A 111,985-nucleotide genomic window follows, 5' to 3' on the forward strand; every position below is an offset into this window, starting at 1 on the left:
AAGCACATCGCATGTGCACGTCTTGTTGATAATTTTAGTTGCATTTATATTGTATAAGCTTTTGTCTGATTCCCACTGTCTGTGAGAGTGAAAATAAAAAAAAAAAACAATTAACTGGACCACAAATTGAATTAATGATGTTAATATAAAAACGACAATAAAGAAAATGCGACTGTACTAACGCCATTAAACTGCGCACCTCAAAATGGTTCTGGTAGTAAATTTTATGTGTATTTTGCCACAATTTAAAAACCAATTTTTTAAAAAGAAAAAAAAAGATAAGAGATTTCTGGGTTCAGGTAGGGGTGAGGAAGGTAGCAAAACCCCCAAATTCCTCCACTTCTAACAGCACAAAAACACAAGAAGAACGAATGAAACCCTTTCAACTACACGTTTCGGGAAACCAGGAAGCACAGACAACTGGCAACCAGAAGCCACTAGGGCGTGGCAGGGCAGCGGGGCAGAACAAAGGGCCCCAGCGATCCCCAGGACACGCCGACCAGAATCCTTCCCCTCAGGACACTCCGGATCTTGCATGGGGACAGGTGTGGGCAGATCCGAGAAGGTTGAGGACAGAGGTCGGTGCTGGGGGACGGAGACAAGAGGCGAAGAAAGGGGAAGCGGCCCAGGGCGGCAGCGCAGCGCAATCTAGCCGGACGAGCGGCACGGCGTCGCCAGAAGAGGGCGCTCGAGAGCTAGAGCGCAGGCAAGTGGTGGCCCCTTCCTGCCCCCAAAGCGTCTCTGCGCTAACAGCTGGCAGCTAGGAAAACGAAGGCGCTCTAATAGAAACAGTGAAACATTTTGTGCTCAAGTATGGAGTCAGGGGCTTGCACAGATTCCATTCGCGTCAGAAATTCTTTTTGATTCTCAATTTGTCACAAGTTTGGCCAGTGGGAGCTCCCGCGTCCTTTTGCCATTCCCCACCGTTTCTGACACAGCAGAGATACTCCAGGCTTACCTTGTACTTCTTTTGATAGACAGTACCGGGAATACGCGTGCAATATATAAATCTATACACATGTATTTAAAACAATGAGTTCAGATCAAAATTTCCGATTAACTTGCAATATTATATCTCCTTTCTTTTACACTGAAGATCAGGATTTGTGAAGCAAATTTCTAATTTTTTTTGTCCTAGGATATAAAGAAGCCAGTTTGGACATAGCAATACTAATGGGAAAAGAGGAGCCTGTGGTGGGGGCACGCAGACCCACGTGGCAGCCTCTAAGAGGGTCTTCCCCTGCTTGAGCACTATCCCCACCCCTGGGCCCCTGGGCACCTCGAGTTCTCCTCCCACAGGAGGCTCAGCGGCCAGGGGCGGCCTCGATTCATCCCAGGTAGTTAAGAAATGACTGGCCCTGGCCCAACCCAGCTTCAAGCTCAAAGCTTGAAGTGGTCGGCCCGTTTGGAGTTTGACAGACACATAGCCCACAGTCTTTGACTTTGTGTTCATCAAGTGGTGGCAATGCGGACACCAATACTTGGGACCGGGCTGTGCTGCTGTCATAGACCCACACGTTCCCCTGTCAGAGACCTCAGTGCCAACTGTTTAATAACTTTTTTTTTTTTTGAGGAAGATTAGCCCTGAGCTAAATGCTGCCAATCCTCCTCTTTTTGCTGAGGAAGACTGGCCCTGAGCTAACATCCATGCCCATCTTCCTCTACTTTATATCTGGGACGCCTACCATGCCTACAGCATGGCTTGCCGAGCGGTGCCGTGTCCGTGCCCGGGATCCGAACCGGTGAACCCCAGGCCGCTGAGAAGCGGAACGTGTGCACTTAACTGCTGCACCACCGGGCCGGCCCTGTTTAATAACTTCTTTGTGTTCCTCTGGGTTTCTCTGAGACATGGGGATTGACAGAGCACTTTTGCCTTAATGGTAGACTGTTGCCAAAGCTGGCTTTTACCCTTTTTATCTTGCTGTGCAGAAACATACATTCACCATGTGCTGTGCTATAGTTGACAGTGTAATGGAGAATATTTTTTTAATTGTAATTGTGATAAAACACGCATAGCATAAACTTTATCATCTTAATCATTTCTAAGTGCACAATTCAGTAGTGGTAAATTCTGTGTAGCCAACCTCCAGAACTTTTTCATCTTCCCAAACAGAAAGTCTGTCCCCGTGAAACACTACCTCCTCCCCCGCCACCCTCCCCCGCCCCCCGCAGCCGCCATCCTCCTTTTTGTCTCTGTGAAGTTGAAGTTGACTGCTCTCGGGACCTCACACAGGTGGACTCACACAGTGTCTGTCCTTTTGTGACTGGCTTTGGAGAATATACCTTTTTGAAGGCTCTTTATACCCAAACACTGAACAGTTGAATTACAGTGGAAATTCTGTACAGTTTGAGGCCTGGCTCTGAACTAAATTGTAACCCTATGAAAACGGGCCCCCTTTCCCTCCCCACCCTGGTGCCCCCAACTTCCACATTCTGTTTTCCTCTTCCCATCCTCCATCCTACTTACCACAGCTTATTTATTGTCCGGTGTTCACAGAGTCTCCTCCCACTAGAATGGCAGCTGCAAGAGGGCAGGGACCTCTGTCAGTTTCTTCCCCGGGAGCCTAGAACGGTGCCTGGCCCACAACTGGTATTTGAGGAGTATCTGTGGAATGAATCATTGACTGAATTTTCTGTACCAAATACTGTGCTAGAACTTTTCAAAAGGATGACCTCATTCAAGTCTTACAGCAAGTAAATGTTATCCCCAGCTTCCTGATGAGGACATATACTCTAGAGACGGTGACCGACTTGCTCAATGTCACAGAGTGTGGAAGTGGCAGCACTTCAGGAGGCCTGCAGCTGGGGTGAGATTACAGGACCGAGCTGAGAATCTGGAGACTATACCAAGGAGGGAACATCAGCAGGTCTGGGGAGTCAGTCAGCTGGAGGGGTGAGGAAAACCTGATTGTTGTCAGGTTCTGAGGTGAGCGATTCAGGCCTTGGGGGCATGGTCGCAGAAATGGCGGAACAGCCTGACCCTTGTCTTTGGACCCTATATCCATAGTGCGTGTTTACAGATCTCTGAGGAACTCAGGGTGGGAGTCATATTTGACCACACAAAAATTAAAATTCGATGTATACAAATCTATTCCAAATACAAAGTCAAAGGCAATGGATGAACCATAAGCAAAGTAAACCAGACAAAGAAAGAGCGCTGCTGTAAGATCCCACCTGTATGAGGCCCCTAGAGCGCCAGATTCATAGAGACAGCAAGGAGGATGTGGGTGCCAGGGCTGGGGAAAGGGGAGGAGGGTAGTGTTCCATGGGGACAGAGTTTCCATTTGGGAAGATGGCAAAGTTCTGGTGATGGATGGTGGGGATGGCTGCGCAGCAATGTGAATGTACCAATGCCACTGACTGTATGCTTAAAATGGTTCAGATGGTCAGTTTGATGTTCTGTATATTTTATCACAATAAGAAAAAAAATCAAAGGCAAATGGCCAAGAGGTTCCTTGCCCTGTAGCTCTAGCAGCCAGTGACCGTTAATGACAAAGCCCCTGGCCTGCTGGCTAGAGCCAAGAGCTGAATCAAGGTGACAGTCAGCCCCCAGGGCTCCTAATCAACGCCCCCGAGTCAAGTCACTTAGGAGTAGTCGGATTAGAGACAAGTCCGGCTTCTCGTCCTCCAGCCTGCCTGGGCGGGTGGCCCCAGCTGATCACGAGGGTCATCGGAGACCCCTGGCAGAGTGGAGAACCTGGCAACGCCCCTCGGCTTTCTCTAGCCTCCTGGCTTGGCCCTTTCTCCTCCCCCTCCTATTTCTCCTGCTGCTCTTCACCCACATTTTCACCCCAGCCTTTGTTCTTCATCTCCCTCTTGAGCACCCCTCCCCTTTCGTCCACCCTTTGCCAGAGTGCCAGACCCGAGTGAGCTTTCACTGGGCCTTGGGGAGCACACGTGTGAGCCCAGGTGCTAGGTGACTTTCCAGGGCAGTAATCTGCTTTCAGCTAAAACGGGACCTGATCTTCTGTTAGCCCTAATCATCAATTAGCTCCCCACTCTGCAGAGACGGCGGAGGTCCAGAACTCACTGCCACCCTGCCTCCTCCCCTCGCCTTCCCCAGGGTCTTGGGGCAGACCCACAAGTGAGCTCAGTCATTAGTGTAATGCTGGACAAGGGCGAGCTGGGCAAGTAGTGGGCCAGCTCTGTGGCTCAAGCTGGAGGCTTCCCCCAGACATCCTGCTCCTCCCCTGCCCCGCCCCCACTGAGATAGCACTTCACGTTTGCAAAGGGCTTCCAAACAACATGGCAGCCTTGGATGCCCGTGGCAGCTCCGTGGGTGGGGGGACAGGTAGGACTGGTCATTTCCCTTTACACAGAAAGAGAACCTGGCCTGAGAGGGAGGGGTCACCCCATCCAAGGCTACCCAGCCAGTCTGTGACAGTGCTGGGACTAGGCTGTCCTGTGTCCAGTGCTCAGAAGGAACCTGAGTGGGCAGGCGATCTCAGAGGAGGCCTACCTCCAGCTCTCACGTTCTCAGATGCTCTGATTCTTTGATCCTGCTGGGAGGAGGCAGATAAAGCTCCCTAGGACCCGGGAAGAGGGAAAAGCATGAACTTGGAAGTCACATGATCTCGGGTTGAGTTCTGGGGTCTGACCTTGTCACATCGGTCTGTGCCTCACAGAGCCGCCTAAACATGCTATCTTCGCACCATGAGCCTCTGCTTTCAATTCACTTGGGTATACACTCAGACGTGGTGTCACTGGATCCTATGGTACTTCTATTTTTAATTTTTTTGAGGAACTGCCATACTGTTTTCCATAGTGACTTCTCCACTACAATCTAATTTTAGAATATTTTCATCACCTGCCAAATGAATCCTTGTCCCCATTAACAGTCATTCCCCATTGCCCCCCACCCGAGCCCCTGGCACCCACTAATCTGCTTTCTGTCTCTATGGATTTGCTTCTTCTGGCCATCTCATAGAAATGGGATCATACGGTACATGGCCTTTTGTGTCTGGCTTCTTCCACTGAGCGTGATGTTTTCGAGGTTCGTTCATGCGGTAGCAGGTGTCAGCACTTGGTCCTTGTCGTGGCTGACTCATACCACGGCATGGCTGGACCACATGTTGTTTCGTCATTCACCTGTTGATTTACTTTTGGACTGTTTCTACCTTTTGACCTCTTGTGAATCATGCTGCTTTGAGCATTCCTGTTCAAGTTTTTGGGTGGACATATGTTTTCAACTCTCTTGGTTAGATACCTAGGATGCACCTAGGATGCTGGATGCACTTTCTCCTGCAGTTAGGAAAAACCCAGCTTTCCAGGCTGCTGATGGGCCCTGGCAAGCTTATGGCCAGGAGACTTTCCTTGGATTCTACCCAGAGCCCCTAGAGCAGGACCTGGCACATGGCAGGCACAGACTGATGCTAGAAGCCATTCTTGCTACGAGTGGCAGAGCTGGGCCTCCACACAGCTCAGGCCCTCAGCTCGGCAGCCAAAGCTTTCCCTCTGCCTGCAGGAGCGGCCGTGTCACAGGAGCCAAAGCGTGCAGTGCTGAAGAGTCATGGCACTGAGAATGGAGAAGTGAGAACATGTCTTGGCTTTACTGAGCTTGAGGCCAACCCAGAGGAGGTGCCTGATGGCAGCTAGATTTGGGGACTGAGTAGACAGGAGCTGGAGTAAGCCACGAGAGAGGATGTGCTCCCTAAGAGGGGCCTGTGGAGGGGGATGGGGGTCCTCAGTTGGAAACAAGCAGGGCTGAGGAATTGAGCAATTAGCCAGACTGCAGCGGGCAAAGAGGGACAACAGAGGCAGCCCACCTGGAACACTGTCGAGAGGTTTGCTTTTGAAGGCAAGTCCAGAGTGAGGCTTAGTCAAGGGCAGTCCAAGGAAAGGTTGTGAACTCAGAGGAGGGAGACTTGGGCAGGTGGTATCTGAGTGCCCATGGGAGGGCCTGGGGAGCACACTGGTGACCAAAGGAGCTGCAGTTCCTGGGGGGCAAGGGGGAGAGGGAGCAGAAAGCAAGGTACACGGTGGAGGCTCCCAGCCCAGTGCAACTGGCCTCCATCTGGGCCCACAGAGATGGCCTGATCTGCGGGGAGGCTCCAGTTCCAGGCCTCAGCTCTGAAAAGTCACCTGGCCCCCAATTCCCAGGGCTCTGGACAGAACCAGATGGGAAAGGCAGATTTGGACTCTGGGCTGCTTCCCTACCCACACTTCAGTCTGAAAATCCTGGCCCTTGGGCTCCCCTGACCTAAGAGCAGGTGCCACACAGTAGAAGGGAACAGGGGACATGTAAATGGGAGCAAGGACTCACGGTAGCTCCCACAGCCACCTCCGAAAGCCAGGGCTCCAAGTTCGGTTCCCAGAAAATCCCTCTGAGCTGCCCTTGTGGGCTTGCCTTAGGAGCAAAGAGGCGAGGGGTGGGGGAGGAGGAGGTCTAAGTCTCGGGCCCAATTAAGAGATCAGATGGGGAAGGGTTTGGGGGCTTTTAAGGTGAGAAGGCCTGGGCTGATCCCGCAGGCTGATATAAAGCGCCCTGACCCCCCGGCAGCACCAGGGCTGGCGGGCATCGGGGACAGGGCTTTCTGGAGCCATGGCCCAGCGGTGGGGCCCCCAAAAGCTTGCAGGTGGGCAGCCGCAGGCCGGCTTTGAGGACAGCACCCAGGCGAGCATCTTCACCTACACCAACAACAACGCCACCAGAGGTGAGCGAGCAGGCGCCGTGGAGGCTGGGTCACACTGCCCGGAGTGGCCCTTCTGGGACACTAGGCCTGAGTGGCCATACAGGGGGCCATCGGCCACCCACCCAACCTGAGAGAGTCTCTCTTCTGCACATTGTGAAATGGTCTTCTCCCTTAGTTCTTAGGATGACGTGAATGGGGGGTTCCTTTCTGAATATAAAAGATATCGTAATATCGATATGCACCTTCAAACCACAGAGGCTTCCCGGACACCTTGAGAATCCCTGTCCCAGGAAAGTTTATTAACTCTTTCCTTGTGACCCTGTACTGCTAGTGAGCACTCATTACTTTCAACTCTGCTTCATCTATCTGGCGGAGCTGCCCTGAGCTTCCTGGGGCAGGAGCTGGGTCTGACCCACCTTTGCTTCTCCCGAAGCCGAAAGGAGGAGGGAGGCGGACGGGGGTAGCCTGGAGGAGGGTGAGTGACCTTTAGAACCTTAGGGTAGGAAGAGACTGTAGCGGTCATCTTGTTCTACTCCGCGTCCAGCCCACAGCCTTTGGCTGCACACTCTGGGAGAAGAGCTTCGCTTGGCTCCCAGGGCAGCCTTTCTGCTGCGAGCTGTCCCGACAGAAAGCTGACAACTGTGTCAAGGCAGCCTGACTTCTGCCCTGGGAACAGCCCAGTTAAAAAGCTTTGCATGTGAGCCCTTCAAAGAGCTGAGGACCCTAGTGACCCCCAGCTCCTGGCCCCCTCCCCGGGTCCCTCCTCCAAGCCAAAGACCGTTGGTTCCTTCAAGAGTGCCTCACATGCCGTGGTTTCCAGAAGCCACACCAGCTCCTTGACGGCCAGGGCAGTGATCAGCAACAGGGTTCCTGGGCCAAACTGGTTGAGAATCCTGAAGTTCGCCTCCACCTGCTTGTTGGCGCCCCAGAATGTCCTTGATGGAGATGCAACAAGGCTCTCCCTGGAGGCCCCTGGGGCTTCGTCGGTGCCCAAGATTCCTTTTTGTAAGTTGTTTTTTTTTTTTCAAAAGCTCAAATATCTACCAAAGTAGAGGGGAAGGTATAATACACTCCCAGGGGTCCGTCACTTGTCCTATTTCGTCTGTAACGCCTTCCTCTCAGCCCTCCCCTGATTTCTGGTAGCAGATCCAAGACATCACATTTCCTCTGTGACTCTTCTGTTGTACCTCTAAGAGGAAAGAACTCTTTAACAAATGTAACCACAATGCCATCGTCACACCTAAAAGGTAACATTGCCTCCATATCATCGAATCTCCTAGTCAGTGTTTAAAAAAAGGTCATACATGTTTTCACTTTGCCTGAATCAGGGCTCAGATAAGGTCCACAGGCTCAGAATGGTCGCTATGTCTCTTCGCCCTATTTGAATTTGGAGGTTCCCCCTCAACCTCCTTGCAATTTATTTGTTGAGGAAAATGAGCTGTTTGTCCCTGAACTTGCCTGCTTCAGACTCTGCCCATGGCTTCACACGCCCCTCCCACCGCCTTGGTCACACGTTTCTGTAGACTGGCAGCTGATCTGCAGGTCCACTGGGCGGCCAGTTGCATTTGCCGGGTGTTTTGGCAAGACCGCTCTGTTAGGAGCACACCCTTTTTTTCAGGGAGTCGGCAGCTGCTGAAGCTCGATGCCTGGACCCATTAAACCACTGAGGATTGCAAAGTGGTGACATTCTGACTCTCTTACCCTGTCTTGATCTATCAGCTGGACTACTTCAATAGAGAGAAACATGCCCTCGTCTACTATTGGGTTCCCAGGGGTACAGTGTGTACGGGAAAGGCAGGAGAACGCTTGATTCTTTCCTTTTATTTCTCCCATTTCAAAAGAATGATTTGGTTCCCCAGTGGAGCCAGTTGAGTTTGACCTCTGTATCTCCATTCTCTCCCACTAAGAATCCTATTCTCAAGGGCTTTGGATAGAATTAGAATTAGAGTATCATTTAATTACTCATTTGCTTTATTTCACACACATTCACAATGGTCTCAGATTAACGACACCAACACTACCATCAACAACATGATTATCAAAACCACAGCATTTGGCCAGGTCTTTTCATCCATCAGGTACATGCCACCAGGCTCAAGAAGTCAAGTCCCTTAAAATAGTCCTTCTCTTTGTCATCATGCCACCTAATGGACATGCATTTAAGTCCATTTGTTTTATTTTTGATTTTGAGGAATTGCTTTCTAAATTGTAATCTTGTTTTATAATCATGTCATAAAATATTTACAAGATTCCAAATTTAAGTCTAGAAAACAAGGTATATTCAAAGAAATTGTGCTTCCCTGCCCACCCCCACTCCCAGGCCCCTCCTTCTCTGTATTCCTTAGAATCCCTTTGCCTGGGAGTTAACTGTGATGCCCTTCTTGTGCTCATTTCTTCCTGAAAGGAGTCCCGGAACTTTCAGGAGGGAGGGGCAAGCCGAGTCACCTGCTCTGGTTGCACTGCCAGAGGCCTCTCCCTCTGAGGCCTCCTACATTCAGAGCGCTCCTGTCCCCTCCCGCATGGCGCATGGCCCTTGCCCCTGCCTTGCCCAATTGGGACTCCGTGGGTTGCCCGGGAAGGATGCTCCAGCTGCCTCATTTGAAACTGTTCCAGCTCCGTGCACTTGCCTGCAAGCTGCAGTGTTCCAAAGACCTCTCGGTTCCAGCTGCTGTTCTCAAACTAACCCATCGTACTTTCTGGAGATCTGTTGGCAGTTTGGAGGCTCTCTGGCAGCCCCCTTGCTTCACTCTGCTCCCTTCTGCACAGACACTGGTACCACTCGGGTCTGGAGCAGTCAAAGGTCTGTCCCTGGGGAGCCTGTGCCATCTGGCGTGGTTGCACACATTGTTGATGGGTTTCTGGGAGCTCCCTGTGGTAGGGGCGAATGAGGCCCGTGCACAGAGGGGAGCAGAGCTGAGCAAGGGTGACAGAGTGTTGGGGTGTCATGGCTGCTGTGGGATCCAATTGCACTAAGGGTGAGATTTACCCCGCCCCTCCTAGCTGTGGGACCCAAGAAATCCCCATTTTTCCTAAACTGGTTTGAGTTGGGTTTTTGTAACACACAGCTAAAGGGTCCTGGTGAATTGAGGGACTCTGTACCATGAGGCCCGATAATAAGGCAGTGGGCACTGTGGCTCATAGCCCCTACAGGTATTCTGCCACAAGTGATGGTGGTGAAAAAGTTTCTTTCAACACAGAGAGGTGGAGAGCCACTGTGTGACAATAAAGGGGAGTCACTCCTCCCGTTTCATTCTGTGTGTGTTTCCTAGGACTTCCATGACATTTACCACAAACTGGGCAGCTTAAACAACAGAAATGTCTCCTCTCCCAGTTCTGGAAGCCAGTAGTCCGAGATCAAGGAGTGGGCAAGGTTGGCTCCTGGGGGCTGTGAGGGAGACTCTGCTCTGGGCCTCTCCCCTAGCTTCTGGTGGTCGCCGGCAATCTGTGGTATTCCTCGGCTTGTGGAAGCATCACCTTGATCTCTGGTTTTCATCTTCACATGGCCTTCTCCCTGTATGTGTGTGTCTGTGTGTCCACCTTTCCCCTTTTTATAAGGACTCCAGTCCTATTGGATTCGGGCCCACTCTAATGACCTCACTTTAACTTGATCACTCTGTAAAGACCCTATCTTCAAATAAGGTCACATTCTGAGGCACTGGGGGTTAGGCACTCCAGGGGGCTGGCCTGGTGAGTCAGCTCAGGAAGTGATACCCAGCAGAGATGATGAGGAGTTCTGCTTTGTTAAGTTCTAGGATGCCCATACGGGTGTCTAGCAGCCCAAAGCCTTTGGCCTGAGAGAGGATGGAGGGAAGGTTGTTTGCAGATGGACAAAGCTAGAAGGAAAGAGCCCATTGCAGGCCAGGGCAGTGGGCAAGAGGGTAGGAAGATTGAAGGGGAGGCTCTGATGGGGCAAGGAGTGGTGGGATGGAGTAGCCATACAGGTAGGTAACGCTGCTGCCCAGCTCCTCTCCCGACTCTGTACCTCCTGCCTCCAGACCCCTTTGAAGGCCCCAATTACCACATCGCTCCCAGATGGGTGTACCACGTCACCAGCGCTTGGATGATCTTTGTGGTCATCGCGTCAGTCTTTACTAACGGGCTTGTGCTGGCGGCCACCATGAGGTTCAAGAAGCTGCGCCACCCTCTGAACTGGATCTTGGTGAACTTGGCGGTTGCTGACCTGGCAGAGACCATCATTGCCAGCACCATCAGCGTTGTGAACCAAATCTATGGCTATTTTGTGCTGGGCCACCCTATGTGTGTTGTAGAGGGCTACACCGTCTCCCTGTGTGGTAAGTCAGCTGGGGGCCCAGGCCCAGGGAAGACCCAGCCTGCCGTGAGTAAAGGAAACACATGGAAAACCTCCAGATATACTTGCGGTGCATGTGCAAGGCACACATTTGAAGAGAGACAGACCTGCAGGGGAAGCAGGGCCGGGGTCATCATGGAGGTGGGAGGGCTTGCAGGGTTCTGGAGGCTTCCATCTGAGCACCCACTTACATTCAGCTTGCTTGAGTCCAATACACCCTGAGTGCCTACTCTGAGATAGGCTCTGCCTGAGGACAGCCAGTTTGGGGCCATGCAGCTGGCATGGGAGGAGACAGATATAGAGCCAGATAATACCAGAACAATGTGGGAGGGGAGGGCTCTGCACACCCCAGACAGAACTCCCACTCAAATCAGGCGAAGAGACCCAATCAGAGGGGGGAAGGAGAGACGAGGTACAGGTCCAGTGGCGAAGGAACGGGGAAAGCAGGTGTTAGAGGAAGAAACTGACAAGAGACCCACTGCCCCTGGGCCTGAAAACACTTTTTGGAGAATTAGGTTTTGCAGGTCGGTGGGGGGATGCTTCTCCATCTTGAAAACTGTTGGCTGGTCTGGATGGAAGAAGTGACATTTGAGGCTCAAAGCCCTTGTCTGTCTGATCTCCCCTGCAGGGATCACAGGTCTCTGGTCCCTGGCTATCATTTCCTGGGAGAGGTGGATGGTGGTCTGCAAGCCCTTTGGCAATGTGAGATTTGATGCCAAGCTGGCTGTCGCAGGCATTGCCTTCTCCTGGATCTGGGCTGCTGTGTGGACGGCCCCGCCCATCTTTGGTTGGAGCAGGTAAGGATGCCAGGGTGCCAGGAAGGCGGCTCCTTTAGGACAGTGCGGGGAGGGTCAGACTTGTGATTCCCTCTATGACCTCAGGGCAAATTGCTTCCTGTGTCTTGACCTCTGTGGACCTATGAGTAAAACAAGGATGGACCTGCCTCTCCCTGAGACCTGTGCGAGCGTGCAGTGTCTATGAATCTGCCTGGTTGCGGCAGGGAAATGGGCCCTGTGGTCTCCGAGCCTCTGGAAGGGTCTGTTTCTCCCAAGCGTGAGCAGCTCACAGGAGTGCACAGAGAAACGCTGACGAGCTCAGGCCATGGGCACGGCTGTAAGGGAAAGCAGGGCATGCTTGGATTCCAGGTTTCTCTTGCCCCCTCTGCCCCAGGCCACTTTCTTGCACATTCTGAGGGGCCCCCCTTTCAGAGGCTGCTTGGATTGTAGGTACACCTGGGCCTATAGGTCAGCTGTGTCCTAGCCAGGCTGCTTCTTTGGGGGAAGACCCAAATTTCTGCATAAGTAGCTCAGCCGTTAGAGCAGGAACGATGAGACAAGGACGCTGCATGTCCCTGTCTTCCACTGCGAGCTTGGGAATAAGTCCTCGTGGTGTTCGGAGAGGGAATGCTTTTTCTTTCTCAGAGCCTCCCTGGGAGCAAGCCCCTGTATTACAGTGGCTGCCTAATAGACCCCGGAGAGGCAATTCAAGCATTCACAGGTGTTCTTAGAAGGCCAGAGGGCACCTCACCCACCCTTTGTAAAAAGGTGATGTGATTGGGGTGATGAAAATGTTCTGGAACCAGATAGTGGTGATGAGTGCACAACACTGTGAATGTAGCAAACCACATAATTAAGTTATCTGTATTTTACCACAGTAAAAAAAAAGGGGGGGGCACATGAGACCTAAAAATGGATAAGGATTTACCAAAATCCTACCCGAGTGTTTCCTTTCGCGGTGATGAAAATGTTCTGGAACTAGATAGAAGCGGTGTTGCACAACACTGTGAATGTACTAAATACCTCTGAATTGTTCACTTCAAAAATGGTTAATTCACGGAATGTGAATTTCACCTCAATAAAAAAATCTAACAACCCTACCCAAGTCAGTGGTATGCCTGGCTGTGGCGGGGGTGGGGGTGGGGGTGGGGGTGGGGGGCCCAGGTTGCCCTGCCCGCATCTGGATGAGCTGCCTGCCCTTTTTTCCAGATACTGGCCCCATGGCCTGAAGACTTCATGCGGCCCAGATGTGTTCAGCGGCAGCTCATACCCTGGGGTGCAGTCTTACATGATCGTCCTCATGATCACGTGCTGCATCATCCCCCTCAGCGTCATTGTGCTCTGCTACCTCCAAGTGTGGCTGGCCATCCGAGCGGTAAGCCCCCGTGCCCTCCTGGCTCCACCCCAGGCTGGTAGGATGTCTAGGCTGGGACAGAGGATCACCCAGTCCTCTCTCCTGCCCCTAAACCAGATGTGAATCCGGCAATTCCTTTGGGGCTGCAGTTGTAATCCTGGTTCCCTTGTCTTCGCCTCTGTGGGATGGGAAGGGACTACTCCCCGCACCCCCCTTCAGGAAGAGGCCCAATAAGGCAGCAGAGCTGCATTTCCTCCTGAGCCTGGACAGGTCTCCCCAGGGTGGAAAGCCTGCCTCTCCCAACAATGGAGCGCAGCCGGCCAGATCTGCCAGTGAAACCTGCAAGTAAATCAAGGGGTGTCTTAAAAAGGCGGCCACCAGAGTGCCCTTGTTCCCTTCATGGGGCTGTCGGGGGAGGCTGAGGAGTGGATTCACGTGTACCACTTGCCCTCAGACCCACTCTCCACTCTCCACCCTGGGAAGCTGATCTGGTCCATAGCCATGCCCCATCCCCCTATGGCCCCCCAACCCATGCAGGCTGGGCTACCACTGGGGAGCCCCTGCAGGAAATCAGAGCAAGGCAGGACAGTGAGATTGGGTCCTGGGGTGCTGAGAGCTCTGTTCTCCCCTTGTGGTCCCCCAAACAGCATAGGTAAGTTGTCCCTTTGTCAATCAATTCACCTGCAATTAACTTGATCTGGCTGTGCCATCTTTTTCTGTTGGGATCTTGCTTGGCACAGGCAGTAGAAGGTCTTTTGGGATGGTGCCTTCTCTATATGAAGCTGCTTGTGCCCACAATCAGATCAGCATGTGTTTACAAACTCTTTCTAGAGTGGAGGCCATGGACTTGAGATCAGCTCCCCTCACTTCACTGTCTTCAGCCTGTGATTTGCCCCCCTTCTTCCTCCCCTCACCTCGGTGGTGGTCAGGGATCAGAACCAACTTGGCTGACTCCTGCAGGTATCCAACCATGGCTTGGGCCGTGTTAGCTCTGGGCTGTGGAGCCCAGGCTCCAAAACCTGCTCCCAGCCCTCACGGCTACTCCCCATCCCCGCTCGGCTGCCTGCCGTCAGTCCCTGCCCACAGCAGGCGGTGGCTGGCCTCTATGTCGTCTCCCACCCAGCCCCTCAGACCCGAGCATGGGAGGGGACACTGATAAAGGACCAAGTGAGACTAAGAACGGCCTCCTTAGCTCCCTCTCAAACTCCTCATGGGAGCCAAGGTAAGCCAAGAGCTCGGAAGGCCCTGGCTCAGGGACGTCTTAGCCAGGCCCAGCTGCATTATCTTGAAGCCTGCATGAGCTCCTCCTGCAAGGCCAGGCCAGTCATGTATCATTCAGGTGGGAGCTGGCTGCTAGCTGGTGGGGGTGCTGTAGCAGGTGAGCCCATGTCCTTCTCCCCACAACTCCCCATCCCTGGGCCAACCGCCTCTCGCTGCCTCCCCGACTCGCTGCCCAAGCAATAGCGACATGGAGTCCCCTTGGATACAGAGCCCTAAGGCACTCTCCCACTCACTGTCCTTGGGCATGACTCTCTGTTTCCCCCAGGTGGCGAAGCAGCAGAAAGAATCCGAGTCCACCCAGAAGGCAGAGAAGGAGGTGACACGCATGGTGATGGTGATGGTCTTCGCATTCTGCCTCTGCTGGGGGCCCTACACCTTCTTTGCATGCTTCGCTGCTGCCCACCCTGGCTACGCCTTCCACCCTCTGGTGGCCGCCCTACCAGCCTACTTCGCCAAAAGTGCCACTATCTACAACCCCATTATTTATGTCTTTATGAACCGACAGGTAAGTCACACCATTGGCAGAGCAAACTAGAAATAGACCCCAGAAGAGCTCAGTTATGGCTCCCACCTGGAATCGTGTCTGGGAGGAGTCTGATGACCTCCAGGACAATGACTGGAGAAGGCTCAGTACATGACCCAGCCTGAGCCAGCCCTCCCTCTGGATTCTGTTACAGTCTTGGCCTGAGCATGGGCGTTTCCTGCAGTGCACTGTGTGCTGCAGGCTTTTCCCTTTCTTGGCCTCAGGGCTGGCCTGGAGCTCAAACCCAAGGACTGCCTGAACACTTCCACAGTGACCCTAGGGGTGCCCTTCTGGATTTTATAGGCACAACTCTTCTCTCAACCTGATCTTTCCATCTTCAAATCCTAACTCTGACAAGGACACCCTGACTTGTGGCTTTCATGACTTTATGAGTTAGTTCAGGAGGGACACACTGCGGTCCCGCCCAAGGTCTTGCCAGATGGCAACCATCATGGGCTGGCATACTGGGCCTCAGCAGCAAACTGCCCACAACTCCCAGACCTCTTGGTTGGTTACAGGTGACCATTAAGGCCCATCACCTTCCAAGTGCAATGCGCCCTATTCTTCCTGGACTCCCTCACATCCACTTCATTAAGGGACAGCTGCAATGTGACCAGAAAGGTCCACAAGTCAGAAATACAGAAATACTGCCACTGCAGGGGCTTCACATTTCACCAGACCCAGTGCATTCCTTCCAGCCGGCCCTTCCCTGCTCCCCCGTTTACAGTTGCCCCAGGGCTCCCCACTCCCATCTGGCCCTGACTCTCTGTGGGGTTCATTAAGCGTGCACTTGGGGGGTAACGTTTAACTATTAAGTAGGACTAGTTCCACAATTGATTCCCCAGGACTCCACTATTGGCACCCCAGCCCCCAGAGTGTAGTTCTACCCCTGACCCATTTCCTGTCTCGTTTTAGGCCTGGCTTTTGTTTGAGGAATCCTAGGCTACCTTGCCAAGTACTGTCTTTACCTGAGTCTTTCCATTTGCCCTTTCCGGAACTCCCCCTCCTGGACAGATGTCTGCACTTCTGGACCTCTCCAGGCGTTCAAACTGTGCTTTCACCCTTTCCACATTGTTATCCTTTCCTGTTGCATTCTGAGAACTTTCTGGGATGGAGCTCCATGAGGACAGGGAATTTTGCTGATCCCCTCAGACACAGTCTGGCGTGGAGTAGGTGCTCAGAAGGTAGACGTTGAAGGAATTCCTCAGCCTCATCTGTCAGCTTTTCAGCTGAGTCAATTCTGCTGTTCAGCCCATTTCTTATGTTATTGATTTCAACAACTGTGTTTTTTATTTTTGAGAGTTTTGATGCTGGAAGGAGTCAAGAATAGGCCTGGAATATATAGGGAACACCTCTGGTCTGTGTTCTCAAAGCATTGTGGTTAGCTCACTGATGATATGAAATACAATTTGAGGAATGAACATGGCCCGGATCTCTTTAGGAGCCAGGCAGCAAAGAGCAGGGCCTTCCAGATGCCAGAAGACTCTCTTGGCTGAAGAGACAAGGTGGTGGCTAGACCAGTGTCTACCTAGTGCTGACCTGGCTCCAAAACTGATGGAATAGGGGCCGGCCTGGTGGCCCAGCAATTAAGTTCGCACGTTCCGCTTCTTGGCGCCCGGGGTTCGCCGGTTCGGATCCCAGGTGCGGACATGGCACCGCTTGGCAAAAAGCCATGCTGTGGCAGGTGTCCCACATATAAAGTAGAGGAAGATAAGCATGGATGTTAGCTCAGGGCCAGTCTTCCTCAGCAAAAAAGAGGAGGATTGGCAGTAGTTAGCTCAGGGCTAATCTTCCTTAAAAAAAAAAAAAAAAACTGATGCAATAGAAACAAGATGAAAATCATGTTCCTTTTTACTAAAATGCCTCTGAATCTCTTCCCAGACATGCTAGAGAAGGGTCACTCTATGCATGGGCCCGTTAGCTGGCATCATCTTTGGTCACTGTATGAGTTTCCTAGGGCTGCCATAACAAACTAGCACAAACTGGGCAGCTTAAGACAGCAGAAGTCTATTCTGCCCAGCTCTGGAGGCCAGAGGTCTGAGATCGAGGTGTGGGCAGGGTTCGTTTCCTCCGAGGGCTCTGAGAGAGAATCTGTCCCAGGCCTCTCTCCTAGCTTCCGGTGGCTTCCAGCAATCCTCGGTGTTCTTTGACTTGTAGACGTGTCACCATGATCTCTGCCTTCACCGTCATGTGGCCTTCTTCCCTTTGTGTCTGTGTGTCTGTGTCCAAGTTCCCTTCTTACAAGGACACCAGTCATTGGATTAGGGTGCACCCTACTGCAACATGACCTCATGGTAATGTATATCTTAATCACATCTTCCAGGACTCTATTTCCAAATAAGGTCACATTCTCAGGCTCCAGGGGCTAGGACTTGAACATATCTGTTTGGGGGACACAATAGTCACCATCAGCTGCTAAATTAGATGACTTATATAACCAAATACTCAGGAATAGAGCATCCCCATGAGCAAGGAAACACTGGAGCCTTCCTCCATTCTCCTGGTAGGATTCTGAATGGTAGAAGAGAAGCTGTCAAGTCATCACTTAATGAACACCTTCCCCAGAAGCCCCCAAGCATTAGCTTTAGCATAGCGCATTGGCCCTTCCTGCTCTGCTGAATAACACTTTCTCTCCTGTCAGTTTCGAAACTGCATTTTGCAACTTTTTGGGAAGAAGGTGGATGATAGCTCTGAACTCTCCAGCGTCTCCAAAACGGAGGCCTCATCTGTCTCTTCAGTGTCACCTGCATGAGTCTCTCCCAGCCCCGACAACAAAAAGGTCTGCTTCCTACCAGAAACGTAACCCCTTGTCCCACTCACCAGGGCTCTGGCCACCTCCGTCCCCCACCGCCCCTGCCTCTCTATCCCTATGAAATAAATGTAGTTTCTCTTTGCCAAAAAAGACAAAGTCACAGAGGCTGCCACTGCAGTCCTGGGGCACCAGCACCTCTGAGTGTTTGGTCACCGGGTCACAAGAGGGTGAGAGGGCATAGAGAGAAGAGCAGCACTGAATGCCAGAGACTTTAATCTTTTTCAAGCCTCATGTCTGCAAATGGTGTGGAAGGGTCATGAGAAAGGGAAGTGCAAGGCAGGTGGGTGTCCCCTACCTCTCACTGGGCTGCTGGGGATGGAAGAAGAAAGGGAGAGCTGAGAAGTGGCTGTCTGGGGAGGGCTGGCTGGACACCGTCCACTCCTGGAAGGCGGGAGAAGCTGGTAAACCTAGGCCCTTTAAGGCCCATCTGAGAGAGGCTTGGAGTCCTTGGAATACAGTCTCCATCTGGAGGGGACCCAGGCCTGCCAGTCCATGGCGGGGATGGTGTGCCACTTCTGCCAGGCCAGGGCCCCAAGCCCGATCAGCAGGAGCGTGGTGCACGTGCGCAGGCGTGAATTCACCAGCGGCAAGGGACAGGCACACATGGTGGAGACGAACACCAAGAGGATGGTGACCAGTGTGAGGAGCAGGCTCACAAATCGGAGCATGAACCCCTGGGGATGGCTCCTGAGGCTCTCCGTCATTTCCAGTTGAGTCACCTGCTGTAGCGTTTCAAGCTTGGATATACGGCTCTTGAAAGTCTCCACGACCTCCTGTAGGTGACAAAAGCACACGCCCTCACCAGAGGTCAGAAGGGAAGTGCGGTCATTTACCTGCATTCCCGAGGGTGCACAGCAAATGCTGGTGAACTGGAGATTTAGGAGGAAGTCGAGAACCTAGAGCAAATGTCCTGGGAGGGGCCCTGTGTCCAGCGACAGCGAAGGTCTGATCGGACTTGGCTACACTCCCTCATCCAGTGTGGTGGGAGACTGAGAACCTGGCCAGGAGAGCTGACCGAGGACAGGCGTAGGGTCTGAGGGTGTGGAAGAGGATGAAGCTAACTATCACAGGGGAAGGAAACTCTTTACCCATGCTTGCTAACCCAAGGTCAGAAGCAAGGGTTCCCAGAGGGCGCTCCCCACACTAGCAGCAGCTCCTGGGGACTTGTCAGCACATCCCCAGCCCCTGGTAGTTCTGATGCACCCTTAAATATGAGAACCACAGCGCCCAAGTTCTCAGAGCTGCCAAGCTGCATCGGGCGAAGTGCAGCAGGAACATCCAGACTGGACCCCAGCAGCTCTGAGAAAAACGTGTGAGGCTCTGTCTCCTTCCTTGGCTTGAGGAGGTCTCAGAAAGGACTTGCTCATCCTTTGATTCTTATCCCTCCATCCTCCTCATTGGCCATTTCTCAGCAAGCTCCCCGGGAGGTTCTTACCCATATCTCCTTGGCTCTCTCGAAGGAGAGGTAGGCCATTCTCTCTTCGGTGCAGGCCAGGTTCTGTTTGAGGCGGTAAATCTCATCCAGGTGCCCCTGCAAGTGGTCATTCACCTGTTCTTCCATTGACGCTTGTCTTGGGAGCAAAAGAGAAAGTAATACTCCTGAGTACCCTGCCCAGAGCTCGTGCTGGCAGTGAGTGGTCCTACGTCCAGACTAGACTTGGGTTCAGATTCCACCTTCCTCCTCTCTCCCCAAACTCCAGTCAAGCCCTGCCTCCTCCTCCACATCTGCCTGAGAACACCCCAAATGCACATCAGCCCCCACACACTGATATTCATATATCTTTTATATATAGTTACTCTTTTATAACAGCTTTACAAACAGTGGTAGACTAGAAGTTGTAGAAATCAAAATCTAAACTATCCGTGTATGCTATTAAATTCCATATATATGCCCAGTGCCAGTATTTGGCATGCAGTAGTTACTCCATAAAGATCTGTTGATTATAGGGATGGAGCAGTCATAAAAGACCACATAGTACATGATTCCATTTATATGAAAGGTCCAGAAGAGGCAAATCCATAGAGACAGAAAGGAGATGAGTGGGTGCTGGGGCTGGGGGGTGGGGGGTGGGGAGTGACTGCTTATGGGCATTCGGTTTCCTTTTGGAGTGATGATGATGTTCTGGAATGAGATACAGGTGGTGGTCGCACGGCTCCATGAAAATACTAAAAACCACTGAATTGTACACTTTAAATGGGTGAATTTTATGGGATGTGAATTATATCTCAATAAAGCTGTTATTAAAACAAAAACAAAAAATTGGATTGTGGTAATGGTTGCGTAACAGTAAATTTACTAAAGATCATGGAAACGTACAGTTAAAATGGTGCATTTTATGGCATGTAAGTTCTATCTCAGTAGAGCTGTTAAAAAACTCAAGCAAAACATCACACCCTGTTGTTTATAGCTATGTATGTAAGTAGGAAAAGTGTGACACCATGCATGGGAAAGCTATGTGCCCAAGGAGGAGAGTGAGGTGGGCGAGAGGGGGATGGGACTGGGGGTAATGAGAGAGTTTCAAACGCATCTTTTAAAGTTTTATTTCTTAAAATAATAAGATTGGGGGCCGGCCCCATGGTATAGTGGTTAAGTTCAGGACACTCTGCTTTTGCAGCCTGGGTTCACAGGTTCGGATCCCAGGTGCAGACCTACACCACTCGTCAGCCATGTTGTGGCGGCAACCCACATATAAAGTGGAGGAAGACTGGCACAGATGTTAGCTCAGGGCTAATCTTCCTCAAGCAAAAAACAGAGGAGGGTTGGCAACAGATGTTAGCTCAGGGCTAATCTTCCTCAGCAAAAAAAAAATTAAAATAAAATAAAAAAACTAAGATTGGAAGCAAATACAGTAAATGTTAAGATATGAGAAAGCTAGGGGTGGGTATACAGTGTTAATTATGTTATTCTCCACATTGTCCCTGGGTTTGGAGTATTTCATAACTTTAAAAAACTCTGAGGTTCCTCATTTGGGCACCAGGATGGGCCAAAAGGTCAGAGGCCAGGTGGCTTCTAGCACTGTCATTTAGGGAAGAGCGAGGGAGGCTTGACCCAAGCAGGGGCAGTGGTGACGCTGGAGAAGAGGAAAGGTGCTGCAGCGCACTGGGGACACAGAATGGCTGGGGGATCCTATGTTCTCTGTGGCGCTGGTGTGCACGAGAGCATAACCAATGGTGCTATGGCAAAGACAGGGAATGCGAGGTGAGGAGGTCAATTTGGTCTTGCTTTGAGGACTTCACCCACACCTACATGGAGATGTCCCCCAGGCAGCTAATCAGCTGAACACCCATCTGTTGAAAGCCAATTCATCAAGAGCCAGTTCATAACAGCATTTGAATATTCCATTAGTTTCAAGGAATATGCCATTAGTCTCTGCCCTGTTCCCTGCTGAGAAGAGAGTGGTCTGCCAATGTGGCACAGGCTACCGCCCACAGAGAGGGCGAGACTGCAGGGTGTCCACCCCGAAAGTAGATTCCTCATGACTGTCTTTCCATTCACATGAAGGATCTAGCCACAAGAACACTCAAGATATTAACTATGTTCAAGCATACATTCATGATTCACAAATATGAAGTCAACAAGAATATTCTTCACTAACATATTTATAAGAATTTATGAATACATTCTTAAATGTATTCGAGTAGATTGTTGAATAAGATGATGTTAATTCCTAAAGATATTCTCTTAGTCTCTCCTTCTCCCTGGCCCCCAGCCTCCTTGCCCTCTGGCAGCAGCGTCCTGGCTGCAACGTGACTGACTCTCCTCCCTATCCCTCCATTGGTCAACGAGCCCTCTCTGTCCAGTTCCTACAGTCGCAGAGGCAAATGGACCACCCTGGAAAATATTCTTACAAAGAAAAAATGATGACCAGTCAACCAAAATGCCCCCCAAATCTTCCTACACTGTTAAGGCTGCCCTCTCCAATACAAATTGTCCTAAACTTTATTGTTGCTGCAAAAGAGTATATTCTTATCATATCTGAGGATTGGTTTTTGGCAAAGTGAGGTAGAACCTAATAGCCTGCAACTTGGAGAAGTCCAAGGTGGAGAAATAGATGTAGGGGGATCAGGCAGGGACAGAGGAGCTCCTCCTGAACAAATGTGCAGGCCCTAATTGCAATCACACACGTCCTTCTGAGAGAGGCAGAGGGAGCTTTTACACACGGAGGAGAAGGCTATGTGAAGACAGAGCAGAGACATGCAGATGCTGGCCTTGAAGACTGGAGTGATGCAGCCACAAGCTAAGGAAGCTAGAAGCCACGAGAAACCGGAAGAAGCCAGGAATGGATTCTCCCCTGGAGCCTCCAGAGGGAGCAACACCCTGACTTTGGCCAAGTAAAACTGATTCCAGACTCTGACCTCCTGAACTACGAGAGAAGAAATTTCCATTGTTTGAAGCCACCAAGTTTGGGGTAATCTGTTGGGCAGCCATAGGAAACTCCTCCAGGGTGCTACTGGCATCTTGTGGGTAGAGACCAGGGATGCTACTAAATATCCTATAATGTACAGGATGGCCCCCACAACAGAGAATGATCTTGTCCAAAATGTCAATAGTGTTGAGGTTGAGAAAACCCGGGCTAGGATGACACAATTTGGAGCTTAGCGCCCACAAAGTTGTGGCTGAATTTAAGAGGCTGAAATTTCAAAGACTGACCATACCAAGTATTGGCAAGAGTGTGGAGCAGCTGGAACAGCCATATGCTCCTGGTAGGAATGTAAAATGGTACGACCATGTTAGAAAACAGTTTGACAGTTTAAAAGTTCTACATACATCTACCCTATTATCCAGCAATTCCACATATGAAAGCATATGTTCACAAAAAGACTTGTACGAGAACATTCATAGCACCTTTATTCATAACAGCCTCAAGTGGCAGCAGACAAATGGGTAAACAAACTGTGGTGCATCCACACAATGGAACCGTGCTGAGCAAGGAGGGAACTGCTCCTATACACAATTTGGATCAATCTCAAAATAATTACACTGGGTAAAAGAAGCCAGACACAAAGGACTACATACCGTATGATTCTATTTACATGAAATATCCAGAACACATAAATCCAGAGAGACAGAAAGCAGACTGGCGGTTACCAGAGGCTGGGGGAGGGCGAATGGGGAGTGATGGGGTCTCCTTTGGGAGTGATGAAAATTATCTGGAACTAGACAGAGGTGATGGTTGCACAACATTGTGAATGCACCCAATACCAATAAATTGTACACTTTAAGATAGATAATTTTATGGTTTTTGAATTTCATCTTAATTTAAAAAAAAAAAAAAAGCCCTCTTGAAACCAAACGGGCTTACCTGTGAGGAGCATCACAGGACTTTTCAGTTTGAAATCTCAATTTGTGGTGCACCAGAGGAGACATGACAATCACAGGCACCTAGGTGGTGACTACACAGGTGTGAAAACTGGGTGACGCATCATCGAGTTGAACACATATGTCACGTGCCCTTTTCTATGTCTGCATCTAGCTCACATAAAGGTTTTTTTAAAAAGATTTGAAGGACATGACATCTTTTTAAAAATGTAATGAATTCTTGTGTCTCTTTCGCCTAGCTTAGGAAGCCACAAGGCGAGGCCAGGACGTGTTGACATGCTCTCAGGTGTGCACTTCCCAGTTGCGTGGCTGGTTTGTGCCTCTCTGAGACTCCACTGCCCCATCTGTAAAGTGGGTGTCTGTCTGAATGCTACAGGTGAACAATGCTACATGCTCCCTCTGGTCACTGCTATTACGTGAAGTCATCTTCAGCCCGTTCTCCATTTCTCCTGGTAAATCTGGGTCCTACAGACCTGCTTTTTTGCTTTTAACGTATATTAATCAGGGTAGGCTAACTGCTGTGGCCAAGAATCAGAAAATCTCAGAGGCTGAACACAGAGTTTAGTTCACACTCCTGTCATAGTCCGATGAGGGGGTGGGGGGCTGGCTCAGAAGTGCAAGCCTGTAGAACTCACACAGAGTCTGGGGGAAGGAAGGTCACCCTGCTCCTCTGCCCAGTTAGGAGATTCTGACTTGCTAAGAAAGGGGTTAAGAGCTTACCATAGCACAACAGTGCCGCTGGCCTGGGCAGCAAGGAAACATATGAGGATATGTGTAAATGCCACTGAGCCCTGGTCTTGCTTTATACAAATCTGACCTTGGAAATGTTATTTCAACAAAGGAGTTTTTAAGAGTCTCAAGATTTTAGATTTGGTGGCTGTGTCCTACGAAAATCACTTCCAAAAAGAAAGTTGTAATTCTGATTGGTTATCTTACTTGACAGTGGGTTGCCCTGTAATACTCTTTCCCTACCCTTTATGGATTTGTCAAGCAGTGTAAATGTGGGTAAGATTTCCCTGTAGAAACAGAAGACGGTTGATTCCCACTTGCCTCTTCCCCCCCAGTTCTTACTTTCATGAAAATGCTGAGAATCTTGGCTCTTCTAAGCCAGTTCCTCCCTCCCAGCTGGGCTGTTGGAAGGATTACTAATGCAAGTGCCCAACGTGACAGCCTGCAGTGGTCGGGAGGGAGCATGGCACCCTCAGGGCCCATGGGACCCCGAGAAGGGGCCAAACAGGAATGGAGGGGGTCCTTGGAGAGACTGAGTTTGGCTTTTGCCTTTTTTTTCTATTGGTGGCCCTGAGTCTTGTCTTGGATGAAAATAAAATCGACCCACCACACAGTGGGGAGAAAGCATTCCCCAAAAGGCAGCCGTTTTCAGAACAAATATCCTCTATGGGACCTTGTGCCCCAGCTCAGCCATGAGCAGAGATGAGGGCATTAGGGCTGGCAAGGGGACTCCAGTCCTGCCTCACACGTCATTCCAGCCGAGAGGGACTGGCAGGCTGCCTCCCCGACTGATGATGGGTGCCTGCTGGGCTCACTGCCACCACAGCTGTCTCCTGCCACCCCAGTCAGAGTGGCAGCTGCAGGGAGCGCCTGGCGGGACCCCAAGCTGGAGCCTCGTTTTCCAGCAGAAGGCCAGGCAGTTGTGCAGCACGGGACGAGCCCTCTCCACTGTGGGGTCCAGTCGCCAAGAGGAACATTGAGCTGCTTCTCCCCACCTCCACCTCCCCTAACTCTCCAAGCCCGAGTCCTGGCTCCCCTTCCCCCTCCTACAGACAGTCCTGGGGGCTGTGCCCAGAGCCAAGGTGGCAGAAGGGGCTCTGCCTCACCTGCATCTCTCCTCCTGAAGGGACTCCAGCGACACCTGCAGGTCTGTCAGATACCTCTCTTTCAGGCTCCGATAGGACACCTGGAAGCTGAGGTGGAACTTCTTGACTTCTTTCAGTTCTTCCTCCATCTTCTGCAACAGCAGGCTTTGCTGCTGAGCCACACGCTTTGTCTCTGAGGATTTCCCCCGCTGCAAGGCCAGGAAGCGACTCTCCAGAGGGAAGTGTCTGACGATGTCAGGCAGGTTGCTGGACAGGCAGTCTTCCCTACCCGACTTGGAGGACTCCAAAAATGGGGCCTCCTTGCTGGGCTGCTCGCAGTTGTCCAGGCTGCTTTCTGCCTTCAGCACTAAGCCCTTGGGTCTGCAGCCCTCCTCCAGCTCCTGCAGCTGCTGGTGACACTGGCGAAGCCTTCGCTCGATTTGGGCAATGGTGGCAGAGGCACGCTGGTTCACCTTCTCGAAGGCCTGCCGGATGTGGGGGGCTTGGTGCCGGTCAGCTTTGGACACCAGCTTGAGGTAGCCCATGGTGTTCTCGTCCCTATTGGCCTTCTCCACTCTCAGCTGCTCTGAGAGGTAGAGGATGCGGTGCTTGACACTCTCCTGTAAGTTCCGGGCCAGCTCCCCATCTGAGAGGCTGGAGTGGCCACTGGGGCCATCCTCACTGGATGACAGAGACCTGCATGAGGGCACACTGGATGGGAGGGTTGCACTTGGGCTCTTGGTGTATTCCGCCTGCATTGGGAAACAAATAAGAAATCACAAAACAGGTACTTCTGTGAGCTGCAAACAGTCGAAGAATTGGACATGTTATTGCTTTGCTCTATAAAAATACTTCTACGTATGTGCAGATACTTACATATGCAAGATTTGTGTATTTGAGATGGGCCCAACACAGACTGGAGAAGGTGAGTTCATCTTCCAGGCCCCTCTCCCTCCTTTTCAGCACCCAACTCCTTGCTCTACAGGTGTACCTCACTACAACCCCCAGATGGCTAGAATCCCCCTTCTACACCTGCCCTGTCCGTTCTTGGACTTCTCTTCCAAGGATTACCCACTGTGGGTCTCATTTTATAAAGAATTGTTCTTGTAAAACATGGAGTAAAATTCCCATTAACCCATATGGCTTGCTGTATTGCTACTGTCAGGCAGATAGAAGAGGTAGGCAGGGAGATTTGCATCCTAACAGGCTCATTCCTTAATCCAATCATTCATTCAACACATATTTCCTGAGCACCCACCATGTGGTATAGAAGTCAGATATATTCCTTGCTCTCATAGAGCTGACAGTCCAGAGTGGAAAATTCTATTGTCACACAAACAAATGAGCCTCTCACATGGTGAAGGATAATGGAACACCGCCTTCAAGACAGAACCCAGTTCAAATCCTCACTCTACCACTCTGAGACCTTGGGCAAATTAATAAACCACTTGGAGGGGCAGTTTTCTTATCTCTAAAATAAACATGGCCATAGCAGTATAGCTGGGGCACGGCAGACCAGGGCAGAGTGGATGGTGATGAGCTAGGAGAAGTAGGTGTGGTCAGAGCAGGGGGACTCTCTGTTCTGTTTCTGTTTTTTAATTCTAAGCGCCTTTATGACCATTTTTGATCTGAAAATGCTTTCCCAGTGGCAAATCAGGAGTGAAGCCATTGTAACAGATAGCTTGGTTTTGTGTCTTTTACTGTATGCAAATTATACCTCAACTTAAAAAAATGCAATGTGATAGCACTATGCACCCAGCAGACTGGCAAAACTTAGACTAACAGTAATAAATGTCAGCAAGGATATGAAGCAACAGGAACTCTTAATCACTCCTGGTGGGAGAGTAATTAGTACAAGCACTTTGGAAAAGCATTTGGTAATATCATAAAGTTGAAGACGTGTATACCAAATGGCCCAGCAACTGCATTCTTAGGTATATCCTTGGGGGACAGGTACTCTAATGTTTCTAATAGGCAACTGCTAGAAACAACCCACCTGCCCATCAATAGTAGAATGTGTAAGTGAAGTGTAACATATTCAACATTACACTACTATACAGCAATGAACTACAGCCTTGAAAATATGAATGAACAAGCATAAAGCTGAACAAAAGAAGTCAAACACAGAAGAATCCCTACTATATATGGTTCCATTCATAAAAAGTTCAAAAGTGGGCAAAATGAAATGATGTTTAGGAATACATACACAGTCAGTAAAGCTATAAAGAAAAGTATAAACATCAGGAAAGTGGTTCTCCCTAGGGTGGGAGAAGGGGATTGTGATTGAGAGAGACACATCAAGGCTGGGGTGCTTGATCTGGGTAGTAGTTAAACGTATGTTCACCTTATCATTATTTCCTAAACTGTATGTTGATGTTTTCTGCACCTTTATGTACATATGCCAGATTTCACAATTTTTAAAAGCTTTAAAATGTTCAATAAGTAGACTTAATAGCAGATTAGAAAAGGCTGGAGAATTAGTAAATTGTAAAACAGAGCTAAAGAAAGCATCCAGAATGCAACACTGAGGCACAAAGAAATAGAAAATTTGAAAAACAGAAGATATGGAAGATAGAGTGAGAAAGTCTAAAAGAAACCTAATTGCCATGCCACAGGGAGAAAACAAAATGAAGCAGCAGCAAGATTTTAAGAGATAGTAGTCACTAAGACTTTCCAGAACTGATGAAAGACACAAATCCGCAAATTCAAGAAGCCAAATAAATCCCAAACAGGAAAAACAGAAACAGATCCACAACTATACACAAGACCTTAAGAGTAGCCAGATTAAAAAAGCTGATTACCAAGCCAGCCCTAATGGCCTAGAGGTTAAAGTTCGGCGCTCACTGCTTTGGCAGCCTGGGTTCATTTCCCAGTGGCAGAACCACACCACCTGTCTGTCAGTTGCCATGCTGTGGCAGCAGCTCAAATAGAAGAATTAGAACAACTTACAACTAGGATATACAACCATGTACTGGGGCTTTGGGGAGGAAAAAAAAAAAGGAAGATTGGCAACAGATGTCAGCTCAGGGCTTTCCCTGCAAAAAAAAAAAAAAGCTGATTACCTTTAAAACCATGACTCTTAGACTGAAAGCTGACTTCTCAATGGCATCAGCAAAATCCAGAAGAGAGCTGAATAATATCTTCAATATGCTGAGAAAATAACTGTTGGAGAAAAAAAATAGGTCACATTCAAAGAATCAGAAATCAGAATGTCTTCAGATTTCAGCACAGCACTGGGAACTAGAAAACAACGAAGTAATACCTTCCAAATTTGAGGAAAAAAACGATTTTCCAACCTAGAATTCTATACCCAAACTGTCAATTGTGAGGTTAAAGACATTTTCCAACATGAAAGTACTCAAATAGTTTACCTCCTCTGTCTTCTTTCTCTGGAAGTTACTAGAGAACGTGCACCACCAAAAGCAGAGAACCCAAGAAAGAGGTAGAGATGGGATCTATGAAACAGGGGCCCCAAACTAAAAGAGAGGCCAATGCAACCTCCAGAGGATGGAAGGGGAGCCCAGGCTGGTGGCTGGGCAGGTGGTCTGGAGGGTAAGTCAAAAGGCTCCAGGAGAGAGCGCTCCAAGGGAATGAAATGAATGGAATGCCAGACATCTTTGACCAGCTGGAGAGGAGATGCAGACAGTTGGGGGAAGTGCTGCCCCATGACAAGTAGTAGAGAACAAGCAACACAGGGATAGGGGAAGACAAGTGTTAACTCTATGGAAAACAACATGTCAGGGGAGAAAGGAAAAGTCATCAGGGTGATGACTCAGTTGTAACTAGTGTTTCCATGTACTTGATAATGTGAACACCAAGGAATGCTCTAACCCAAATCCTTGTATACTGTACTGGAAGGATGGCAGGGCCGGGGGGCAGGGGGCAGTGAAAGAGATATATCATCACCTTTTATAATGAGAAGTCAATAGGTAATTCCTAAAATATAAAAAATAAAGAAATAGCACTATAACTTTACTTAGAGAATTAGAGGTAAATGCCAAAAGAAACAGCTAAAAAGGGTTGCAAATGGTCAATTCTGGAGAGTGGACGAGTGGGTGGGTGGAAGCCAGGGATTGCTATTTTTTGTAATAAACCTTTTAGAACCATTTTAACTCTTCAGACCAGGGGTCGGCAAACGATGGCCTGGTTTTGTACAAGTGTAAGCTAAGAATGGGTTTTACATTTTTAAACGGTTGAACAAATCAGAAGAATATTTTGTGACGTGAAAATTATTGAGACTCAAGTTTCCATGTTCATAAACAAAGTGCAACTGGCACACAGCCTCACTCACTCATTTACATATTGTCTATGGCTGAGTTTGTGCCACAACCATGGCCAAGTCAAGCAGTTGCAACAGGAACCAATGTGGCTTCAAATATTTACTAACTGGACCTTTACAGAAAAAGTTTGCTGATCCCTGCTTTAAACTATGTTCATATATACCACTGATAAATGAAAGAAGTAAATAATTGTTTAAAAAGGAAGTGGGAAATAGGAAAAATTAAAATTTGCTAAAGACTTGTTCTATTGGGGAATTTTACAGATATCGTATAAAACTCAAAACTGAGAGAATATGTTGGTGACAAAAATTTAAAATTTAAAAATTAAAAATTTCTGGCCACGAAAAAAAAGCCAGGTACATAACATCCAAATAACCAAGGGGAGGAAAAAAATGGAACTCAATTAATCCAAATGAAGGAAAGGAAGAACAAACAGACAAGATAGCAGGGTAAATAAAAAATATAAAATAGGACGCCAATAAGATGTGATTATCAACGGCTATATACCATGTTCTTGAGGAGAAACACTGTAAATATGTCAGCCCTCTACATATTAACTTATCAATCCAATGAAATCCCAATAAAACCCAGTGGGAATGTCTTATGAATCTTAAATGAGCTGATTCCAAAATTCATTTGGAAGAGAAAATGCCAAAGAACAGTTAAGAAATTTTTGAAGAAGAGTAATAAATATGGTCTTGGGACAATTGGCTTTTGAAAAAAATTTAGGGGCCGCCCAGTGGAGCAGCGGTTAAGTGCTCATGTTCTGCTTCAGCGGCCGGGGATTGGCCGGTTCGGATCCCGGGTGCGGACATGGCACAGCTTGGTAAGCCATGCTGTGGCAGGCGTCCTACATATAATGTAGAGGAAGATGGGCATGGATGTTAGCTCAGGGCCAGTCTTCCTCAGCAAAAAGAGGAGGATTGGCAGTAGTTAGCTCAGGGTAATCTTCCTCAAAGAAAAAGAAAAAAATTTAGAGCACCATCTTCCATCATATACAATAATAAAGTCAAGACAGACTAAAGAAGTGAAACGATAAAAGTACTGGAAGGAATAATAGGAAAGTTTTTATAATCTTTGTGTGGAAAAGACTTTTCTAAACAAGACTCAAACCAAAATGCCATAAAGGAAAAGATTTACATATTTAACTACTTAAAAAATGTTTTTAAACTTTCTTATGGAGAAACAAGCATAAAGTTAAAAAGAAGCAGCATTTAGGCTTTGGTTCAAATGCTGCAGCTTAAAGCATCTCCGTTAACATTTTTACTCTTTTTTTAAAGATTGGCACCTGAGCTAACATCTGTTGCCAATCTTCCCCTTTTTTTTTTCTTCTCCCCAAGGCCTCCCAGTACATAGTTGTATATTCTAGTTGTAGGTCCCTCTGGTTGTGGCGTGTGGGACGCCGCCTCAGCATGGCTTCATGAGCGGTGCTAGGTCCGCGCCCAGGATCTGAACCGGCGAACCCTGGGCCGCAGAAGCGGAGCCCGACCACTAGGCCACGGCCACGGCGCCGGCCCCCTCCGTTAACATTTTTAAAAAGCAACAGATTGAGAAGAAAAGATTTGCAATATCGCTAATAGATAAAACGTTAATCAATATAACAACTCCTACGAATCGGGAAGCTAAAAGCAAATAATCCAATATAAAACAGTAAAGGATAACAAGACACAAAAAGGACGAACTCCATCCGATGGCAATAAACACGGAAATGCGCAACTGCAGGGAACGCGGCGGACGTAACTCGGAGCAAGGATGAAAGACAGTTTGCTCACCCATCCCAGGCCGCACAGGCAACAGGCGGAGCGGCTGGGCGGCTGCGGGGCAGCGAGAGCTCGCCCTCGGCGGGCAGCAGGCGGCCGCAGACGCCCGCCCGGTCGGGGGAGCAGTCACCTGTAGTCTCCGCGCCCGTCGTCCGCGCACGTCCCCTTTAAGCGAGTCAGAACGCGGGCGCCTAGCCGTATTCAGGGGCACTTGGGGGCTTTCAGGAGCTCGGCAGTTTTGACCTAAAGTGCTCCCCAGCGGGTGACCTTAGGGTACAGTGTTGTGAGATGGTGCCACTGGGAGCCATGCTGGTTCCTGGAAGACCATCTCGAAGTCAGAGGGACGAGCTCTTTCGGACTACACTGTGGCCTCGGAGATGGGGCCTTTCAGACGGAAAGTCAATGGGAGCCCCCTCAGGTCAGGCTCCCCAGGAGAAGCTGCACACTAGCGTTGGGCTAGTGCCATCTCAACAGTCACACTGTGCTTGCCGCACAGAAGATTCTAGAAAGAGAAAAGAGGTCCGCGCAGAGACACCTTACGTCCCAGGACCCTCAGTCCCCCTCGTCTGCTGAGAAACCCCCCTGGGGGCTGGGTTGCCATAGGTGGCAGGGGAGGGCATCAGCAAACTAAAATTCCAGCGTGGCTTTTGTTATAGCGCGATAAAATGCGTAAAATGTAAACCTTACCATTGTAACTCTTTTCAAGTACGTGAATGGGTCACCTTTACTACATTCACTACGTTGTGCAACCACCACCACATCTAGTTCTTAAACTTTTTTATCATCCCCAGAGTAGACCCTGGACCCACGCGCAAAGGTACCATGTTTGAATTGATACGACAAAACAAGGTGTAACGAAATTAAATTGTTTCGAATGATGGCCAACATGCAAGTGCTAAGTATTCAAAATCCTTTGAATTGGGAGCGGCGCGCGACGGTTACGTTACGTCACGTTACGTCATGTTACGTCACGTCACGTCACGTCACGTCACGCCCCCCTCCCCCCGTGGAGCACTCCGCGGCGCTTGCTCCTCAGACGCCAACGCGGTCGCAGCCATGGCTGACTCCAAGTTGAGCGTTGCGATGGCTGAGGAAACCAAGCCTGACGCGAAGACCGTGCAGGTGCTCCAGGACATGGCCAATCGCCTGCGCATCCAGTCTATCAGGGCCGCGTGCGCCTCGAGCTCCGGGTAAGGCATCCTCGTCGAAGCCCACGTGGCGCCGAGCGACGGGCTCAGCGGCGACAGCGGCGTGAGGTGAAGGGAGCCATCGGGGGCCGAGTGGACTCGGTCATAGGCCGTGTTTCCAGCTGTCGGGGCTCGGCTGCCTGCCCCAGACGCCAGCCCGGCGCGCCGCCGCTGCCCTGCATGGCCGACGGGCCACGTGCTCGGGCGGCCGCCGGAGCTGGCGTCCCGGCCGGCCGTCAGGGCTTCTCCCGTTAGCAGCGAGGAGCGCAGAGCCGAGGCGGGCGGGCGTGGGGGCGCGGAGCGGGCCTCCGGTCGCCGCCGGCCTTGCTGTGTAAGCGTTGGTCGGCGTGGAGGGGTCCCGAGCTCCAGGCTGTGGCGTTGGAAGAAGTAGAGTCGCAGACAAAGCGGTCGGCGAGTAAGAAGCGATCCGACAGCGGCTGCCGGGCCGCGAGCGTTGGCCGGAGGAGTGTTGTCTCCCCGTCCATCAGGGTTTTGGTCGGCAGTTTTCTCCTAAGCTGTTTGTGCGGTTTTGGTAACAAGGGCGGCGCTGGCCTCCGAGTGTTTCGAAGTGTTCCCTTCAGGGTTTTTTTGTAGAATGGCCCTGAGCTAACGTCTGTTGCCAGTCTGGTTTTTTTCCCTTTTCTTCTCCCCAAAGCCCCCGAGTACACAGTTGTGTTTTGTAGTTGTGGGTCCTTCTGTCTCTGCCCTGTGGGACGTGGTCTGACGAGCGGCGCCGTGTCCGCGCCCGGGATCCGAACCGGCGAGAGCCCAGGCCGCCGACGCGGAGCGCGCGAACTCAACCCCTCGGCCGCGGGCCGGCCCCTGCCCTTCAGTTTTTTGGAAGAGTTTGAAGAGAATTGGTGTTAATTCTTTGACTGTTTGATGGGCTTCAGCAGTGAAGCCATTGGGTCCAGAGTTTTTCTTTGTTAGGGAGGTTTTTGACTACTGATTCAATCTCCTTGTTAGTTACGAGTTTGTTCAGACTTTCTACATGATTCAGTCTTCTTCGGTTTTCTGTTTCTAGAAATTTCTAAGTTAATCGATTTATTGGTGTACAGTTGTTTTCAGTACTTTATAGTCCTTTTTATTTCTGTGGAATCAATAATGTTCTTATTTTCATTTCTGAAATGAAGTTAGTAATTTTAAATGTCTTAGTAAATTTAGTAATTTCTTTTGTACTTAATCTAGCTAAATTTTTAATTTTAATATTTTCAAAGAATTGACTTTTTTTCATTGATTTTTCTCCATTGTTTTCCTAGTTTCTGTTTTACTGATTTCTACGCTAATCTTTTTTTTTCAGATAGCTTTGAGTTCTCTTTTTTAGTTCATAAGTTGTAAAGTTAGGTTTTTGATTGTCAATCTTTTTTTTTTTTTTTTTTGAGGAAGATCAGCCCTGAGCTAACTACTGCCAGTCCTCCTCTTTTTGCTGAGGAAGACTGGCCCTGAGCTAACATCCGTGCCCATCTTCCTCTACTTTATATGTGGGATGCCTACCACAACATGGCTTGCCAAACAGTGCCATGTCCGCATCCGGGATCCGAACCGATGAACCCCGGGCCGCTGAAGCAGAACGTGCGCTGTGCCACTGGGTGGCCCCCAATCTTTCTTTTTTAATGTAACTGTTGATAACTATAAATTTTATTCTTAGCACTCCTTTTGCTGCGTCCCGTAAATTTTAACGTGTTGTCTTTTTGCTTGCATTTGCCTCTATTTTTTAATTTCTTTTGTGATTTTTTCTTTGATTTATTGGTTGTTTGAGCATGTTGTTTAGTTTCCACAAATGTGTGAATTTTTTCTAACTTAATCCTCTTATGGTCAGATGATAAAATGCTTTGTGTAATACATGTCTTTTTGAATTTTGTCTTCCAGCCTGGGCTATGACAGTAAAAGGACAGTTTAGATGAGTTTAAGACCTGAATATTTTTAGGTTTTTTTTTTACACTTTCATTTTGCTCCCTTCGCCTTCAAAATTAATAATGGTTTTGTATTTTCTCAAGGGATCTCTAACAGTCTTTAAATCCAAATCGTCCACTTAGGGGGTGCTTGCAAGGCAAGAGGCTTGTCTGAGTTTTCTATATTGTGCAACTTGAAAGGAGAGATTATTAATAAACATGAACTGGGTCTAAAATCTTACTCTTCTGACTATTGGGGCAGGGCTCTAGGGCGTTGATTTTCTCCTCTGCCCTGTCCTCTCCTCCCTCCTCCCCTTGTTAATGAAGGCCTGGCTGTACTTGGGTGTGGGTCGCTTTCTAAGAGCAGTGCTTATTTTGGCCTTCAGTAACTGCCTCATGAGAAGCTTCTTGGTCTCACTATTTACTCCTAAAAGAAATTCACTTTAGGTAGTAGAATGGGATTTTGCTGGTGTTTCTTTCTTTTATTTTTGGTGAAGAAGATTGTCCCTGAGCTAACATCTGTGCCAATCTTCCTCTCTTTTGTATGTGGGATGCTGCCATATCATGGCTTGATGAGCAGTGTGTAGGTCTCCACCCAGGATCTGAACCAGTGAACCCTGGGCCACCAAAGCAGAGCCTGCAAACTTAACTACACCACTGGGCTGACCCCTCTCTTTTGTTTAGCATCTTTTTTTTTTTTTTGGAGTTTTACTGAGATGTAACTAACATACCGCACTGTATGAGTTTAAGGTGTGCAGCATAATTTGACTTACATTGTGAGATGATTACTACGGTAAGTTTAGTTAACATCTGTTAGCTCATATAAAACAAAACAAAAAATGTTTTTTTCATTGTGATGAGAACTCTTAGGATCTACTTTTTAAACAACTTTCCTACATTGCATACAGCGGTGTTAACTATAGTCATCTTGTTGTACATTTCATCCCTAGTACCTGAGTGAGATGATACAGTATTTTGTTTTTCTCTGAGTTATTTCACTTAGCATAATGCTCTCAGGGTCTATTCATGTTGACACAAATGGCAGGATTTCCTTCTTTTTGTTGGCTGAATAATATTCCATTGTATCTATGTACTACAACTTCTTTATCCATTCATCCGTTGGTGGACACTTAGGTTGTTTTCATGTCTTGGCTATTGTGAATAATGCTGCACCCAACATGGGGGTGCAGGTAACTCTTCAAGATCCTGATTTAATTTCCTTTAGACGTGTTCCCAGAAGTGGAATTACTGGATCCTATGGTAGATCTATTTTTCGTATTTTGAGGATCCTCCATACCATTTTCCATGGTGGCTGTACCAGTTTACAATCCCACCACCAGTGCACAAGGGTTTCCTTTTCATCTTTGCCAGCATTAGTTATTTCTTGTCTTTTTGATAATAGCCATTCTAAGAGGTGTGAGGTGATATCTCATTGTGGTTTTGATTTGCATATCCCTGATGATTAATGATGTTGACATCTTTTCATGGACCTGTTGGCCGTTCATATATCTTTGGGAAAATGTCTACTCAGGTCTTTTGCCCATTTTTAATTGGATTAGTTGGTTTTTATGCTATTGAGTTGTGTGAGTTCTTATTTGTTTTGGATATTAACCTTGTATCAGATATATGGTTTGCAAATACTTTTTTCTGTTCCGTGTGTTTTTTATTTTGTTGATGGTTTTCTTTGCTGTGCCGAGGGCATTTTAGTTTGATGTGATCCCACTTGTTTATTTTTTATTTTGTTATTTGTGCTTTAGATGACATATCCAAAAAATCATTACCAAGACTTATGTCAAGGAGCCTTTTTCCTGTGTTTTCTTCTAGCAATTTTATGGTTTCAGGTCTTATATTTAAGTCTTAATCCATTTCAGGTTAATTTTTGTGAGCGGTGTAAGATACAGGTCTAGTTTTTTTTTCTTACATGTGGATTTCCAGTTATTCCAGCACCATTTATTGAAGAGACTGTCGTTTCTCCATTAAGTATTCTTGGCTCCCTTGTCAAGTATTATTTGACCATATATACATGGGTTTATTTCTGCTTTGTGACATTTCTGATTAATGGGATCACAGATAAATTCAGACAAGTAGAAGAATATTCAGGTGCTTACAGAGTGATCAGGTGAACTTGCCCCAAGTTCATAGGTGCTCCATTGATAGAAGGGGACTGGTCTTGGAGATCTTACTCTCCACAGGAAGAGAGGTTGTGAGGTTACTGGACCGTAAAGCATCCTTAAAAGCTATGAACTTGGGGGTCGGCCAAGTAGTTAAGTGCCCACGTTCTGCTTTGATGGTCCGGGGTTCGCTGGTTCGGATCCCAGGTGCAGACATGGCACTGCTTGGCAAGCCATGCTGTGGTAGGCGTCCCACATATAAATTAGAGGAAGATGGGCATGGATGTTAGCTCAGAGCCAGCCTTCCTCAGCAAAAAGAGGAGGATTGGCAGATGTTAGCTCGGGGCTAATCTTTCTCAAATAAATAAATAAATAAATAAAAGATATTTTAAAAAGCTATGAGCTTGGAGGCAGTGGCCCTGCATCCTTTTCCCTTGGCTGGATTCTTCAGGCCTGGGAGAAATGATTGCTGCTTTCAGTCGGAGGAGACCATGTGCTGAAAGCGCTTCTCATGCACCGTGTCCCTGGTGAGTCACTTGCCTGTGAGAAACGATCTGTGCTGTATCTGCCTTTCAGCCACCCCACATCGTGCAGCAGTGCTGCTGAGATCATGGCCGTGCTGTTCTTCCACACCATGAGGTATAAACAGGCGGACCCGGACGACCCGGACAATGACCGATTCGTCCTCTCCAAGGTAAGCCGGCACGGGAGCCCACGGCCTGCTCCAGATGCTCAGTTTTTAAACTCCTTTTAAAAGCCACCATGTAGCGGGGCTGGCCCCGTGGCCGAGTGGTTAAGTTCGCGCGCTGCGCTGCAGGTGGCCCAGTGTTTCGTTAGTTCGAATCCTGGGCGCGGACATGGCACTGCTCGTCATACCACGCTGAGGCAGCGTCCCACATGCCACAACTAGAGGAACCCACAACGAAGAATACACAACTATGTACCGGGGGGCTTTGGGGAGAAAAAGGAAAAAATAAAATCTTTAAAAAAAAAAAAAAAAAAAAAAAAAAGCCACCATGTAGCAACAAGGCCTGAAATGGGCTCTGCTTATCCTTTTTATTCTTAGTTCCTTGCCTCATGTCTTAGTGTGTTCGGGCTGCTTTAACAAAATACCACAGACTGCGTAGCTTATAAACAATGTAAATTTATTTCTCACAGTTCTGGAGCCTGGAAGTCCAAGATCAAGGCACCAGCACGGTCACGTTCTGCTGAGGGCTCTTTTCCTGGTCACAGACTTCTCAATGTACCCTCACATGGCAGAAGGAGAAGTGATCTCTCTGGGGTATCTTTCTAAGGGCACTAGTCCCATTCTTGAGGGTTCTGCCTTCGTGACCTAATCACCACCCAAAGACTGCCCACCTCCTAATAATATCACCGTGGGTGTTAGGTTTGCAACCTGTGGATTTTGGGGGGACACAAACATTCAGAGCATAGCACCTCATAAAGATCTAAAAGGTATTCTAGTGAGGACTCTGTGGCGGGAAAGAGGACGTGTGGCAACTAGCCTCTCTTCCTTTCCTTTGGTGGTGCCCCACTGTACCCCATCTAGCACTAAAGCCTCCCTTGGCAAAGTCCTACTGCTCTCATCGTCTGCCACCTGAGTAAAGGCAGGCAACATTAGCAGATCCGATTTGCTGGGCTCGAGGAAAATTGGGTTTGATTTGGAGGGACATCCCACCCCTGTCAGTCATCTTTCTCTTGCATTTCTCTGCAGATCTGACCTGGTACCAATGGGGGACTTTTTTTTTTTTTTTTTAAGATTTTTAAATTTTTCTTTTTCCTCCCAAAGCCCCCCCAGGACATAGTTGTGTATTTTTAGTTGTGGGTCTTTCTAGTTGTGTCATGTGGGACGCCGTCTTAGCATGGCCTGACGAGCAGTGCCATGTCTGCGCCCAGGACTCAAACTGGCGAAACCCTGGGCCACCGAAGTGGAGCACGTGAACTTAACCACTCGGCCACAGGGTCAGCCCCCGGGGACTTTGTTTTGACTAGATATGGTACCAAGTACCTAATGACACCGGGAAACAGGAAGAAAAAGGAATGTAAAAGCAAGGTTGATCTAGAAGAGTGTGCAGCTCTTTTGATACTGTTGGAAAGCTTGCTGGGTCTTGAGCAAATCACTTAAAATTCATCTACTAGAGCCCCATGTACAAACAGAAGCCCTAGATCCCGGCAGTGAGAAGTAGTTTAAAGACAAAGTAAGAATACAGGTGTGGCTGATGTACCTGGGGTTGTAGTTATGACCTTTGTCTTGGTGTCTGAAACGTAATCTCAAATGAGGTTTGGCACAAGATAAATAAAATGTGAGAGTGCGTATAGAAAAAGATGAAGCAAAAGGGGTCCATTAGTAATAGTTGATGAATGTAGGTGAAGAGTGTGTGAGACTTCATTGTACTGTTCTTAGAACTGATAAGCCTGAACTTTTAAAATTATTTATTTATTTATTTATTTTGAGGAAGATTAGCCCCGAGCTAACATTTGCTGCCAATCCTCCTCTTTTTGCTGACGAAGACTGGCCCTGAGCTAACATCCATGCCCATCTTCCTCTATTTTATATGTGGAACGCCTACCACAGCATGGCTTGCCAAGTGGTGCTAGGTCCACACCTGGGATCCGAACTGGTGAACCCCGGGCTGCCGAAGTTGAACATTCGAACTTAACCACTGTGCCACCAGGCCGGCCCCTAGCCTGAACTTTTTCACAATAAAAATTGAATAAAGGGGCTGGCCCTGTGGTGTACTGGTTAAGTTCACGATCTCCGCTTCAGCGGTGCAGGGTTCACAGGTTTGGATCCTGGGTGCAGACCTACACCCCACTTATCAAGCCATGCTGTGGAGGCATTCCACATACAAAGTAGAGGAAGACTGGCACAGATGTTAGCTCAGGGACAATGTTCCTCAAGTGAAAAGAGGAAGATTGGCAACAGGTGTTAGGTCAGGGCCAATCTTGCTCACCCAAAAAAAAAAATTTGCATAATTATGGGTGTATAAATACAGTATGAGTGTTCAGATCTCTGGTTTAAAAAAAGGGTAGATACCTAGACTATCCAATAACCACTGCTGTCATAGAATAGGAGTTTTGGCCTTAGAGAGATAAAGGGGCTTTCTGACATGGGCACTGTTCAGCTGCCAAAATTTATGTGTTTATCAGATGTAAGCAGCAGATAGAATTGGAAGAAAAGAGAACACACACAGGCGTGTAGGCCATCTTGGCTTTGGTTGGGAATGGAGTGAATAGACTCATTACAGGCAGAGGAGCCAGAGTCTTCACAATCGGTGCTCCCAGGGCACAAGTGTCTTAACACAGACAACTACATTAGGAGGCTGACTGCCAAGGCCTGGTGACATCGCTGACTGAGGTGTTTGTATTCTCTTAGAGCTCTCATGGTGCTGAAGGCTTGGGGGGGGCCTTGTGGTCCCCTATACCCACACCCAGGTCTTTGTTTTTGTTTTATCAGTTCTTTTGTTTTCTCCAGCCAAGCAGTCCTGGGAGGAAACCAGAAGGCCTTTTTGTAAACTTGTTCTTGAAGCACACTTTGTGCCCAACAAAGATGAGAAGTACCACCTGGAAGAGAAGTCTCTTTCTGGGTGCCTGTAGCACCTTGTACGCATCTTTAGTTTAGCCCTTGACCCTCTCAGTTGTGTCTCCCCCACAGCAGGAGGGTTCTTGGAGAAGAGAAGGGAACCCATGTGAGGGTGCTTTCCCCATGCCAGGCAGCGTGCTGGCGCCCTGCCAGTCTTCTCAGTCAGTTCTACAGCTTCCTGCTGCCTGAGGGGTGTTCTCATCTCCAGAAACCTTTAGGAGGTGGGCTCACTTACCCCCTGCTTTAAAGCTGGGGGAAGTGGAATTGGTCTGAGTGCAAAGCCCAGGCTAAGTCCAAGGGCACACAGGGCAATTGGGAGCCAGAGTTTATTACAGGAGTAAGGTAGGAGCGATGGGGAGGAAGATGGAGCTAGAGATGTCATCAAGAGAGGCTTCATTGGGACGGTTCTGTGGGGCCAGACATGCAAAATGAGAGGGAGTCTCTGGGAGCACAAAGCACAGGGAGAAAGCTAGGGAAGGTCAAGAGCTCCTGGAGGAGTAGGGTGGAGCAGGGCGGAAGAGGGATCAGCGACTAACGAGTACCATTCACCCATCCATGGTACTGAAAGTACACAACGGTCTCCTTGAATGGAGCTGACATTTGAATGGAGGAGGGGGCAGACAAGAAATAAACCTGTAAATAGCATATCACGTGGGGCTGAGCATACTGAATCCAAGGGAATTGGAGGATTAGGGAGTACTAGTTGAAAGAGATGGTCCAGGAAGGCTTTGATGCTGATGTTTGAGCAGACTTGCAAGGGGTGACGGAGTGAGCTTTGCATCTATTTAGGCATGAGCACTGGCCACTCGGGAGGGGGAGCTGCAAGTGCTAAAGCCTTGAGGCAGACATGTGCCCAGTGTGTTCATAGGGAAGCAAGGAAGCCAGGACACCCGGAATGGTGGGGAGGGACAGTAATAGGTGATGGGAGCCAGTGTGGACAGGCTGGTATAAAAACTTGGATTCTGCTTGGCACAAGATGGCAAGACTTTGGACAGTTCTTCACATAGAGTGATGAACCGGCTTAGGTTTTTTTTTTTTTTTTTTTTTAAGATTTCATTTTTTTCCTTTTTCTCCCCAAAGCCCCCCGGTACATAGTTGTACATTCTTAGTTGTGGGTCCTTCCAGTTGTGGCATGTGGGACACCGCCTCAGCGTGGCTCAATGAGCGGTGCCATGTCTGCGCCCAGGATTCGAACCAACGAAACACTGGGCCGCCTGCAGCAGAGCACTTGAACTTAACCACTCGGCTACGGGGCTGGCCCCCGGATTAGGTTTTAACAGGCTTCCCCTGGCGGCTGTGTTGAAAATGGCTATGGGGGAAGCAAGGAGGCTATTGCAATGTTGGAGGCAAGAGATGTTTGTGGCCAGGCCAGGATGGTGGCATTGGAAGTGTTGAATAAGTTCATTGTGTCTTTGGAAGCTTGAGAGTGGCCCCTTTGTGCAGCAGCCCTTTTGCACAGCCCTATGGCCCTCAGAGGGCCACATTCTCTCCATGGGACGATGAAGCCTTGTGCGTGTAAACAGGATGAGGGGAGAGGTGGAGTGGTGGTGGAAAGTGATTTGTTTCTAGTATCTGGATAACCACCTCTAAAATCTCAGTTGACCTGAGTTTTAGGAACCAGAGAAAACGCAATGTTCTTCAGTGTTTCTGGTTTCTATTGAAGAGCTCATACTTTCCAAAAAACATTGAACATCTGGTTTGTGCATGGCTGGATAAAAGGCCTTGTGAAAATGGCAAGGCTCATGCTTAACATTTTCTGCTTTGGTGTTGGGCTTTGTTGAGGCTGTTGTGTGGACGAGAAGCCTCCCTCCTTTATGTTCCCAAAGCTTCAATCTCCCTTGCCACGCTACGCTGCGTAGGTTACCTATGGCTCCCCTGTCTTTGTGATGTTGATTTGACACTCTGGGTTCATGTGGGTGTGATGAAGAGGAATTCAGCCCACAGGGTGGGAGATGCCATTCAAGGAGCAGTCTGTGCTTTGTGCCGGAAGTTGGCCTGATACTCGTGTCCTGCAGGTGCTCCTGGGTTCATTTGGTCCCTTTTCTTACAGAGACTGTCGTTTGTTGATGTGGCAACCGGATGGCTCGGGCAAGGACTGGGGGCCGCGTGCGGGATGGCGTATACTGGCAAGTACTTTGATAAGGCCAGGTAAGGTGCTTACCCAGAAACCGTTTAACTGTCCCCACCCTACTTCCCAGGCACTTCAGTTTTATTTATGACTTATTAGTTTGGGAAGACAGTGAATGTTTTCAAAGTTTAGGTTACCAAATGTTCAAGCAGTAAAGAAATTGTGTTTCTGGAAACTCGTCTAGCATCTCTGTTTGGGTTCTCAGTGCTACCTGCAGTATAGAAATCGGTTTAGGGGCCGGCCCGGTGGTGCAGTGGTTAAGTACGCACATTCCACTTCGGCAGCCCGGGGTTCGCCGGTTGAGATCCCGGGTGCAGAAATGGCACCGCTTGGCACGCCATGCCGGGGTAGGCATCCCACATATAAAGTAGAGGAAGATGGGCATGGATGTTAGCTCAGGGCCAGTCTTCCTCAGCAAAAAGAGGAGGATTGACAGCAGTTAGCTCAGGGCTAATCTTCCTTAAAAAAAAAAATCGGTTTATTAGGTCTTTTCTAAGATGTATTCTTGTTTTCCATCTCTTAGTGAGCTTCATTATAGAATGAATGGAGGTGCATTTGCCTTTGCCTTGGGGACCCGTAAATATTAATAATCAAAGGTCTCTTTTTCTGGAGTGGTTTCACCTGAGGACAGGCAGATCCGTGCCTTCCAGGGGTGTGTGCCCAGCTGCTGCTGATGTGGGAGCAAGGCAAGGGGGGGGGAGTGCAGGGCCCAGGGATGGCCATGGTGGCACACACATTCTACTCCCACAATCCCCGAGCATGCTGAGTGTGGAGCCCCTCAATCCCTGGTTTCAACCCTGTGGCCCTTCTGAAGGCACTTCATTGTGCTTCCTCTACTGCTCATATTGCTGCCCTGCTCCCGTTCCCATAAGTCTGTTGACGTTTCTCCTCTCTTGTTATTGCCTCTATTAGTCCCTGTCTTGCAGTTAATCCCTTTTTTTAACTTTCGCTTAGAGCACTTTTGTGGGGTCTAAGTTGTGTTTTATTGGTGTAAATGCTTCGTGTTTCTGCTGTGGAGGAGTTTACTATTTACAACAGAACATGTGCTCCTGAGGTGGAATGTTTTGATTGTTATGATTATTGTAAATAAATTTGTAAAATTAGGAATAGAAGGTGGCATTGCTTAAAACGGAGCTTGCCAAGAAACTGTGTATATAAATGTTGTTTGGATGCTTAAGGGAGCTGCTTTCTCCCCATCCCCTCTTGTTTGTTGAGCCAAGAGAAATGGCAAAAGAACCTAGAAATAGCCTGAACAGCCAGAAGGAGAAAACTAGTGAAAGGTGAGGCCCATCTTGTGAGGCTCAAGCTTTTCAAGCTTCATTTGCTCAGCTGTTGAGTTCGAACAGAGTCAAGGAGGAAAATGGTCTTAGGAACCTACTAATCAGAAGCAGCTGCTTCAGTCTGTTCTCCTCTTTCTCTCCATGAATATATTTGCTCAAGTGGCCCAGAAGAGCCCCAAGCAGGGTCCTAACCTCTCTTGGCTTGTCTCAGCTACCGGGTGTTCTGCCTCTTGGGAGATGGCGAGTTCTCGGAAGGCTCCGTCTGGGAGGCGTTGGCCTTCGCTTCCCACTACAGTCTGGACAATCTTGTGGCCGTCTTCGACGTGAACCGCCTGGGCCACAGTGGCACCTTGCCCCTTGAGAACTGCATAGACGTCTATCAGAAGCGCTGCGAAGCCTTTGGGTAACTGTGTCCTGTTTCATGTCACCTTCTTTCTACCCCACTCCCTCTTCACCTTGTAACCTGGCCGCCTCCTTGGTTGACAGGTGGAATACTTATGTGGTAGATGGCCGTGATGTGGAGGCGCTGTGCCAAGTGTTCTGGCAGGCAGCTCAGGTGAAGAACAAGCCCACTGCTGTGGTTGCCAAGACCTTCAAGGGCCGGGGTATTCCAAGTAAGCAAACATTTCTTTTCTGCCTGGGGTTATATTAAAAACATTTGTCTGCACAGCAGATGAGGTGGAAGGAGGCTCAGGCTGGCTGGGCAGACGACTTTAGTGCACAGTGGTCACGTCTATAATATGTGCTGGAGGCTCTTGTTCTTCTTGGCCCTTATAGATAGCAGGTCTGGTTAGGGTGGGAAGGGAAGCCCAGGCCCCCAGCAAGTGAGCAGTGATTTTCTGCACGCACAAGGGAATAGCTGGGAGGGTAGTCCACTTAGAGGAGTGGCAGGGGGTGATCTCCACGGGAGTGCACAGTGTGGGGGTTGCTCTGTGTGTGAGCAGATCTGTACATAAGGATGTGCACACACACACAGGGCTCACCTGTGCCCATGCACAACCTGGGAGAACACACAGACAACTGATAAAGTAAAGTGGTACCTCTGGGAAGGGAGCTGTGGGACTGAGGGTCAGGGAAGGAGGGGCTTTGAAAGTCTTAACTCCTTGTAGATTTCTAAGCTGACATCTGAAGTCAATCATCTCAAGTATAAATAGTTGCAAACGGTTTGATTCCTGGTGTGTTTTAATAATGACATTTTAGAATAAAACTGTTCTTTGACTCCTCCCCAAAATATGGTCTTACTCTCTGGTACCCCAAGTTCAGTAAATGACGACTTGACTGATTTGCTCCTGGCAGAAACCTGGGTTATCATCCTTGCCTCCCCCTCTCCCTTATATGCTCCTACACACGCCCTCAGTCTGTCATCAACTCTGATTGATTCTGCCCCCAATAGTATATCTCAGATCTGTTCACTCCTCCGTCTTTCCTGCCCAGGTCCCCATCATCTCTCCCTAACTGCGGTCTCCCCAAGCCAGTTTCCGTGCAGCTGCCATGGTGATCTTTCTATAACGCAGATCTGATCAGTCACCTCCCCACTCCAAACCCTTCAGGGGTTTCCTATCTTGCTTTGGACAAAACTCAGACTCCTTATACCACAGTATCCTCCATGGTCCTCCCTGCCTGTCTCTCTAGCCTCATCTCCCTCACTCACCCCTCCATTCACCAGCACGTCAGCCGGCAGCCCTTCAAGAGCCTCTGGACCTTTGTTCAAACTGTCCTCTGGGACTGCAATACCATCTCAGGCTCCTGGTGCCAGGTTTTTACTCCTGTGAGTCCTCGGCTGACATCTTTTCCGTCCGGATGTCTTTCAGATGACCTAATCAAATACAGGCCTACCATGGAGATAGTGCCGGTTCAGTTCCAGACCACTGTAATAAAGCAAGTCACATGACGTTTTTAGTTTCCCAGTACATATAAAAGTTATGTTTATACCATACTATAGTCTATTAAGTGTGCAGTAGCATTGTCTAAAAACACAGTATACATATCTTAATTAAAAAATAGTTTATTGCTAAAAAATGCTAACCATTATCTGAGCCTTCAGGAATGTCTTTTATTCATTTGGTTGCAGACGTTGAGGATGCAGAAAATTGGCATGGAAAGCCAATGCCAAAAGAAAGAGCAGATGCAATTATCAAACTAATTGAGAGCCAGATTGAGACCAACCAGAATCTCGAACCAAAACCGCCTATTGAAGACTCGCCTCAAATCACCATCACGGATATAGAAATGACCTCTCCACCTGCTTACAAAGATGGTGACAAGGTAGGCAAACTGCTTTGTTTTGTGTTTTTCTTAAGTACACAGGACTCTTCAGTTACTCTGATCTCCATGGGTGAACCAATTACTAGATGGTGTGACCTTTAAAGTTATAAGCAATAAAGCTAGATTTATCTTCTCTTACTATTTCTGATATCTGTTCTTTGATTTCAAATTTAACTTAGGTCTGAATTTTCTTATCAGTCAGTCCCTACTTATTAGCACCCAGTGCTGTGTAGCTTTTCCTTGCTTCTTAAATTTAGTTTGTGGTTTGGCAGTCGACTGTGCATGAAATGGCCACAATTCTGTGACTACCCTAAGGACGGGGGCCTGACTGGGCTGATCTTTTGAACTTAACTCCCTGGATTACACAAGGAAGCAAGCCAATTCTTCAAAAAGGAAGCAAATTAGGCATGAAATCCTGAACATAAAGCCTTTCTGTTATCATTTTTGTATCCTACCTTCTGGTATTTTGCAGCAGACCCAAAATAGGCAGGGTCTTCAGGACCTAAGGAAACAAAGTGGCAAGCCTTAGAGGAGGAAGAAAATATTTTCTGACCCTTCTTTCTTTTCCTTATTTATTGGGGACATTTTGAGTGTTGCTTATATTTTCTTAGCCTGGTAATATGGGCTAAAAATAAATGAAATGATTACTTGAGAAATTAAAAAACAGATTAAAAAGCAGAAGAAAAGTGTTAATAAGGAAAAGCACATATTAACAAAGGATACTTTGCCAATATGTGTTAACACTTTAACTGTTCACACCCTTCAAACTAGCAGTGCTACTCACAGGAATTTATCCTATAGAAATACCTGTGTGAGTGTGCAGATATGTCTGTCAGAATGAACATTGATTGCAGCGTTGGTTATCATGACAAAATTGGAAACAACCCAGCAAGAAGCTAAGAGCTTACCCAAATTATTATTAAAATTTTTTAAAGTTGCAAAGCAGCATAGAGTATAATTCAGTTTTTGTGTAGAAAATCTTAAAAGGGGACATCAAATATTATTGAAACGCATTGAAAAGTATATTTGGACAAATGACACCAAATTGAAGTGTTTATCTCTGGAAGGTGGGATTATAGGAACTTCTCATTTTTTTAAAAAAAAAAGTAAATATATTTTATGAATAGGAAAAATTAAGCAGGCTAGTTCATAAAAAATCAGTGCATTAAAAAACAAGAAGTCACATTAATACACAAATCTAAGAGTTGGCTCTCTGAATTACTAACACAGTAGACAAGCTATTAGCTGGACTACTGAAAGAGATAAAAGCCATAAGTTTATAAAATTAGTCACTTGAGAAGATAACCACGGATTTAGAAAATGTTCAGAGAATTATGAGAAAATTAACAAATCTATGCTAATTGGTATGAAAACCTGTAAAAAAAAAAGCCATTTTTATGAATGCATAAAATATCAAAATTGACTGAAAAAGATGCAAAACACTTAAGTAAATCAACAACCATAGGAAAAATTGAGAAGACTATCCAAAAGTTATACCTCTAAATGCCAGGCTCACCAAGTTACAAGAGGGACTTATTTTTAACCTTCAAGGACTGGGTAATTCCTAGGCTATATTTCAAACCTCCTTGAATATGGAGAAAGATGAAAGCATCATTCCAATTCATTTATAAAACCAAAACATGACAAAGCTAGCCAAAAGGAAAAAAACTACAGACCGATCACACTTATGAACATTAATGTAAAAATTCTAAATAAAAACATTCGCCAATTTCAACTTCATTAGTACATTAGAAGAAGTATATGAATCAGTGAAGTTCAAATTAGTAATGCAAATGATTCATCTGTATTAGGAGGGGGGAAATTATGATCATTTTGATTCATGGAAAACAAAAGCAGTTCATAAAATTCATTCCTTTTTTTTTTTTTTAAACCTCTTAGTAAAACAAAATAGGACTACTGAGATACTTCAGTTCAATTCTTGATCTAGATATCTTAAACCTGGAGCCCTCTTCATACCTAACGTTCATCTGGTGGAGGGTCAGACCCACTCTGGAAGTGCTAGCCAATGTGGTTAAGTAACAGAATAAAAGACTTAGTCCTGACAAGGTGAGGGTAAGCCTAGCATCATCTGCAGGTAAACTTAAATATACAAGATCTATATTGAGATTCTTATAAAACCAAAGCCCTAAAAGAAGCCACATGCTTATATGTATGAGATGCTCACCAAGTATTTGTGCATAGACCCTTCCTGAAAGGATGCAGCATAAACTTGTCATTTCCACTCACCTCCTGGGAGGGGAACTGGGTGGCTTGGGACAGGAGAGTGGGAGGAATATGGCCTCTTCACTGGATGTCCTTTCATAACTTGAATTTTTTACTATCTACATGAATTGACTTTTTAAAAATATTTTTAAAGAGCGTTTGGATGAATGAACAAAGACAAATGAAGAGGCAAACCTTGTTTTTATAGCAGCTTTATTGAGATATAACTCCCTGTATAATCCAGCCATTTGAAGTGTACAATTTAGTGGTTTTTAGCAGATTGACAGAATTATGCTACTATCACCACACTTAATCTTAGAACATTTCCATCACCCCAAAGAGAAATCCTATACCCATTAGTAGTCACTCTCCATTCCCCCTCCCCAGCCCCTAGTAACCACTCATCTACCTTTCTGTCTCTGGATTTACCTCTTCTGGACATTTCATATAAATGGGATCATATAACGTGAACTTTCATGTCTGGCTTCTGTCACTTCGCACAGTGTTCTCGAGGTTCGTCCATGTTGTGGCATGTGCAGTACCCCATTTTATGGACATACCATTTTGTGTATCCACTCATCCGTTGATGGACATTTGGTTTGTTTCTCTTTTTTGGCTATTGTGAATAATGCTGCTTTGAACATATGTGTACAAGTTTTTGTATAGATGTCTTTTTCTCTTGGGTCTATACCTATGAGTAGAATTGCTGGGTCATATGATGATTCTATGTTTAACATTTTGAGGAAATACTGAACCTTGGTTTTTGATAGAAAAACTCTATATCATAAAGATGTCATTTCTCCCCTGAATTAATCTATAAATTCAGTCCAGTCTCAAACAATATCCTAATGGAATTTTTTTTAATAACTTTTTTTTTGATTGGCACCTAAGCTAACAACTGTCGCCAATTTTTTTTTTATTCTTCCCCCTAAAGCCCCCCAGTACATAGTTGTATATTCTGGTTGTGAGCGCCTCTGGTTGTGCTATGTGGACGCTGTCTCAGCATGGCCTGAGGAACGGTGTCGTGTCTGCTCCCAGGATCCGAACTGGTGAAACCCTGGGCTGTCAAAGCAGAGCGCATGAACTTAACCACTCGGCCACAGGGTCAGCCCCCTAATGGAGTTTTTTTATTAATGGTATTATGATTCTAAAGTTCTACATTTTAATTTTTGCAGCGAGTATTATCAGTTTTCTAGTTTATAAAAAATCACAGAGGTATTTGCATTTTGAGAAATTTAAATTTTTTAGTCAACTATACAAATGGGACAGAAGAATAAACTCATTTTTGAAAAAATGATACCCAGTGAGCCATGTGTGGATTTAAGATTGGCTAGCAATCCATTTTTATAACCCTAAAAGAGATTTTTGGTGAATCACAAATTTGCTTTCTTAAGATAGATGGCAGGGGCCCAGCCCCGTGGCGGAGTGGTTAAGTTTGCACATTCCACTTCGGCGGTCTGGGGTTGGCTTGTTCAGATCCTGGGCATGGACCTACACACCACTTGTCCCAAGCCATGCTGTGGCAGCATCCCATATAGAGGAGCTAGAGTGACTTACAACTAGGATATACAACTATGTACTGGGGCTTTGAGGAGGGAAAAGAAAAAGGGGAAGATTGACAACAGATCTTAGTTCAGGGCCAGTCTTCCTCACCAAAAAAAAAAAAATGATGATGCTAGATGGCAATTTGTAAGTCTGTAAAATTTCACCTTCCTTCTAAATCCGTTCTAAGAAACTCTACTGTTTGACTCTTCCAGATAGCTACTCGGAAAGCGTGTGGTTTGGCTCTGGCTAAGCTGGGCCATGCAAATAATAGAGTCATTGTGCTGGATGGTGACACCAAGAACTCCACCTTCTCTGAGATATTCAAGAAGGAGCACCCCGAGCGGTTCATCGAGTGTTTCATTGCTGAGCAAAACATGGTGTGTGTGCTGTGGGTGTCCCCTTTGGGTCTTCTCATTGACTAATGGCCCACTGGACACAGGATGCCCCACCCCACATTACAGTTTTTCTTTCCATTTATAACGGCAAAGGAACTGGAGAAAAGAAAGTCTCTGGGGAAACAGGTAGAGAGTAGCTGGGCAGAGTCTGAGGGGGGGCTTCCAGGACTGCTGGGAGGGGCGTGGTGGACTGCCTGGCACTCTCTCCCAGGAGGCGGAGGGCCACAGCCATCTGACTCCAGGGCTCCAGGCCCAAAGCATCTGAGCTCCCTAGTAGCTCTTGGTGACCCTGCTCTTTCTGCCCAGCCCAGCCCACAACCAGGCAGTCCTACAACCACCCAGAGGCTAATAGGTTTAGAGAACTAAAAGGGACTTTGATTTCTCTCTCTCTCTACGGTACTGTGGGGCCTAATATATCCTGGATATTCAAATGTTGGACTAATTGCAGCCTCAAGAATGCCCATAGAGCTGTGGCCTGGGATAAAGCTGTTCTGCTTGTCTGTGCTTCAGTCTCTCCCTGGAGTGGCGCAGATGTAGGGGGTCTCTTACACACACACACATCCCCACACACGCCCCTCTCAAGAGAGAGCGGAGTTAATATGAGTAAACACCTTGACTTCTAAAGCTCTGTGCTAGCGCAGACAACAGCACACATCTATCCTCACATTATAGAGGCCAAAAATAGCACTGGCCAGAAGACTGTGGGCCATCAGATCTCAAGTCACCACCAGAGATATTTTGTTTGGAACAAGTAGTACTTACAAATGTTTTAGATTAGTTGCCAGCTTTTAAAAATCAGATTTTATGTAGAATCCAAATTTTTGGATTTTCTTGAAGAGTGGTATGGTCTGGCAATGCTAGGACAGCATTCCCTCCTGGCACCACTTGGCTGGAGCCAAGCAGGGCCCTATTTAGGTGGGCGTCCACAGCCGGCCCACTTGTTTGTTCATGGTGCTTCTCTGGCCTGTCAGTGGTGGAATTTAAGCCCACTGCCCCTGTTCAGAGAAGTAAATCATCACAATTGTAAGAACATGTGCATTTTTCTGTGTGTCTTATTAAGCTATTTCCATTTTGAATGGAGAAAAACACAGTCCATAATTTTCTGAATTGAGCCTCCTCTCAAAAAGTGTGCTCCCCGGGGCCGGCCCCGTGGCCGAGTGGTTAACTTCGCGTGCTCCACTGTGGCAGCCCAGCGTTTTGCCAGTTCAGATCCTGGGCGCAGACATGGCACCACTTGTCAGGCCACGTTGAGGCGGCGTCCCACATGCCGCAACTAGAAAGACCTGCAACTAAGATATACAACTACGTGCCGGGGTGGGGGGAGATTTGGTGAGATAAAGTAGGAAAAAACGTTTGCTCCCCAACCCATTGATTCTTTCAGTCAGCAACCATATACTCTGTGCCTACTGATATGTTCTCACAGTTGGAAGAAAACTTGTAAAGAAGTGGCCAGCAGCTAGTATGCAGTGCTGTGGTGAGACTAGTGGCTACAGTAAGAATGTGACTAGGGCCAATTAGAGACAGCCTCTTGAAAGAGCTGACATTTAAGCTGAGAATTAACTGACAAAGAGTCAGTCACACACAGATCTGGCAGACCAGCAGATGACTCAGCTAGCTCTGGCAGGCCCAAATTTGAGATGTTTAGGGAGAAGGAAGAGTGGAGTGGCTGAAGCATTGTGAGTACAGAAGGAAATTGGCTCAGAAAGGTTGCCAGGGGCCAAATCATGTGGGGCTGTTATGGACCACTTTGAGCATCTTTGGTTCTCTTGCAGTTTGCTGGGAAACCACTGGAGGACTTGAAGCAGGAAAGCAACAGGATGTGTTCTACAGGACCCTGCAGTGTAGAGAATAGCTTGTTGGGGGAAGTGAGGGCGTGGTGACAGGAGATGGTGACTTGGACCAGGACAGTAGCTGTGGGGTTGGAGAGAAGCGGACTCATCCAGAATCTGGCTTGGCAGGAGAGCCAGCAGGATGCCATGGTGTAGCGGGTCAGGGCAGGAATCAAGGCTGGCCCTAGAGTGTGGGCCTGAGCACCTGGGTGCAGAGTGGTGTCACTTCCTGAGGTGAAGAAGACTCGGGGAGGAGTGGATTTGGGGGACACAGGAGGTCTGTTTGAGCCCTGGGAGTCAGGACCTGTTAGATGTGGTGGGGCCGGGAGTCAGGGAGGTGGGTAGGTAGATCAGTTGTCTTCAAATGTCTTTGCTCTCCAAACCACTGAATGGGGTTTTCTAAACTACGTATCCTGCTGAGTTTCGTTTTGTTTTGTTTTGTTTGTTTTGAGGAAGATTAGCCCTGAGCTAGCATCTGCCGCCAATCCTCCTCTTTTTGGCTGAGGAATGCTGGCCCTGAGCTAACATCTGTGCCCATCTTCCTCTACTCTATGTGTGGGATGCCTGCCACAGCATGGCTTGATAAGCAGTGCGTAGGTCCGCACCCGGGATCCCAACCAGCAAACCCCGGGTCACTGAAGTGGAGCATGCGAACTTAACTGCTGCACCACCAGGCTAGCCCCCCTTCTGCCGAGTTTGAAGATAACATCTAAACTTTTCATCACAAATTTAAGTAGTTGCAAACAAAGGATATAATTTCCCATATGTTGAAATTTATGACGCTTTAAATTAATTCCCAAATCGTCTAATTAAAGATTACATGAACACTGTCTTTGTCAGAAATTAAGTCCCTTTTTGTACTTGAATTCTTATTTTTATTCTGTTTCTCCAACATTTTAATGTATGAAAACCTTTTATTGATAGTTCTATTCTCTGCAACAAAAATATGCATATACATTGTTAGTTTTTAAAAATTTTCCTGTGTCCGTAGGCCTTGGAGAATTAGAGATTTTTTTCCTCTGGATTGAGCTATAGTTGCGATTATTAGCTTGTGTATCAGTGGATAAGTATACTTACAGCTTGAACAGGACAAGATTCAGAACAAAATCTATTCCTATTTTAATGATGTAAGTGCTAAGAAATCTTATTCACATAAATGATAGGAATGGAAGAAGTTTTGTCGTAGGAATGTCTGCCATTCGATTCTTTTAATTCCTTCTCAGTTACAAGCCAAAAATCACACAGTGATCTTTTATTTAAATTTGTTGGTAAAAAATTATATGTAAGGAATTGACAGTTCCATTAGGGTTCTCTTTCAATTTTGTTGAAAAAAAGGATTGGAAAACACCTGGCTTACAAAAGAATTTGTTATCTGATCATTTGAGTTCTTCACTTTCTCAGTGCCACTGTGATTATTTCAAATTGTCCATTTTGTTTCAATTGGAGGTTTTACACTCCAGCATGTTGCCCCACTGTGGGTGAGAGTGCACTTTTTGGTGGTTAGGTTGCTGGGAAGTGATCGTTAGGGAGACAGTGGGAAAAGAGGCCATGGGCCCTTTCCCCAGCAAACAAATGTGGAGTCAAGGATCTTGACGTTGAAACCAGACATAGCCATGTGCCCCTTGGAAGCCTGGTGTTCCTGGGGGAGGTGAGGAGTAAGCAATTTAAAGCATAGGTCATTAGCATAATGCGGATCTGAGTGAGGGTGGTTGGACTGTCTGCAAGTTCCCAGCAGAGAGGGCAGATGAGGAAAGGTGTGACTTGGAGTCCCAGGACTCAGTCCAGCAGCCGTCAAAAGAGACATACCGGGGCTGGCCCGGTAGCACAGCGGTTGAGTTCACATGTTCTGCTTTGGTGGCCTGGGGTTCACTGGTTCGGATCCCCGGTGCGGACATGGCACCGCTCATCAAGCCATGCTGTGGCAGGCGTCCAACGTATAGAGTAGAGGAAGATGGGCACGGGTGTTAGCTCAGGGCCAGTCTTCCTCAGCAAAAAGAGGAGGATTGGCAGCAGATGTTAGCTCAGGGCTGATCTTCCTCAAAAAAAAAAAAAAAAGCATACCATCCAGCAGATCCAGCCGGGGCAGGAGCAGCAACGTCCAGTGAGGTGGGAGATCTGTCTTGCAGAATGCTGCTGAGAGGTCTCATATGATGCAAATGGAGGTCAGGCGACCTCCTGCGTTTGGCAGCTTACAGGTCCCTCATGGGACTGGCAGTCTAGATGAAGGAGGCTGGGCAGAGACTGGGAGATGAGAAAGCAAGGATGGTGGGAGAAGTTTTCTGTGAAGGAAAACATAGATGAAGGACAGTCTCTGCAGAGGGAGGACAAGGTGGAGGTGGGAGGGTAAAGATGGAAGATACTAGCACATATTTGAATGGTGAGAGAATGACCCAAGAGAAAGGGAGAGACCAACTGAATACAGGAGAGGAGGGATAATTGCACGGCCAGAGATGCCCTTGAGAAAGGAAGGGAAGGACAAGATTCAGCATGGTGAGGGGGCCTTAGGTCAGTGCAGGGCCATCATGTCTCCTAGCAGCATAGGCTGAGGGGGCATTTGGGGACAGATGAGAGAGCCTCCATCGTTCACCCCTCGTTCCCCACGAGGTGTGAGGTGAGGGTACCGTGTGAGGTGAGGGGGCAGGGAGAAAGGGGTGTAGAAGGTTTGGGAAGGAGACTCATGAGGACTGCAGCGCAGCCTTGAGTGTCCCGAGCTTCCTCATCTTAGAGTTGAAGGGGCCAGATCAGTGCCACAGTTCCTCTACATTCGGGGGATGCTGTGGGTTTGCCAGGTTTGGGCTTTTCCCAGGTACATGCCCGGGGGGATGATGAAGCAGGGGGGTGTGGGGAGTAGGGGTTATCCTGGGAACCACACACTATACACTGGGCGAGGGAAGGGGGGTGTGGAGGGGTGATGGGTGCGGGGTCCAGGAGTCTTCTGATTCAGCTTCTTTGTGTTGCAGGTGAGCGTGGCACTGGGATGCGCCATTCGTGATCGGACCATTGCTTTTGTTAGCACCTTCGCTGCCTTTTTGACCCGAGCATTTGATCAGATCCGAGTGGGAGCCATCTCTCAAAGCAACATTAACCTTATTGGGTCCCACTGCGGGGTATCCGTAGGTATGAGTTCTCAATGGCATTATCTTGATGGCCTTTTTCCTTTACAGAGAAAGATTAGCATGTGAGTGGTTGAACTGCCAGTTAATGTGTTCCATGATATTCGATTATTCATAATCTCTCTTAATAAAAGCCATGTTGTGTTTTAAAAGTTCTAGACATTCTGGGTAACTTTTGAGTGGTCTCTTGATATTACTGTGAAGTGCTCACTCTCTCAGTCATTGAGAAATAATGATCTGTCCTGAGTGCCTCTTATGTGTCGAGCTGCATACTGGGTATGAGTCGGGCCACCCCAGTGTCACAAAAATCCTTTCTGCTCTCACTGTGGGCACTTTAGTCTAAGTGGGGACAAGCAGCATGGGCACAGGAAAGTGAAGAGCGCAGCCTGCTAGGACTTTGCCTGGGCTGAGCAGTCGGGGCAGATGGAATGTGAAGCCTCAAGGAGTCCAACGCAGGGGAATGAGGCTGAGGAAAATGCTGCTCTTGAGGCATTACCCTGGCAGGACGGGCTAGATGGAAACCACAGGAGATGGGGAAGCCAGAAAGAGGTTGAAATACGGCGTGCGTTAGCAGTGGATAGGAAATAAGGGTGAATCTGAGAGAGTCTGAGGAGAGAAGCCAGCATTTCTGACAGATGGAGGAGTCCAAAATTGCATGAAAAACAAAAAACCAGTCTCCAGTAGTTTCTTGTCTGGAAAGAATCAGGGCGTTGTGTTTATGAATGACAGAAATGAGGACTTGGGAAAGATGAGGTCCCTGATGTGCCTTTGGTGGGGCAGGTCATCTAGGTAGATGTGCCAGCTTATATTTGCTGCTAGAATGCTGGATAAGAGCGGAGGGGAGGACTGGAAGGGCACATTTGGGAGTCATCTCTGGGACTTCCTGGGAGAAGTGGACACAGGCTAATAAGTCTCCAGATGGGCCAGATGCAGGGAGAGAGAGTTGAGTGAGGGGAGAAGAGGGCCAGCAGCATTTCAGGGCTGGGCCAGGCAGAGGGCCTGGGCAGGGATCCAGGGTCTTTGCTTGGGGCTGGGTGCATGCAGTGTAAGTTTTAAAATCAGTCAGCTAAGTGGAGAAGTGGCCCTAGGTCCAACCCAGAGGAGCCGGGCTTCTGAGATTAGACAGTTGTTCCAGGCGAGGCGCAGTGTGCAACATGACAGTCCCCTCCTGACTGGAAGAGCTAGGCCATCCTGGTGTACAGTGGGATTTTTCTTTCCACAGCATTTCTGGCCAGAAACACTGTTCCCAACACCCTAAGAAACACACCCTAAGGCCCCCTTAGTTCCAACAGCACCCCAACTGTGCCCCAAAGGTGTGTTATACTCAGCTGCTTTGAGGGCCTTGAGAAGTGAAGAAGACCACTTCAAGCTGAAGGCCTTAGTCTCTTGACGGAGAAGATAGAAGAGCAGAGAAGGAAGGTTAGAGCCTGAGGGGACAGGGGCAGAGACTTGGTGAGGCTAACTCTGGAGCTCTGGGAGAAGAGCATCAGCTCACCTTGGACAGCACTGCCCAGTGATGGAGTGTCAGAGGTTGGGCCAAGAAGAGACTGCTGGTTGCTATGTTGATCTGGAAGGTCAATGAGGAGCCTAACCCAGAGTGTCACAATGATGTCTTGAGGGAGATAGAGGTGTGACAGCTCATTATAATTACAAAGCATTATATTGACAAAAGAATTGGACGGTTTTCTAGGGCTCTGCTGTAGCTGTGGACCCCCTGTGGCAATAAGTACTGTTGCTTATCCAGGGAAGGGCAGGTTCCTAGTTGGGTCTCACTTATGTTTTTGCTGGGCTGTGGCTTTGCTTTCTCAGGTGAAGATGGCCCCTCCCAGATGGCCCTGGAGGATCTGGCCATGTTCCGAGCTGTTCCCAACTGCACTATTTTCTATCCAAGTGACGCCATCTCAACGGAGCATGCTGTTTTCCTGGCGGCCAATACCAAGGTATTTTTAAGGGGACACTGGTTCTGACAAAAAATGCTTCTGGGCTCTGCTGCTAGTTTGGTACTGATGGTTGGATTTTTCCCTTTTTTATCTCAGCATAAAGGTAATACTCATTTTAGAAAATGTGGTTGTGGGGCCGGCCCAGTGGTGCAGTGGTTAAGTGCGCACGTTCCACTTCAGCGGCCCAGGGCTCGCTGGTTCGGATCCCAGGTGCGGACATGGCACCGCTTGGCAAGCCATGCTGTGGTAGGCGTCCCACATATAAAGTAGAGGAAGATGGGCACGGATGTTAGCTCAGGGCCAGTCTTCCTCAGCAAAAAGAGGAGAATTGGTGGTGGTTAGCTCAGGGCTAATCTTCCTCAAAAAAAAAAAAAGAAAAAGAAAATGTGGTTGTAGGATTCCTTTTAAAAACAGACCATTACCAAAAAAAGGTGATTAAGCACATAGAACGTGAAATCGTTCGACAAACAGTACAGAAGGATGCTGAACAATACCTGATGGCCTGTATCGGGCAGGGCTCGGTGCAAGAAGAGGAGGCACTCTGGGGACAGAGAGCCATTGGCAGAGCTGAGGAAGTGGGCTCCAGGAGTGAGCTCTTGGGTGTTGGCCTTAGACACGCCCTGTGCCACCTCATGACATCCAGAAAGCTAGAGAGTGACCAGTGGTTCTCCACTGCAGACAGGCCCCAGGGTCCCCAGCCTGCCCTCAGAAACAGCTTAGAAAGGCAAGAGTGTGACTTCCTCCCTTCTTGCCCCTCCTGAAGTCTTATGCAAGGGCATCAGATGGACACAAGCTAATTCCTGTCCAGAACCTAGCTGCAGGGAGGACCAGGGGATGGGGTCTTTACCTTTCCAACCGTTCCGACTGATGGTCACCAGACTCCCTCACCACCCAACCTTCGCCCACCCGAGCCCCTGGACCCCCCTGCACAGGCAACCCTGGGCATGGCTGAGGTGGGTCATGCGAGTTCCACTCTAGGCATTTCCAACACATTAGAGACGTGTTTCTTTGGCTTTTTTTCCCTCCTCTAAGCAGGCTCATGCTGTACGAATTATGTACTTGATTTTTTTTACTTACTATATTCTGGAAATTGTTTTATGCCTGTGCATATACAGAGTGATCTCATATATGCTGGAGGATTCCATTTCTAGAAAGTTCAAAAGAGGCAAAACAAAGCAGTGGTGATAGAAATCAGAATAGAGCTTGCTTTTTGGGTTGGGGGAGTGACTGGAGAGAGGCATAAGGGAACTTCCTGGGCAAGTGCAAATGCTGTCCAGACTCAGCTTACGTGCTGTATATACCTTTGTCAGAGTTCGTGGAGTGCTCCACTCAGGTAAAGTTTACCTCAGTAAAAACACGCTGAATATAAATGGTTTATAATATGTGAATGGATGAACAAAAGGAATGTGTCTAAATTAATATATTAGTTTTTATAATGTCTGGTTTAAGTAGGTATGTAAATTAACATACTTTACACATTTGAGTATTCATTTATACTCCTGTTTATTCGTTCAAGTTGGTAAAAAAATGTATTTACATCTTCTCATTGGGAAAATAGTCATTTTATATTCTGATGTTTAAGGTATCTCTAAGGATGAAGCCTTACAAGCTCTTGTGGCAAAAATTAATTGTTGATCACTGTGTTCTGTTCTGGGCTTTCTATTCAACATGAGTCAGGGCTCCTGCCCTGAGTTTATGATTCTATGAAGACAGAATAGGTTGGTGTGTATTTGAGAAAGCTTTCCTAAATTGGTGAACGTGACAGTGTGGAAAGCTTGTCACTGAGAGCGTCCGCCAGGGTCTTGGCTTGACTTTTGCCTGGCTCGGTAGTAACTGATAGGGTGACACCTGACCTGTTTGCCAGTGGTTGTAGATGTTGATCCCTCACTCCCAAATGTGTGCTTCATTTTTAGTAAAAAGAAAGGGAGAAAAAAACATAACTATTCAGTCCTCCTTCCCCCTCCTCTCTTTTTTTTAAGGTTTATTAGTTGGAAATTTAGTTGGATTTTCTAAACTGTGGCTCTCGTTTTCATTTGTGTCCTAGGGGATGTGCTACATTCGGACCAGCCGCCCGGAGACCTCAGTCATTTATACTGCGCAAGAACGCTTTGAGATTGGACAGGCCAAGGTAAGGCTGGAAGCTCTCCAGTGGCTTCTGGTGCCGTTTTGCATGGACAGAGCTGTGCTCAAGCACTCGGGGTCCCCACGGTTGAGGCTTCATCCTTTCTTTGCTCTTGTTTTAAAAAACAACAATCCTGGCCTTTGCCTGCTTTTCCTCAGGAAGGAACATTGTACCAGTATCAGCCAGAACCAAACTTTTCTCCTTTCCAAATGGAGTCTCCCTTTGTTGAACTCCTTTTTTTTTTTTTTAAAGATTGGCATCTGAACTAACATCGGTTGCCATCTTCTTTTTCTTCTTCTTCTCCCCAAAGCCGCCCAGTACATAGTTTTATGTTGTGAGTGCCTCTGGTTGTGGCGTGTGGGACGCCACCTCAACATGGCCTGATGAGCAGTGCCATGTCCACGCCCGGGATCCAAACTGGCGAAATCCCGGGCCACTTCAGGAGCACGCAAACTTAACCACTCAGCCACGGGGCCACCCCCCTGTTGAACTCTTAAAGAGAGAAGAACTTGGAGGCACCTGAGTTGTTCAGCTCTAACTTACCATAGCCTCAAGCTAAACAAAATAATAGAACCCATTTCAAACGAATACTAGATCTGTTAGGTTCGGGTTTTGCCAACCCAAGGCCAGGAATAAAAGGGACCATAAACCATCTGCCACTGGTCATGGTATGGCCCTGTGGTTGGTTTTGCACATGGGATGTGGCTTTGTCCCGCAGGCCTGCTGATAAAGGCTGGTGTCGCTGGGCACTTCCTGTCTCCTGTGTTCTCACGAAAGATCTAGAAGCACAGCTTGTTAGCAGCCCTGTTTTGTAGATGAGGGCCAGAGAAGGTGAGCGGCTTCCTTAGGGTTCATAGTTAGTGAGCAGCAAGATCAGGATTCAGGCCTAGGCAGCAACCTGGCCCCTGTGTGCCTGCCCATCACCTAGGGAGCAGGGCTGATAGGTTTGGCATGTTTGGACATGTTTCCTTCCTGTGTTTTTCTAGGCGTGTGTGTGTATTTTACATAGTTGAGATCATACTGCATGGGAAAGTTTTATGTCCTGCTTTTATCTTGTAAGTCTTTTAGAATGTCATTAATTCTCTTCTTACGTATGTGAACGACCAATAGCCACTCTTGAAGGACCAACAGATGACATCTGACTTGACTGCCAAGGGCTGGGCTGCTCTAGGATTCATATTTGCTAGTATTCAGAATGACTGTGTCTGAGCTTTGAATGGCTTTAGTGCCGCGGTAAAGCAGGTATATCCAAAACAGTCCACGACCTGCCACTAGGTAGCTTGCCAACACTGAATGGAAAAGCTGGAGTATTCACCTTCAGTATTAACTACAGGTCCTGCTGTTCCCTCTCCTCCCACATTTAAACTCAAGGCTGTGTGTTCACCTCACAGAGGGAGATCTCAATGACATTCATGTGGTTTGCAGAGCTTTTTTGTAGCTCACTTGTCTTTTTTTCCCTAGTTTTCCTTGTCCTGACAAAATGAAGTAAATTTCCTGATGGTAAAGGATGTCAGTTAAAATGTGTATGATAATATACATGGCATAGATCATTCAAGGGCTGGGTTTTTCAAAGGGGACATGGGGGGAGTGTGTATGTCCATGTACATATATGAGTACATATATGAAAAGGCTAGGACATTCTCAGAGGATGGAGTGGCTTAGAAGCCCTGGATATCTTTACTGTCAGCAGTGGTTCTTAAGCTATAGGGAAACCTATACAGAGGGATGAGATGAGTAATTCCAGATGCCTTTGGTTGGGTGGCTTTGGAGGAAACAAAACTCTGAAAAAAGGCCAGGGACCTCTGTTTTTCTTGCAGAATAGCAAGTGGTTGAGAGCGTGGGCTTTGATGTCAGACAAGCCTGGCTGCTGGTCTCAGCCCTGCCCTTGACGATCCCCTCCTGCTCTGAGATTCCCTTTCCTTAGATGCAGAATGGGCCCGCTGACACGTGGGCCGGACAGGGCACTCGGGCATGCAAGGTGCTTGGCACAGATCACGTCGCAAATGCCCCAAAGAGTCCCCATTCACATGTTCATCATCGGAGTCCAGTCTGTGTGCGTGCCCCAGCAAGATGTCCAGGCAATCCAGAAATGGCACCTTTCCAGACCCCTCAGTGGCTGTGAGTCCCTGCTCTGGAGCACCTGGACCGTACAGCTCACTTCTGGCCCTTTGCCTTGCAGATCCCAGTTTGAAATCCACCTTTTTTGCTGAAGTGTCGTTTGTATATGTATTGTGTAAAAACGTCGTAATTTTGCACTGTCAATCATAAGGAAAGGTAGATGAATTTGTAAACCAAACATGAAGTGGGGCTTATTGGAAAGAGTGTATCTTTGTCTGTCACTGTGCTGATTCAGTCTTTTTTATAGTGAATTATTAAGGAGTGGAATTAGGAGGATCGGGGAAGAGCAGTGTAGCAGAGTGTCCTCCACTTTGAGATGCACTCTGTGCATAGTAACCACAGCATTTTTTTGTGTGTGTGTGTGGGCACAATACCAGGTCGTCCGCCACAGTGTCAACGACAAGGTCACTGTTATTGGAGCTGGAGTTACTCTTCATGAAGCCTTAGCAGCTGCTGACGATCTTTCCAAGCAAGGTGAGTTGGTTGTTGATGAATGTTAAAGTTCTACCTGGGGAGAGGTAGGACTTGGGCTGCTTCCAGTGCCCCAACCGTTCTTTTTATTCTAAGTCTGCTTCATATACCAAACTGGTTATTGCTGCTCTCCAGATATTTCTGTCCGCGTCATCGACCTGTTTACCATTAAACCCCTGGATGCTGCCACCATCATCTCCAATGCGAAAGCCACAGGTGGCCGGATTATCACAGTGGAGGATCACTACCCAGAAGGTGGGTGGGGGCCTTGCTTTGGCGGGATGTGTTTTTGTTTTCCTTGCTTGGAGGTGTGCTGTCATCCTGGGCTTCACCTCCAGCCAGCCACTCACCCAACAACCTTTATGACTGGTCTTAGCAAGTGCATTGGTTTAGGAGTCTCTTGCCTACCTACAATAGCTCCCTAAGGGTGGGGCCGTGCACATACTCATTTGTGTGTCCCTAGCACAGTGCCTGGTCCGCAGGTGGCCCAGTTGGCAGCACAGAGGAGAGTCTAACTCAGCATTGTGGGCAGGGCAGGGTTGCTACACGTTCACTGTTGCTCTTGAGTTTTGAATGATTAATAGTTTGCCCCCCCCCCCACTAAAAGAATTGGAATGGTGCCTTATAAACAGAGAACACAGCAAATGCAGAAAAAGTGTGTGTGCCAGGGATTGGGGCCTGGGCACTGTTTGGCCTGGGAAGATTAGGTGGGGCAGAGGAAGGGATGGGGAGCTTCATGTGTTCATGCTCAGGGGCCCCACGAGCACCCCATGATCCATGGTCATCTCTGGAAGTACTCCCAGTGCCCTCTCCCCTGAGGTTTATTACAGGGAAAGGGCACACGCCAGGACCCACGAGGACAGAAGACACAGGTCGGGGGTGGAGAACCCCACGCCTTAGGCTCCCTCCTTCCCTCCCTCCTGTGAGGGGCCCACCGAGTGCTCTCCCTTCTCCAGCAGCGACACTGCATCGCTGGAGACCCCGGGAACCTACTGGAGACTCAGTGCCCTGGGTTTGATTGGGGGCTGGTCACACAGGGCCCCCCTGCCGGGCACACACCACACTTCCCGACTCCCAGAGGAAAGCAGGTGCTCCCCATAAACCATCCTGTTGTGCAAAAGTCCAGGCACAGGGACCACCCTTAGCAGTAAGGAAAGTGTCATGTCAGCGTAGGGGACTTGGACCAGCCAACTGCCCAAGCGCCACCCGAGGGCCAACTTTGCAAGCTGGCCCTTCGAAAGCTAGCAGCCTCAGGCCTCCCAGTTGCTATTTTCTGTGCAGTTTATTGTTGGTTTTAATCATTTTGGGGTTCCTGACAGCTTTGAGAATTAGCTCTGCAGACCCCTGCATCCGTGGACCCTCGGTTGAGAGAGCCCCTGCTGTAAGTGGGGCTGGGAGCAATTTGGAGACCTGGTTTCAAATGAGAACTCTTGTGGCCAGAGAATGACTATTTACATGAAGCAATGACTAGTGAAAAGTGTTTTTCCCTGGGAACCAACAAATTCAAAAGCCTCTATATCATGGGACCTTAAGGCTGACGACCTGCTTCCAGAACAGAATCTGATGTCCCTTCCTTCCCCAGGTGGCATCGGGGAGGCTGTCTGTGCTGCTGTCTCCATGGAACCTGACATCTTAGTCCATCAGCTGGCAGCGCCAGGAGTGCCTCAGAGTGGGAAGCCAAGTGAGCTGCTGGATATGTTTGGAGTCAGTGCCAGACATATCATAGTGGCTGTGAAATGTATGTTAATGAACTAAAATGGCTGTTGACTTTGGTCTTAAAAGACTGGCCTCTTTGCCTTACATTTATGCTTGTTGCATCATTTAAATCTGTATTGTTGTGCTTTGTTTTTCTTAAAAGCAAAGCAAGTTAACTACCGTCCTGTTAAGCTATAACTACATGTACTAGTGTAACTCATCTTTGAGTCATTAAAGTGGGCTATAAGGTTTTAAGTGACATAATAGCTAACAAAACCACCATCTAATATTACGTTTTCTGATGAGACTATAAGTAGTTAGGGAACAACATAGGGTAACAGTTTCTTAACTGAGTGCGTTTTCCTCGTGGGTAAAGACCATGTGAATTGAACAGTAGACTGCAGTCAGATTGTGCAGCACTAGAGCGCCCTGCTGCCCCTGCTGTCCCAGGCCAAGAGTCCCCATGCTGCCCTCCTACCTGCAGCTTCCTGGCTACTGTGTGACTGCACCTGCCCTGGAGTTTCCTCTGCTGTTGGCCTGCATCTCCCCTCCAGGGTGCAGAGGCTGTGGCGCAGCAGCAGCAGCTCTTAGAATGTCCTGTGACTATTCTGTGAAGAGAGGACACAACTAGTCTTAGTCTCCACACTGTACTCTCTTGTGAGGTCTCAGAAATGTCTCATTTGCCCAGTGACCAAACCAAACTGTTAGCTCGATTCTATTAATCTACTAAGGACACTAGTTAAATTTAATGTTAATAAAGCATTTTAAAAACCAGCCGCTTTATTCCGTTTGTGCCTTGTATGTGTGATTTGGTTTCTCCTTGATAAAATCCTAAATAAGGAACTTCCTTGTAAAGCAGAGGGAGAGAGACCCATTTCCCCCAACAGCAAACCCGGGGAAGGGCGCTGGGCAGAAGATGCACCACTAGAGGGCGGTGCGTGGCCCGAAGAGCCATCCCTGAGCCGACGACTCCTTCCAGCTGCGAGCACAGAAACTGTGTGGCTGGAACACAAGAAGAAAGCACCGGCCAGAGAAACATGGGTCCAGGCTTCAAAACTAAATTTCAAATTGGGTGTGTCTGGTATGTCATGGTCCTTATTTTTATTGCCCTCATTAACTAGTCTTTGTTCTAGAATGTGTGGTAGAAACTGAAGAACTGGCCTGGCACTCGGAGTCCTGAAGGCCAACTCATTCTGCTCCTGCTCTTTTACATCACCGAGCTGGTTTCCTGACCTGTAAAATTAGCATGATAATTGCTGTGCTTGTTTCATAAGATTTTGAAAAATTATATATTTTTAAAAAGTTGATATAGGGGCCGGCCCTGTGGCACAGAGGTTAAGTTCGTGTGCTCTACTCCAGTGGCCCCCTGAGGTCCGCCTGTTCAGATCCCAGGTGCAGACCTATGCACCGCTTATCCAGCCATGCTGTGGCAGTGTCCTACATACAAAATAGAGAAAGATGGACACAGGTGTAGCTCAGGTCCAGTCTTCCTCAGGAAAAAGGGGATTGGCAGCAGATGTTAGCTCAGGGCTAATCGTGCTCAGAAAAAATTTAAAAAATTAAAAAGTTGATATAACTGATACAAAAATATATGAAAACACAAAAATATTTAAAATCTCAGGGTCGGCCCTGTGGCCGAGTGGTTAAGTTTGTGCACTCCGCTGTGGTGGCCCGGGGTTTTGCCAGTTCAGATCCTGGGTGCAGACCTTTTTACGTCAAGTCTCTCACACTCTATACAATTCGCCCATGTAAAGTGTACAAATTCAGTGGTTTACCCAGTTGTGCATCCACCACCGGGTCAATTTCAGGACATTTGCATCACCCCAAAAAGAAACCCTGTACCTCTTCCCAGTGCTTGGCAGCCTGTCATGTATTTTCCATCTCTGGATTTGCTATCCTGGGCATTTCATATGAATGGAGTCATTATATGTGGCCTTTTGTGTCTGGCTTCTTTCACTGAGCATAATTCATTTGAGGTTCATCCACATTGTAGCCTGTGCCAGAGCTTGATTCCTTGTTATGGCCACATAGTAGTCCATCCTATGTATAGACCATGTTTTATCCATTCATTAGTTGATGGACATTTGGGTGGTTTTCACTTTTTGTCTATTGTGAATAATGCTATAAACTTTGCAAGTTTGTGCATGTATATTTTCACTTCTCTTGGGTTATATACACCTAGGGGTGGACTGGCTGGGTCCTGTAATCCTGTTTACCTTTTTGAGTGACTGTATGTTTAAACACAGTTTCGTGAGGAGTGAATGACAATGTGAAGGTGCTATGGCATCTGTAAAGCACTGTATACTCGAAGGTAAGCCATTAGCAACACACACACACACACAAGTCCTAGTGTGTGGCTAGTGCATAGCCACACACTAGCTTACACACATGTGTAAAATGCCCTATCTGGTGATGTCTACAACAGAAGCAGTGTACCCGAGCTCGCTGTGGCAGGCTAAATGGAGCAACAAATGTCCCTGATTTAAGTGCCATTCCCAAAGCCTGAATTCAGGCCCCCACAGGTGCTGGGCAGGAACAGTAGGCCGGATTCCATAATAAGGGCTGAGAGGAGCCCTGATGACGCGGAGATAGGAGTGGGCCTGGGGCCAGCTTGGCCCAGCTATAGCTCCTGGGTGCAGAGCAGCCAAGGGGCTGGCGGTAGGCACACTGCTAACTGCTGTAGACGCTGAAGTACCTCTGAATGTTGTTTTTTTAGGTTGGCACCTGAGCTAACAACTGTAGCCAGTCTTTTTTGTATTTTCCTGCTTTTTCTGCCCAAACACCCCCAGTACATAGTCGTATATATTTTACTTGTGGGTCCTTCTAGTTGTGGCATGTGGGACCACCCCCCAACGTGGCCTGATGAGCGATGCCGTGTCCGTGCCCAGGGTCCGAGCCAGTGAAACCCTGGGCTGCCAAGCGGGGTGCGCGAACCACACTGGCCGGCCCCCGTCTGAATGTTCTTAATTGTTCTGGAGCCTTGGACCCTGGCGCCGTCACCCCTGAGTCTTCCAACGTCGCCTTGCTGCTCTGATGAAGAAGCGGCACTCACGGACTCGGGTGATGCCGCTGCCTGGCTTTAACCCCCAGGTGGGCTACCTGGGGGCAGGGAGGGATGGCAGGGTAACCCTTTTTGCCTCAGTTCGTTCCATCTGTAACGGGATGATGGTGTTGATGGTGATAGTATCTCTCTCATAGGGCTGTGGCCAGGATTTTAGAAGTACCACCGAAATGTCCCCATTCAGGGCTGCCCTGCATTCCTGGGGAGGTTTCTATTCCCGAGACACGACCTCAGTCCTCTGCACGTCCCAGCCCCTTCCCAGCCTGGCTGTAATATCCAAGGCTCTGAGCAGAATCGGCCCCGCCTTTCCCCTCCCTGGCCCCCCTCCCCTCCTATGCAGCCCTGGATGCTCTCACCTCCCCTCTCCGAAGCCCTGTGCCCTACCGGGACGCCCGCTACCCACCATTTCACAGCCTCGCGCTGGCCGGCGCCCCACCCGCACAGAGCCTGGCCAATGCGCGCGCGGGCGGAGGCCTGGGCCACGTCATTGGGTTTTGTCCCGTCACTCATTGGGCCCCAGCCAATCAGTGTCGCCTGCACCACGCCAAGCGCGGCAGACAACTCCCCGAGAGTCCGGCACCTCCCCTCGCGAGGCTGGAGCCCAGCTGGCTCCAAGGGGCCCGGTCCACATGCGGAGAGGAGCAGGCTGCGGCCCTGGCCCCCGGAAAGAGTCGGACTAGGGTACTGCCCCTAAAAGCCAACTGACTGGCGGTAGAGTGCAGAGGTATGGCCAGAGAGAAGGGGACGCTAGGGTGGGATGGGGTGGGGGTTGTGATGTCAGTGGAGGAGTAGGGTGCAGGGAAGGCAAGGGTGGAGATGGGTAGAGGTGTGCAGCCCAGGCCCTCCTGGACTCCTAAAAGGAGGGAAAGTGATGCAGAGCGGAGTTCCTCTTCAGACTCAGACCTCTGAAGCAAGTGGAGTCTCAGCCACAACATCCCTATCCCCACAGACACACTGCCCCAGGTTTGCCCTCACTTACCAGGAGAAAGTAAGCCGGGTACCTTCTACCTCTTCACTGTGGTATCATGCCTAGCAGGCCATGCTTGGGATCGGGAAAACAGTGGCCTGGAATTCAGAAATCCTGAAATGCTACCACGTGTGATTCCCTATTTGATGGGGAGGACAAACAGCAGATTACAAAACGCTGAGAGCAGGAACCCAAGAGTGCACTGGGGGGTGTAGGGGCAGAGATGAAAGATACCCCGACCCTTAATGTATGCCTGTCCCCCTGGAGCATGCTGTGATTGGAACGTAGTTATGGGTCTCATGGCAACAGGGGGTGGTTGCAAAGGGTCTGGAGGACAACGGTGTCTCCTTGCAAGGCACCCGCCCCCAGCGAGGTAATGACACAGTCCTCAAGCAAGAGAACACCAGTCCCCCAGACACAGGAGGGAGTCTCAAAGGGACCGAGGGCTTCTTGATTGTCAGCTGCAACTGAGGCCAACCAGATGTCCCAATTCCAGGTTTCAGGGTTCCACTCCTCTGACCGCTGCCCGGCCTTTCACATGAGGAACGTGGAGAGGCTGGGAATTCAACTGACACTGGGATCCTGTGACCCTCACAATTGAACGTTGCGTTGGATTTTCAGCACTGTCAGCCCTGCAGTACAGGAAGCAAGAGAGGTTTTAGGGCTGTCATGGAAGTTCTCTGGTTGTCATACTGTGACTTGAGCTGAGAGGTAAGGAACCCGAGCCTTTCATTTTTTCTCTGCACGCTCTCAGGTGCACTCGGGAATCATCCCACACCATAGTCTTCATAGCCGTCGTTACCGCCACGACAGTCCAGGGCAGCAGCCGCTCCAGCTCCCCAGGCACTTGCTGCAGTTGGCCCTTCACCCCAATCAACCACAGGTTGAGAGCCTGATGAATCCTGGGGTCCCTGCAGGCCACGGGTGCCTCACACCCCTACTTCCCACTGGTGAGGAGCTCAGCCCTGCCCTGCACTCCAGCCCAAGGGAAGCACAACCAGACGAATCCCAAAATTCTGTCTTCTGGGACCACTCATAGTACCCATTCTCTGTCGGTCAGACATGGGTCAGGGTACAAAAAATATACAGAGATTCTCAACAGAGGGGATTGAATAAGAGCAGTTGGTTACCCAGGGATTGGAGGGCTGAAGTGACAGGGATAATACAGGAAGAAGCTGCCGCCCCTAGAGCGAGAGGAAGAAGGAAAGAGGCCTAGAAGCCAGGATGGAGGGGCATTGAAGAGCCGGAGCCTGGATCTTTGAGGGGGTGCTGCTGCAGTTTCTCAGGGAAGGAGGAACCAACATCAGCAGCTACGAGGGGGAAGGGGGCAGGAGGTAATTTCCAAGGCTCCATCTTCCAGGTCACTGATTCTTTCTTCAGTGGCATCTATTTGTGGTTTAATCCATCCGTTGAGATTTTTATTTCAATGACGAGTTTTTTTTTTTACTTCTAAAGTTCTTGTTCTTTTTCAAATCTGCCTGAGCTTTAAAAATTATTCTGAACTTTTAAATTCCTTCTTTTGTGTCTTTCTTTTGTTGTGTCTCAGAGGCTACTGAAGCGTTGGGGAGTTGGAGTAGCTTTATATCACAATAGCACATTTGTAACGATAATGTCACTCTGTGTTTCAAAGTCCCCCCTGATTAAGCACAAGAGTGGAAGGTGGTTCTTTATCTCACCTCCTCCCTTGGTGATGTGCTGGCCTAAGGCCTGGGGGACATTCACCTGGGGTCACCTCTGACACCTTCAGGACGTACTGATGTGCCACACGCACGCCCCAGGAATCTCCAAGTGAGGGAGCGAGCCAGGCTGTAGAGCATAGCCCACAAAAGGGGATTGGGATTGGAACCCAGCATCCTTGATCTTCCACCCTGCCTCGGCCACTTGCTGGCTAGTGATTCAGAACACGCTACTCAACCCTTCTGTGTCGTATTTTCCCCATCTGGAGAATGGGGATAATGCTGCTACCAACCCCGAGGGCTGCCATGAGGATGGGATGGGTGAGTCCAGGCACGTAGCAAACGCTCAGGGCCATTACCGAAAAGTATGTTATCTGGCCTCTGACAGTTACACCCTGGGAACGTGGACAGGGCCAGTCTTCTCTTTGACAGACCTGCTGGTTCTCCATGAGGGTGGGCGGTGTCTTCAGTTTGAGGTTGCTGACCCATCTTCAGTGAGGCCTCTGGGAGTCCTGGGTGGGAAGCCTGGGGTGAGGAGCCCAGCAGTACAACCACGATGAGGGGCAGTTTCTCTCTCAACCAGGGGTTCGCTGAAGCCCCTCTGGCTGTGGCGGTGAGGGGGGAAGGCAGCCCCTGGTCGTGGATGCTGGCGGGGGCGGGTGGGGGGTGGAGAGGAGTTCTTTGTCTCCTCACTCAGACCCATGTTCAGATGGGCCCACTTCTTTTTTTTTTTTTCTTTTTTATGCTGAGGCCGATTGGCCCTGAGCTAACATCTGTTGCCAATCTTCCTCTTTTTGCTTGAGGGAGATTCACCCTAAGCTAACGTCTGTGCCAATCTTCCTCTATTCTGTATGTGGGCCGCTGCCACAGTATGGCTGCCGACGAGTGGTGTAAGTCTGCGCTCGGGGAACTGAACCCGGGTGCCGAAGTGGAGCGAGCGGAACTTAACCACTAGGCCCCGGGGTGGCCCCTCAACTTCTTTTTAGATCTCTGTCCTTCCTTTTTGCCGAGGAGGTGACCCTTCAAGAGCACTGGTTTTAGGTGGGATCTCAGTTCTGCTCTCACCTTCTGAGGCCCGTGATCCCCGAGCGCCTTGGAAACCCAGCCCGGCAGCTCCTCGAGGGGCCTGAGCCCCAGCCTTCCCCGCCTCAGCCCTGTGTTTTCATTGGCTCTGTTTCCCCAGGGATTTCCCTCACTTACCTGTGGGCCACCTAGGCATTTGAATAATGTAACTAAACTCTTCTCATTACATATTTCCTTGTCTCTCTCCCAAACTGGACGGGCATCCTTGGAGGGCAGGGACTGGGTGTCGGAGAGGCACCGCCCCCAATCCTGGCCTAGGCAGCACTGAGTCATGTGCCCAATACCCCGCCTCCCAGGCCACAGAGATTGGGCCGGCAGGCGGGCCTGCCAGCCTGAGTCAACGAGGAATTGGCAATGGAGACTCAGAAATTCCGCCCCGAGTCTCCTCACTCTAGTCACACATGGGAAGAGGCCTTTGCGCCCAGGATACGCAAGCCAGAAATCGTCAATGGAGAGTTTGATAAATTTGGTCATATAACAATGTATTACTTCTTTTTTTTTTTTTAAGGAAGATTAGCCCTGAGCTAACTACTGCCGATCCTCCTCTTTTTGCTGAGGAAGACTGGCCCTGAGCTAACATCCATGCCCATCTTCCTCTGCTGAATACGTGGGACGCCTACCACAGCATGGCTTTTTGCCAGGCGGTGCCATGTCCGCACCCGGGATCCGAACCGGCGAACCCCGGGCTGCTGAGAAGTGGAACGTGCGAACTTAACCGCTGCGCCACCAGGCCGGCCCCTGTATTACTTCTTGACCACCCAAACCAGCGAGCCTAGTCTGATTTCAAGGGAAAATTTTCAACTGTGTGCTTTAAAAATACGCAAGGTGGTAATGTAAACTGGTACAGCCTCTGTGAAAGGCAGTCTGGCAGTTTCTTCTAAAGCTAGACATCCACCTCCATAGGACCCAGCGATTGCAGTCCTGGGCATTTATGTCAGAGAAATGGAAACTTAACCATCACAGGAAAACCCGCACGCGAATGTTCACAGCCGCTTTATTTACTGGGAGCAAGCAACATGTCCTTCAGTGGGGGAATGCTTGAACAAACTGTGGTAGATCCGCACCAAGGACCGTAGCCAGCGACACAAAGGCAGAACTGACTGTTGATACATGCAACAATTTGGATGGATCTCAAGGGCATTATGTGAGTGGGGGAAAAAAAGGCCCACCCCAGGTCACATACTGCATGGTTCCATTTATGTAACAGTCTTCAACTGACAGTTCTAGAGATGAGAATCCAATACTGGTGCCATGGGTTGAGAGGAGGACGCGGGCAGGCTGTGGCTAGGAAAGGTCAACAGGAGGGATCCCTGCGAGGGAACCAGCTGGTCATTGATGGCCGCGGGGGGTCACTTATCCAGGATCTACACGGGTGGTGAAACTGCACAGAGCACGCGCGCACCCACCCACACCCACCCACGGACGAAACCCGGAGCAGCGCTCGGATGGCACCAGTGCCATTTCCTGGTGTGCGACGGCACCAGATGCGCGAGACGCCGACACCGGGGGAACCGCGGGAGGGGCCCCCGCCTCTCGGACGTGTTTCTTATGTAAGTTCCTGTGAATGTAATCACTTCAAACTACACGCTCACACGAAAAGCACACAGGCAGGGCTTAGCCTGTACAGACAGGACGACTGGCGCGACCCGGCAGGGAGAGTCCCCGCTCGCCCCGCGGGCGCGTCCAGGACCCCCGCAGCCCGCCAGGCCGGATGTCCCCGCGGGGAGCGCGCGGGGGCGGAACCGAGAGGCGCGCACGCGGCCGGCTTGTTTTGATTGGGCAGAAGGAGTGTCCGTCAGGCCAGAGGCGCTGCGCTTCCTCGGGGGCCTTGTGGGTGCGTCCCGTCACAAGCCGAGCCTGGTCATTGGCGGGGCCAGCCGGAAAGGGTGGGGCGGAGCAGGGCGGTGGAGCGGGCCTTCCGGTGGGCGAGCTGAGGGGCGGGGGATGTGGAGATGGGCGTGGGGGTGGCCAGGGCGGGGCCCGACACGCCCGGACGACGACCCGGCCCGCTCGCCACCGCCCCCCGCCCCCCGCCCCTCTGGGGCGTGTGTCTCGCCAGAGTCCTCGTTCCCCAAGACTCTCCCGGGGAGAGGCCGAGGAGAAGCCTCCACTGAGTCCAGGCCCCGAGAGACCGTGGGGGCTCCGTCGGGCGCCGCTCCCGGCAGGACGCCCCCCACCACCCTAAGGGTGGCTGGCCCTCTAGACGGCCAGGGACAGTGTGTCGGGGTCCCCAGGGACCTGGGGGGGGGGGAGAGGGCGGCGACTCCCCCGGGGATGGGAAAGGGCACAGTCACTCCCTCTCCCGCTGCGCCCAGTCCTGGCCTCGGAGAGCTGTCTCGCTCCGCGCTCCCGGGAGCTTCTACCCTCCCAGGGCCCAGACTGTGGCCCCCGCCCCCGGCCCCGCACGCACGCGCACACGCACACTCCTTGCCCGGCCCACTGTTTCAGCGCCTCCCGCGTGTGTTCAGGACGGTTCTCTGTAAAGCGTGGATCCGCCCCCCTCCCGCCAACCACAGCGTAGTATCCAGGGAGAGGTGGGCAGAGCTGGGGCCGGTACCCGGGGACGTGGTGTCTGCCGGAAGTGTCTGTCTGTGCTTTTAGAGGTGGGGACGGCGGGAAGGTAAAAGAGTCTTCCCCGTGCCACTGGACAGTGTGGCCCACTGGGAGGGACTCCTGCCCAAGCACCCCTGTACCCAGGACGGCCTGTGGTCGCAGCCGTCAGCTGTGCCTGCCTGCCTGCCTCTCCCCTGGGGAGGTCCAGGTGAGCCCCGCAGAGAAAGCTCCTGGCTTCTCTGGAAGTGAGTGCGACCAGGAACCAGCCATCCCGGTGCTTCTCACGCTGGAGGGTGCGTGGGAACACCTAGAGGGCTTGTTCAAACCTGGGTCCCCGGGCCCCACCCCAGAGTCTCTGATCTTGCAGATCTGGGGTGGGGCCTGAGAACTGATGGCTCCAACAAGCTCCCGGGTGGTGCGGGTGCTGCTGGTCTAGAACCGACCCTCCCGTGAGAAGCACCGCTCTGGAGGCCCGAGATTCCTAGGTGTGTGCCCCCTCCACTACCCGGGGCTGCCTCCTTTGCAGGGTCCCGACAGGTCCGGGAAACGCCAGCGGAGTGCCAGCCCTCGGGAGATCCGGGGCTTCCCATGGAGCAGCAGTCACCCGTCCCTGCCTGGATGCCGCCGCTGGAGGGCGCCGCCGTCCACAGCCCGGGGGAAAAGGCGTCAGGCTTGCACGGATAACAATCCGGACAGGTGGGAGGGAGGGACGGAGATCAGGAGATGAGATTTGTGCCTGGGAGAGGGGAGGGAAAGAACTCTCTGATGAGGCAGAGGAAAGACCCAAACGCCGGGCTCGCGGGTGGCAAAGGAACATGGGCCCTGAGACCGAGAACGTGCGTTTGCGAGAGCAGGGAGGCCAGAAAGGACCTTGTCTGCCTGGGAACTGCCCTGACAGTTGTCTGGTCGGTGGAGGTGGCCGGCTCTTGAGCTGCTGGGAAGCCGCCGCCTTTCCTGCTAAATGGTCCTCACCAAGATGGTCTCCCAGCTCCTGGGTGAGGCTGCCCAGACCCGCTCAGGGCCCCGTGGCACCCCCGCCCTGCTCCGTGCTCCCCGGGCTTTGGCCAGTCTTTGCTGTGATCGGTCTTTGTTCGGTTCCACCGTGGCCTGTCGTCCAGTTGGAGCAGCAGGTGAAATGCAGTGCCAGTCACGGGTGCAAGTCACCATTTGTCCCTGGAGCCAGCGGTTGTGCGGCCCCAGCACCGGAGCCTCTTCTGGCTGTGGGGTCAAATGGTGGAGTGGCCTTTGGCTTTGCTTTTCCTTGTTCCCCTCCTCGACCTCCTTTTCCTAAGGGGTCACCGGGCTTTTCCGTGTCGACTGGTTCAAGCTCTCCATACGTTAATGATATGAGCCCTGAGTCACATCTTGCTGCTATTTTTTCCCCACTTTGTCACTTGTCTCTTGACTTTGTGGTTTGGGGTTTGCATTTGGTCAGGCAGGCGATTTTAGTTTTCATGTCGTCAGACTTTGCAGGCTTTTCCTAATGGCTTCTGGAGTTTCTCCTCGGCCTGCTTGCTTCAGACTTACTTAGAGTGGCCTTCTCCATTTGAAGTCGTGCGTGAGTTACCCATTGCTGCGTAACAGATGAGCCCAAACGTCGCGCCTTAGCACAGCTACCACTTGTGATCTCCCAGGTGTCTGAAGGACAGGCTCCTAGAGGGCTTGGCTGGGAGGTTCTGGCTCAGGGTCTCTCACAGGCTGCGGTCAAGACACCAGCTGGGGACGCAGCCATCTGGTCTGCCGGGGGTGGACTCTGCTTCCAAGATCACTCACGTGGCTGTGGTAGGGGCCTTGTGCCTCCCTGCGGGGCCTCTCCATAGGGCTGCTCAGGGCAGGGCTCCCCCAGAGCCAGTGATCCAGCAGAGACAGAGCCGGGGAGGGCGGTCCCAAGGTCGAAGCTGCAGTCTTTTTATAACTTCGTCTCTAAGTGACACCCGCTCGCCTCTGCTGTACTTTTATGGGTCGCATGGGTCAGCCCTGGAACCCACCAGGGCATAGGTTGTTTCCGTTCACGGCGAATGAGAAGGCTCTGAGGAGCCTCCTTGCTCCTGAACCTGGGTGTGGGACTCCTGGTCCGGCACGAGCGCCTCAGGAACACGTCCTTTGCCTAAGCCTGTGTTTGTAAGGGCAGAGGGTGGCTCTTCCGTCTTTAAAGGGTTGCAAACAAAACACACAAAATTCCAGAGAAAGGGAGAAGAATATGCAACAGAGCCCCTGTGTGGCCCGAAAAGCCCACGGTGTGTGCTCTCTGCCCTTTGCAGAGGAGGTTGCGGCCCTGGTGGCGGTCCCAGGGAGTTGTGCAGCCCCGGGCACACGGGCAGGAAGCTCTTTCTCATCACGGCAGCCAGCCCGTTCAGCGCCAGTGCCGTGTGAGTCCCCACCCAGGCCCTGGCCGCAGGATGCTCCCCGACCTCCAGCGTCCCCAGCCAGTGGCTCAGTCCTGCCCCCATTCCCTCTCCTCCCCAGGGGCAGGGGTGGGGGCAGGGCAGCTGCCCTGCCTGAGGTGGGAGTGACCTCCCTCTGCACACAGGCACGGTCCCTCCCCTCCCCTCCCACCTTCCCCCATGCTGCCAGTGAAGTGGGTGGGGGCAGGGAGTGGAGTGGAGTGGTGTGGGCCACATTGTGGAGGTGCAGGCTGACAAGGCGCACCCCTTTTCCTCAATGACGGTGTCAGGTAGCCCCGTGCTGGGCTCTGGTGGCTCAGGTGGTGGCAGGCGCCAGCCTGGAGGGGGCAGCCGAGTGTCCAGTTGTTCCCGGGAAGGAGCTCCTGCTGTGGCCAAAGGAGGCCCTTTGCGTCTCGCGTCCCTGGATACGTGCCCGCCCCATCCTTCCTGACTGGGCCTCAGAGATGACGTCCCGTACGGACAGCTAATTTTCGACAAGGCAGCCAAGAGCATACAATGGAGAAAGGAAAGTCTCTTCAGTACACGGTGCTGGGCAAACTGGACAGCCACGTGCAAAAGAATGAGACTAGACGGCTATCTTACACCATCCACGAAAATTAACTCAAAGTGGGTTAAAGACTTGCACGTAAGACCCAAAACCGTAAAACTCCTAGAAGAGTCTCGCTAGCACCTTCCTTCCTCGCTGCCACCTGAGCTGGCGGGGCCCGAGCGCAGGGCGAGCCTGGGGACCCTCGGCCTCCGGCGCCTTCACGCCGTCTCGGAGCGGATAGTGCTGTGAGGAGGCACCGCGCTGGCCGACCCAGCTGGATCTGCTCGTTGTGGGTAGGGACTGCGTGTGCCCTCGGGAGGCGTCGGTGCAGGGCGCCCGGCCCCCGGGGGCTGCGAGCGGCCGGGATCCTCGGGCTGCTGGCTGGAAGAATTGGACCTGGAGATAAAGGATGCATGTACACCTAGAGGAGAAGTTAGCCCTGTGTCCTGTTGACAGAAGGAATTATCGATACTCTGATCAAGCTGGAGCAGAGTTTAGAAGGAATATCCTGGCTGAATATTGCTGAAAACTTCAGTCAAGTTCTCTTCCCATATTGATATTGTCCTTGCAGCTTCGCAGACCAAGTCAGATCCGTTAGTTACAGAAGCATGGGAGAGCAGTTCACGGAGACTCGGAGGGAACAGGGACTAAACACCACCTGCCATGCACCATCGCAGAGCCTCAGAGTCAAGGGTGCGGCCCCTTGGGAGACCCCCACCCGGTGCCTTGCTCGCTGCCCTCTCCCCACGGCAGCCCATTCCATCTCTTAAGATGGTGCGGCGGTGCTGTGTCTGGGTGCCCGGAAGAAGGGCATGCTGATGTAACGCTGAGGCCAACTGAAAAGTGACCAGAAGCTAGGATGCCCTTGAAGGGTGTGACAGCTAAGCACAAGAGGGGAATTCGGCGCGGGCTCCCTCTCCACAAGAAGAAAGGAAAAGGCCCTCGCGTCCCTCCGGACAGGCACACCCCGCTCCCCGACCTGCCCCTGTTTTTATACACGTGTCTTTTAAATTAACACTGCGAGACATTTTGTATCCTCTCTCCACTAGGAATTAGTCTAAAAACAATTAGTAGACAAACCAAGCATTCCTTTCTTAAAGTAAACGGAATTTTTTAAAGTGAAAAAAAAAAAAAGAAAAGAAAAGAAAAAACTCCTAGAGGAGAACACAGGCAGTACGCTCTTTGACATTGGTCTCAGCCGTATCTTTTTGGATCTGTCTCCTCGGGCAAGGGAAACAAAGGGGAAAATAAGCAAATGGGGCTACATCAAACTAAGAAGCTTCTGCCCAGCAAAGGAAAAGACAACCTACCGACTGGGAGAAGATATTGGCAAATCGTATATCTGATAAGGGATTATTCTACAAAATATGTAAAGAACTCATACATCTCAACAACGACAAAAAAAGCAAACAACCGGACCAACACAGGGGCTGAGGATCTGAACAGACATTTTTCCAAAGAAGTTGTACAGATGGCCACAGGCACATGAAAAGATGCACCACGTCACCAATCATCAGGGAAATGCAGATCAAAACCACAGTAGGTATCACCTCAGGCCCATCAGAATGGCTATTATTAAAAAGACAAGAAACAACCAGTGTTGGCGAGGGTGTGGACAAAAGGGGCCCTCGTGCACTACTGGTGGGAGTGCAGACTGGTGCAGCCACTATGGAAAGAGGTATGGAGGTTCCTCAAAACATTAAAAATAGAACTACCATAGGATCCAGCTATCCCCCTTCTGGGTAAATTCCTCTTTGGGGTAAATACATCTGAAGAACACTACTTTGAAAAGATATATGCACCCCTGTGTTCATCGCAGCGTTATTCACAATAGCCAAGACACGGAAACAACCAAAGTGCCCACCGACGGATGGACGGATAAAGACGACGTGGTGTGTGTGTATATACATGCATACACATACAATGGGATGCTACTCAGCTGTGAAGAAAGATGAAATGGTGCCATTTGTGACAACGTGGATGGACCTTGAGGGTATGATGCTAAGTGAAATAAGTCAGACGGAGAAAGACAAATACTGTATGTGCTCACTCATGTGGAAGATAAACAAACAGATACAGGGAACACATTGGTAGTTACCAGAGGGAAGGGGGGTGGGGGGAGGGCGAAAGGGGTAAAGGGGGACATTTTTATGGTGACAGATGGAGACTAGACCTTTGGTGGGGAACATGATGTATACGGAAGTCGAAATCTAATGATGTACACCTGAAATCTATATCATGTTATAAACCAATGTGACCTCAATAATAAAACGAGAGAGAGAAATGACTTTCCAGTGACGTGCTTGGTGGCTCTGAATTTGTCACACAGGTTCTGTGGGCGGTGTAGTGCTTTCCCTGTTGGCTCTCGCTGCTGGGCAACGCCGGGGCCCTTGGCGACAGCTCCTGGCACCGTGTGAGGCCGCCGTGCGCCTCTCGAACCCGAGGACGGGGGGTTTTGGGGGAGCCGGGCTCTCTGTCTCCCAGGAGCAGAAGCAGAGGCTAAGGCAGTGCTCGCTGGGCCTTACCTCGGGACTCGTAGTCCTGGCTCCTGGGGACACCCCTCAGCCAGGGTGTCGGGCCGCGTGGTCCTGGGGCTCCCCTGGAGACGCTCAGGCCCAGCGCAGCCCCACACTCCTGGGCCATCTGACCACTGTCCTCACTGTCCCCCTGGCCTGTGACCGAGCAGAGCAGCCTTCCAGTCCCTCGGCCCTGAGCAGGAGGCACACTGAGGAGGGCTCGGCTTCCCTGCAGTCTTCCCTCGGAGGCAGCCTGCCCACGGGGGCCTGGGGGCCAGCTGGGTGCTGGGTCCCCCTAACCCAGCTCCACAACGCCCTTGCCCCGGGGGAGGTCCTCTTAGTGGCCCGCTCTGTGGATGGGCACAGTCGGGGCAGCAGCCAGACCCCGTCCCCACCCACCCACCAGCCCACCTTCAGTACCCATCCTTGGCCCTCACCCTCTCTGCGCAAGGACCTGGCTGCTTTTCCCACTGAGCTCGGGGCGTCTGGGCCCGGCCCGTCCTCAGCAGGTGCACAGACCCAAGGGCCACCCCCAGCCCTGCCCACTGCTCTGCCGTCTCCTCAGCCCTGCTGCCCTGGCTGCGGCCTCATGGGGCTCACGGGGACCCGCCGCGACCCCTGTTGCGGAGGGCGGGGGTGGAGGCAGCCAAAGCCAGCCCGACCTCTGAGCGGCACAGGGTCCTCCTGTGCCAGGTAATGCCCTCCCTGGAGACGCCTGTGGCCTGAGGAGGACACTGGTGCAGGCGACTGGGCCCGTCCTCTGGGGGACCTGTGGCAGCTGGGACGGGCCCGGGGCCCTGGAGTGGGATGAGACCGTCCTGAGCCACAGAGCACCGAGCCAGCGCGCTGGAGGTCCCCGCGGCCAGCAGCTGCTCGCTGACCCTGACTTAGCAGCCGCCCCTTCCTTGGCCCACTGGCTCCAGCGGGGTTCCCCGGGGGCTGCCCTGGAGGGCCCTGGCCCCGTGCCCTGGAGTGGGGTGAGGCCGCCCGTGCTGGGGGGCCCTGTGGGAACCCCAGTGGTCTCCGACTGATGTTCCCGTTGTTGAGGTGCTGGGACGCCCTCATTGTCCGGTGGGTGGCAGCCCCACCCTGAGGGGCCCGGTGCTCCCCTTTCCTCACCTGGGTCCCTTCCAGCCTCCTGTGGGGACAGGCAGCAGGGAGGGTCAGGTGCAGAGGGTCGGGTGTGGCCGGGGCAGGGGTGGAGGCTGGCCAGGTGTGGGTGGGGGCGGTCAGCTCAGCCATCCCCCTGCCCTGCCCGGCCTCAGACCGGGCACGACCTGCAGGAAGGGGGGCTGCTCCCAACTGGGGCGGCCAGCTGTCCCCTCCCCAGACTTAGTAGGTGAGATGGGGCCAGCCCGGGGAGGGCGTGTGGCCGGGGCCTCTCCTCTGCTCCTGGTACCTGTTGGCAAGCAGGGCTCAGGCGTGGGGCCCGGTGGGGCTGCCCGGGCCACCACTCCTGCTGGCTCTGGGTGGGTGGCCAGGCCTTGACACACTGTGTGTGAGCCCAGCTGAGGGTCCAGGCCGTGCACCTCCCTGTCTTCCTGCCAGCAGCCGGGGTGTCCTCAGGGGATTTGCTCAGTGGGGTCGGGTCCCAGGCTGTTTGCCCCCAACAGGACGGGGTCCCCGTGCCGTGCTCCTTTTCCTGGGGCCATCTGCCTGTCCTCCCCCGGAGCCCTGGCAGAGGCAGCGCCCGAGTCTCGCTCCCTCCTGCCCCCTGCCTGGGCAGGCCTGGTCTGGCCTGTAGCCTCTATCCAGGGCTGTCCCCGGGGGCCTGTTCCCCCCAGGTTGCCGTCTTCTGCCCTGCTGCCCCACGTGTGTCACGGCTGCCTGGGTGCGATGTGGTGTCCGGAGCGGGGACAGGCACTCCTGGTTAGCTCGGCTCGGCTCTGGGGCCCTTTTCCCCATGGGGCCCTGCCAGGCGGGGGCTTGGAGAGGATGGGAGGCACGACTCTCTCCTCTTGGCGGGACGGGCCAGGAGGCTCTAGAGGGTGACTCAGGGGAGGGAGGGCTGCCTGGTGGGCTGAGGGGAGAAGGGGGTGCCTCGGGGGGACTTCTATCCCCCACCGGTGCTAGACCTCTCTAGCAGGAGGCAGGCCTGGCTCTGCTTCCTCCTGCCCCTTCTCCAGCTGGGCAGCTTCTAGAAGCTTCCAGAGTGCACCTGCCTCCCTCCCCTCCCAGCCAGCAAGAGCAGTGGGGGAAGTGGTGGGCCAGGAGGCGGGGCCTGACTTCTTGCAGCTGTGTCCTGCCTGCGTCTGCTTTCCGGGGGCGGAGTTTCCAGCGACGGGCCACCAGGAGCCTGGGCAGCATCCCAGTGACAGTGAGGATCCAGTGCCACTTTCCTGCAGGTCTGTGGCTGCCCCTGTTGTGCCCGTTTCCCCTCCCATGCTGGGGAGTGGGATGGGTAGAGTCCTTGGTCTTGGCTTTAGGGAGCTGCCCACTGGCCACTGCGTGGTCCTCTGTCTCTTCCCTGAGCTCATGCTCTTTCTCACTAGGCCATGGCCAAGAAGCAACTGTACCCTAGGCTCTGGGCTCATGCTGGCCCAGAAAGTGCTTCCAGAATGGGGCATGGCTGGCATGCCTTGAGCTGCCCAGTTGGGGGTGCACAAAGCAGAAAGCTGAGCATTGCCTGGCTTTGGGGCTCTTTCTCGCATGTTGGGGGCAACACTGCCTGCAGCCCAAGGCAGGGAGGGGTGTGGCTGTACGCCACAATGGGGACATCAGAGATGTATGCAGAGGGCTGCAAAGCTGGGAGAACTTGGGTGGAGTGTTGGGTGATTTGTTTTGGTTTTTAGATTATGAGATGCTTGGGCAGGATGTGAGAGGTGATGGACAGGATGTAGAGGAAGGGATGGTTAAGAGAGGGACTGAGGGGCCAGCCCGGTGGTGCAGCGGTTAAGTGTGCACATTCCCTTTCTCGGCGGCCCGGGGTTCGCTGGTTCAGATCCCGGGTGCGGACATGGCACCGCTTGGCAAGCCATGCTGTGGCAGACGTCCCACATATAAAGTGACCAGTCTTCCTCATACAAAATCGTATCAGGGCCAGTCCTCCTCAACAAAAAGAGGAGGATTGGCAGCAGTTAGCTCAGGGCTAATCTTCCTTAAATAAATAAATAAAGAGAGGGACTGAGATCGCCCCAGTGCACTGATGGAAAGAGGGAACCACGGCAAGGACAGTCCAGGAAGGGAGGGCAGGACAGGCGAGGACACCTGGGGTTTTTAAGGCCTGCCTATCTGGTCCTCCCACCCAGCACTCTGCCTCCTGCAGACTGGCTGTGGCCTGGCCTTCCCCTAGAACAGCATCTGTTCCTGGTGCAGCTGGGGACAACTGCACCAGCACCAGGCCCTGTTGTGGGGGGGCTACACACCCCTTGCCCCACATTGGTTTGAACCCAGGGAGGCAGAGGGGAGGTGAGTGCCGATGGGGCCTCTTGGAGTCAGGAGTCAAGGGGTGGGGCGATGGTTGGGGGAAGCAGGAGAGCCCATAGGTGCTGGGGCAGTGGGAGTGGCTTGGGCCAACACTTTGATCCACCCTGCAGGCACCCTTGCAAGAAAGATAGAGCCACCCTCAGGAGAAATGGAAGCAGAACTTTATTCCTCTTGGCTAGGGAAGAGAACTAGCGGGTGGGTGTGCACAGGACCCCCACCCCTCACCCCTCCCGGAACCAAAGAAGACAGGCAGAGCCACCAAACAGCTCCCTCTGCTCGCCTTTCTCCTTTGCCCAAGTGGAGGCAGGTGAGCGCAGCGCAGGGCAGGGGCGGCTGCAGTGACAGGGTGGCCAGGGCTGGCCAGGGCTCCAGGGCTGAGGAGAGGAGGGGGGACTGCTCGGGTTGGAGGGCAGGGGTGGGGGCACTTCTCATCCTGGGAGCTGTCGGCTGGCATGGACACAGAGCTCAGGGCACCACGACACGGTAGGGACTGCCTGGGATGTGCTCGTCACCCCACTTGACCACCAGCGTGTACTCCCCCTTGTCCTTGAGCAGGTAGGAGACACTGTAGAGCCGGCTGCCCACATGCTTCACCAGGATCTCCTCGCAGGGCGTCCGAGGGCCATGCACCCCCACCAGCAACATGTTGTTGCCTAAGGCAGGGGAAGGGGCCTCAGTCCCAGGTCTCAAGTCCCAAGTCCCCTCCCCTCAGCTGCCAATGCGCTGAACCCCTTCTGTCCTGTATCCTTCCCTCCCCCCAACCTGTTGCAGGGTGACAGCCCTTCCTAAAGAGCTGCCAGCACCACCAGCCCCCGAGGCCAAAATAGGAAACTCTAGCTCCTCCAAGGCACTCAGGGTGGAGGAGGTGGCAGGGAGGCCCAGATGGGAAATGGCTCTAGAAGGGACAGCCATACCCCAAAAAGCATTCCCAGCCCACCTCACCACCCGCTTCCCGTGTTCCCAGGCACTAGCCATCCTGTCTTATTTCTGACCTTGTCTTTCTGGGAGGACTGGGCCGGGGCCCGGGAACCCACCTGCTTTGCTGCAGTCCACCGTGAAGCTGCTCTTCTGGCCCACATAGGCCTTGCTCAATCCCAGGCCCTTGGCCAGCACCTTGCTGGCATCGGTGGGACCTGGGCCTGGTGCCCCATGCTGGGGGACACTGGCAGTCTTGGTCAGGGAGTCTACAAACACCGATGATGTCTCATGGAGGCTGTGGTTGCTAACGAGACGGGGACCTGCGGGGCAGAGCAGGTAGGGCTAAGAGGTGGCTGGAGTACCCAGCATTGGGTTGAGCACCAGCAGTCTGATGCAAGGCTCACCTGTGACTTTGGCCTTGAAGGGGCTGCCCCCAATGTGGTAGGGACCGCCGTACTTGATGGAGATGAGGTAGCTGCCAGGTGCCATGGGGGTGTAGGTGACGCGGTAGCCCTCAGGGCACTCCTGGCAATCCATCTTCACCTTGGAGGGCCCGTCGATGGTTACTGACAGGGCACCAGCTCCCGCGTTGCTTGTGTTCACGATAAACTCAGCTGGGCTCCCTGGGAGCACGGGAGGTCAGGCAGAGCTGGCCCGGCCCGTTTCCCCACCCCCCCCCGCCCCCTAGCATAGTCTTGTCACCTCCGTATACCTCCTGTTGTCACTGAGAGCTTAGAGGAGGAGCCCTAGCAGCCGTGTCCACATACCAGAAGTTGCACCCACTGACCTACCTGTGACTCCGCCTTCCAGGCCAGCTCCATAGGCAGACACCAGGCCTGGGTCCCCTCCATGCCCAGGCTCCCCAACTCGGATCTTGAAGGGGCTTCCAGGGATGTGGGTGCCATTGAACTTGACATCAATCAGGTAGATGCCATTCTCCCGTGGGATAAAGCGCACAGCGTACTTATCTGAGGAACAGAGGGGCTGCTGTGGGCCTGGGGCCCTCCTCTAAAACTGAGCAAGTGGCATCTGTGGGGAGCTTCCCTTGCCCTCCAGCGTGAGTCCAGCAGGTCCACACACCCCACTCAGCTTCTTCCTGGGACCATGCTGGGCACCCACACCCCGCAGCACAGACATCCTGAAGCCTGGGGCCAAAGCTTTAGATACCCAGTCAGCCCGCTATTGAGGCTCATTTGGACTGAAACCTTTTATAAGCAAAATACCTGCCTCGCTGCTTGCTTAGAAAGGTTACCATGAAATGCCATATTCCCTGCATATCAACTGGGGCTTAGGGGCAAGCAGGAACTTGCTTGAGGTCATGCAGCTGGGAAGGGGCAGCAGGACGAGGCTGTGAGACTAGTGAAACTTGGCCAAGCAGCTCCTCCCACCCCAGGCTGCCCCAGGCCTGTCTGCAAGTGCTAGGCCCTGGCTAAAGGGCCGGGCAGCCACATGGCTAGACTTTGGGCCTCTTCCTCAAGAGATTGCAGCACACGGCCATCTGCAGGTCTCTCCTTCCTAGCAGCCATGGCTGCCACGCCAGATCCCCAAGGGCTTGGGTCACAAGTTGGGGAAAGGTTGCCTGGCTGAGGGAGTCCAGGCGTTTGGGCCCTGTCTGGGCTGCTTACAGAATCTGTACCTTCCTTTTATACTCTCAGCCTGCTTCCAGACAGCTGGGCAGGCCTGGGGGAGGCCCACTGCTCCCAGCGGGGCCAAGGCAGATGGCTGGGTGGCTGGGCAGGGACAAGGCCTCACCTTGGTCGATCTCTGTGACATAGCACTCTTCCAGGGCTCCCGAGGGGCTGTGCACCTTGGCATCAATTGCCCCCTTGGCCCCGTTCAGGCTGACTGCAAAAGAGGCTGGCTGGTTGACCTTTAGCCCTGACTCCTGGAAGCACAGCAGACGTGGTTAGACAGGGCAGCTGGTGCCGGGGTGAGGGAGGGCAGGGCCCCAGAAGCAGGAGGTCCACAGGGTTGCACTTACCCATCTGGCGTCCAACTTGGTTTAAAGAGGGAGAGCCATTGATTCTTGAGGGGCAGCAAGCTACAGGCACACGTCCCCACCCCCAGACCCATGCTCTGCAATCACACACCTGGCAGGCTGTCCCTCTTTAAACCTCAGCCCTGGTGCTCAAGGGGCACAGGCTTCTGTTCAAAGCCTTTAGACCTGAGACACGAGAAAAACTCCACGCGGCGGGCAGGGGTGCTTCCTGCCGACCCCAAGTGTGGGCTGCACCCGGCCAGAGCAGAGGCCCAGCGCCCAAGCTGGACTGGGCGGGTTGCTCAACACAGGGCCGAGGCCTGCTCTGTGTGGCGGCTCTGGTCTGGCCGGGCCCAGGAGCCCCAGGCGGGCGGTTTCTCTCCGTGCCTCACCTGAAGACTAGAAACAGTAAGGCGGCGGGCGTCGCCAGACGGAGAAGCCACAGGCACCACGAAGGGGCTGTCGGGGATGTGCTCCTCGTTGAACTTGACTGAGACCTCGTAGTCACCTGGGCAGGGAGAGAGCACAGAGGTCATGCTGGGAAGCCCCCTCTTGTCAGTGTTCGAGCCTCCCACCTCCTACAAAGAGACTGGGTGGCCCTGGGACCTCAAGGTAGAGGGTGGGAGCCAGGTGAGGCTGTCTACGTAGGCTCAGACCAACACCTACACCCAGGTGCCACCTCCCCTCACCCCAGCCAGGCCCTCAGTACCTGGCTCCTGGACCACATAGGCCACGCCACAGGAGCCGTCCTTGCGGTCCTCGAAGGAGATCTCAGCCTTGCTGGGGCCTTCGACAGCAATGGCCAAGCCCCCAGCACCAGCTTCCCTGGTCCAAATGCTGAATTCAGCTGTGAGAAAGTAATGTGTCCTCAGGGAGGGCTGCCCCACCGGCCTCAGCCCACTCCAAGCATGGCTCAGATCAGCATGGCTGCTCACTATTCCTCCACCCCCCCAGCCCCAAACCCCCAGCCCCCCCTCCCCAGGAGAGCAAGAGCCTGGCAGGAAGCAGGCCTACCTGGCACTCCAGCTTCAGCCCTCTCGAGGCCAGGGCCCCCAGCGCGGACCTTGTGAGCTCCCCCTTCCCCCAGGGGCCCCACGGTGAACTGGAAGGGGCTCCCAGGCACGTGCTGGCCCTTGTACTTGACGCTGACCGTGTGCATGCCCATCTCGGCGGGTACAAAACGGATGCAGTAGGTATGGTTCTCCCCTTCCACGATCTCAGCCTCATGGCTCTTACCCGATGGGCTGGTCACCTGGGCTGTCATGTCCTGGATGCTAATTTCTGTAAGTAGGGGCAGCCTGGTGAGCAGGAACCCTGATCCCCAACCCCTCTTGCTTGGAGACACCTGGGGCTATCACCCAGGACTCCCCTGGACTCCTCCCTGGCTCCCCAGAGTTCCTACCAGGGATCTTCAGGCTGAGGTCACAGTGACTGCCAACATTGGCCACTGAAGGGGCCCGTCGCCTGCGTGTGATGCTCTCTTTTACCCGGCCCTCACCCGTTACTTTCACGGAGAAGGGACTGCCTGCAGGAGGAAAGCACAGCCCACAGCCCACACAGGTTATGTTCTGCAGGTGGGCCCTGGGGTGCAGCAAGGAGGGTGGCCTAGCCAGGGAGAGGGGTGTGGGTGCTGCACTCACCAGGCACGTGCTGATCGGCGAACTTGATGTTGATGATGTAGTTTCCAGGCTCCGTGGGGCAGTAGGTGACCCTGCATGTGCCATCCTCCAGGTCCTCTGTATTGATGTCCACCTTGCTGGGGCCCTCAATGGACAGGCTGAGCCCACCATAGCCTGCAAGAAGGACACCCCTGAGCTAGGGGGCCAAACACAGCTATCTCACTGGCTGGCAGGCCACCACCACCTACCTGCATCACGAGTGTCGATGATAAATTCTGCGGGCTCAAAGGTGTGGCCTTCGTGGAGGCCCTGGCCTGAGACCCGCACACGGCTGGCATCCCCTATTTCTGACTGGCTGATCACCACAGGGATGGGGCTGTTTGCCACGTGCTGGCCGTTCTTCTTCACATGCACCAGGTGCTCCCCTGTCTCCTTGGGCACAAATGAGATCCCTGGGCACAGGGTGGGACTGTCAGCCAGGAAAAGGTGTACACCCCAAAGCCTCCCTCCTTTGCAGAAGGCCTCTTACCCACGTGGCCATTGCGCAGCCGCTTGAGCAGACAGGGCTCCTCCCGGCCCGAGGGCGGCACCACAGTGGCTGTCAGTAGGCTGAGGTCCGTCTCCGAGACATTGATGGGGATGTCAGCGGCAGAGCCCACCTTCAGGTGGGACATGCGCATCGAGTCATCACCTGGTAGGGGACATTCACTGTGGGTCCAAGCACGGAGGGAGACTGCACCCACCCTGCTTTTGTCACTTCTCCCAGCGCCACCCACCTGTGACCCTGGCAGTGAAGGGGCTGCCCGGGATGTGCTGCTCGTTGTATTTGACCAGGATGCTGTAGTCGCCAGGCAGCACGGGCAGGTAGGAGACACTGCACGTCCCATCCTGATTGTCAGTGCAGCTGATTTCTGCTTTGGATGGGCCCTCGATGGCCAGGGACAAGCCACCTGCAAAGAGTCATGGGTGAGGGTGGGAATTATGCCCAGGGACACTGAACAATGAGGAGGAGCCCCAGTAAACAGAGTAGACAGAGGCCAGGATGGCAGGGCAGGGAGCCCCATTCGGGGAGCGTCTCGCCCGTGTCCAGCTCTCCGCTGGGTGAGGGCGTCCCGTGACACACAGGCCAGTCAAGATTAGAGCTGCCGCTCACCCTCTCCTGCATCCTTGGTGTTGACGGTGAAGACAGCAGGCTTGTTTACCACTCCATGAGTGAGGCCAGGCCCATAGGCGGTGACGTGGCCACAGTTGACATAATCCACGTAGAACTGCAGGGGGCTTCCTGAGGCAGGCAGAAGGGCCGCATGGAATGGGAGCCTTGTGTTGCCCCCAGGTCCTCCCTGCAGCCCTGGGCCAGTGAGGTGGTGGTGGCATGCTGTGGGGCGCACCTGGGATATGCATGTTGTCATAACGGATGTCCATCTCATGGAGGCCAGCCTCGCTGGGTGCGTAGCGCACAGTCACAGTGCCATCCTTGTTGTCAGTGATGGCTGGCTGTGCCACCTTGCCTGAGGGCATCCGCACCTCCCCTGTAGGGCAGCAGGGCTGGCGTCAGGGCAGCCCACTGGCACAACCTGGCCTGAAGCTCCCGAGCTCCTTCCCGCTCCCACTCACCAGTGATCTCGCCCTTCTTGATGGTGAAGGGGATGACAAGGTCGAAGGGCCTCAAACTGGTCACATCCAGCCCATTGACGCCAACCAGGGGTCTCTCCGGGGCCTGTAGTGGAGACAGGGAGCCCGAGTGAGGGACTGCAGGAGTGGAGGGAGTCCCAGGCGGGAGGATCTGGGGTCCCTCTTCACATGTGGCAGAATGGGGCCTCACGTAACATCCAGCTGGCCAGTCCCCAAGTGTCCCCTGGGAGGAAGCAGGCCAGGCCATACCCAGGTCTGCTGGCCGCCCTGGGCGTAGGTGTATGGTGGGGCCAGCTGCTGAGGCCGCAGCGGGGGCTGTGCTGTGGGCTGGTCCCCAGCCAGAGCCTGCGGAGCAACACACAAGAGCTGGAGATTCTGTCGTCACAGAGGAGCCCCAGAGGGGATAGGCCAGGCCCTGCCCAAACGCCTCCCCTAAAAGCCCCTCCTAACCGTCACTTGGAATGGGCTGTTGGGCACATGCTCGCCACCAAAGCGCACGCAAATGACGTATTTGCCCGGCTGGGGGGCTGTGTAGAAGATGTCAAAGGTGCCGTCCTCATTCTCTACCACATCGACGTCTACCTCGGAGCCGTCGGGTGTGCACACGGTGCAGGTCACCTTGCCTTTACCCGCTGCCTTGGTGTCCACAGTGATCACTGTCTCCTCCCCTATCTGGATGGTGGGGCCGATGCCAGCACCTGGTAGGGCAGGGTGGGTCCCCAAAGGGGGGCCAGCATGTAAGCTTGTCGCTCAGGCCACTCCAGTCCGCCTGCCACCCACCCAGGCCTCTTACTGCCACCACCAAGCACAGCCAGGCCTCCCGCCCCCACCCCACCCCCAAGCTGGGGCAGTGAGTGGTTTCTCAGAAGGCAGGAAAGGTTCCCCTGAGCCACCTCAAGCCAAGGAGTCCTGTCTTGGGGGTAGCCCCGACGTGGGAAAGGCCCGACAGGTGGCACCCATATGTCTGTGAGGAAGGAAGGGCCTGGAGGCCCATGAGGCCACTATTGCCATCAGGGCACAAGCGCTTGCTGCCACCTCCCCCAGGCCTGGCTCTGGCGCCCAGTGCTGTGTGCGGATGCGGTGAGGCAGAGTCCTGCTGCAGTGTGGGGGGATGTGACACTCGCCTCCCACCCCAAGGCCTGAAGGTGAAACTGGAGTTTCCTGACAACTGAGAATGCTCGCTCAACCAGAGGGGAGGCTCGCGGTGAGGCGGCCAGTGCAGGCAGGGGGCTGGGAGAGGGAAGCGGGGGCAGCAGGGTTAGCACCCGAGCAGCACAGCACAGCAGGCAGTGGCAGCACCCGGGGAAGGGGGACAGGAGGCCCAAGCCACAGCCACCGCCACCGCCACTAGGTTGCAAGGGCAGAGCAGCTGAGCAGCCTCCAGGGCCCCAGAGTGCCCAAGGAAAGGGGAGGGACAGTGACGTTATGATCTGGGCTAAGCCGTGGTGGCCTGGGGGCTGTGGGTTGTGAGGCCTGGCAGCCAGAGTGCTTTCTGTAGCCCGGCCCTCGCCAGGGAAGCAGCCGGGAGCACCGAACCCGCTCAAGAGGTAAGTTCACGGGGCCACCCTGGCCAGCCTGCCATCAAGCTCCCCTATCAGCCGAGGGCTCCTGCTGTGCTAGGCTCCATGCTGGCCTTCCGTGGCTCCCTGAGGTCTAGACCTGGCCACCTGCTGCCCACCCAACCCCGGGAGGCCTCATCCCAACCTGCCCACACCTCTTCTCCCCAACTTGGAACCTGGATCCCGCCATCTAACTAGGGGCTCAGGCCCCAGCTCCCCACTTTCCCCACCCAGTGCCCAGTTCATCAGCAGGTCTTGGCTGCTCCCTCCTCAAGCCCCATTGACACCAGTCTGGCCCAAGCCACTTTTCCACCTGGTCCAAAAGTGACTTCAGCTCCCCAAATGGGCGCTCTGCCTCCTTTCTTTTTTTTTTTTTTTTTGAGGAAGATTAGCCCTGAGCTAACATCTGCTGCCGATCCTCCTCTTTTTGCTGAGGAAGACTGGCCCTGAGCTAACATCCGTGCCCATCTTCCTCTACTTTATATGTGGGACGCCTGCCACAGCATGGCTTTTGCCAAGCAGTGCCATGTCTACACCGGGGATCCGAACCAGCAAACCCTGAGCAGCTGAAGCAGAACGTGTGCACTTAACCGCTGCACCACCAGGCCGGCCCGTCTGCCTCCATTCTGCACACAGTGGCCAGGTAAACTGAGACTCCCTTAGCCAAGTCTTGACCCTGCCCCTGGTCCCCAAGGCCCTGCCCCGCTGCCCTAGGCACACATGTCTGTCACCTCAGATCCTGAGGCCTGTTCTACAAAGCCACTGGGCCCCTGCCATAAACCCCTAGCCACCCTCTCGCTCTCTCCCTGGCCGCCTCGCCCAAGCTCCAGGCCTGTAGCCTTCAGAGGCTCCCAAGTACTTGTTGCCTCATATTGGTGTCCCTAGAGTCCCTGGCTAGGGCAGGCTCTCCTCTCCCATGCCCAAGCAAGAGAAGCTCCATGCCGGGTTGGAGACCGTATGAATAACGTCACTGCTGGGGGATAGAGGGAGGAAGGAGGCAGGGAGGGCGCATAGGCCACTGAGTGCACTTTGGGGCTCTGAGGCCAGGCCGGACCCCGCCATGCTGGCCACCCAAGCAGTTGACGCTGGCGCTACTGCACTACCAGCCAGCCCCACCCGCTCATGCAGCCTGCGCCTCCCCCGGCCTGGGACACAGAGGCCCCCGGGAGGTGGGGATGAGGGTCTGTGGATCTGGCCAGGGCTGGGGACTCCCCCTGGTCAGGGGAGACCCCCTGTCCCCTTAGCCCATGCAGGAGCCCTTGACACGGAAGGAGGAAGCGAGAAGGAAGGGCCTGCTGCCCACCCCTGGGGCTTCCCCGGGGTGCCAAGATCCCCAGACCCCAGAGCCCCCAGTGGGGTGCCTCACAGGATGCACCTCACCCCAAAGCTCTCAGCTGCAACCCGACTTCTCAGATGGGGAAACGGAGGCCCAGAGAGGGGGAGGGCCGGAGCGCTCATGCTCAGCTCCGGAGGCCTCCCTGGGCCCTAACCCTCCAGTCCCCCCTCTGTCCCTGCCAAGAGCTGCAGCTGGAACTGTCCTGGGAATCAGCATGGAAGAGGAAAGGAAGCTGCCCTCTGGGCAGGAGGGGCATTGGGAGTGGCCCCAGCAAGCAGCTTACCTAGCCCGTGACCTCCGATTGACACTGAGGTGAGAGGGCAGAGAGCAAGGAGAAAGGTCAGGTGAGTCACTCAAGGGGGCGGCCCCCACTCCCACACGCCGCCCCAAGCAGCGAGCCCTTGCACACAGGCACACCCAAGCCCCGTGCTGAGCGCCGCGGCCGCTGGCAGGCTGGCTCACCTGTGACCGTGCACTTGCTGGCATCCCCGGTGGGCACAGCCCGGACGCGGTACGGGGAGAAGGGAATCTCATCGCCACCATACTTGATGAGGATGGTATAGCGGCCCGTCAGGTCCGGCACATAGGCCACCGTGTACGTGCCATCGTGGTTGTCTTGGATGTGTGTCTTCTTGGGCTTGCCCTCAGGGTCCTGTGTGGCAGAGCCCGGGGAAGGCAGTTGGCCCAAGCCCAGCAGGCTCAGGGTCCTCAGGCCCTCTCAAAGGAGTGAGCATCACAGCTCTGCAGCTGTAAGGACAACCTCTGAGCCGCTCAACCACCACAGCCCCAAACAGCTACCTGTACCTGGCACTTTCCTTTACTTCCCCATGGGCAAAGTCCAGGAGAGAAGCCCCCAACGCCTAACGCTCCCGCCGGGTGACAACAGGCAGGGCCAGGGAGCGTGGCACCCATCCTGCTTCATCCCCAGTGAGCACCTCTTGGCTTCCCCCCTCTGCCCCAGGGCCTGCCCCAGCACTGGGAGCTCCCCTGGAAGATCTCAGAGTCCTAGCCTTATACCTGGCCCGCGAGAATGTGACAGGTGGGCAAGTTGAGACACGAAGGACTTTGGTAATGTACTCAAAGTCAGCAGTGAGTGAGTACGTGTGTGGGGAAGCCTGGGCCTGTCACCACCTTCCTCGAGACAGGAGACCTAGCCTCGCTGGCAAGGCCCCGGAGGGAGACCAGAGATCCAGACTGGCCCACTTGTCTCAGCTGAACAGCCCACACTGCACACTGCTGCAGCCTGGGCCCCTCCCTGCCCTTGCCTTCCCCGCGCCTGGAGCTGCCCTGCAGCAGGGCCTAGCAGCCACCCAGGCGGCCAGCTCACCGTGATCTGGACAGCCAGCAGACCCTCCCCTGCATCCTTTGCGTCAATAGTGAACTCCACAGGCAGGCTGGCAGGCACACCAGTGGTGTTGAGCCCGGGGCCACTGGCCTTCACCTTACTGGCATCGTGTGTAGGCAGCACCTTGACCTTGAAGGGGCTGTTGGGCCAGGGTGTTGTGAGCGGTTAGGAAGGTTCTCGGCACCCAGCCCAAGCCCCTCCCCACAGGAGTAGGCCCTGCTTCTTACCTGCGGGGCACCTCCTCTTCCCCATACAGCACTGAGATGCTATAGGGCCCCTCTCGGCTGGGCACGTAGTTGACAGTCTGGGTGCCATCGGCATTGTCCACCACATCCACTGGCTCCACCAGGCCTGGCCCCAGTCCCAGGGACAGAGACTCAGCCAGTCCCCTGAGCCCCCCGCCCCACCACCCTGGACGGCCAGGACAAACTCGGCTGTGCTCCCAGCTCCCACCCCAGGTCTGGAGCTCACTTTGCCTCCAACTGCCCATCTCCAGGAACGGCCCTGAGCCCCTATGACACTAATCTGGGGGCAATCTTGGACCCTTGCCTTCCCTCCCTCCCACATCTGCACATCTCTTCAGTGGCCGGGTCCTGTCTGTTCTACCTCCTTCTGGGTCTCCTGCCCCTGGGCACTGGCTCCACTGTCATCTGAGGCTCCTCCGTCAACTGCCTGTACACCCTCCCCAGCCTCCACGTGCTGTGCCTCCAGTCTCCTTCCCCGGCCCCCTCTAAGAGACTGCGCCCTCCTGAACCCCTGCTCCCAGGCATGGGAACACTCACCTTTGGGCCCCTGTACTTTGACCTGCAGCGGGGCCACACCGGCCTTGCTTGTGTCCACCTGGAAGGACTGAGGGAGGTTGGCACGGACCATGCCTGGGCTCAGGCCAGGCCCAGAGCACTTGACCTTGGACGCGTCCGTCACATCATGCACAGGGACCTTGAAAGGACTGCCTGAGGCGGGCAGAGGGACAGCAGCTGTGTGAGACAGAGCAGAGGGCAAGTGGGTGGTCCCAGCCTAGTGCCAACCATCCTGCCTCCTCACCTGGCACTTGGTGGCCGCCGTAGGTGACGTTAAGGCTGTAGGTGCCAGCTTCATAGGGGATGTACTCTACTGAGCAGCTGCCGTCCTTGTTATCCATGCAAGACATCTTGGCCTCGGAGGGGCCCTCTACAGCCAGGCCCAGGCCCCCCGTGCCAGCTCCCCTGGTCCAAACAGGCAGCACATTACTCCCTGGGGTTCTAAGACCCATCGTGGCCCCTGCCTCCTGGGTGCTCACTCACCTGGTCTCCACGGTGAACTTGTTGGGCTTGTTGGTGGTGCCACTTTGGATGCCTGGCCCGTGGACACGCACTCGGGAGGGGTCACAGCCCTCGGTCACGGGCACCTGGAAGGGGCTGCTGGGCACAGGGCTGCCGTCATAGGTCACGTCCACAGAATGGAGTCCTGGAGGAAAGCAGGCCAGATCAGGAAGAGCCCAGGCCACCCTGTCCCTGTCCCGTCTCTTGGGAGGCCCAGCACATACCTTCCTCATAAGGCGTGTATTCTACTTTATATGTGCCATCACCGCAGTCCTGCACGTAGGTCTCAGTCAGGTTGCCTGAGGGGTTGGCTACACGAGCCTTGACATGTGGCCCTCCAGTCTGCGTCAGAGCCCGGGCATCCACGCTGAACTCAGTGGTGGCCTCTCGGAAGACACCTGCAGTGGGGCATGGGGAGAAGGCATGGGGCTCCAGGGGCCCTGAGGGCCCTGACTCCACCCTGCCCCCATGTCCCACAGCAGGGCCTCTCACCTTGGCCCTCGATCCCAGGCCCATAGCACTGGATGCCCGAGGTGTCTACTGCAGGCTCCACCTGCAGCTTGCTGGGGAAGTTGGGTACAGGCTGGCCGCCATACTTGATGGTGACAGTGTAGGCCCCGGGGCAAAGGGGGATGTAAGTGATGGTGTGCGTGCCGTCGCCATGGTCCTGGATGTGCACCTCTGCTGGCAGCCCCGCCTCAGAGCGGATCTCGATGGTCAGCTCTGCACTGCCAGCACTTGAGCAGTCCACATGGAACTGGCCTGCCTCACCAGCGGTGGCCCGCTCCAGCCCAGGGCCTGAGCACTTGACCTTGGATGCGTCAAAGCAGGGAACTACGTGGGCCTTGAATGGGGAGCCAGGGATGTGGGTGTCAGCAAAGAGAATGTTGATGTTGTAGTCCCCGGGCTCGGTGGGCACATAAGACACAGAACATGTGCCATCCCCATTGTCCAGGCACTCAAGTTGGGCCTCGCAGGGGCCCTCCACCGTCAGGCCCAGGCCGCCGGTGCCGGCGCCCTTGGTGTCGATGGTAAAGCGGGCAGGGGAGCCTGCACTGCCGCCCTGCAGCCCTGGCCCAAATGCCTTCACCTGAGGGAGGAGGGGCAGGTCAGGAGCCGAAGCCAAACCACCTCCCTCACCCTTGACCTCAGACCCCTAGCTTGAACTTCCATCTACCCTCCTCTTGTTCTGGCTTCCCTCTCCCACCAGACAGGGGCACAAGCAGGCCTGGGCAGTGCCATCGGTCATAAGGACAAAAATGAGAAAGGGTGAGGGTGAGGGTGAGTCTGGAGAAGATGGGGTGGACCCCCGTCTCCAATTACCTTGCTCGGCTTGGTAGGGGGCACCGCTTCCAGAGGAAAGGGGCTGCCGGGCACAGGCACGCCATCGTAGGTCACCTCAACCTCGTATGGCCCCTCCTCACGGGGCACAAAGCGCACCACACTGTTGTCAGCCCCCAGGCCTGGCTCCACCTTGCAGGGCACTGGTGTCCCTGAAGGGCCCACAATCTTGGATGCCACTTTGCCTTGGCCACCAGCGCCCTTGGACTTGATTGTGAACTCCTGGTCTTTGCCAACATCCACCTCTGTAGAATGAAGAAAGGAGGGGGAGAAGTGTGACCCCAGCCCAGAGAGCCCCTGGGGTATCCTCAGTGACCATAACAAGGGCCCCAACTACTTACTCTCTCCCAGGCCAGACACCTTGATCTTGCTGAGGTCCAGGCTTGGAGACACCCCCACTGAGAACGGGCTTTTGGGGATGGGATCCCCTCCATAAGTGACATTGACACCCACTGGGCCCTGGAAGGGGTGTAGAAGGGCAGGGTCATGGGTCATGACCCTAGTCACCCTGGCCTGCAGCTTCCCTACTTGGGCATGGTGGGGGTGGGGGGTCAGAGAGATACTGGCTTTGCTCCCCCACCCCCGGCCTTCCATGCCCACTCTCTTCCAGGTGGGAAACAAGAGTGGTTGGGAAGCCCCTTGGAGTAGCCCGCCCACCACGCAAGGAAGCCCATGAGCTCAGTGGGTATAGTGGAGGGGGACAGCTTCAGGGGGTCAAGGTAGCTACCTGCTGTACTGGAGTGTACTTGACTGTGTAGGTATTGTCATGGTGGTCAATGATGTCCACGTCACGCACTGCATCCCCTTTGGCCAGCCCCGAGAACTGGACATCCAGCTTGCCTTTGCCGGCGGCTTTGGCATTGACCGTGAAGTGGGTAGGTTTGCCAAGCTCAACACCTGAGAAGATACAGCGACCATGTAAGGGCACCTCGTCTCAAGACCCCTTGAAGCCCCCCAACCTCCCCACAGGGTGCTTGTCCTCACCAGTGCGACTGAGGCCAGGGCCCTCGGCCTTCACCTTGCTGGCATCGTGGGAGGGCTCCACTTTGACCCGGATGGGGCTGGTGGGTGTGGCCTGCAGTGGGCAGGAGGAGAAGGGCTGAGAGGAGAGCAGCACCCCAATACCCAGTAGTGCTGGGGCTGGGAGCAGCAGTACTCACCTGGTCAGCAAAAAGGACCATGATGGTGTAGCTGCCAGCCCCGCGGGGTGTGTACTTGACTGTGAAGGTGTCATTGTCATTGCGGATGATGTCAAAGTCGATGTCAGCCTCAGTGGGGCCCACCACGCCAGGGGCACACTTGATGCCGATGCTGACATCACCTGCGGCAGGGCAGGGAGCAGAGGCTGGGACCTCATGGAAACGCCACACCCACTCACTCACCCACCCACCCACGCACGGCAGGGCCTCACCCTGGCCGGCCTCCGTGCAATCCACAGTGAAGTAGGTGGGCTCGTGAGCCTTGAGCCCTGTCTTGGCCACTCCTGGGCCATACACCTTGACCTTGTTTGGGTGGCTGCCGGCTCCCACGTTCACCTGCAGGACACAGGGGCAAGTACAAAAGCATGAGTGCCTGGAGGAGAGGCAGGGTCTTTTTTTTACTCCCTGCCAGCAGGCACACAAAATGGTGCAACCACCTAGGGAAGTAGTCTGGTGGTTCCTCAAATGATTAAAAATACAGTGACCATATGACACTGCAATTCCGCTCTCAGGCGTCATTTACCCAAAGAAATGAAATCACTCATCCACACAAACACTTGTATCCCAATCTTCATTATGGCGCTATTCACAAGAGCCAGAAGGTGGCCATCACCCAAATGTCCATGCACTGATGAACGGATGGATACGCAGCGTGCGGTCTCTGCATACCACGGAATCTTGCTCAGGCCCGAAGAGGAATGCAGCGCTGATTCGTGCTGCCACGTGGACGAACCACAGTGAAAACATGATGCTAAGTGAAAGCAGCCAGGCACAAAAGGCCGCCTCTTTATGGCAGAAGAGGCAGACCTCTATGGACAGGAAGCAGGAGTGGTTGCCTGGGTGCTGGCTGGTGGCAGGGTAGAGGAGTTTCTTTTGGGATGATGAGAACGTCCTCATCTTCAATCATGGGATGGCTGCACAACTCTGAATGTACTCAAAGCCACTGAGTTGTACACTTGAAATGGGTGAACTGCATGGTATTGCAGTTTTACCAAATAGAGCTGGACAAAAACCAACCAGGTGGCCTAGGGAAGTTGGTTAAAGGCCGGTTAGAGGCCTGCGGAGGGCTGGCTCACCCGGAAGGGGCTGTTGGGGATGCTGACACCTCCCCAGGACACCACGGCTGTGTGCTTCACGGGCTTCCTGGGCACGTAGGAGCAGCTATAAGTGCCATTGCCGTTGTCCTTGACTGACGCCTCCACAGGGCAGCCCTCGTTGTCCTGGAAAGCAAGCAGGAGCAGGTGGCCTGCTGGTCAGTGCCCAGGCCTAGGCACCTGCCCACCCCACCCCCACCATGGGTGGCTACCCTACCTGGACTTGCACCCGGAGAGGGGCCTTCCCACCGTGCTTGGCATCCACTGTGAACTCTGCCGGCTTGTTGACAGCCACACCCGTCTTCTCCAATCCAGGCCCACGTGCCTTCACCTGATGAGGGGCCACCCAGATCTCAGGGGACCAAGTGCAGGCCAAGTGCAGGACACAGAGTGGCAGCGGCACACTGCTGGGGATACCGGCCCATGTCCCAGGCCCCTCCCCAGCCCAACCCCCAAACAGAGGCAGAAGGGGGCTGAGACCCAGGCCGGTGGTGCGTGCCCTTTACCCTGTCTGGGTGGAAGTCCTGGGGTGCCTCACGGATGTCAGCCATGAAGGGGCTGAGGCGGATGTCCTCACTGTTGCACAGCACATGCACCGCATACTCGCCAGCCTCCTGGGGCCAGTAGCGCACATCACAGGAGCCATCACCCTTGTCATCACATTCAATCTTGGCCTGTGACGGGCCCTCCACTGAGAAGCCTGACAACAGCCACCAACTCCATCAGTGCCCTGGAACCTCCAGGGTGTGGTCCTCGTTACCCTCTGCCCCCAGGTGCCTGCACAGCAGCCTCCAACTTACCCAGGGTGCCCACATCATCCCCAATGGCCTCCACCACAAAGTCTGCTGACTTGCCAACGACGCCACCCTCCAGCCCAGGGCCCCAGGCCCGAACCTTCTGATTGCCGCACTCGGTGCCCACCTTCACCTCAAAGGGACTGCAAAGAGAGAGCCACATAGGGTAATGCTGAGGAGTACCACCCTGGAGGGGGGTACTGGCATGAACCCAGTAGAGGGAAAAGTGCGTCGGCTCTGAGCACTCTGCCTAAGTCCTCACCTACGCCCTATGTTCTGGCCGCCCCACGTGATGGTGACGGTGTACGTGCCGGGGACCATGGGGTAATACTCGAAGCCATAGACGCCATCCCCCAGGTCCTTCTGCTTCACGCGCTCCTCACCCTCTGCCAGAAACAAGGGAGGGCCTCAGGCCTGCCCAGCAGCAGCCCTGGGGCTGCCACCACCCACCCCAGCAGCAAGCCAACTTACTGGGACCCTTCACAGTGACCTTCAGCTCCCCGCTGCCTGCACCCTTTGTGTACACCTTGAAGTCGGCTGTCTCCTTCACCCGTACACCCTTAGGCTGGAGGCCCCGGCCGACAGCACGGCAGGCACCTGGGTTACAGGCTGTGGGCAGAGGGCCGGCTCAGCAGCTGGGAGCTGCTGCTGGGTGACCCCTCCCTTGCCTCCTACAGGGCTGGGCCATCAGGATCGGGGACCCCTGAGAACTTGGCCCCACAGGATGGCAAGGGACACGCAAGAAAGAGCTGGAAAGGGCCATGACCCCAGGGCCTATGGCCCAGGCCAGGAAATAGCGGGCCTCCTCCCACCTGCTCCACTCCAGCCCCCATCTGCCCTCCCAGCCGCCCCCTTCCCTCCCAAAGGAAGACAGAGCCAAGTACCGTTGACCCTGTGGGCAGAGCAGAGAGCAGCACGTTTCTAGACAGCTGGAGCGAGCTCTTCCGAAGGTGAAAGCGTGGAGGGAGAGAGAGAGAGAGACACACACACACGGAGAGGGGCAAGAGGAGGAGGAGGAAGGGCCCCAGCAGGGGAGGAGAGAAAGCATACCCAGACAGAGGAAGCACAAAGACCTAGGGCGCCAGGGCAGGGGCCTGGAGTGGGACCCGCCCCTGCTGCCCCACCTTGAGAGGCCTAGACTACAGCACTCCAGTAGGGGGCGCCAGGACTGGCCTACCTTGGCCAACAGTGACAGCGTAGGGGCTGCGAGGGATGGGCACGCCAGCAAAGGTGACATGCACCATGTGGATGCCCTCCATGGTGGGCTGGTAGCTGCAGCGATACGTGCTGTCACCTCGGGCCTCCAGCTGAGGCTCCACAGTGCCCTTCTGTCCTGCAGGGTCCTGGATCATGACCTCCACCTCACCTGTGCCAGCTCCTGCCACAAGGCACCAGATCAGCTCCCAGAACCTTCAGCCTGCTCCTGGGCCCCAACAGCTCTCCTCCCAGACCTGCCGGCCTTGGCAGCCTCCCCTCACCCGCTGTGAAGATCTCAAAGTAGGTAGTTTTGTTGGCAATGTTGCCACTGGGCTCCAGGCCGGGGCCCTGGGCAGTCACTTTGCTGGCGTCACCCTGGGACTTGTCCACATACACCTCGAAGGGGCTCTTGGCGATATGCTGGCCGGCAAAGAGCACGGTGACCTGTTCCCAGGAGGGGCAGGCCGTGAGAGCTGGGCCAGGACCCTCTGGCCACTGCCCCGACCACCAGCCTCCCCATGGGCTAAGGGCTCACCTTGTGAGTCCCGGTCACCTCAGGAACATACCAGACAGAGAAGGTACGGTTCTTGTCATTATTGGCGGTCACCTTTGCCTGGTGAGAAGGAGCCCATGAGCCTTTGCTAAGAACACCCTTCCATTTGGAGTGCCTAGCCCGCCCACGGCCCTACCTCCTCCTGGTGTCCGGCTGGGTCCTCCACATACACCAGCACCTCCCCCTGGCCAGCACTCCTGGTCTCCACGGTGAACTCTGCCCGTTTCTTCACCATATTGCCTGTGGGCTCGATGCCTGCAGGGGAGGGTAAGGAAGCCATAGGCCAGCTATTAGGGCCGCACCTCACCCCTCCATCCCCTCACCCTTCAGGAGCACCTCCCTTTGCAGGCTCAGTGCCCCTCCCTGCCGTACCCGTCAGGCACATCCTGAACTGAGTGAGTCAGCTTGGCATAAACCCTGGTACATGGAGCCTGGCCTTGGGCTCTGGCTGCACTCTTGCTGTGGACAGGCCTGGGCCTGTTTTCTGGAACATTCACTCGGGTTTGTCTGGGCCCTTGCTCCTACATGATACCCTAGCTGGGTTTCATCTCCATTTACAGTAAAGCAACTGGGTCCTCCCTCCCTGAACATGCTCCACCTTGGGCTGATGTGATGTGGGAAACTTACTAGCCACCAAGGGGCCAGTTTTGACCAGCCCTGACCCACTCCTGTCTGTCAGGATACTTGATAACCTAGCCACCATGTGACTGAAGATTCCCTAGGACGTCCCAGTTTAGAGAGAACACTGTCCTACAGAGAGGAGGTCTGCGCACAGAAGCCGGCCCGGCCCGGCCCCTCACCTGGCCCATAGGCGCGGGCTTTCTTTGGGTTCAGTTTGGGCCGCAGGGGAGCCCCTGGCTTCAGCTTAGCCTTGGGGAACTGGGACAGGTAGGTCATGACAGAATGCTCGTCCACATTGGGGTCCACGATCTCCTCAGGGGTGATCACCTGTCACGGGCAGAAGACAGGAGCCGTTTAGCCTCCAAGCCTCAAGTTCCTGGGATGTGACACCTCTCCCTACTGGGACCACAGCCCCCAAGCAGCCAGGCAGGAGCGTACCTGAGGGATGCCCAGCCAGTCGTCAGCCTGCTGCATGGCTTCCCGGGCATTGTTCACAGGCTTGCTGGCATCCCAGGAGTCCCAGTCAGGACACAGGCCTGTGGTGGAAGGAAGGCTGTGAGTTTGGGGGGAGGGGGAGGTGCAGCACCCTTTTGCAGGTTATCCCCTCCACCCCACCCACGGACAGCCCTCGCCCCCTGCCTCCCATTCCCACACCTCTCACCTGGGGCACAACTATCGACGAGGGCGCCCAGGGCCCTGCCGCTCTGCCAATCCCGACTGAAATTGGTGATGGGCAACTGTGGCAGCTTGTTCTGGATCCAGCCCAGGAGCCTCTGCTTGGGTGTCTGCTTCTTGGCTTCTTCATCCTCCTCCTCATCCCACATGGGCATGGAGATGGAGTAGTGCAGGATCAGGGTCCAGATGAGGCCCAAGATCAGCTTCAGGTTCCCATCCACAATGGCCTTACTATCTGTGAAGGAAAGGAGGGGCACTGCTGGGCAGGCAGGGGCCGCCCCGGCGTCCCTGCGCACTCACATACACGCACATGCGGGCTTGGAGGGGCCTCTACACAGGGTGTCAGGCCACTCCCAGGCAGGGGGGAGTGTGGCAGCACAGGGGGCCCCAGGGAGGAGGGAGAGGCTGCCTGTGAGGTTCAGGGAGGGGTTGAGTGAAGGAGACTTCTGCGGGGAGGGGAGACACCCAGAGACACAGAGTGACGATACAGTGCAATGAGGGGGTGTTGCCGGAAGCCCTGGGGCCCTGGGGGCCCAGAGGAAGGATGGACCCAGAGGACCCAGGCTGCAGACAGGGCCGGGGAGGCCTCTGGAGGAGCCCTCTCCCCCAAAGACGGCTCTGGAGAGTGAAGGGGATGAGTTCTTTGTAGCTGCCCAAGCAGGGGCCCACCGCTCATCTCCAGAGCTCTCCAGGGGATGGGGAGGAAGAGCAGCCCAGTCCCAGTGGGCTTAGATGACCTGGCCTCTGACCTGGCCCTGGCAGGGGAGGGGTGCTGGGCCCAAGGCTGAGGAAGAGGAAGGCCAGCGGGTGGGGTGGTTGGGAAATACAACTGTTTCCCCAGGGTGGGGTGGGTGGGCAGCATGAGGCAAGGGAAGTGGAGGCATTGGGCAAGGACCCTTTGGGTGGAGGGTGTAAGCCCCACCCCCCGCAGAGCCAAGCTGGGAATCCAGCTGCACACTTGACCCAGGGGAGGGGGTGGGAACCGGCATTTGAGCCATATGGCCCTGACTCACTGGGGACCAGCAGGGATGGCCCACCAGCCAGGATGACAGGCAGGACACATTTCGGGGGGCTCCCTCACCCAGCCCGAGGAGGAGTGCAGAGCCAGTGAGCCTGGGTTGGACACCCAGGTCCCAGCTTGGGAGCTGGGGTGGCAGAGGCCATGGGTGGGGTCCCCGAGTCCCGCTGCCTCAGCAGAGCCTGCCCAGCCACTGCCTGCCCTCCTCGCCACCTAACGGGCCGCTGGGCCTCACTCGGGCAGGCTGCCACCAAGCTCACCACAGGGGAAGTGGTTAGGGCGGGCACCCTGCACCCCATCACCATGGCAACCCCTCCGGCTCTGGGCCCCACCCAAGGCCCTGCTGGGTCTCAGCCTTCTCAAGGGGTGGGGGGCTAGGTGTGGGGCTCTGAGAACAGGTGGGCTTTCTAAGAGCTTGTCTTTGGAACCCATGCTGGCGTCCATGGCCCCTCCTCCATAATCAAGAGAAAATACTTGTCTGGAGTTAACTTGGGGGTGGGGAGAAGGGGATGGCTACACTACCAAAAGAGCCATCAATGGTAGGCAGTCTCCGAATCCAGCGGGCAACACCTTGAGGACCAGCTGAGCCACTCAAAGCAGAGTGACCTCCCTGTTCCCAGGCTGAGGTTGGTCCCAGTTCTGCATCTCTGCCTTGCACAGTTCCCAAATGGCAGGTGAGAGGGTGAAGATGGGGCTTCAGGCTAGGGGTGACTCGACAGTTCAGAGAAGACCAAGGGCATGGGACTAGCCAGAGCTTCCCACCAGGTCCCCACCCCCAGAGTTCTGGGTCCAGCACAAGAGCCCTCAGGAGGCCTGAGGCCCACCCCCTGTGACCCCTGAGGGAACACACAAGATCAACCTCATCAGCCCTGGTGGGTCGGGCTGGGCCCTCCCCCTGGTCCATAGCAGGCCAGCCTAGGGCCTCCCCATCCACATCACAAAAGGAGGAGGGAAGGATCGGGGCCCAGGGTTGGGAGACTGCCTAGTTGGATGGCCCCGCCCCATCCCACCCCCTTTCCCCAGCCCCTGGGCTAGCCTGCCCCCTCCCTCCCCTAATCACTGCTGCTTTCCAACATTTTTTTGCCTTATATGGCAAAGCTCTGGGAACTAGGCCTGCTCCAGCCAGCTCACAAGAGGAGGAGAAGAAGGGAGGAGGGAGGAGAAGACCCCCCCCAGACAGCCGGGGTGTGGCCCGCCTCCCCACATCCGGTTGCCCCCCCACCCAAGGCTCTGAGATGACTCAGCTTGGCTAGACTGAGGCTGGGACTGGGGGGTGGGCCTCAGCCTCAACTGGCATTCCAAAGAAAGAGGTGGGGCACTTGAGAACTGCCCTCTGAGTAGTTGGGGCCACCTGAGTCTTGGTCCCTCACTTTCTCAGGCTCAGCATGGACCGTGCCAGGGCCATAGGGACAACTGGAAGGCCCTTTTCAATTCTGAAGAAAAGAAAGCTTATGGCCCTTGTTCTCTCCCTGTTGCACATTCTCCCCAAGTCACCAGTTCTGGTGCTTGTCCCTGAGTGGCTCTCATCTTGAGAAGAGCCTGGGATGCTACAGTAGGCCTGGTCAATGCCAGTCTCACCAGCCCAGTGAGCCCAGCGCACGCTGGAGTACCTCCCAACCACCTCTTGCATTCTAAATGCAGAAAAGTAACTTCTATGTGGGAGCAAGAGTCTGGTCCAAGCTCAGCAGTAACTTAGTATCTAAGCAGGCTACAAGCTGACACCCAGACTCATCTGAGGTGCTGTTTTGCTAGCTGTGGTCCCCTCTGGCCCCTGGGAGAGATCTCTACTGGGGGTTGGAGCCATCTCCAGTGGAGAGGCTCATCTTCCAGGGCCAGAAAAAGCCAAGAGTCCTAGACAATGGGACCCACAAGCTCCAACCGGTTTAGGAACCACAGGGGTGCCTGAAGACCAGAGGGCCCTCTCCAAACTGCTGTAGGGAATCGAGTGCCCAGGCCTCCCCCTCCTCAGGGATGGGGCGCTGGGCGCAGGGGCTGAGCCTGGCCAGTGCCTGCCCCCCCCCCCAAGCCCTCTCAAACTGCGGGTACAGCGGCGGAGGCGCGGTCTGCAGAGGATGTGAGCTCAGCCTGGGCGCAGGCCAACCGGGGCGCGGCGGGCGGGGGCGCGTAGCGGTCCGCACGCCGGGCCGGCCTGCCTGTGCGCCTTTGTTCTCAAGGCTCGCACGCCCCTGAGACAGCGCTGTGGCTTATGGGGGTAGCTAGGAGGGGTCGGCCTAGGGGAGTTGGGAGGACGCGCGGAGCCCCCACCCACGCCCTCCCAGCGCCACAGGGTGGCTCACGCCCTCACCGATGGACACGAGCTTGATGCTCTCGCGATCCAGGAACTCGAGCGCCACCGACACGTTCTCGAGCTGCATCTGGCGGAAGGTGGGCCTCTGGTTGTGCTTGCGGTGCATCTTCTTCTGGCTGAGCACCTCGAGCAGCGCAATGAGCCGCAGCCCGTCGCTCAGGTCCGTCTGCAAGTTGGCGATGCGCTTGCTCACGCACTTGAGGTGCTCATTGCACCAGCGCGTGAACGTGTTCTGCTGAATCTTCTTCCAAGGTGCGTCCTCCGCCAGGTCCTTCTCGGTGGCCGGCATCTCGGCGTCTCGCGTGTCGGCGCCAGCACCCAGAGCCGCGCCCGCAGCGCTCTGGCCCGCCCGAGAGTGGGAGCTACTCATTTTGAGGCGCGAGGAGCCGAGGGGCGGTGCTGCAGCCTGGGCAAGGGGACGGCCCTTTAATTAAAGTTGCAGGCACTTCAGCGCGCACGGAACGATGCAGACAGCGGAGGTTGCGCTGTGGAGAGAGCGAGCCCTTTAAATGCGGGCGGGGGGCGGGGATAGGGGCGGGGATGCATGGGGCGGGGCCGCGGGGTGTGGCTTCGGGGGCCGCACCCGCCCCGCCCGTTGGAATGCCCCCGTTAGCCCCCCGCCCCAGCTGTTTTGCCTTGACCCCCACCTCCGGCTCCCGGGAGGGTCGTTGGGCCTGGAAGGGGGCAAGGATGCCCCCAAACCTCACGGTCTCACAGCAGCACTGCAGGAAACGCTGCAGCGAGGAGAGGCTGCCGGAGCGAGGAAAGGGAGAGCAGTGTCTGGCGCTGGACCGCTTGGCCTCCAGCGGGCACGCCATACAAGAGACCTCCCCTCCCCAAGGCCTCTGCAGGGGGTGGGGTGGCTCTCCCTCCCTGAGTCACGTGGGCTTCGCCGGGTCCCGCAGCTCCCGCCGCTCCGCCCTCACCCCCTCCCGGAACCCGGGCTCCAGCGCCCGCGGTTCCCCGGCCGCACCCCGGCAGGCCGCCCCGGCAGCAGCGGGAAAGGGCCCGATCCTGAGAGCGGCTGCCGGAAGGGCCCGGACCCTAAGCCGCCCCCCAAATCCCCCTCCTCCGTCCCGCTCTGCACGGCCCTGGCCTGCGCACCTGCGCCCGCAGGTCCCCACCGCCTCCCTCCCTCTGCGCGTTCCACCGGGAGGAAACGGGGCAGTGGGCCAGGAGGCCGCCCAGCACTCCAGGAGCAAGCAGCCTTGGAAGGGCCCGGGCATGCCAATGGGCACTGGCACGGGGCGCCGTGTGATGCGTGCAGAGACAGAGAGTGTCTGCCTGACCCACCCTGCCGGCCACCTGGGGCACTCGAGGTTTCCTCTCCTGTTGGAGTGGCCCCTGAGCCCAGTGTGACCCAGGAGGCCACCAGGCAGGGTCACGGGGGCTCTTCCAGACCCGCAGGGACCTGCTCAGGGGTTCCAACAAGGCTTGGCAGGGTCTGGGTGGGCTTCAGTGTCGTGATAGTGCAGAGGGGGCCCCTGAGGATGGGGGGGGCAGAGGGCTGAGGGGGGGGACCACGGAAGGCTGCCAAGGCCTGCTGAGGAGCCTAGACCGTGTTCCCAGGGCAACAGGGAGCTATTCGCTCAAAGTTAATTTCCCAGTAGATAACTCTGGAGAAGGGGTGGGGGAGGTGAGACAGAGGCCCGCAAAAGCACAGGGGCACGAGGCCTACTGGGGACATTCAGTGCCACCCTCTTCAGTCAAAAGAAGCCAGCCTACCCATGGCTTCATACCCAGAATGGACTCACTCCTCCCAGTCCTGTGTACCTCTCCTCTCCAGAATGTTCACTTCTTTATATCTTTTTTTTTCCAGAATGACATGTCTCTGTCCCGTCTGCTTGATTTTTAGATTGAGCTGCAGACTAGTAGTCATTAAGTTATCTGCTAAAGACCAGTGGGAGAGGAGGCCCCGGGGCAGCAGTGTGTCATGCCTAAATATGGCGGACTCGCCTGGCCCTGGGTGACTGCACGACCAGTGGTGGGGCTCTCCTCGCAGCCAGCATCTCTTCTGCCCTCCAGCATGCTCACTTCGGGGCTGCCTGTCACCCCACTGGTTTTTCCTTACCAATGGTGGTGGTAGGGGGTCTAAAAGGCATTTTCCAGTCTGAGGCCCACCTCCTGTGCACTCTCCTCTCTCCTGACCATTTTCAGACACACCTGCAGAAAACTCCACACCATGGAGTCTGGGAATTGGGGTGGAGGTGGGAGGGAGAGCTCCAGGCCCCACTCAAGACAGGCTGAGAATTGTCGTTCTGGTCCCCTGCCCTATTGGAAAGCAAATTCCCAAGGACAGAATTACATCAAGAATTGATTTTTTCTCCACTAAGTGCCATCCACTGGATCATCTGTGTTCCTTCTTTAATCTTCAGAGAGCAAGGAAACTGAGTCAGACTAACTGACCAGTAGTCAACTCTAGCAGACAGGGGGACAGAAGCTGGGTGTTCTGGCTTCCAACCCTAGGCTTTCCCTATTTGGGGGAGACAAGGGCTGGGGGGTGTAGAGGGTTCTTGTCCCTAGGGGATATAGTATCACCACCAGATGGCGCCCCATCCCAAAGCCCCCAGATCGGGCAGTCCTTGGAAGCCAAAATCCAGCTCTTTCATATTTTCCCTTATTTGGAGTAGATTCTTGGATGCTAGACACACCCCGCCCCCACCTCCAGCCCTCAAACCCCAGGCCAGGTCCTCTCACGCGGACGCTTCAGCTGGTGAGGAAAGCTGCAGAATGGAATGGCAAGAAGAGACCTGGGCTGGTAAGACAAGTCCAGGTGTAGCAGGTGAGAGCACTCACTGCCTGAGCTCCCACCTTGACCCGGCAGCCTGGAGCACGTGCAGGTGGGCCTGCCAGCGGACTTCACCTACTTTTCCTGGACCCGGGTGGCATGGGAATCTGGGACATTGCTGCTCACATCCTGGCTGGCGGTGAACATCCAGTTCAGTGCCAACCTGGGACAAGGCCCACAGCCCAGGGCCAGCCCAGGGCCCTGGTCTCGGAGGAGCCCTGCTTCCTGTGCCTGGCCACACCCTTGCCCTGATCCCCACGGAGCACAGCAGTCCCAGAACCAGCTCTTATGTGCCTAAGGCAGCTGGTGCCCTAAGGACTGGTGCCAGCGAGGAGCCCACTGTTGCCCTTCTAGGGAGCACACTGGCTGCGAAGTGTTCTTCCAAGCGGCCATTCATCCTCAGCCCACACAACGTCTTGCTCTCCAGGCCCTTCTTTCCCAGCCAGTCTTGCAGTGACCAGCTCATGGGCACCCACGCAAGCCCAGATCCTGCCAAATGCTCAGACACCCTCTCTCTCTTGGACCCCCATAACCTTGGGCTCCCACACTCCTGGGCACAGACACAGATTCGCGGGTAAACTAGGGAAGGCAGCCCCTGGGCACCGCACTCCCAGGCGCTGCGGGCGCCTTCACTGCGCTCACCACCCCAGCTGCACCTGGCCTGGGTGTGGGCTGACGCCTGCGTTCTCGGGGCCTCTCTGCCCTGGCCCCCAGTCCGCTAGCAGCGCGGTGACCCTCCCGCGCGGAGGCCTCACCTGCTGTCCCTGCGGGCGGCCGGCAACCGCGCGGTGGCGCCTCGCTCGCCTTTGCGCCCGCGCCCGGCGCCTCGGGGCTCCACTGGCGTCCGCTGCACGCCGCGCGCCTCCACGCGAATGGGGCGCCGCCGCCCGCCTTCTTGTTGGCCGCACCCCCGCCCCGCGCAGGGCCCGGCCCGGCGAGAAAGCCTTAATTGGTAAAATCGCCCAGGAACGGGGCGGGGGGGGGGGCCGTGAGCTCGAGCGCCCGGACCGCCTGGCGACACCGCCCCCCCCCCCCGCCCCCGCCTGGGATGAGCTCACCTCCCAGGGAGGGCCGCAGAGAGGGGGGTCGCAGCTAGAGCTCGCGGGGTCTGCAAGGCCCACGTCTCTGCCCAGCCAGAAAAGCCACCTCCTCCAGGGAGCCGCCCACAGTCACGCCGTCTGCCTTTGCCCCAAGCCTGGGCTGGCCGGGCAGGTCAGATTCTGCCCTCTGGGGTTGGGGGACAACAGGCTGTTGCAAGTGTTCACTGAGTGCCTACCACTTGCACAGCCACAGTGGGGCAGGGACCTGAACCCCGGGATGAGCAATTATCCTGGCTGCCACTGATTTGGTCCCTGCTGGGTGCCAGGCCTGGCCTGGGAGCAGGCAGCAGAAATGTACTGAGGGGTCGGCCCATGGCTGAGTGGTTAAGTTCCCGCGCTCCGCTTCAGCGGCCCAGGGTTTTGCCGGTTTGGCTCCTGGGCGCCGACATGACACCACTCGTCAGGTCATGTTGAGGTGGCATCCCACATGCCACAACTAGAAGGACCCACAACTAAAATATACAACTATGTACTGGGGGTGGGGGTGGGGGGGCTTTGGGGAGAAGAAGAAGAAAAAAAAAGCAATGTACTGAATTCTCAGGAGCACAATTAGGTGCAGTCCCAAAGTCCGGGAGTGTGCAGTGGAGTGCAGCCAAAGAGCCAAGTGTTCGTGAACTGGGTGGGCACAGCCACACCCTGGCACTGCCAGATTCCCTTTTCCTCTTCTGAGTGCCCATTTCCTGGTAGCTTCAGGCGCAGCTCAAATGTCACTTCCTTGGGGAAGGCCACATAAAGCAGTGTCATTTTAACACTTTGCCCACAAGCCCCAATAAGAACTACATTTTGCATCCTGAGACCATCCGTGCAAGCACACACAGAGACTGACAGAATGACTGAGACAAGCGCTCCACAAACGGAGACTTTCCTTCACTACTGGAAAAGCACTTGACATTTTCTATTCTATGGAGAGAGGAAGTTATTTGGTTACACCTGCTAAATGAATTTGGCGGCTACAGTTTAACGCTAACAGGAAGGCTCTGATTGCTCTCCAGGCCTCCCTGCAGCCGCTGCTGCCTTTGCTAGCTCTGCTGGCAATGTCCTTTCCACCTTGACTCATGGTGGGATTTCCTAGCAGTGCCAGGGGCTCCGTGTCTCTTGCTGCTCCCTATGGTGGGAACTCCCCCTCATCACTGGGGAGGGCAGTGGGTTATCGTCACTTGATAGATGAGCGGCCTGAGTTCAGGCCCATGAGGTGGCTTTGCTGGAGCTCACAGCCAAGGCTGTTCTTTGAGGAGAGAAAGCCACCTACCATAAGCATGGCAATCAGAGCCAGGGGTACAATAGGTGGGGCATTCAGGAGGCAGTGGCCACATGGCTGGATCTCGGGCCCCCCATCTCCATTTAAATCCTCTACTGCCTCCCTCCCCCTCCACACACACTCCAAAACACACAAAAAAGGCACAGCTCTTGGTTTCTACTTCTGCCAGGTCTAAGGGGAATGAAGGTTTGTATAGCACCAGCTGTGCCTGGTGGAGATCCCAATCAATGAAACCTTTTCTCCTTGTGCTGAAGGTTTCGGAAGACCGCTAGAATCGGCTCCATTCCTGCTGCCAAGGCAGGCTGAACCTGCAATGGGCTGTGCCCGTAGGGCCGAGATGAACAGCTGTGTTCTGGGGGGACACAAGGCATTCTCAGAGAAGCATTTGGTCAGCTAGCCATTCACCATTTTATATTGATTGTGACAATATTCTACACATTAATTTTCACAATAATCACCATCTTATGACTTTTGTTACTATCTGAGCAATGTTTCAAAGCATTCGAATACCAGGTGAAACTCAAAGGATCTTTAACATCTTTGAAGAGAAAAGTTGTTTTGTATCAAACTAAAGTATTAAGATTCTGATCTTAAAGAAAACTTTAGTAGCTCGGTAAATAATCATCTCCTTGGACACGGATGCTGAGAAATGTATGTGTGTTGATATTATTTCCCCTTATAACTTTCAATCTTGCTGAGATTCCAAGTTATACAATGTTCTGCTTAGAAGCCATTGCCCATCCTTGAAGGAGAAACTGTCTTCTTATTCTTGACTTGGAATCTGCGGCTTCCAAGCACTTTTCACCTTGGCTGCGGTTCCAGAGAAATTCCTCCTTTTCTTTAACTCTGCCCACCCTTCCCAGGAAGACTCCCCTGGAGGCCGCAGATTCCCCCAACAGGCCCTCTGATGACTCAGGACCCGTGCTGGCCATGCTGGCTAGGTCACTGCCCCGAGGACTAGGTACTCCCCGATGCCATTCATGGGGGAACGGGACCCTTGAGCAATGTCCTCCGTCTCTGGGCCCCTGATTCCCCCTGTGTGATGGAGTGGTGCAGGCCTCTCAGCTCTGATGGGCAAGGGCTTGCGTGGTTTCTGGTGGTATGGGACAGGTCTGTGCTGCGATGGGGCTGGACCTGGGCTGCAAGTGCCCATGGGGTGGGCAGAGGGGACCATCGCAGTTCAGCCTCCTGGTGCCAACCATGGTGGGACTTCATAGCGGGGTAACAGGGGGGACATAAAAGGCAGAGTGCCGAGGCAGGTGCTGGGGGAGGGGGCGTTCCTTGGGGAGAAAGCAAACCTAGAATTCCTTGACCTCATAAGGAAACAGCTTGGATCCACACGGGGAGGGGTGGCATGGGGGAGGACTGGGCCTCCGGGACAGGGGCCAGCACTGCAGAAGAAGGCTTGGAGAGGTGCTGGGGAATCTGAGCTTGCCAAAACTCAAAATTCCAGGAGGCAGCCTCTGAGCGGCCCAGAGCCCAAACGCCATCTCCCTCCTTGCTCTGAAAGATAAGCAACAAGCCCCTGCCCTGCCCAGGGCTCTCCCCTCTCTACTGCCATGCACATGTCTGAGGACCTACACACCTCTTCCCCCTATTTCAGGAGACAGAGCAGGCCTCGCCTTTGCTCTAAAACCTAGCCAACAGCAACTCTTCTGAGGGTCTTGATGTGTAGTCAGACCAGGACCCCATCTCCTCACCATTCCCTCTGTGGCTACCTCTTCTCCACCCCATGAGCAAACCTCTATGGAGAACTGCTCTGTGACCCTCACTAGCTGGGCCAGCCAGCCTGGGTCTGACCAGAGCCCTTCTGTCTTCTTCTCCCTCTGTCATCTGCGACCAGGGACAGCACCTCAGTTGGCCCCACACTCCATCAGCTGGTTTTGTTTAGAACATGATTATCACCTCCTTTCCAATTTCCATGGGACAGCTTTTTACTGACCAAGGCCCTCACCAACTCCTAGTAACGTCCAGGCTCCTCAGCAGGCCTTGGCAGCCTTCCGTGGGCCCCCCCCCCAGTCCTCAGGGTTCCCCTCTGCACTATCACGACACTGAAGCCCACCCAGACCCTGCCAAGCCTTGTTGGAACCCCTGAGCAGGTCCCTGCGGGTCTGGAAGAGCCCCCGTGACCCTGCCTGGTGGCCTCCTGGGCTCAGGGGCCACTCCGACAGGAGAGGAAACCTCGAGTGCCCCAGGTGGCCGGCAGGGTGGGTCAGGCAGACACTCTCTGTCTCTGCACGCATCACACGGCGCCCCGTGCCAGTACCCATTGGCATGCCCGGGCCCTTCCAAGGCTGCTTGCTCCTGGAGTGCTGGGCGGCCTCCTGGCCCACTGCCCCGTTTCCTCCCGGTGGAACGCGCAGAGGGAGGGAGGCGGTGGGGACCTGCGGGCGCAGGTGCGCAGGCCAGGGCCGTGCAGAGCGGGACGGAGGAGGGGGATTTGGGGGGCGGCTTAGGGTCCGGGCCCTTCCGGCAGCCGCTCTCAGGATCGGGCCCTTTCCCGCTGCTGCCGGGGCGGCCTGCCGGGGTGCGGCCGGGGAACCGCGGGCGCTGGAGCCCGGGTTCCGGGAGGGGGTGAGGGCGGAGCGGCGGGAGCTGCGGGACCCGGCGAAGCCCACTTGACTCAGGGAGGGCGAGTACGCCAAACGGGCCGGCCCTGACCCGCTCCCGCTTTCCGGCCGCCTTCTGCTGGTTCGCCTCGCGCAGGCCCCGCCCCTCCTCGCTTCTCACCCGAAACGCCAGCGGTGACGTCTCGGCTCGCCAGCCCCGCCCCGCTCCCTTGTCCTGGCGCGTGTGCGCTCTTTCCCCTCGCGCGCAGGCCCCGCCCCTTCCTGCGGACGCGCAGCTCCTCCTGCTCCCACGGCCGGACTGGCGTGCGCCGCTTTGGCTCCCGCACACGCCCCGCCCCTCTTTCGCCTTTAGCCAATCCCGCCCGTTTGGGACTTCTGGGCTCTCCAGCCCCGCCCCGCCTGCTCCCACGATTGGACTGGTCTGCGCCGGCTGCTCCCCGCGGCCTGGCTCCGCCCCGCGCAGCGCGCGCAGCCCGCAGAGCCCGCGGCCATGACGCGAGCGTGACGCAGGCGTGTCGCGGGCGCAGCCGCTCCCGAGGCGCTCGCCTTGTCCCTGCTGTGTTCCCAGGCCGCCGCAGCTCGGCCCGTGTCGCCAGGCCCGGGCCGCCCCCAGTCCTCTGCCGACCGCCATGGACGACTACGCGGTCTTGTCAGACGCCGAGCTGGCCGCCGTGCTGCGTCAATACAACATCCCGCACGGGCCTGTCGTGGGTACGCGGCGGCGGGCCCCCTCCCCGCGCTCCGCCCCGCGCCCCCTCCCGGGACGCCCTCCCCGCTGTCCCCGGGCTCCCGGCCCGCGCCCCTGAC

General features: G+C 53.3%; 5 protein-coding genes and 1 long non-coding RNA gene across 9 annotated transcripts in view; 4 read left to right on the top strand and 2 right to left on the bottom strand.

Annotated features, from left to right (window-relative positions):
* The first annotated feature begins 6,527 nt into the window (after positions 1–6,527).
* On the top strand, positions 6,528–17,706 carry OPN1LW (opsin 1 (cone pigments), long-wave-sensitive). The gene is made up of 6 exons (NM_001081845.1): positions 6,528–6,653; positions 10,628–10,924; positions 11,570–11,738; positions 12,927–13,092; positions 14,618–14,857; positions 17,517–17,706. Exons 1-6 carry the CDS (start codon positions 6,542–6,544, stop codon positions 17,625–17,627), a joined length of 1,095 nt encoding a protein of 364 aa, NP_001075314.1. The 5' UTR covers positions 6,528–6,541; the 3' UTR covers positions 17,628–17,706.
* Positions 17,707–17,881: 175 nt separating this feature from the next.
* On the bottom strand, positions 17,882–45,809 carry TEX28 (testis expressed 28). The gene is made up of 6 exons (XM_001494321.5): positions 45,763–45,809; positions 44,694–44,910; positions 27,884–27,983; positions 24,843–25,573; positions 19,123–19,258; positions 17,882–18,460 (listed from the first exon to the last, which is right to left on the bottom strand). The coding sequence occupies exons 2-6, from the start codon at positions 44,699–44,701 to the stop codon at positions 18,104–18,106; spliced, it is 1,332 nt and encodes a 443-aa protein (XP_001494371.4). The 5' UTR covers positions 44,702–44,910; positions 45,763–45,809; the 3' UTR covers positions 17,882–18,103.
* Positions 31,818–63,532, top strand: TKTL1 (transketolase like 1). Its single transcript, XM_001494382.5, has 13 exons — positions 31,818–32,051; positions 36,628–36,745; positions 41,685–41,782; positions 43,254–43,445; positions 43,529–43,656; positions 45,114–45,307; positions 49,288–49,452; positions 54,260–54,416; positions 56,222–56,352; positions 58,397–58,480; positions 60,970–61,066; positions 61,199–61,318; positions 62,646–63,532. Exons 1-13 carry the CDS (start codon positions 31,822–31,824, stop codon positions 62,816–62,818), a joined length of 1,887 nt encoding a protein of 628 aa, XP_001494432.2. The 5' UTR covers positions 31,818–31,821; the 3' UTR covers positions 62,819–63,532.
* A 2,842-nt stretch (positions 63,533–66,374) lies between these two features.
* LOC111771570 (uncharacterized) lies at positions 66,375–72,794 on the top strand. The gene is made up of 4 exons (XR_002805469.2): positions 66,375–66,543; positions 67,283–67,497; positions 70,054–71,095; positions 72,625–72,794. It is a non-coding gene; the product is annotated as an uncharacterized lncRNA (long non-coding RNA).
* An 8,319-nt stretch (positions 72,795–81,113) lies between these two features.
* Positions 81,114–107,146, bottom strand: FLNA (filamin A). 4 transcript variants are annotated; one of them, XM_023633815.2, is made up of 48 exons: positions 107,006–107,146; positions 103,460–103,947; positions 100,123–100,371; positions 99,900–99,997; positions 99,641–99,788; positions 98,977–99,095; positions 98,823–98,900; positions 98,569–98,731; positions 98,268–98,468; positions 97,562–97,699; positions 97,353–97,476; positions 97,097–97,233; positions 96,803–96,996; positions 96,514–96,627; positions 96,279–96,422; positions 95,415–95,538; positions 95,164–95,324; positions 94,988–95,078; positions 94,731–94,900; positions 94,345–94,462; positions 93,986–94,248; positions 93,155–93,506; positions 92,887–93,060; positions 92,645–92,807; positions 92,406–92,566; positions 92,144–92,314; positions 91,589–91,712; positions 91,344–91,500; positions 90,479–90,668; positions 90,300–90,323; positions 87,572–87,819; positions 87,371–87,466; positions 87,104–87,206; positions 86,878–87,018; positions 86,643–86,771; positions 86,266–86,439; positions 86,019–86,180; positions 85,738–85,941; positions 85,511–85,663; positions 85,273–85,395; positions 84,885–85,151; positions 84,580–84,717; positions 84,263–84,378; positions 83,645–83,777; positions 82,684–82,860; positions 82,297–82,515; positions 82,009–82,212; positions 81,114–81,627 (listed from the first exon to the last, which is right to left on the bottom strand). In XM_023633815.2, the coding sequence occupies exons 2-48, from the start codon at positions 103,830–103,832 to the stop codon at positions 81,440–81,442; spliced, it is 7,698 nt and encodes a 2,565-aa protein (XP_023489583.1). In that variant the 5' UTR covers positions 103,833–103,947; positions 107,006–107,146; the 3' UTR covers positions 81,114–81,439. The 4 variants fall into 4 exon arrangements, with proteins under 4 accessions (XP_023489583.1, XP_023489581.1, XP_070113748.1 ...); XM_023633813.2 differs by having other exon boundaries at positions 93,155–93,752; XM_070257647.1 differs by lacking the exon at positions 90,300–90,323.
* A 3,904-nt stretch (positions 107,147–111,050) lies between these two features.
* The window catches only part of EMD (emerin), a 2,971-nt gene continuing 2,036 nt past the window's right edge, over positions 111,051–111,985 (top strand). The window contains exon 1 of the mRNA XM_023633365.2: positions 111,051–111,889. Within this exon, the coding sequence (XP_023489133.1) occupies positions 111,808–111,889 (82 nt within the window). The 5' untranslated portion in view covers positions 111,051–111,807. The remainder of the gene's footprint in view (positions 111,890–111,985) is intronic.

This window comes from Equus caballus, chromosome X (assembly GCF_041296265.1).
Source record: "Equus caballus isolate H_3958 breed thoroughbred chromosome X, TB-T2T, whole genome shotgun sequence".
NCBI lineage: Eukaryota > Metazoa > Chordata > Mammalia > Perissodactyla > Equidae > Equus > Equus caballus.

Excerpts from the sequence above, each read along its gene's own strand:
- OPN1LW (NM_001081845.1), top strand. The coding sequence starts at position 6,542 with ATGGCCCAGCGGTGGGGCCCCCAAAAGCTTGCAGGTGGGCAGCCGCAG. Across the intron at positions 10,925-11,569 it reads CTACACCGTCTCCCTGTGTG|GGATCACAGGTCTCTGGTCC; the intron begins GTAAGTCAGCTG and ends TCTCCCCTGCAG. Across the intron at positions 14,858-17,516 it reads ATGTCTTTATGAACCGACAG|TTTCGAAACTGCATTTTGCA; the intron begins GTAAGTCACACC and ends CTCTCCTGTCAG.
- TKTL1 (XM_001494382.5), top strand. The coding sequence starts at position 31,822 with ATGTTACGTCACGTCACGTCACGTCACGTCACGCCCCCCTCCCCCCGT. Across the intron at positions 45,308-49,287 it reads CTTACAAAGATGGTGACAAG|ATAGCTACTCGGAAAGCGTG; the intron begins GTAGGCAAACTG and ends TGACTCTTCCAG. Across the intron at positions 56,353-58,396 it reads TCCTGGCGGCCAATACCAAG|GGGATGTGCTACATTCGGAC; the intron begins GTATTTTTAAGG and ends TTTGTGTCCTAG.
- TEX28 (XM_001494321.5), bottom strand. Across the intron at positions 19,259-24,842 it reads CTTCAGGAGGAGAGATGCAG|ACAAGCGTCAATGGAAGAAC; the intron begins GTGAGGCAGAGC and ends TTTGCTCCCAAG. Across the intron at positions 18,461-19,122 it reads AGAGAGCCAAGGAGATATGG|GAGGTCGTGGAGACTTTCAA; the intron begins GTAAGAACCTCC and ends TGTCACCTACAG.
- FLNA (XM_023633813.2), bottom strand. The coding sequence starts at position 103,832 with ATGAGTAGCTCCCACTCTCGGGCGGGCCAGAGCGCTGCGGGCGCGGCT. Across the intron at positions 85,942-86,018 it reads GCTGCGCAATGGCCACGTGG|GGATCTCATTTGTGCCCAAG; the intron begins GTAAGAGGCCTT and ends CCCTGTGCCCAG. Across the intron at positions 82,213-82,296 it reads CTTCAAGGCCAAAGTCACAG|GTCCCCGTCTCGTTAGCAAC; the intron begins GTGAGCCTTGCA and ends TCTGCCCCGCAG.